The sequence below is a fragment of the Bubalus bubalis genome, chromosome 7 (assembly GCF_019923935.1).
Source record: "Bubalus bubalis isolate 160015118507 breed Murrah chromosome 7, NDDB_SH_1, whole genome shotgun sequence".
Lineage (NCBI taxonomy): Eukaryota > Metazoa > Chordata > Mammalia > Artiodactyla > Bovidae > Bubalus > Bubalus bubalis.
In genome coordinates this window covers 97,642,791-97,786,969 of record NC_059163.1, presented here as the reverse complement: position 1 = coordinate 97,786,969, position 144,179 = coordinate 97,642,791, and the positions used below count along the sequence as shown (strand labels likewise).

The 144,179-nt window shown below is 40.0% G+C and overlaps 1 protein-coding gene and 1 pseudogene across 3 annotated transcripts; both read right to left on the bottom strand.

Moving 5' to 3' along the window:
• Window positions 1–39,873: 39,873 nt before the first annotated feature.
• SLC39A8 (solute carrier family 39 member 8) lies at window positions 39,874–123,395 on the bottom strand. 3 transcript variants are annotated; one of them, XM_025290381.3, is made up of 9 exons: window positions 123,226–123,395; window positions 121,958–122,441; window positions 91,772–91,934; window positions 84,971–85,140; window positions 82,672–82,794; window positions 82,028–82,195; window positions 46,412–46,619; window positions 45,319–45,503; window positions 39,874–41,307 (listed from the first exon to the last, which is right to left on the bottom strand). In XM_025290381.3, the coding sequence occupies exons 2-9, from the start codon at window positions 122,174–122,176 to the stop codon at window positions 41,158–41,160; spliced, it is 1,386 nt and encodes a 461-aa protein (XP_025146166.1). In that variant the 5' UTR covers window positions 122,177–122,441; window positions 123,226–123,395; the 3' UTR covers window positions 39,874–41,157. The 3 variants fall into 3 exon arrangements, with proteins under 3 accessions (XP_025146166.1, XP_006071032.1, XP_025146165.1); XM_006070970.4 differs by lacking the exon at window positions 123,226–123,395 and adding an exon at window positions 122,887–123,043; XM_025290380.3 differs by lacking the exon at window positions 123,226–123,395 and adding an exon at window positions 122,872–123,017.
• A 5,129-nt stretch (window positions 123,396–128,524) lies between these two features.
• LOC102414292 lies at window positions 128,525–128,915 on the bottom strand (annotated as a pseudogene).
• Between the last annotated feature and the right edge of the window lie 15,264 nt (window positions 128,916–144,179).

Genomic DNA, 144,179 nt, shown 5'->3' with positions numbered 1-144,179 from the left:
TTAATTTTGGGGGGCTCCAAAATCACTGCAGAGAGTGATTGCAGCCGTGAAATTAAAAGACGCTTACTCCTTGGAAGGAAAGTTATGACCAACCTAGATAGCATATTCAAAAGCAGAGACATTACTTTGCCAAGAAAGGTCCATCTAGTTGAGGCTATGGTTTTTCCAGTGGTCATGTATGGATGTGAGAGTTGAACTGTGAAGAAAGCCGAGTGCCAAAGAATTGATGCTTTTGAACTGTGGTGTTGGAGAAGACTCTTGAGAGTCCCTTGGACTGCAAGGAGATCCAACCAGTCCATCCTAAAAAAATCAGTTCTGAATATTCATTGGAAGGACTGATGTTGAAGCTGAAACTCCAATACTTTGGCCACCTGATGCGAAGAGCTGACTCTTTTGAAAACACCCTGATCCTGGGAAAGATTGAGGGCAGGAGGAAAAGGGGATGACAGAGGATGAGATGGTTGGATGGCATCACCGACTCAATAGATATGAGTTTGGGTAAACTCTTGGAGTCGGTGATGGACAGGGAGGACTGGCATGCTGCAGTTCATGGGGTTGCAAAGAGTCGGACATGACTGAGCAACTGAACTGAACTGAACTGAACCACCCTTATGGCAGAAAACAAGGAAGAACTAAAGAGCTTATTGATGAAAGTGAAAGAAGAGAGTGAAATGTTGGCTTAAAACTCAACATTCAGAAAACTAAGATCATGACATCTGGTCCCATCATTTCATGGCAAATAGATGGGGCAACAGTGGAAACAATGATAGACTATATTTTGGGGAGCTCCAAAATCACTGCAGATTGTGACTGCAACCATGAAATTAAAAGATGCTTACTCCTTGGAAGAAAAGTTTTGACCAACCTAGACAGCATATTAAAAAGCAGAGACATTACTTTACCAACAAAGATCCATGTCATCAAAGCTATGGTTTTACAACTAGTCACATATGGATGTGAGAGTTGGAGTATAAATAAAGCTGAGTGCCAAAGAATTGATGCTTTTGAACTGTGGTGTTGGAGAAGACTCTTGAGAGTCCCTTGGACTGCAAGGAGATCCAACCAGTCCATCCTAAAGGAAATCAGTCCTGAATATTCATTGGAAGGACTGATGCTAAAATTGAAAGTCCAATACTTTGGCCACCTGATGCTAAGAACCGATTCATTGGAAAAGACACTAATGCTGGGAAAGATTGAAGATGGGAGGAGAAAGTGATGATAGAGGATGAGATGGTTGGATGGCATCACTGATGCGATGGACATAAGTTTGAATAGGCTCCAAGAGCTGGTAACGGACAGAGAAGCCTGGCATGCTGCAGTCCATGGGGTCTCAAATGTCAGACACGATTGAGCAACTAAACTGACTGACTGATCCATACATCCCCTCCCTCTTGAACCTCCCTCCCATCTCCCACCCCTCTATGTTGTCAGACCCCTTGTTTGAGTTCCCTGAGTCACACAGCAAATTCCTATTTTTCCTGATGCCTTTTGAGTAAGATCCTGGACCTCCTCTTCCAGCTCTCTCATTTATTTTCCTTTGTATCCATTTAGCTACTCAATCCTTCTGTTGAATGCTTTATTTAAACTGTCGTACTCGTCATACTAGGTATTTCCAGTTGAATTGTATACATGAATGTTTTCTGCTTCATATGTCCAATTTCCTAGTGAGCTCTTATTTAGTGAAAAATATGGAGAGGCAGTGAAGAGATTTATGCCCCAGGCATAGAATGACAAAAGAACAACAAAAAAAGAATGTGATTTGTATGTAAGGTGATCATGTATCCGGGTTTACTAGGAATGGTTTAAAATTGTAGTCTTGACTTAATCATTAATAGCTCCTCTTATCACTCTCATATATGTCCCAGTTTGGACAATAAATTCTATGGGCCATTTATGCAGTCATTCTGCTTACATGTGACAATTCAAGCTATCACCTAGGAAGGGAGCTTTTTGGCCCTCTGGCTTCTCTCACTGACTCATCAGAATCAGTGTGGCTGATAAGTACATCAGTCCCCATCCTCAACATAACATCGGGTCTAATCCAGTTTCCTTGGAAGGAACTCCAAGATGCTCAGGAAGCCCAGCATCAGACTGAACAGGGAACAATCTCGAAGCTCACTGCTGGACTTGCTCTCTCTTCCCAGCCTTTCCCATCACCCTGAGCAAAGGGAAGGGAAGGGAGGGAAGTGACAGGAAGTCGATCAGTGAATTCTCTACAAATGCAGTTATTCATGTTGTCAAACTTCTAGATGGTAAATGTGGACACATTTTGTTTTAAAAAGAATGCTGTTCTCAGGTTTCAACATTTGCATGGATTAGATGATAATTAACTGATTTCTTCTTTCTATTTAGTGGTCTCAGGAACCCCATAATTTTTTTCTTTCTCCCTTTGATCTACTGTTAGAAACCAGTCTACACATTCTCTCATAAGAACTTAGGTATAGTATTTAATGTTCAATGAACCACTGAAGTCGTGCATACTTACCTACAAATTGTTTTACTCTCTCATCTCCATTGGCCCCGCTAGAGGTTTCTCTCAAATTTACTTAGCTCTACTTTATCTTCCTCCTTCCTTGGAGCTTGCTAGAAAGCACCACACAATGCATGGTTTTTCACAGAGCAGAATGCCTGTGGCTCTACAGCACATCCAGTGATAAGGATCATCAATTGATGGGTCAACAAAATCGAGCCTTGTATTTGAGATGCAAGAAGCACTTGGAGGATTTCCCTGGTGACTCAGTGGTAAAGAGTCTGCCTGCCAATACAGGAGACAGGAGTTGGATCCCTGATTCGGGAAGATCCCACATGCTGTGGAGCAACTAAGCCCCAGCACCACAAGTATTGAGCCTGTGCTCTAGAGCCTATGCTCAGCTTCCGGAGAAGCTGCCACAGTGAGAAGCCTGTGCACTGCAGCTAGAGAGTAGTATTTGCTTGCTGCAACTAGAGAAAAGCCCACACAACAACAAAGACCTAGCACTGCCATAAGTAAATAAATAAAATTAAAAAAAAAAAAAAGGAACACTAAGAGAGGTGGAAACACAGAGGACTCAGGTATCCTATAAGATGTGCACAAGCCTTTAAGAAAACATACCACAATACTATCAATTTTAACTACAAAATAAAACAGTATTATATTATTATAATAATTGTCCAAATTTACAGTCATTCAACTTATGAAATTATTGCAGTTACTCACCAGAGTAACTGCACACCAGTGAGTATTTCTCTGAGCAGAAGGAATGCCATTTTAACTCCCTATTCAAAAGAAAGACTTCAGGGAAATGACCAACCAAAAGATCTGAGGCCAACTGGCTTTTAAAGCATTGAGTTGATTCTAACCAATATGAAAGAGAAGCAACCGAAGAAATTCAAAGCTCCCTTGAAGAGAAAGGGCAGGGAATAAATAAAGAAAAAATTTTAATGAATAAGTAAACAAAGAAATATTCATTCTAATTTTAGTGAAAGGGAAAGAAATGTTTTCTTAATTCTTAGCGCACTAGTATTATGTAAATTGGTAGTTTTGTCATTATTTACAATATGTAAAATCTGTCATTCTCAAGCACTTTGGGTTAGATTATCTTCTCTCCAAAATGGTTTTAAAGATGCAAATAAATGAACCTAGTGAGTGAACACAATCTATTTTGGGAGTGATATTCTATCCATTTTTCATAAAATACAATTCAACTTTCACAAGGTGATAACAAACAGCCCTTAGTAACACTGGATGTGGCGCCGGCCCAGCAGGGTGCTTCTCCTACAGGAGTAAAACCTAAGCATCGGAAGTTAAAACTTTAATAAATATCTGACCCAAATTACTATTAAAGCCAAAAAAAGAGATGATTACACAAACTTTGGAAAAGTCTGGGAGGCTTAAATCATCTAATCAATCTAGGTTTGTTTTTTTTTCCCCTACATCTCTCTTTTAGAGTGTTTCTTTTCTGCAATTCCTTAGAGAAAGGCCAAAGCAAAACTTAAATTCAGAATAGAATTTTCTCCATTTAAGGCAAAGCTAAAAAAGGGTTTTAAACTAAGAGAAAGTATTTGCTCTCATTTCAATAATTGTCTATTGTACACTTCTCATGCCTAAGACTCCAAGCAAGGCATCATAAAGGGTAAAAAATATGACACTGTCTTCTATAAACCCTTGTCTGAGGGGAATAGAGTCATGTATAAAAATTCCACTTCATACATAAAATGTTGACAAAATATTATGAGTATACAAAGGGAGAAATAAAAGTTTCTTAAAAGTGGTACTAGTCAAAGTGAAACTTAAAAGATAAGCCATATTTCATCAACCAAATGTGAACCTGACATTCAATTAAAACACAAATCTGGCACATGTGGGTCACCGAAAATATTAAGATTAGAACATGTTGGTGTTTTCCAGCAGAAGATTCTAGAGGAGGTAATTTTTTCCTAACAGGTAGGCCAATACAATAGACAGATAAGAACTGAAAAAATTACTTAGATAATGATCATTTTGTTCATTTTGAGCAAATAATCCCACTTCATACTTTATACTTTAAAGCAGTAGATAAGAGCAAATGGAAAGTATTTTATATTATAACTCTTAAGGATGAAGTAATTTGGTGCATTGTTTAAGCCAATAGGATTTGGAATTAAAACTGAGTTCAAATCCTTTCTATAACACCAGCTATTTGATTTTGGAAAGATGACTAAAGACATTTTATGTCCCAATTTTCCAGTCTATTAAAAAAAGTAGGATAATATCTGCTTCGTAGTCTTGTTGTAAATATAAAAGCAATAATACATGCAATCTTCTCATCCCTACTTTATAATTAAAATTTGTTCCACTCCCCAAACACATGTTTTATTACAATGTTTACTGAGTTATCTGTTTGTGTTCATATACTGATTGTATCTGCTATTTACTTTCCAGTTTATTGCTTCCTAATGCCATGGCCAAATATATATCATAAATACATGTTGGTCACCTCGATGACCAACTACATTATTTCTTAGAAATCACATCATGGTACCTTATTCATTAACTCTGAGAATCAGTAATGTGGGCATTGAAGAGAGATATATATTAATATGGGCTTCCTAGGTGGAGCTAGTGATAAAGAATCCACCTGCCAATGCAGATTTAAGAGACACAGGTTCAATTGCTGGGTCAGGAAGATCTCCTGGAGGAGAGCACAGCAAACCACTCCAGTATTCTTGCCTGGAGAATCTCATGGAGAGGAGCCTGGCGGGCTACCGTCCAGAGTCACAAAGAGTTGGACATGACTAAAGCGATATAGTACACACACACATATGTTAATATGTGAGTATAAATTAACTTCAGAATGGTTTAATGGAGAAAAATCTGTGCTGCAAAAAAAGAATTTGGTTTTGATAAAGGCATAAATGGAAGTGAGGATGGAGAAGAGTGGGACCCACAAATAGCACTTCAACCTGACCTCCAAAAGGACCAGCAGGACTTCTTCCAAGTTCCAGAGCAACTGACAGTGGGGTCAGTTAGGTCTTTTAACCTCTTCCAGTCTATCTCTGGGCCAGGCCTCAGCAAATAGGAAAAAGTTACACAGAAGACTCACGAATCTAGTTTCATTTTAAGTATTTGTCATTTGTATGACCTTGAACAAATCCTCCTGTGCCTCAGTGTTCTCCTTTGTGATACGGATGTAGTAAAGCCAAGGCTGCCTGTCATACAGGATCAAATGGGTCAGTGGACATAAAACTCCTTAGAAATCTGGGAAACATGTCAGTCATGATTGCCATCCCCACTGTCTCTCTTGCTTTTTGCAAAAGCAGAGGAGGGAGCTGCTTTTGATAGATAATACATACCTGCTACTAGCTTTGAAGCTGTAAAGATCGTGGGTGCAAGACAAGCTTTCTTTGACCAAGGTAGATTTGAGGTTGCATAGTGGACACAGAGCGCCACCTTACCAGCTATGCTTATGCAGTTCACTTATACAGTCCCAGGGACAATCTGAAGACTTCCTGGATGAACACAAATCTCTTCACTGATTGGCTGGACCACCTGTTTCCATGACAACTCTAGAGCCATTCCACACTCATCCACCTCCTGTTCCCATTCACTGTAACATCTCATTAACAGCAAGAGACAGAAAGTTTAATGAAGTAGAAGCATTTTGATTAATGAAGGCATAATTTAAATAGAAGTTTTTGGCTTTTTTGTGTGTGCCTCCAGAGTTTTTATATGTTACAGTAAACTCACAGTTCTTTCCTCTAAAGGTGAATGGAGGAAAGCAGACACTTTTGGTAAAATCCCTTTTAAGAATTCTGAGAAAACATTGCCCCATACATCCTTTGCCATATTTTATGAACAGACATCTCTAGTCAACATTTAGTTCACCTTGTTCTCTCAGAAGAGAAATGGATATTCTAATTCTCATTTGCCACACACGCATCTTCACGACCATGTCACACTCTTCCCTCTACACAATTTAGCATCAACCAACACCTGATCTTGGGGGTTGGGGAACCTAAAGGTGGGGGAAGAATCAGAGCCACACCGAGACTGGTAGGTCGGGGTTCTGGGCAAGCTCACAGCAGTCCTATGAGGTAGTAGCGTTTTTCCCATTTTTCCATTTGACATCATTGAGGCTCAGAATATTCAGTTAACTGACAGTGTTGTAAGGTATGTAAGTGACAGAGCCTGGATCCAAACACACACAAGTGTGTCTTGACCACACAGATTTGATCACATCCTTGGTGGCTGTGCTCTCAGTATTGCATCACCACAATTTTGAAGGCTAATAAACATTTCTTAGTTTGAGTTCCCCCAGAAATCAGAACCTGAAACAAAGACTTGAGAGAAGGTAGTTTATTTAGGAGCTGAGCCCAGGTAACAGGAGCAGAAGTGGAAAGAGTAAGACATGGATTCCTCCAAGAAGGATTCTTGATTCTACCAGGGCCTCTGAGAGGCATACAGAATGCCTTCTAGAATCATCCAACTGACAATGCGAGGCTGGAGCATTTATGTTCTACTCTCCCTCCCCCACTCTCACCGGCTGAGAGTTGCCTCTGGCCATTTAACTCCCCCACGATTTCTGGCTGCTTTTGCACACAAGGTAAGAAGCTCCTAGAGCGTCAGAGAAGACCCTGGTGGTAAACAACAGAAAGATCCAAAACTGGCCTCCAGGTGGAGGTTGGCTGCATTGAGTTGAGACTGAACTTCCAGAGACCTGCCCACCACAGCTGCCGCTGAAATCAGAGCACCTAGAGACGGCGGTGCCGCACCAGAGGTGTCAGCTGCTCCCTTAATCTAGATTTTACAACTTGCTGAAATAACTATTGGGTTAGCCTTGTGACTTACACCCTCACGTCTGACATGAACAGACCTTAATTATAGTTACAGAGCATCACTGTCACAACACACAGTTGATTCAGCAGTAGCTTCTCTGGAGCAGCGATCATGGTCCAAGCACGGGCTCTGTGAGCCAGGATCCACTCCTAGTTTCGTCACTAGAAAGTCTGCATGCATAAGTCACTTAAGCTCAGTGTGCTTCAATTTTCTCACCTGTAAAATGGACATAACAAAATCCATCTCATTGTTTAATATAATGTTACATAAAATAATACACGTAAAGCCCTTGGAAGAGTGCCTGGATAAAGCAGGCACTCAAAAGGGTGGATAGAATTCTATAAACAATTTGCAATTGCCAACATTTCCATCTCCTCTCATAGGAGGAGGTGAGTACATTAAAAGGATTCCATGTCTTCCCATTCATGATTATAATATGCTAACCAAAAGCTCAACACAAAATAACTACAAATCCAAAAACCAAACACCATGGTGAAAGGAATTTTCACCACTCCAAACCCAACGTTTTCTTAGCACTTTGTCTCAAACTAATGAAAACCATTTCGTGGCATTCCTCTCACACACAAACTAGAGCTAAAGGGAAAGATTTCAAAGGTTCATATTTCCACTTGGTAAAAATTCTTTGGTGCAATAACAGCTGGTTAGAGAGGGGGTAAAAGCAGCCTGAACAGGAGCTAAGTAGCTTCTGGTCTCCATGGTAACAGCATTTCGTACTCGGACCCTTGTAATCACCTGATTCCCTTAGGATAAAGAAAAGAGCAAGGAGACAAAAGTGCTAAGACAAAAAAAAAGAAAAAAAAGTCAGCATTTGTGGAGTGGATGATAAGTCAGCAAACATGGCCGGGAAGTGATTCTAACCACCTATAGTTACGTGACATTTCCTTAGAATTATTTTTTTAATGAGGGTGATAGGTTAATATTGATCAAGCACAGGTTAATTTAAATTACTCATTCCTCCACCCAGGACGCCACAGCCCTTATGGCACCCTGGGGTAAGGGACGGTTGACAGACAAGCCAGAGTTCATAGCAGGATAATTAATTGGTCTCCTTACGAGTGAAATTCATGATACTTTTCTTCTTGCCATAAGGCTTTGCTTGATTTCTAGGAAAGATACTGAACATCTTTTGAGTGACCAGAGCAGCATCTCAAAGCCAAGCCCGTGGAACCCTGCCTCGGAATCCCTGGGGGCAATGTCACAGCACAGATTCCCTCTAGCAGAGCCAGACTGGAGTGGAGCCAAGGAAGCTGTGTTGAATGACAGCCTCAGGGCACCCTTCTGCACCCTACACTTGGAAACCACGCCTGCAGATCTTGGGATTTACTAAAAATCTAACGAGCTAACTTTCCTTCACTCTGCTGTTTATGTTGGCATTCAAAAGATCATTTATAAATGTGACAGATTCTACTTTTCTACAGATGACCTACAGAGATAATCCAGTTTTGAAACCAAAAAAAAGAAAAAGAAACATAGGGAATTGAAAGGGAACAATTATCTATTTTGGAAAAAAATGGCTATAAATTCACAAAAAGTGTAACCTTTGGTTTCACTAATTTTATTTCATTCCCTATATCACCTCACCCCTTATAGTAATGCCCATCTAATTAGCATAAAGAATATCATTCACTTTTTATAAGATAGAATTCTTATGTTAAAAGACAGAAACCTAATGCTTTAAATCACTGATTTATTTCAGACTTTCTGAAAAGCTATACAAATTACATTTGGATGTCCATCCAATTGCATCATACATTCAGAAATTCAAATGTTTACCAAGCACCTTTTAAGTACAAGGTGGTGCTCAATATGCTGGAGTCAAGGAAGTCAAAAATCCCTGCCATCGTAGAGTTTACATTCTAGACAGAAAGACAGACAATAAAAGTTAAGTCACATAGCTGCCATGTCAGATAGTGACAAGAGTACTACCAAAAAATATAAAGCCAGGAATATGTGGTTGCAGGTTTTAATAACTGATTTATAAGAAGACCTTTAAAAAGATGTTGACAATTGAGTAAAAATCTGAACACGATGAGGGAGCAAATCTTACACATATTGATGGGAAATAGTCAAGGCAGAAGAAATTTCAAGAGCAAGTGTCCTGAGGCAGAAGCATACTTGACCTGTCAGAAGAATGTCCTCAAGACCCTTGTGTCTGGAAGGGAGTGGAAGATGGAGAGAGTAGCAGAAGATGAGATGAGACATAATCATTCGAGCAGAGGGGGCACATATCATGACCTTTGACTTTTATTCCAAATACGATGGGAAGATCCTACCAGAAGATTTTGCACAGAAAAGTTACATGAGCTGATTTAGATTTAAAAGGATCATCCTAGCATCTGATTGAGAACAGACTGTACAAGAGACAGTCAGAAAAAGAGGAAACCAGGTAGAAGGCATTCCAGTATTTCAGGAGTGAAATGATCCTGAATACGACTGGAATGACAGTTGTGACGGCAAAAGAAAGAGTAAGATTCTGGAAATTTTTTCAAGGCAGAACCAAAAAGATTTGTTGGAAGAATCAGATGTGGACTCAAGAAAGAGAGGAATCATGGTTCTTTATCTGGGAAATTGAAAAGATAGAGCTGCCTCTTACTAGATGTGGAAGACTGAGAGAAGCAGGTGTTGAGACATGGGAATATTAAATCATCTGCTACACATCCAGGTGGCAATGCCAAGTAGACAGTTGTATCAAACAATCTGAAATGCAAAAGAGATACCTGAGCTGGAGGTATAAATGTGTGAATCACCAAGCTAGATGATATTCCCTAAGGAGTGAATGTAAATAGAAAAAGGAAATTCGGTGTCTAAATATGGGTGCGCTTTAACATTTAAAGATCAAAACTGAATGGGAACCATCAAAGGGATTGAGAAGGAGTGACTGATGAGTAGTAGGACTATCCTTGAAGCCAAGTGATGAACACATTTCTAAGAGGTGGGAATAATCAGCAATATCAAATGCTCAGAGATCAGTACCATGAGGATTGGGAGTTGATATGAATGATGATATGCCCTAGAGCAGTTAGATGTACTTGTGATATTAAAGCCCTGATTTTATTGAATTCAGGAGAGAACAGGAAAAGAGGAATTGGAGAGGATCAATATAAAAGATTCAAGTCTTTACCTAATGGAAGATCTTGAAAAGTGACTTTTTCCGACTCATTCTTACTTTCTTTTTTAAAACATGAAACTTTAAAGAAATGTTTGCAGTCTAAGAAAAGATTTGCATAGAAAGGGTCAATTTGATTGCAAAGGACAGGAGGGAAGAGCAGCTGAGCAGTGTCCTTGAATAGAGGACATGGGGTGAGATCTAATAGGAAAGTAATGGAGGTATTAGAAGTTTTTTTTTTGTTTGTTTTTTTTTCAAAAAAAAAAAAGAAGTTTTTTCTTTCGTAGCAAATTATTCATATATAACATTAGGAGAGAAAGCAGATGCATATAGCTGTGTGAAAGTGGTGGTGAGAGCTTATGGAAGTCCTTGCTGCCTGCTTTTTTCCTCAATGAAACAGGAAATAAGCTCTTCTATAAGAAGTGGGGGAGGTGAACAGGTTTGGAAGTTTGAGGAGAAGAAGAATGAGAACTTGCTGAGGTCCTGGAACCTAGAAAGAAATGGACTTGGGAAATATGATGACTGCCAGTGGCATAAGGGTCACCTTGATGAAAGCGGGGGGTGGGGGGTGGGGGCTAGTCAGCCACTGTGGCCTAAATACTGAGAGAAAGTATAAGTTTAAGACTCCAGTAAAAAAAAAAAATCTGAACTAGCCATCATAAAAAGATTTCCAATTCACTTTAGAAATTTCTCTTACAATCTTGACAAAAGTCAGTTTGAGTATTTCTCATTTTTTCTTGGCAATGCTGAGTCATGACTATTACCCCTGCCTGCTAGATGTGAATTTTGAAGGGTTTGTTGCTAAATCTATCGGTCTTTCACTTTATAAGACAGTGAGCTATATTTTTAAAATACCTCACTCATTCCAGCCTCCATACTTTATTCTATGATATAAAAATCTTTATGGTGTGATTTAGGCTAACATCTTGGTGGCTCAGATGGTAAAGCATCTGCCTGCAATGTGGGAGACCCGGATTCGATCGCTGGGTTGGGAAGATCCTTTGGAGAAGGAAATGGCAACCCACTCCAGTACCCTTGCCTGGAAAATCCCATGGACGGAGGAGCCTGGTGTGCTACAGTCCATGAGGTTGCAAAGAGTCGGACACAACTGCGCAACTTCACTTTCCTTTCCTTTCCTTTATTTCTAAGTTTATTCCTACCAAAACTATGCTAAATGTGAATCAAAATAAATCATTCTCTATCTCAAGCTTTTAAAGTCTTTGATATTTATACCAAAGGATGATAACAAAATTTCTCAAAGCTGAATTAATTTTAGTTCAAAACCATATGGCATATTTCATATAATTTACTAATGGCAAAAGAAAGCAAACCCAAATTAACCAAGAAAGAATTTAACAGCTCAAACAGGATATTTTATATGAATCATATAATTATATGAATTATAGGAATGCCTATAGTCAGTCCTGCTTCTTCACAAATCATGCGTTTTCATTCATGGCTTCTGTTAACACTCTGCTTCACATCTTGTTGTATTTCCCTTTCATCCTTTGGTTTCTGGGCAGTGACTCAAGGAAGCTGAGAGAGGTATAGGCTGGCAATTAGGAAAAATCAAGACTCGTAGCCACACTGATTTCATATACACCACCTGCCATCACAGATGCAACCAATTCTTCATCTTATCCATAATGATACATCAGGTATCTCTTACAACTTTTTTGAAATATAAAATTGGTAAGAAAAGTTAATATCAATGCCCATTTTATAAGACTTAAATGTATTGTTTTTACATTTTAAGATATCTTACAAGTTTATATTCAAGTGAATAGGCTTGTTTATGACCTATTTTAGTCACATGTGTAAGTCATTTGATAATAGGTATTTATAGTTCCCCTAATTATAGCATATCCCCATGGAAACACTTTGTCCCTCCATTAATATGATGCCATTTCAGGGACCGCCTGTGTCTCTTTTGTTGATTCTTTGATCAACTGACTAATTGATTAAAAGACTTGGTCTATGAGCTATAATGCTAAGTAAATATTTCCAGCATATACTAGTTTCATAATTAATATTATTCCATATTTGCCTTTTAAAAATCTCTTCAGGATCCATCCACCAATTAACCAAAGAATCAGAATACCATGAAGTGAGAAGAATTTTCAACAGATGTAAGAGGAAAAAAATTTTTTACCAGAATTGATAACTTCAACTTGCCAAAACCAACTTTGGCACATACTATAGCTTGCCTGCTCAACAGTCATTCACTCTCCTCTGCTCCAATAAAAACTAAACTGGGTCCATCCTTCTTCAAGAAACCATGGCCACAGAGGAATCTGAACTCTCCAGACCCAGAATAAGTTCCTTATTTTTTGTCCTCTGAGACTGTGCAAAAAACAAGAGGACAAAGCTTCTGAAATCAGAGGTTAATTGTTCTTCATGCAGAAATTAATTGAATAGAACAATAAAAGACAACCTGGATCACTTTGACACTCAGCTGCAAGAGGGTCAAGATCAAATCACTTGGCAAAATGTTATAATTCCAGGCCAGGATTCTTGACGAATTGATAAAGGAAATGTTCATGTTAGTGAGAAAGGTAAGAAATTTTTCTTCATTCCTTTTAAAAGCATTATCTTTGAAAATTATCCTTCTATTGAATGTTATTTTTATAATAAGATAAACATACTGAACTGAAGAAATTACATGCTTAACTCAAACAATAAGTCACTATGCTGTCTTGCAAAACCAGCAGAGACAGAATGACCTTACTGTTGACAACCGCGCCTTGCCATCATTTTGAGCCATTTCGCTTGAGAATTAGAACTCCAGTTTAAAAATACTGTGAAAATATAGACTAGAAATTCCCCTTTAGTCTTAATCAGTCACATTGGAGTCTTTTTTAAATAGGATAATCTAAATTTTATACAGCTTGAAAAGTCAACTCTTTCTACTGTCCTCTATCTTTTATTTTCAATCTCACCATGATCGTGTCTATGTAAGTGAGGGGTGGGACAGTTATGCATCCTCATGTTGTGTGGAAGATCCCAAGTCACATGCACTATAAGATGCTTGGCATCCATCTGGGAAATCCTAGGCTCCATGGGAATAGGATTGGGCCTGTCCTGCTTAGCTCTGTGTCCTCATTGCCTGGAGTGCTCAATACATATTCTGCTGAATTAATGGATGAATGAATGTGAACTAAAAAGAAATCAGAGCTACCATTAAATATGAGTTCCCTCTATGCCTCACATCATACCCAATTACTATACTTAAGTATTTATTAACATTCACTGTACTTGATTTTTTGCCCACTCCAAAATGATTCTGTCAATAATGACCATTAAATTCTCAATTCAGTACCTAGATTTATAATCACTTTAAATTTACCAGTGTTTCAAGAACTTTCTTGGGTCTCGTGTAACAACTTTATATGACCCTACCTGTCTATATGTGATCTGGCATCATTTCACCATAGGCCATTTTAACTACATTCAATAAATAAAATGATGGTTCTTTACAACTCCTAAGAAAGATGAATTTACTCATCATTCTGTTTTCAAGGAGCTAGGAACAAAAGATGTGACAAAACAGGTCAGAAAAAGAATTGATCATATTGACTGTGCTCTGTAACCCAGTAACAAACTGTGTGAACAAACCAAAGTGGTAAGATGATCACAGACCTTTGGTGACAAGACTGATTATCTTAAAGAGCAATTTAGCGAGAAAGAACAGTTCATCTTGTTCAGTGAATGGAAAATGTCGGAGTTTAATAGCCATCATTTTTATAGCATCTGTAGCCTAGCATACAGAGAAAAAAAAAATATGAAGCTTAAATCCAGGTGATAATTTATTTCTGGTGGACACATTATTAAATAAGCTCTTAATTTCAATTTGAATAAATTAACACTTCCCTCCTGGACCAATACTATACCTGTTCACATTTGAAGGAATGTGATACAGAGTTGGGGCAGGGAATAGTGGGGAAGGGCGGGGGAGGCTCTTGGTCACCAACTGATAACTACTCCCACTTTTTGCACTAATTATAAAAAGGCTTTAGAGCCTGACTGTCTCTTGGAGTAAAGGAATTTACCATTAAAGTATGGAAGATTATTCTTCTTCTTTTCATACTGTTCATGTCTTGTCCAGGAAAGAATACTGGAGTGGGTTGTCATTTCCGCCTCGAGCAAACTCCAGGTGACGGTGGAGGACAGAGGAGTCCTGCGTGCTGCAGTTCATGGAGCTGCAGAGTTGGGCACGACTTAGCAACTGAACAACAACTCTTCATCTCAGGGAGAAACATATATTTCTTGGCTTGGTTATAGACTTAGAGGCAACTGGAATGCCCATTCTTTGCAGTAGTCTAATGACTGCTGCCCTTCTAAATCTTCATGGATATATGTGTAATCTAGAAAATAGTACAGATGAACTTATTTGTAAAGCAGAAAGAGAGACACAGACATAGAGGAAAAAAAACTATAGGCACACTAAGGGTGGAGAGTAAGGGTATGGTAAATTGGGAGATTTGAATTAACATATCTACACTACTAAGTATAAAATAGGTAACTAATGAGAACATACTGTATAGCATGAGGGGGAGGAAGAAGGCACAATCTCTTTGTAGGTCATATATTAACCTTAAAATTACATTCCAATATATAGTAGATGCAGGCAAATACTGTTTGATTCCATTTGTATAAAGTGTCTGCTGCTGCTGCTGCTTAGTCTCGTCAGTCGTGTCCGACTCTGTGTGACCCCATAGACGGCAGCCCTTCAGGCTCCCCTGTCCCTGGGATTCTCCAGGCAAGAACACTGGATGTCTAGAATAGTCAAATTCATAGAATCGGAAAGTACATTGGTAGATGTCAGGGGCTGGGGAGCGGGGGGGTGGGGTGTGGTGAGGGGGAAGAGGAGTTAGTGTTTAATGGGGACGGAGTTTTAGTTTAGGAAGGTGAAAAATTCAGGAGATGGATGATGGTGAGACTTGTACAATGTGAATGTTCTTAGTGCTACTGAACTGTGCAGTTAAATATGATTACAGTAGTATGTTATACATTAAATGACTTTCACTACAATAAAAACACATGTAAAAATAAATAAACAAAATTTTTTTAAATGAAAAATATAAATCTTCCTGGAAGCCCACTGGACCAGAAGAAAAGACAGGCAAAGGGGTGTCCCCAGAATAGCAGTAATGGAACAAGAAATGGTTAAGTCTTCTACATGGCAATTCGGTGTTTTTAATGTAATTATACCTAATAATCTCATCTTCAACTTTCTTAAAGATACCTGCTAATACTTTAGAGCAAGGTTAGCAATATAAATTAGCAGGAAGAAAATAAGAGAACCAGTATGGCAGGTGAGACAGCAGGGCAAATTCAGGAATGAAACGCATCTGAGCATAAAACCCAGGTTCCCCATGTTTGTTGTGTCTACAAGAATCAGTCCTGGCTCTTCTTTGGAAGGACGATGCTAAAGCTGAAACTCCAGGATTTTGGTCACCTCATGCAAAGAGTTGACTCATTGGAAAAGACTCTGATGCTGGGAGGGATTGGGGGCAGGAGAAGAAGGGGACAACAGAGGATGAGATGGTTGGATGGCATCACCGACTCGATGGACGTGAGTTTGAGTGAACTCGGGAGTTGGTGATGGACAGGGAGGCCTGGCGTGCTGCGATTCATGCGGTCGCAAAGAGTCGGACACGACTGAACTGAACAGGGAAGCTACTTAGCTTCTCCAACCCTCAGTGCCTCCTGAGATAAGCATCAGAGGAGATAAGCATTCCCATTTCACAGTATTAATTTAAAGATTACATGAGGTTATATATATTAAACATTCTTAGTGCCCTAAGTTGCTAAGTACTCAAGAATTAGTACTTATTATTAATCTGCTACTAATAATCATCTCTATTCCCATCTCACAAATAAGTACTATCAATGCTTTAGCATGTGATCTTTAGCTTAATTTTCTATGTGTGTACTTCCCATATTTTTATTCAATAATGAGACCATTTTATACATAATGCCTGCAGCTTACTTTCTTTTCGTGTGTGTGTGTGTAATAAAGTTTTATTAAAGTATAAAGGAGATAGAGAAAGCTTCTGACATAGGCATCAGAAGGGGGCAAAAAGAGTACCCACTTGCTAGTGTTAACAACGAAGTTATATAATCCAAAGAATGTCTGGAGGTTGTAAAGACCTCATAAGACCTACTCCCATAATTTACATTTTAAGATAACACTGTCCTCAGGCAAGATATATCCTTGTAAAGACCAGGTCTACTCCCATAATTAACATTTTAAGATAACAAAAGGTTGAATCCAAAGACTGTCCTTAGGCAGGATACATTATTGAAATATAATCCTAAGGAATGTGGAGAAAGAAAAAAAGTTTGTCCTTTCTTCCTCCTTGAGAATTCCAGACCCCTCTCTCCTTGGGGACCCCTAGACTCCCTATCAACCTGCCTAGGAATTGACTCTCTCATTCCCCCCTTTTCTTTTAGGAGAATTTTGTTGCCTAGGGAAAAGGGGTGTCGTTCTCGTTCCATAACTGCTTCCGAGCTGACAAGGGGCGTTGTCCCTAAATTGTGGAATGCAGCATAGGAGTGAGCCCAGAACAGGAAGACATTGTCTTGAGGATCAAACTGCAGACTCAGGATTTTTGGAGCCAGCAGAAGTAAGCTCACATAGATTATCAGGCCCATCCGCTGCCCTTTGCTTAACTCTAGAGCTCGGGTCAGAGCCACAAGCTCCGCTGAGTACTGGTTCCCTGGGGGAGAGATTTTGCTTCCAAAACCTGTTCAGCAGTCACCACGGCGTAACCTGCTTTACTCTTTCCATCCTGAACAAAAGAACTGCCATCTGTAAATATTTCCATGTCAGGATTGTCTAATGAGGTATCCTTTAGATCCTCCCGAGCTGCATAGTTCAAAGTTAGGAATTGAGAACAATCGTGATCAGGTGTTTCATTTTCCTTTTCAGGAAGGAAAGTGGCAGGATTTAAATTTCCACAAACTTTAAACTTAGTTACTGGTCCTTCTAACAACAATGACTGATACTTAAGAAGCCTACTGTCTGTCATCCAAATATTAACCTTAGAATTTAAGATTCCACTCACATCATGAGAAGTCAGTACAGTAAGGTTTTGTCCATTAATTATTTTTAAAGCTTTGGGTGCTAATAAAGCCGCTGCCCCAATTACTCTTAGGCAGTGGGGCCACCCACGTGAAACTACATCTAATTCTCTGCTTAGATAAGCAATAGGTTGCTGGTGAGGCCCTCGGGGTTGTGTCAAAACTCCCAATGCCACACCTTTTCTTTCAGAGACAAATTAAATTCTGACCCTGTGGGCAAGCTCAGAGCTGGAGCTTGCAGGACAGCAGTCTGAAAAACCTTAAAGGCCTTTTGAGTTTCTGGAAACCAAACCAGTTTGTCGGTTTGGGCCTGCTGAGTTTCAGCTCTAAGTTTATATAAAGGCCAGGCAAGTTCCCCGTAACCCGGAATCCAAATGCAACAGTAACCTGTGATTCCCAAAAATCCTCTTCAATTGTCTTAAAGTCATAGGTAAGGGGTGATTTAGTATAGGTTTAATTCTCTCAGGGCCTATGGCCCTAGTCCCTTCTGATATGATTAGGCCCAGATATCTAACCGATTGTTGACAAAGCTGAGCCTTTTCTCTTGATGCCTTGTAACCATAGCCTGCCAGAAAGTTTAAGAAATCTTCTGAGGCTCGTGAACAAGCTTCCTCTGTCTCAGCACAGAGCAAAATATCATCTACATATTGTAACACCACTGCTTCAGAGCTATTAAAATTTTGTAGATCCCGTGACAAACTTTGTCCGAATAAGTGAGGAATGTCATGAAATCCCTGGGGCAAAACTGTCCAGGTTAACTGAGAAGCTGGCTGCGTAGGGTTTTCAAAGGCAAATAGAAATTGACTTTCTTCTGCCAAAGGCACTGAATAGAAGGCATCCTTTAAATCAATTACTGAGAAATATTTGTCCTGTTCAGGAATTTCAGACAATAGAGTATAAGGATTAGGCACTACGGGGTGTAAAGGAACTACAGCCTCATTTATTATTCGTAAATCTTGAACTAGTCTCCATTTACCATTTGATATCTTTATACCCAAAATAGGAGTGTTGCAAGGACTGTTATAGGGAATTAATAGTCCCTGCTCCTTTAAATTTTTGATGATGGGTTTTAACCCTTCCTTAACTTCAGGTTTCAGTGGATACTGCTTCTTATGTGGAAATATGTGTGGGTCTTTGAGCTTAACAACTACAGGAATAGCATTTTGTGCTCCACCCACAGATTTTCCATCAGCCCATACTCTAGGATTTATGTTTTGTTCAACTAAAGGGAGAGAAAGGGAGGGCTCCATAGTCATGAAAACAGAGGCATGGACCTTGCTCAGTATATCCCTTCCCAAAAGGGGTGAGGGAGATTCTGGTACGATCAGAAACTCGTGTGAAAACAGCACAGAATCCCAGTTGCAAGATAAAGAATAACTGAAATAATACCTTTTGGCTCATCCAGACAGTCCCATTATGGAAGCGGATTGGGAAGAAAGTGGGCCAGGGGCTTCAGTGAGCACAGAATAAGTTGTCCCAGTATCTAAAAGGAAATCGATGGATTGGCCCCCCACAATTATTAATACCCGGGGTTCCTCAGGTGTAATTAGGATGGGAGCTTGTGTGGGGACCCCCGGGCACCTTCAGTCCTGATTGTCTTGAGAGTCCGACCCCGGAGACCTACCCCTCTGGGGGCAGTCTCTCTTCCAGTGTGGTCCTTTGCAGACCGGACATGGAGCCGGGGGTGGCTTAGATGCCTGAAGGCAATCCCGCTTGAGGTGCCCCTCCTTTCCACAGTAATAGCAAGCCCATCCCTTTTCACCTGGGCCCCTCTGGGCATTTTTCTCAGGCTGTTTAAGAACATTTTTCATAGCCATGGCGAAGGCTTCCGCCTTTTCCTTTGTCTTTTTTTGCCTTTCTTTCTTTTCCTCATATTCCCTACCATAATAGACTATCTAAGCCAGTTGTAACAGAGTATCTAAAGACTGATTTGGTCCATACCCCCATTTTAATAGCTTACGGCGGATATCTGGAGCCGACTGAGTGAGAAATCTATCCTTTAAGATCACTTTTCCCTCTTCACTTTTGGGATCAATCTCAGTGAATCTGTGAAGGGCTTCTCTCAGTCTATCTAGGAATTTACCAGGAGTTTCTTTCTCCTCCTGTTCTATATCTGCCAATTTGCCATAATTTAAAGGCTTAGAACGCGCCAGCCTAAGTCCTTCAAGAATACATCTAACAAAATGACTCTGATCCCATCTTCCTTTAGCTGTGTTGTAGTCCCAGTCTGGTTCTATAGTTGGGACCGCCTGATTCCCAGTGGGGAGGGCCGCTATTTCGTTCTCCCTCTTCCCTACTGATTCATTACCAAGCCATTCATCTCCATAAGCAACCGCTTTTCTCAAAACTCGAGTCTTTGACTCGGGAGTCAGCATTTGTCCCAAGATATACATCACATCCTTCCAAGTGAGGTCATAAAGCAGAGTAACACCTTTAAAATCTCTAATATATTTTTCTGGGTCCTCTAAATAGTCTCCCAGATCCTCCTTGATTCTTTGTATTTCTTGATAAGAGAAAGGCTTATTAACTCTCACAAACTGATTATTTCTCCCGGTGGGTGTTTCATAAAGAGGCAACAGCTTGTGTGGCTGTTCCTCAGTCTCTCTGGCTGCTCTGCGCATATGATCCCAGGGATAGATTGGAGAAACCTGTTTTTCCTCTTCTCTTTGTCTCCTGTCCTCCATCTCATCTCTTACTTCGATGGTCTGAGTTTCTACTGAAACCAGAGTAGTCTGAGGTCGTACTGAGTCAGGAGTTGTTTGGACCTCCATGTGGGCAGTTTGAATCCCAGTTTGGAGTCCCAGGTATGGGGGCAAAGTAAGAGGACAGGAGGGAGCTGAAGGTTTCACGCCCAAATCTATACCCTTAGGACATAATCTGGCATATTTCGCAGAGAGAAAAAGGGCAACACATATGCTACTTCTACCCATTTCCCTTGTTCCTTACAGAACCAGTCTAATTGTAGAACAGTATTATTATACTTAAGAGACCCTCCAACTGGCCACTGTTCGCCGTCCTCCAATGGATACCGTGGCCATGCAGTATCACATAGGAAGACCAGGTATGTCTTCTTTAAGCCCTGGGGATCAAATCTATCCCAGTTTTTCAGGACACAGTTCAAAGGAGTGAGGCTGGAATTGTTAGCTCCCATCTGTAAGAGAGAAAAAAAAGCGACCAGCGCCATTTTTTCTACCGGAGGCGTCCCTCCCTGCTCTAGATGGGAGTGTAGACAGACGTTACACCAAAAGCTTTTCCTTTCTGGTCGGACTTAGTCTGTCCCTTACCGACGCAGGCGCCGTACTCGTCCCTCCCGGTTCTACCACCGAGATGGGGTGGGGATGTACCAGGGGTAGACTTGATAGCATCCCTATTTGACGTCCAGCTCTTCACCCTTGACCTTGCTTGCCTCTGATGTCACCCGGGGTGAATCAGAGTAACCTTCCGGAATGCCTCCCAGGCTAAGACCGCTGTGGGAAACATTCATCACCTGAGTGCCTGTGCACAACCCTGAGTATTTCTTGACTACAATAAGACTGACGCGAACATAAAACTGAGATGTTCTTTCCAAGCATCACCACACCAGTATAACAGCCTCCTCTGATCCACTAAGAGCGGCCATTACCAAAGGGAAAAAAACCCATCGAAGTCCCAATCTGAGTAACCTTTAACCTCAGAGATGTTCTGGGAGCTAGAGCTCCATCTATCTTCCCAACTTATGATTCCTAGTGAGGCTAGACGCTTTCTTGAATACCAATCCAAGTTTGGGACCTAAGCCACAGTACACAGTAACAGTATAGATCACAAGTCCCTTGAAAGTCTATGATCCAATAGATTAGGTTAGTACTTCTAATTCCCAAGGAGTTATGAAATGGTCAAAGAGACCGAAAAGTTTGACCGAGAAGGGAGAGTTCGGTCCACACGCTTTGCCCATTTCTGGTTGGTTCCCGAAGGAGACATTGGGTGCCTCTTGGCATTGGCAGGTCAGTATAACCCCTGACAGGTTTCTGCCATAAGCCCTATGAGATCACCATGGAACCGCAGAGCAGGGCTCCTTACTTGCTTCACGCAGGGCATGCCATTCATTCACACAAGCACATGGTAGAGTTAGTAAAGCACAGCAGAAAACGTGTTCGCTAAGAGAACAAAGAACTAAAGCTTCAAGCATCCTTACCTTGTCCTGAAGGATCCCGGACGAGCCCCCAAGATGAAAGGTTGTTGTTGAATCACACGAATACACCGGAATTCTTGGCCCCCGGAGGAGAAGAATTCAATCCGGGGCCAGGGACGAGGCTTGATCGCTCAGAGCTTTTGTGTAATAAAGTTCTATTAAAGTATAAAGGAGATAGAGAAAGCTTCTGACATAGGCATCAGAAGGGGGCAAAAAGAGTACCCCTGCAGCTTACTTTCTTAAGACAATCTTTCCACGTCAACAAAGTTTTGCAACACAATTTCCAGTACCTCACAATATTCTCTTCTGTATCTCTACAATCATTTATTTCTCTGATCCCTTTATTGCTAAGCATTTAGGATGGGCACAAATTTTTACCATGATAAACAATGCCGTTATTGTTGCACATAAATACTTCAATATAATCCTCCTTGGGTTAAATTCCTAGAAGCGAAATCACTGGGTGAAAATGTAAATGCCCTTTTTTAGATATTTTGACACATTTTGACAAATTCTCTCCCAGAAAATCCTCTCACCAAGGATACATAAGATTCACTTTTTATGAAACTATCTACAACACTAGATATTGTCATTTTATTTTCAAAGAGAAAAGGCATTGCCAATATGAATGAGAAAGTGGTTCATTGCTGTGATGATAAAATAAAAACACTTTGAAGGTTAATTAAAATCTCTTAATTACTATTTTAATTAAGCTTATTCTAGAGAAGGAATCAACAAATATGACCCACACAATAAATCTAACCCACCATCTATTTCTGTACATCCCACAAGCTATGACTGGTTTTCACAGATGAATATTTGCAATTAATTTGGTGAAAAGAAATGCTACCTTGAACTCCAATTAAGCAAAATGTTATTGAAAAAAATCAATTTTTCTCATTAGCCAACTTGTATTACAATAAGTTATATGTACTCAATAACCTTTAGTATTGTATTTTGAATTTTGTAAAAAAAAAAAATTCTTAAGTATTTGTTTTCTCTCATGTTATCTAAGCATGTAATATTCTCAGTGTTGCACCTTGAGCCACAAAGTGCAAAATACTATCTGGCTGTTTACAAAAAAATTTGTCAACCTCTCATTTGTTCAGGGTCTTCTGAGGTGGCTCAGTGGTAAAGAACCTGCCTGCCAACGCAGTAAATGTGGGTTTGATCCCTGGGTCAGGAAGATTTACTGGAGAAGGAAATGGCAACCCACTCCAGTATTCTTACTTCAGATATCCCAAGAAGAGCCTAGCGGGCTAACAGTTCATGAAGTCACAAAGAGTCAGACGCAACTGACTCTGCACACACACACATCCAAAGCGTTCACTAAAAATACAAGTAAATGCACGCTAAGTCGCAGTGTGTGACCCTATGGACTGTAGCCCGCCAGGCTCCTCTGTCCATGGAATTCTCCAGGCAAGAGTACTGGAGTGGGTTGCCATGCCCTCCTCCAGGGGATCTTCCCGACCCACGGATCAAACTCGCATCTGCAGCCCATGTCTCCTGAGGCTCCTGCATTTCAGGCAGCTTATTAACCACTGAGCCACCGGGAAAGCCCATTTACTCCCTGTCAGTGCTTTGCAAACTTACAGTTCTCAGGTTTCCCAGAGGTGATTTTGGGAGGAAAGGGAAGGCAAGAGAGGCCAAGCCCCCACACTTCAATGATTTCTATTGCCTTTGTTTCCACATCTGGGTCCCAAATAATATTTCAAAAACTAATACAATTATGTAAAGTTTAAAAATAAAATAAAATTAAAAAAAAAATTAACCTTAGTGTTTTACAAAAATGTCTAAAAATTGCTTCTGAGTATGGAGCAGGGCTTCACTTAAGCCACAGACAGCTTCTCCGTACTTTCTTCTGGGGCCCTGTTGACAGGAGACAGTTCCCCATAGGCCCCAGGCCACCTGCTTTCAAATCAAACTGCTCCGTTTTTTAAAAGCTTGTATTTCTGACTGATGAAAATAACTAATGATCAATGCAAATCAATCTAAATTAGTATTGGTAACGATTTCTCCTTTCAGGAGGAAACTAATCTTGAATCGTGGAAACTATTTTGCACTTAAAACTGTTAAGCAACCATGGATTAAGGACCCACATACTGAATTATGAATAGTTCAAGCCTTGCTAAACTTGTAGTGAAATGGGGAAAAAAAAAACACATTAGAAGTGTTCAAGTGGAAATTCCTGCTTGAGATAAGAGTGTTAAGCTGCCACACAGACTTTCCCATTCCAGTATCTAATCAAGTATTCCTTTATGTATTGAAGTGACAGGCAGGCCTTCTCACGTATGAAAGAAGTTATACAATACATCACTGGTATATTGTAATTGTAAACTGTATATTGAAATAGAATTGATAAAATAACAACAAATTATGTACTGCATCCTTGTAGAGAACTTAGGAATGGCAGAAAACTTGATCCAGTAGTGATTAGCAGTGATTCCATTTAAACCTAGAATTTCTAAAAGAAAATGTGTGAAACTAGATGCAGAAGAGATAGAAATATTTATTTTAAGTCTTGTTTACAAAAATATGGAAGTGAGAGCTAGGAGAGCTTCACTTTTTAATCTGTGGATCTGGTAATACCTAAAATTAAAACACATAGTTAAATAATACTAGGGAACAAACTGTTAAGCCACTACTCCCACAGCAAGGGAGGCAAGAAAGAATATACAAGGAGCAAATACACATAGAGCAGAAAGTATAATCCTGACTTTCTTTCCTTTTTCTGAGCCTTTATTGGGTTGCGAGAGTAAGCTTACATTGAAGCTGTTTCTTCTGTCTGTGGCAAAATGTGATGAAATGGTTAAGAGTGAAAAACTAAACACAGGAATAAAAACCGGGTTGTTTTCCCATTAACTGTGACTTTCTTGATGATTGGGCATTTCCAGAAGGTTTAACATAATTGCCTCTTCACCCTTCCTGAAGCTCAGTTAGATACATCCTGACACATTCCCACACGCATAGCTCTTCTACCCTTGGGTTCAGTTTGGCAGAGAAATGCTTTCAAATAAGCAAGAAAGAAAATAGTATGTTCTTTACCAGGTTCATGCTATTGAAAATCAACAACAAAATAATGTTATCAATTCCATAACAGGAACTCTGGCCACTAGAATTTAAAGGTATATAATCAGTTTATATCAAAGTTATCTTCATTCTGGAATCAGGTAAGTCTAGACAATGAGAATATAATCAGTAAAATTACCAAAAGAGTAACCATGATAATGGCAATAATAACTAGTATTTGGTACTTACTGTGTAGCAGGCCATGAACAGGTCACAAGAAACAGATGCCTTGTTGTAACTCCATTGTATTAACTACTTCAAGGTAATGGCACCAATGAGGTAAGGCCATTATTTTCACTATCTTATAGGTGCAGTGTAGCAGATTGACATGCTCTTGGAACTAGTCACAGTAGACCTGGATTTGAGCCTGGGCTTCTTAATCCCAGAGCCATCCATGATGGTGCTCATCCATGACATTCTTCTATCTCCCAAACCTGCCTGATGGTGGAAGGTGAGATTATAGTTAGACAAGCTCTAGTCTTAACTGTCACTGAAATATTGAATGATGTTGTTGTTCAGTCGCTAAGTCATGTCCAACTCTTTGCCACCCCATGGGCTGCAACACACCAGCTTCCTCTGTCCTCCACTATCTCCTGAAGTTTGCTTAAATTCATGTCCATTGAGTCGATTATTCTGTTTAACCATCTTATCCTCTACCACCCCCTTCTCCTCCTGCCTTCAATCTTTCCTAGCATCAGGGTCTTTTCCAATGAATCAGCTTTTCACATTAGGTGGCCAAAGTATTAGAGCTTCAGCATCAGTCCTTCCGATGAATATTCAGAGTTGATTTCCTTTAAGATTGACTGGTTGATCTCCTTGCAGGCCAAGAGACTCTAAAGAGTCTTCTCCAGCACCACAGTTTGAAAGCATTGATTCTTCAGTGCTCAGCCTTCTTTATGGTTCAACTCTCACATCTATACAGAATTACTGGAAAAACCATAGCTTTGACTATATGGACATACTGAACAAAACAGCTTTTAAAAAATAGAAATTGCTGAAAATGGAGGTAACTAACACACACACACACACAAATAGGTGGTTACTACTACAAAGGGTGCATTTGAACTCTGTCTATTACTTTCAAACACCTTTAGAAAAAAAACCAGAAAACTGAGCTCCATATCAATCTCCGGACATTGGACCAGTAGACAAAGAGGGCAGCAATCCTCAGATCTGGCCTAGGTCGAAGTGATGACCCTGAGAAAGGACAACAGAGAGGGACCTAAGAGTTCCTCCCAAATGCTAACACAGCCACAGCATTGTCAGTAGGCACTGGGATAAGGGACGGATGTAAGAATCACAAAAAATGAATGAAAGTAGTCACCATTTCCAAAGGTGTTTCTAAGTGATCCAAATAAGAATTATCAAATACGAAAAAATACTATGTGGTTTGATAATATGAGGAGAAATGGGGGCAAAAAGAGTTACGCTGGCTTCTCTACTGCAGGACTGCTAGAGTCTTTGATATGTGAAACTCCATGGGATGACTACAGTACACAGCATTTCTTAAACCTTTTGAACACAGCATTCTTTCTTCTTAGAAAAAGATGTTAACATTTTGTAGATTACCTTTTTTTCCCCGTAGAACACAGTTTGCATGAATTAATCAGCCTTTATTCTTTCTCTGTGGTGAAATTATCAGAGTGCATTGCTGGGGGGAGGACTTGTGCTTTGTGTCCCAGGTATTCACATCCACACACACTTACACGTAAAACAGTGTTATAAGTCAGCAAAACCAGGCTGCCTTATCAGATGTGCTACAATGTGTTCATACGCAGGACTATTAAAACTGCAGTTTCTTTAACTAGCTGAGGTGGGAAGGGGAGGTTAACTGTAGACAATGTGTGTGTGTTATTTCTGCGATCTATAGAGAGAGGCACCCTCACATTTATCAGAGATTCAAAGAATTCCAGCATCTAAAAACATTTAAGAACCAACTGTATTTTGCACAGTAAGAAGAATCTTTACAAATACAAAGGTGATATCAACACTGAATCCCAGGAGGGTGGAGATCAAGATAGCACAATAGGAAGACACGGGGCTCACCTTCTCTCATGAACACAGGGAAAACTACAATTTGCATATATCACAACTGTCATTAAAAACAACCCGGGGACCAGCAGAATAGCTCTTCTGAAACCGAGTCTGTAAAGAAAGATCCACACGGAGTCTGGTAGGAATGGAGGAGAAGCAATCTGGTCAAGACCCACATTCGACCAAGGAATCCAGGAGAGAAGGGGGAGACCACGGGCTCGGGCACCCTCCCAAAGCAAGGGATTCGAGCCACTTATTAGTCACCCCAGTCCTGGGGTCTGACACTGGGAAGATGAGTCCACTTAGCTGGCTTGAAAGCCAGTGGAGCTCACTGGAGAGTTGTAAGAAATCAAGACTCTGCTCTTGGAGTGTGCACATGCAGACTTGCTTACTCCCAGTCACAACACAGAGGCAGAAGAGTGAGAACTACCTGGAGCTCTGGACAGCTTGCCAGGCCTGCCACAGGGTGCCTCCCCCAGCCCACACAGGACTCCTCCAGCTCCACTGAAGCAGAGACTGCCACTGCCAACGAGACTGCGTGCTTGGAGAGAGCAGAACTAGCCGGGACGCCCAGCTCTGCCTCTGATCACCGAAAAGGAATCCATTGCTGGCGTGCCCCTCCCTGTGCACAGTCGACAGGAGCAAAACAAGCTCCAGGGACGAGATTATCATCGCGAATGAGTGCCTCTCGGCACACATTTGGGAGGGAGTGAAGCCAACCCTCCTGATTCCAACCCAGCCTCTAACTGAGGGGAAAACTGAAATCGGCACAGAAGTGCAGCCCCCAAACCTCAGGCCCTGGGGATGCCCCAAACCAAGACAGAGATTGCCATCACACCCAGGGGAAACCTCACTCCCTTGGAACTCCTGCTTCCCTCCCTGAGGCCCCACTTCCGGCTGTGACAGTCGCTGAGCAGAGGAGAAGCTCTGGCTCACACCTGGCTCTGGCCTCAGCCCCTCCAATTCTAGCCGTGCCTTCCACCAAGGCAGTAGCTACCACACGCCACGGGAAGACACAACCTGTGCTCCCCTCACACCCAGCCCTCCCATCACAGCCACTGGCACACACAGACTGCACAGGGATGTTCCCACACAAGGACACACCTTTAAGACGAGCATAGGTAACTGTTTCACATAATTTCATGGAGACGGCGTAAGTTAAATGAAGTGAGAAGACACTTTGTTTCAAACTTTGATGAGCAAAAGTGCTATATGATTATTATTCTAACATTGAATCATATTTCCTCTATCAGAGACAGTATAGAAAAGGAAACAATCTGTAGCATTTTGAGTAATGCGTGTCTGAAAACCAGCACAAATTACAAAGAAATGGAAAATCATCAAAGAAGAATTAAAATCAAAGCAAAGTTCTCTGTCAGGCAAGGTCAAGATGACAATTAAGTCATTTCACGCATCCATCTGAATCCAAGCAGGAATTCCACTGATCTTACGTACCTGTTACAAAACACCAACATTTTAATTGAAAATATTACTTAGATATTTATCTTCTAAAATAATATTAGTAGTATTCCTGCTCTACACATATATTTTCAAAATAAGCAAATCTAGTGTAATAGAGAAACCTAAGAAATACCCTCAATTAATTTTAAAAAATTTTTGTTTATAATAATTATTATTTATTAATAATAGCTCTATGGTCTTGTTACCATGAAATAGAAACTATTCATTATCCCTAGGAGATATTCAGAGAATGAAAGAGGTAATAAAGGAATACAAGTTGAATGTCTACTATTTACCTGACATATTTCATGCAGGCTACTTTTAACCCTGTGAGCTAGATAATTATTATACCTGTTTTATAGATAAGGAAACTGAGGTTCAGAGAGGTATAACCAAGCTTTCATAGCAAATAGATATTAGAGGTAGGATTAAAAGTCTGGTCTCTCTGATTCCAAAATCCCTTCCCCTTCAACACATCTATTTCTACAATTTAAAAAAACTAAATAAATAAAAATTGATAAACTAAAAAAAAACTATAGAGAAATGTTTTTAGTGATATAAAATCAAATCTAAAAGTTTAAGTAGGAAAGAAGCTTATAGCAATTTTCATCACAAAATATTTCTGTAGTTATCCCAGAATGTTTTTTAATAATTATACCCATACACATAGGAAAATTTCCTTCAAAAGGAAAAATCATTTTAACAGAAGTACCACTTTGTAAGTGGCGGTGTAAGTAAAATAAATAATATAACCTATAATTTAAAATAGCAGAAGCACTTAATGGCTAATATTTATTGATTGATTGACAATGGAACAGCACTGAAAAAATACCTATTATATTTAATAAAATACCCTTTGCTCAACATTACCTATTTTTATACTGATCTTGAAATAGCAATGGCAAGTTCTATATTTTAAAACCAGGTTGAAGAATGATCTAGTTTTTTTTCCCCCTCTGAGTCCTTTTTAAGAAAGTTTTTTACCTTCACTAGTTCTGTGAGGATAACTCACAGATCATTTCAGTTCAATAAATAACCCATTCAAGGAAGACACTTCACATTCTCTATTCATCAGCAGAGAAATACCACCTTCAAAAATACCTTTCCCTGAACATCCACCCACCATCATTTCTTGGATGAATGAGTAAATGAGATTCCATACCAGCACCCTGGAGTAGAAACTCCCAAGTGCTGTCAGGAGCTCATACAAGCCCATGACCCACAGTGAAAATGGAAGCAGTGCAGCCAATTTGGATTTCCACCTGGAAATCAAGGACTGGATAGCTTCTGTGAGTGTAAAGAATTATCCTCCTCCCCCAAGTCCACATCCCATTCCCTAGCAGAGGTGTCAGTTGAGCAGCTTAAAGATACAAGGAAGCCCCATGAAGATGCGGCCAGGGTGGGGATGGGGGTTGCGGAGTTGGAGGGGCGGTTCCAGGAATCTTAACCCAATCAGCAGAAGGCGGGGGGATCCAGTGCCTATGCAGAAACAGCTGGCATGGGAAACAGGGCTAGCTAAGGACAAGCAGTTCCGGAGGGCCAGCTTTCCCACCCACCGCCCACCTCCAAGTCCAGGAAACCACACCCTCTTCCATTTCCAGGCCCACTGGCATTAAGCATCTTCCTTTCCTCTGTTCCTCTTGGAAACTACTCCTGCCTTCTCAACCTCATGGAAGCTTCTCCCCACCAAAGCAGAGGCTGCAAACAGCAACATTTCCTCGGTTTTAGAGATTCCAGTCCCCAAAAGTCAAGTCCAGAGCATCAATCAGAAACACCTTCTTCTCCTTCTGCCCTGCAACAATCAGGCACCCTCTGAAGCACCATACCTCTAAATCGTAAAACAATGAAAAACTAATCAACCGATCTGTATGGCTTTTCTCATAAAATTTAGCTATTTAAATGCCATGACGAGAGTCATGTCTGGGCTGGGCTCTCACTGGTGACAAGAGTTGGATGATGCCCTTCCTTCTGGTTTTCACAGAAGCAGGAAATCTTGGGAGAAAAAAATGATTTAGCCTTCTTTTTTCTCTTGAACCTTTTGTGTGTGTTATGTGTGGTGAGAGCCATGAATATCATGAGCTCCATCCTCTCAACAAACTTTTAAGTGTACAACACAATATTGTTAACAGTAGATACAAAGTTGCATGGCAGATTTCTAAAGCTTATTCCTCTTGCTTAACTGAAACTTTATGCCCTCTGATGAGCTACATATCTTCTCTCCCCCTGGGCCCTGACAACCACCACTCCACTCTGATTCTACAATTTTGACTCTGTTTTACATGCTTCTAGATTAAATGCATGTGTGTGTGTGTGTGTGTGTGCACTCAGTTGCTCAGTCATGTCTGACCCTGCAATACTATGGACTGTAGCTCACCAGGCTCCTCTGTCCATGGGATTTTCCAGGCAGGAATACCGGAGTGTTACCGTTTGCAACATTTCCTTCTCCAGGGGATCTTCCTGACCCAGGGACTGAAACTGCATTTCTTGCATCTCCTGCACTGGCAGGTGGTTTCTTTACCATTGTGCCACCTGGAAAGCTTTTAGATAAATTAAATCATGCAGAAATAGAAAACAGTAAGCACTTGGAGAAATTTGGGCTTTGGTACACTGTTGTTGGGAATGCAATGGTTCAGGTAAGGAAGGAAAGGTAAGGAAAACAATATGAAATTTCTTAAAAAGAATTAAAAATAGAACTACTGTGATCTAGCAATCCCATGTCTAGATATTTATCTAAAAGAACTGAAATCAGGATCTTGTTCATAGTAACATTGTTTATAATAGCCAAGATATGAAAGCAACCTAAATATCCATCAATGAGTGAATGGATAAAGAAAATGCACTGTATTTTTACAATGAAATATTATTCAGCATTAAAAAGTGAAGGAAACTCTGCAATCTATGATAGCTTAGATGAACCTCTGGAGGACACTGCTAAGTGAAATAATCCTGTCAGAGATGACAAATGCTACATGATTTCTCTTGAGTTTAGGCATATAGAGTGACGTCCAGGAGACTGTGAAGGAGGGTGGCCCTCAGGCAGAGTTGGACACTGGTATTTGGATTACAGAAGAGAACACAGGGAGAGTTGGTATCGAAAGCAACTCGAAGAGTTTGCATGACTAGAAAAAGTGATTACTACGCATATCAGGAAGTCCAAGGAACTGGGACTCTAAGGAGGAGGTTTGCTAGTTCAGCTGCTGAGAATGTTATCCTGTATAATGGTTCCACGTTCTACCTTGTATCCTCAACACATCACCTTTGTCTTCATGTTATTTCCTCTCAAGGTAACTGTTTTCACTTGGCTGGGGCTGTCATAACAAAGTACCACCCACTACGGGGCTCAAACAATAAAAATGTGTGGTCTCCCAGTTCTCAAGGCTACAAGTGCAAGATCTAGGTGTGCATAGCATTAGTTCTTTCTAAGGGCTGTGGGGAAAATCTGTTTCATGTCTCTTTCCTAGCTTCTGGTGGTTTGATGACAATCTTTAGCATTTCTTGTCTTGTGGAAACTTCACCACCATCTCTGCATTCATCTTTTTATGGCATTCTTCCTGCGCATACATCTATGCCCATATTCCCCCTTTTCATAAGAATACTACCATACTAAATTAGGAATCCACTCTTCTCCAGTATGACCTCATTTTAACTAATTTCGTTTGCACTGACCCTGTTTTAAAATAAGGTCACATTCTGAGGTACTGGGGATTAGGACTCCAATGTGTCTTTTTTTGCTGGAGGAGAGGGTGGACACAATTTGACTTGTAACTAGCCAAAACGGCTGCTGCAGACATCACATCTACCTGTAATGTCTCAGGGAAGTAAAGGGTATCTCTTCTTTCTATGACTTCCCAGCACATGCTGTCCTAACTCAGGTATCAGAAACTGTGTCATACGCCTGACCAATCACCGGTGAAGGGGGTGGAATTATGGGGGTTTGGATGCAAAATGCTTCAGAGAATACAACCTACTACCTTGACTGATAGACAAGGGAAGAAACATCACAAGATCTCAAGCATCTCAGTTACTATGCTCTCCTAAAATTTTCTGTCCTCTAAATTGCTAGCTCTTCTCCTTTTTTTCTACTCGCATTTATTAGTTTTTTTTTTAAAATAAATATTCACTGAAGAAAACTGAGAAAGTATTAAAAAAATAAGTCTTGAATAATTCATATCCCACCAGCTGAGATTTCTTCCTCTAAAACACTAGTATATATATGCATGTTTATCAAAAAAATTGAGAAAATGTTAATATTTTACCAAGAACCAATTTAAAACAGCTCATAATCCCACAGAGTTACCCGCTACTAATACATTGGAAAATATATTTCCCATCTGTATATACTATGTGTTCAGTCACTCAGTCGTGTCTGACTCTTTGCAGACTGTAGCCCGCCAGGCTCCTCTGTCCATGGAATTTTCCAGGCAAGAATACTGGGGTGGATTGCTTTGTCTCTACTCCAGGGGATCTTCTTTACCCAGGGATCAAAGTTTCATCTCTTGCATCTGCTGCATTGGCAAGCGAGCTCTTTACCACCAGTGCCAGCTGGGAAGCCTGTATATATATACACACAACATGTGTATATATATTATATGTGTGTGTATGCTATACACACATTCATAAAGAAAAATTGGGACTACAGAGGGAATACTGCTGAGTGGCCTGATTTTTTCAGTTAGTAGTAATTTACTTGTTTGCAGGTCTTTCTCTATATTAGTAACTATCGTGTTATTTAAAAACCTTCCACCTCCAATATACTCACACTATACAGGGGTGTTCAGTTCAGTTCAGTCGCTCAGTTGTGTCCGACTCTTTGCAACCCCATGAATTGCAGCACGCCAGGCCTCCCTGTCCATCACTAACTCCCAGAGTTCACTCAGACTCGCGTCCATCGAGTCAGTGATACCATCCAGCCATCTCATCCTCTGTCGTCCCCTTCTCCTCCTGCCCCCAATCCCTCCCAGCATCAGGGTCTTTTCCAATGAGTCAACTCTTTGCATGAGGTGGCCAAAGTACTGGAGTTTCAGCTTTAGCATCATTCCTTCCAAAGAAATCCCAGGGCTGATCTCCTTCAGAATGGACTGGTTGGATCTCCTTGCAGTCCAAGGGACTCTCAAGAGTCTTCTCCAGCACCACAGTTCAAAAGCATCAATTCTTCGGTGCTCAGCCTTCTTCACAGTCCAGCTCTCACATCCATACATGACCACTGGAAGTGTACTGCATGCCTTCTCAGTTGCTAAGTCGTGTCTGACACTTTGCAACCCCGTGGACCCTGCCAGGGTCCCCTCTCCAAGGGTTCCCAGGAAAGAACACTGGAGTGGGTGGCCATTTCCTTTTCCAGGGGATTGTCTGACCCAGGGATCGAACCTGCATCTCCCATGTCTCCTGCATTGACAGATTCTTTACCACTGAGCCACCTGTGAAGCCCACAGTGGTGTAAATGATACCAAAACATATTTACTTGGGTCAAGGGAAATCCATTAACTAGATACAGTGTAAATGATAGCAGTGTATTGATACCAAAAGTATCATCCTGGTGATCTCCAAAGCATCACTTAGTAACATTAATTGCAAAACTGATCCATCTCAAGTCACAGAGGGAAGATTTTGATTCAAGTGATGGGAAGGGAGAAAAGGTTAAGTCAGAAAGGGATTAGACTTATTCACTAAAAGTAGAAAGGAATTAGACTTATTCACTAAAACCAAAGTCAAATAGTCAAACACAATCTCCTCTGTGAAGATTTGTCTGACTGATTCCCACTCCAACCTAAAGAGAATTCTCTCACTTGTGCCCAATTACTATTTGCCTGCATATTTGTCTGTCTGTGTACTCTCCCATCACACCTACAAGTGTGGTATCATTGGTTCTTACATGACTATTCCCTTATGATCCTTCTGAGAGCAGACATGAGTTGATCCATCTTTGTAACTTCTGGGCTTCGCATGTATGTCATACTAAGCAAATAAATGAATTCATTCATTAACAGAAGAACAAGCTCAGAATTTTTCTCATTCACTGCAGGGGTCTGCCTTATTTTTTTAAAGAGTTATAGTTTGAATGCTTAATTTTTAAAGTTTTATTTGGAAAACAAGTGAAATGTAATTATTCCAGCACTAACTGGATATTATGCTCAAGTATTAGCAATGCATGTGCCTAAAAAAGCCAGGTGTCTATAAAAATCAAGTAATAACTTGACAACCAGGTAATGGTTGCTAAGAAACTGTATTGTTCTGTGAACACATGGTGTATGAAGTATGGCCTAGATTCATATCCTACATAAAACATCTTCCTTGGAGTCATCTAAAAAGTCTGATTTTGCATAGCTTGTCAAGGCATATAAGTTACTCTTTCTGCTCTCCTGCTCCTGCTATTAAAAATCATGGTTCTATACATAGAACATTATTTCAGCACCATGATCTGTTCCAGACCCCAGGTTGTTAGGTTACAGACTGAGGCCCTCTTCAGCTCCAAAGCATTTCAGTAGCATCAGATGTGACCCTCAAGTCACCGCTGAGGACCAACCATCGCTTCTGGTGTACTATCAGTGCTAAACACAAAAATTAAATATCTACAATATTTTTGTAATCCAAAGTGAAACAATGAATTGGAGTTTATCTGCAAGTTTTACAGGACTTTGGTTCACTACTAGTAGAACATAGGAAGATTTTGCTATGCTCTACCCCAAATAGGAGGGCTTCCCAGGTGATGCAGTGGAAAAGAATCCACCTGCCAATGCAGGAGATGTAAGAGTCACAGGTTTGACCCGCAATTTACTGACCCCTTACTGGGTCATCCCCTGGAACAGGAAATGACACCCCATTCCATTATTCTTGCCTGGAAAATTCCATAGATAGAAGAGCCTGGTGGGCTACAGTCCATGGGGTCTCAGAGTTGGACACGACTGAGCACATCCCAAATAGGAAGTTGTCTCCAAATCTTGACAAGGGAGGTGGCAGAGGTGGGAGGGCTGTCCAAAAAGTACTTATCAACTATGCTAAATTTAAGAGGTAGAAATCATACTTAAAATAAATATATCAATGTTTAACTGCTGTATTAGAATGTTTGTATAGCACAAGGACCTACATTCAATATCCTATAATACACCATAATGGAAAAGAATATGAAAAAAGAATATATAAGACTGGTCAGGTGGCCTAGTATAATTAAAATGGTTAAGGTGTCAAGGAATTAACCTGAAAGAAGTCATGAGAATTCTTAAAAGAAGCAGTTCCCTGAACTGGCTGTGTCAGACCGTCTTGAGTAAGTTCCCCCAGTGAAGCAGATGCAAGCCTGTCTTTACCTGACACAACCACTGGTCTACCCAATATTCATTCTTTGCTTCTTCTGAGAAACAGAACCCTGTGTTGGTACACCCAGCTAAAAGCACACTTTCCCAGCTGCCCTGGCAAGTTGGCGCAGCCTGCAACTAAATCTGGTACATGAATGTAAGTGGGGATGACTGTATATTACTTCTGAGCAAGCCCCTTTAAGGAAGATAAAGAGCTGGGTGTGAATATTTTGCCTTCTACCCTTCCCTCCTTTCTGCTATGTGGAATTTAGACTTTAAAGTGGGATCTCTCTTGCAAACACTTTAAAACATGAAGTAATCTTAAAGTCAGAAGCCAAAGATTACAAATCGAAGGAGCCCAGGTTCCCAAAGACCATGGACCAGCCATGCCAGCCCTGCACCACTTCTTCCACACTTTTTTTAATATAAAAAAAAAGTGAAGCTAACATGTTAACACACCCATTATTCTACACCATCAAATCTTAAACACAACAGCGGTGGCATTTTCCTGGCCTTACCCCAGAATCCAACTGATGATTTTCCTCTTTTTCCCCTTGTTTTATTAATATTTTTTTAATCTATTGGGGTATAGTTGCTTTACAATGCTGTTAGTCTCTGCTGTACTAGGAAGTGAACCAGCTATATGATACAAATATCCCCTCCCTCTCGGGTCTCCCTCCCCCCAGCCATCCCACCCATCTAGGTCACCACAGGGCACCGAGCTGAGTTCCCAGTGCTATACAGATTCCCATGTTTCCTTTTCACACAACTGTAAGTTCCTCAACAATGCACCTGGTGGCTAGTGATTTCAGCACACCCTTCAGAAGTGTTCAGATGAGGCGGAGGTGGGGGTAGGGGCAGGGGAGTGAGGGGAGGAAGCAATGCCTGTCTTAGAATTAATGAAATAGGTATTAGGAATTTTCAGTTTATCCAACTGCCTTGCATACTTAGTTGCTTCTGTCGTGTCTGACTCTTTGCAACCCCGTAGACCGTAGCCTGCCAGGCTTCTCTGTCCATGGGATTCTCCAGGCAAGAATGCTGAAGTGGGTTACCACTTCCTCCTCCAGGGGATCTTCCCAACCCAGGGATCAAACCCGTGTCTCTTATGTCTCCTGCATTGACAGGCGGGTTCTTCACCTCTAGCACCACCTGGGAAGCCCAGCTGCCTCAGCTTGCCTGAAATTTTACTAGTAAAGATGCTGATTATGAGACACGGAAGTTGGGAGCCTTTGGTACACAGAGTGACCATGAGAGAACGCTTTGTGCACACTCCGCACAGAAAGCAAGCTAAGGGCAATGCAATCTTACATGAGTATGGCAGCCCACAATTGGGGGAAGGCAGAGTGTCAGTGAGAAAGCAGCTGTAGCAACATCAATATTAAGGAATTTATCACAGTTAGAATTTCTTGTACTGTGCATGGTGGTGGTGGTTTAGTTGCTAAGTCATGTCCGACTCTTGTAACCCCATGGACTATGTAGCCCACCAGGCTCCTGTGGGTGATGGACCTTAAATAAATACAAGGGAATCTGGAAGTCACGGTAAAAACCAACCTATTGCTAAAAACCAACATCAGCCCCAAAGGAAGACGATGCCAATCAGAACCTGGAGGACAGATTTGCAATTAACATTCCACTGGCACAGACCATCAACAATTAGTTCTGTTAATACACCTACACTAATTTTCTGGTAAACTCATAGAGCTATTTTGAGTCTTCCCAATTTGTTCATTTTTTAAAACCTTAAGCTCTTAGGTAAAGAAAACCCTTTAGATGTTGGGTTGGTAGGCTGGAAACATTAAGCATCTAGAGGACTTTATGAAATGCTACCTAGAGACTGGGGTCTCCCGTTGGCTCTGCTGAGCAATGCTATAGCTATGAACCTGGCAGGGCTAGGTTCATTTCTACTTTCTATGAGAATGTTATTTTCCTTCCCTTACCAGTGTAAGTAATAGAGGTCTCTTATGGTCTGAATGTTAATGTTCCCCCCAAAACTCATGTTGAAATTCTAATCCCCAGTGATGATGATATGGAAAGTAAGGGTTTGGGAACATACTTAGATCATAAGGTCGGGGGAGCCCTCATGGATGGGAATAGCACACTCATAAAGGAGGCTCCAGAGAGATTCTTTGGCCCATCTGTGGACACAGCAAGCAGGTGCCATCTATAAAGCAGACACCACATGTGCCTGTGCATAGATCATGGACTTCCAGCCTCCAGAACTGTAAGAAATAGATTTTGGTTGTTTATAACCTATTCAGTCTGTGGTATTTGCTATAGCAGTCTAAACAGACTCAGACAGGGGCTGATTCAGGACTCAGAAAATGCCAAATTAGTAATCAATTGTTATAAAGTTCAATAATATAAAAGTATACACCCCCATACAATGGGTTGAAATCACTTTTGGTTTGTCATAGTAGCATCTTTAAAGCCTGAAATTATATTCAATTTGCATAATGAATGTCTCAGTAGAAGGTATGTTGACTGACAGGTTTACATTTTGTTATCTAGGATAATTTAAATTTAATCACGGTTTCCCCTATCCTACCTTCTACCTGGAACCATAGCCTCTAATAAGTAGCAATTTTCTATTTTTGAGGTCGTCATACCCTATCGTCTCTGTTCTAATACTTGAGAAAAATGGCCAAAAGACCAATACATAAAGAGACTAACACAGAGTACCCAGACAGTCCACATACATTTTGATCAACACCAGATGAGTTTGTTAAACTATCTTGTTTTAATATCATGTTGCAGCTTTTTAAAAAATTTTTAAATTGGAGTATAATTGCTTTACAATGTTGTTAGTTTCTGCTCTACAACAACGTGAACCAGCCGTAAGTATACATAAAACCCCTCCTCTAAAACCTCCCTCCCCCCTCACCACCCCACCCCTCTACATTGTCACAGAGCACTGAGGTGAGCTCCCTGTGCTATATATACACAGCGCCTTCCCACTGGCTATCTACTTTGCACATGGTAGTGTATATATGGGCTTCCCAGTTAGTGCTAGTTGTAAAGAACCCACTGTTCTGGCATGACCCAATTCCTGGGTCAGGAAGATCCCCTGGAACAGGATCTGGCAACTCACTCCAGTATTCTTGCCTGGAGAGTCCCATGGACAGAGGAACTTGATGGGCTACAGTCCATGGGGTCACAAAGAGCTGGACACAACTAAAGCAACCGAGTATGCATGCATGCAGTGTATATATACCATTTTGTTATTTGTTGTTTAGTTGCTCAGTTGTGTCCAATTCTTTTTTTTTTTTTAAACTTTACATAACTATATTAGTTTTGCCAAATATCAAAATGAATCCGCCACAGGTATACATGTGTTCCCCATCCTGAACCCTCCTCCCTCCTCCCTCCCCATTCCATCCCTCTGGGTCGTCCCAGTGCACCAGCCCCAAGCATCCAGTATCATGCATCGAACCTGGACTGGCAACTCGTTTCATACATATTTTACATGTTTCAATGCCATTCTCCCAAATCTTTCCACCCTCTCCCTCTCCAACAGAGTTGTGTCCAATTCTTTGTGACCCCATGGACTGTAGCCCACCAGGCTCCTCTGTCCATAGATTTCCAAAGCAAGAATACTGGGGCAGGTTGCCATTCCTTCTCCAAGAGATCTTCCTGACCCATGTCTCCTGCTTGGTAGGTGGATTCTTTACCACAGAGATACCTGGCAAGCCAATGACCCAGCAATCCCACTCATGGGCATACACCCTGAGAAAACCATGCTTCAAAAAGACACATGTACCCCAAGGTTCACTGCAGCACTATTTACAATAGCCAAGACATGGAAGCAACCTAGATGTCCACTGACAGATGAATGGGTAAAGAAGATGTGGTACGTACACACAGTGGAATATTACTCAGCCATAAAAAGGAATGAAATTGGGTCATTTTGGTGATGCAGATGAACTTAGAGTCTGTCATACAGAGTGAAGTAAGTCAGAAAGAGAAAAACAAATATTGCATATTAACACATATATATGGAAATCTAGAAAAATAGTACTGATAAACCTATTTGCAGGGCAGGAATAGAGACAAAGACATAGAGGATACATATATACTACCGTGCTGTAGCTTCTTAAATAGCTTCTCAACCCAGACATATAATCTGTGCTTTGAAAAGGTAAAGATAATTTCCTAAGATTGAATGTAAACAGGTGAAATGATAAAAATAGATTCTATGTATACTGATTTCAATGAACAATGATTAATCTTTATAGTATTTATTTGCTGAATAGCTTTAAAATAAACATACCTATTTCTCTTCCTCGTAATACCAGGTACATGAAAGTCACTCAAAAACTATCCATTGAAATGAATAAGGAATGACACAATACAAGGTTTCAAAGGTGTTTACTATTTGGTCAAACAATATTTTTCAATTGTCAGAGGGAAATGTACATTAACATACATGCTAAACATTCATCACTTCTGCATTATTGCTATGTGACACAATTTTACAGCCTGTGGGACAGTATAATTGCCAAGGTCATTGTGGGCATCTGTCAAATATTTTTCTCAGTTAAATCATCTTCCCTTAAGTGATTTGGGCGTGAGATTGGGGCTAGGATGTTCAATTATAGACCAAATTTCTGTATCTACTAAATGAATAAAGTCTCTATCTTTTATAAAAGGTAGAAAAATAATCATGCTGTGTGGGATTTTTTTTGCAAAATATACCATATAGGAAAAACACAGGCTGAATACAGAAGAAGTATTTTCTGTTTCTTGGACACCCATAAAAAACATATATCTTAGTCTTTGATATACAGCCATTCAGCTGTTATTTTGCATTTACTTAAAACATCCTCTGCTAAATAGTTGTGTTCATCTTTAAAAGTAAATTGCTTAAAATTACATTCAATTTCTTTCTGTAAACCAACATTTCTTCACCTCAACAAAGGAAATACCTTGGATACCACCGATGAGCTGTCATCAGCGTTACATTACACTTAGAGGGGAAAAAAATCTGAGTCTGAAATTAGTAGAGTTAACAAAATTTTACTGATTTCATATTATTTCAAGATGGTTTTCAAAGCCATCCAACAAGTCCCTATCTGTAATATAAAAACAAAACCAAAGCTATGAGCAATCTTTCTCTCCTGGATTCATTAAGGCCTTGGAATCATTTATATCTGTGTTTTGTACATTTTGATTCTCTTCCACATTTTTATGTACTTGCTTGTGAAAGCACTAGAACAAATTAATTGAAAGAAACCACTCTGAAACTACTTGAACATTTGATCCGACCATAGAGATTTAAAGGCTTATACAGCCTAGTTTATATTTTCCTCTGGGTTTTGGTGTCGAAATGATTATAGAATGCATGTTTCTTGCTTTGTGATGGTTTTTTAATATGCGTGAAACATTAAAAAAAAGTCAGCATTTACCAAAGATCTCATGTATCAGGCTTTTCAGACTGGAACCAAAAGCTTTTTAAAGCATTTTTAACAACAAATGATGGTCTGTTTCACAGATCCTGAAACCAATAATCAGTTTTCTTGACATACAGCTAAAAACAAAATTATCTTTTAACTAAATAGGATCAGCTTAAAAATCCCTTTGGAGCTGTTTTTATTTATTAAATGCCTTCATTAACACCACCATCTTTCACTTCTTATTACTCCAATTCAATTTCTCCCGCATACAAAGTGATGAGAAGAATGGCTGTGAATCCAGTTAACATCCCTGCGTTCTGAATCATGAAGAAGGTGAAATCGGTTTTTCTTCCAGTTACCTTTTCTCTCAACATATCGTTCATCTCTGGAAACTAGAGGAAAGATACATTGTTAGATAACTGTTGCCATCTTGTGGTCAAACATAAAAGTTATTACAGATTCCTGTGGGGGTGGGAGGGGGTGAGCGTTTCTCTCCCTGGTTTAAATGTTTTAGTACAGAGAGCATAACAGCAAAAGCCTGTGTAATCAGACATCAACAAGAAGAAGAGTAGGAAGACTGTGCCCCAGGTTAGTCAATCAGTGGCTGGAGATAAATCTCATTTTATGCCTCCTCTCCCTCCCTTCCTTGCTCTCTCTGCTCCATCCACATCATTCGGACCTCAAATGTATCCAGCCTCTTTCCATCCTCAAAATCTTCACGCCCACCAAAACCTCTTTTGCCTCAAGTCTTTCAACGAGCTAAATCTTTGAGGTTTCTGCTTTCTTATTTTCATAGGAAGGCTTCTCCTAGGCCTTCCTAACTTTCGGTTCAGTTCAGTTCAGTCGCTCAGTCGTGTCCGACTCTTTGCGCCCCCATGAATCGCAGCACGCCAAGCCTCCCTGTCCATCACCAACTCCCGGAGTTCACTCAGACTACATCCATCGAGTCAGTGATGCCATCCAGCCATCTCATCCTCTGTCGTCCCCTTCTCCTCCTGCCCCCAATGGCTCCCAGCATCAGAGTCTTTTCCAATGAGTCAACACTTGGCATGAGGTGGCCAAAGTACTGGAGTTTCAGCTTTAGCATCATTCCTTCCAAAGAAATCCCAGGGCTGATCTCCTTCAGAATGGACTGGTTGGATCTCCTTGCAGTCCAAGGGACTCTCAAGAGTCTTCTCCAACACCACAGTTCAAAAGCATCAATTCTTTGGTGCTCAGCCTTCTTCACAGTCCAGCTCTCACATCCATACATGACCACAGGAAAAACCATAGCCTTGACTAGACGGACCTTTGTTGGCAAAGTAATATCTCTGCTTTTGAACATGTTTTCTAGGTTGGTCATAACTTTCCTTCCAAGGAGTAAGCGTCTTTTAATTTCATGGCTGCAGTCACCATCTGCAGTGATTTTGGAGCCCAGAAAAATAAAGTCTGACACTGTTTCCACTGTTTCCCCATCTATTTGCCATGAAGTGATGGGACCAGATGCCATGATCTTCATTTTCTGAATGTTGAGCTTTAAGCCAACTTTTTCACTCTCCACTTTCACTTTCATCAAGAGGCTTTTGAGTTCCTCTTCACTTTCTGCCATAAGGGTGGTGTCATCTGCATATCTGAGGTTGTTGATATTTCTCACGGCAATCTTGATTCCAGCTGTGCTTCTTCCAGTCCAGCGTTTCTCATGATGTACTCTGCATAGAAGTTAAATAAGCAGGGTGACAATATACGGCCTTGATGTACTCCTTTTCCTATTTGGAACCAGTCTGTTGTTCCATGTCCAGTTCTAACTGTTGCTTCCTGACCTGCATACAAATTTCTCAAGAGGCAGATCAGGTGGTCTGGTATTCCCATCTCTTGAAGAATTTTCCAGTTTGTTGTGATCCACACAGTCAAAGGCTTTGGCATAGTCAATAAAGCAGAAATAGATGTTTTTCTGGAACTCTCTTGCTTTTTCCATGATCCAGCGGATGTTGGCAATTTGATCTCTGGTTCCTCTGCCTTTTCTAAAACCAGCTTGAACATCTGGAAGTTCACGGTATTGCTGAAGGCTGGCTTGGAGAATTTTGAGCATTACTTTACTAGCGTGTGAGATGAGTGCAATTGTGCGGTAGTTTGAACATTCTTTGGCATTGCCTTTCTTTGGGAATGGAATGAAAACTGACCTTTTCCAGTCCTGTGGCCACTGCTGAGTTTTCCACATTTGCTGGCATATTGAGTGCAGCACTTTCACAGCATCATCTTTCAGGATTTGAAAGAGCTCAACTGGAATTTCATTACCTCCACTAGCTTTGTTCGTAGTGACGCTTTCTAAGGCCCACTTGACTTCGCATTCCAGGATGTCTGGCTCTAGGTCAGTGATCACACCATTGTGATTATTTGGGTCGTGAAGATCTTTTTTGTACAGTTCTTCTGTGCATTCTTGCCATCTCTTCTTAATATCTTCTGCTTCTGTTAGGTTCATACCATTTCTGTCCTTTATCGAGCCCATCTTTGCATGAAATATTCCCTTGGTATCTCTAATTTTCTTGAAGAGATCTCTTGTCTTTCTCATTCTGTTGTTTTCCTCTATTTCTTTGCATTGATCGCTGAAGAAGGCTTTCTTATCTCTTCTTGCTATTCTTTGGAACTCTGCATTCAGATGCTTATATCTTTCCTTTTCTCCTTTGCTTTTTGCCTCTCTTCTTTTCACAGCTATTTGTAAGGCCTCCCCAGACAACTTAGACACCCCTATTATCATCTTGCATCACATATACTGTTTTTCCATTCATTTCAGTTTTTATTTGTGTTTATGTAAATCATGTGTGTGGTTTTGTTTGTTGAATTACAGGTTCCCCTCTTTGTAGATAAAAAACCGTGCCTTTCTGCACCCTCCATCATCTACAATGCCTTACCAATTTCCAAGCCTGATACAAAAATATCAATTGATAATAGCTTATGAAATATGCTTTCAGAAGTCACTATATAGTTAATTCTTATTCTCTCCAATTTGTTTCCTTTTGCTTGTTCTATCCCTCATAAAATCATAAGGTTTTTTAAAAAAAACGGTGCTGTTTTTGAATTGAAGACTATAACAATCTCATGGCGGTGAAAGCAATTAAAACCCCAAGTTCTGTACTTAAAATCCACTCTTTCTCAGCACAAAACTTCTACTGAAAAGGCTCATGAAGAGATCTGTAAATGTCATCTTTTCAAAATGCATTTCCAAGTGATTTGCTATGTACACAGTGGTGCAACGTGCCAAAGCATTCAGGAGACCTCCAGACTCTGCAGTCACTCCATTTGCCTGATTTGAGAAAACGTAAATTACAAGGATACAATGGATGAAATTTGTGAAGCCATTCTGAAAAAAGCAAAACTGCCGTAAGTATATATAGCATCATTTATTCGTATTATTTCTTTAAACCGAATAACTCTAATAGATTCTGTTCTTATATTTCAAAAGAAAAGAAGTGATGACCTAACATAAATACATTATGAGGCACTAAATTCTGTGAAGAAAGACATAAATGCAGTGATGGTTGTAAGAGATGAAATCCTTGTGCTTATAAGGGTCTGCAGAACAATGAACAGTGTTAAGAATGCAGATGGAGGAAATTAAATTAGTAAATTATACATGTAAAAAGACATTCAGTTCCAAATGCAAAGGAAACATTCCTTGATTTGCATCCATTTAGCACATTTTCATTTTCTAGGAAGCCATCCATGATTTATTTGAAAATGCATGGAACCACTGATACTCTCTCCCTTACACACACACAGACATACACAGAAACAGCATAAACATAAACATAGATATAAATATATACTGACCCAAGTAAATATCGTTCACCTTTAACTTATCAAATTTACTTTAACTCAAAAGGCTCTCACTGTTTAGAACTTTGAAATAACAGAATGCTATTTACTTTATTCAACAAGTCATTTCCTTCCAAATATGACATCTTCTTGAAAAAAGGGTGAAAAGTCCTTCAGAGCCATACCATAGCAGGATACAAGCTTTACCCACAAGGAAAAACATCTGGGAAAATATCTCTACTTCAACAAAAATAAGTCATTTTGTCCTCTAGCAATGAGATCCTACCTAGATCAAAGAATTGATGAGAATCACTGTCAAATCACTATTAGTACAAACCACTCAAAAAGAGTGGACCTGAAATACTTTAAATGACAACAGAAAGGCCATCCACACTGAGAAAAGCAAAAGGTCACCCTTAGAGAAGGAAATGGCAACCCACTCCAGTGTTCTTGCCTGGAGAATCCCAGGGACGGGGGAGCCTGGTGGGCTGCCATCTATGGGGTCGCACAGAGTCGGACACGACTGAAGCAACTTAGCAGCAGCAGCAGTCAATTCATAACCCAGATGTTTATTTCCAAATTTAAAATACAACAAAATCAAAATGTCTTACCATGTCTGCCAGAGAAATATAGAGGAACATGCCTCCAGCAAGGGCAAAGATGATATTTGGAGCAAAATTATTGCCCACCAAGATGCCAAAAGCTAGCCCAACATAGCAGGAACATGCAGAAAGGAAATTGAATAACAAGGCTTGTCGAGTGCTCATTCCTGCATTGAGTAGGATCACAAAGTCCCCTAGAAGAAGAAGAACACATTAAGTCAATGGTTTTTCTTTTTTTTTTTTAATTACTTTTTACTGGAGTATAGTTGCTTTACAATGTTGTGTTAGCTTCTACTGTGCAGCAAACAGGTATTCTCTCTTTTCGATTTCCTTCCCATTTTGGTCACCACAGAGCACCAAGCAGAGTTCCTTGAGCTACACAGCAGGTTCTCACTAGTTATCTATTTTATACACAGTGTCAATAGTGAAAGCAAAAGGTGAAGAGGGTGGCAGAAGATGAGATGGTTGGATGGCATCACCAGAGCTGACTCATTGGAAAATACCCTGATGCTGGGAAAGATTGAAGGTGGGAGGAGAAGGGGACCACAGAGGATGAGATGGGTTAGATGGCATCACCGACTCAATGGACATGAGTTTGAGTGAACTCCGGGAGTTGGTGATGGACAGGGAGGCCTGGCGTGCTGCAGTCCATGGGGTGGCAAAGAGTCGGACATGACTGAGCAACTGAACTGAACTGAACTCAACAGACATGAACTTGGGCAAACTTCGGGAGACAGTTTGACCAAGGGAAGGACAGGGAAGCCTGGCGTGCTGCAGTCCATGGGGTTGCAAAGAGTCAGTCATGACTTAGCTATTGAACAACAACAATCAATCCCAATCTCCCAATTCATTCCACCCCACCTCTTCCCCCGTCACTGGTGTTCATATATTTGTTCTCTACTTAAATAGTTTAGTAGATTTATTCTCTACTTAAATACTTTTTTCTCTTTTTGGATAAAATAAACGATAATAACCAATGTCTAAAAAGGCTCCTTCATTTCGAGACATCAGCAGGAGTTTTAAGAGTGTGTCATCTGAAATGTCTCCCTCCCCTTAAACCAAGAAGTTAACGGACTTGGACGACGTGAGAAGAACTCCTTACCTAACTCATGAGGGAACTCCTCGCATAGGATGGCTATGGAGGTGCTGAGTCCCTGCAGAAGAGACAAGGTGCAGGAGGCCCCGATGGCCAGGCCATCAATGAAATTGTGGAGGGCATCACTGAGCGTTATCATCCAGGCGATCGTCCCTATTTCTGAGAGCTTTGGCCCCTTCAAACAAGTACATGAGCTTGACTCTTTTTTTCCATCCTGTAAAATAACAGAAAATCAATCCACAGGATAACCGACATTTCTTGAAAGTCCAAGCGATACAGAGAAGTAGATGTATTATGTGTTGAGAGAGACAAATGTTTCCAACAGAAAGTCTTTCATAGTGGATAGGAACCACTAATCATAAAAAATGGAGGAAAAAAACTTGGAGAAAGGAAAGGAAGAGACTGACAGGCCTTGAACAAACCACTTAAAAGACATTTTACTCTGGTTTCCCTTCAAACAATCCTTTTGACTTGTATGAACAAATTCTTACTACTCCCTTCCTAAAATGTAATATTAATAGATATTAACCTAAGAATTTGATTTATTCATACACTTTAAAGTAAAAGAAGTTTTTCAAAGACTGAATTTAAATTATTTTCCATGTTATAATTTGAATGTGAAATCCACATTTAAAGCATGATAACATCAAGGAGTATGTATTCTAATCTATCCTGTGCCAACCTTGTAACTGTGAGCAAGTAATCTGAGCTTTAGTGTCTTTGATTATGAAGTGAAGAGAATGCTCTAAATTATTCATTTATTTTTCAATGACTTAGTAAGTTTCCACTGTGTTCCAGGTAGAGTTCTGGGTGTTTAGGATATCCTACAAGCTCTAAATTTCAATGATTCTCTTAACAAATTATATGAAGTATGATTAAAACAGGCTTGCCTTTACACCACACTTCTTTCCACCATGAAACAACAGAAAATCCTACAGCAGAATCTTTGTAAGAATTTTAATTTCCATAAGAAATTTTTTCAAAAAGAATTTAAATTTCCATAAAATTTACAAAGTTGTATAAAATCAAATGACAGATGCCAACTGAAGCATATTCCAGAAACTGTGGGAAAAGATAATAAAATGCAAATTCATTTTTAAGTAGGGAAGCAATTTGCAATTAACTGGAGAACATTTTATTCCTAATTCTCCTCCCCTCAACTCTACCTCAGCAGATAATCAACATATTTATTGAACATCTGCAATCTATACAACAGTCTGTTGAATGCTACAGGAAGTGCACAGAAGTGGGAAACACAGGTTCTATCTCCAAGAAGCCTATTTACCTTGGAGAAACAAGATGTAAAGTATACAACTGACTCTAAAAATTGTGCAACATATATCAGCTGAAAAGGGCTTCCTTCAGAGCGATCATCTGAGAGGTGGTGCTTTTTCTCTGATGTCACTAAACTGCTCAAAACACTTTGGGGACCATTCTTTCTAAGTTGACTTCCAATCTTGCCACACACCTTTTCACTGTTTCATTAGTGGCAAATCTTCACCTTTGAGGGATGTTTTGTTTGTGCATGCATGCACGCTCAGTTGCTTCAGTCATGTTCGACTCTTTGTGACCCTATGGACTGCAGCCCACCAGGCTCCTCTGTCCATGGGATTCTCCAGGAAAGAATACTGGAGTGGGTTGCCATGCCCTCCTCCAGGGGATTTTCCAGGCCCAGGGATCTAACCCATGTCTCCTGTGGCTCCTGCCTTGCAGGTGGATTCTTTACCACTGAGCTACCAGCAATTTGCAAGGGGGAACATCCCCTTCTCTCAAAAACACAGGAAGTGACATTAATCTCCTTTTACTTTAAAAGGCAGTTCTTATCAGCATAAAAAGAATTCCTTCTGGTTTTAAAATGTGGTCTTTTCACTGTACAGTGTTAAAACATAATCTGAGGCAAATTAAATAATTTAAGAGTTTATTCAAGCAAGAATGGATTCCAAGCTGGCAGTGTCAAACCAGGAGTAGTTAGGAGCATTCCAGGGACAGGAAGCCTAGGGAGACTTTTACAGAGAAAAGATGGAAGCAAAGCAAGGAAATTATTGATTGAATACAGCTCAATGTCTACTTGGAAGTTAGGAACTGACTGTCTTTAGGTTTTGATTTTGTAGTCTTGAAGCATTTACAGGCTTAGATTTTGGATTGCTTACATATGACATTTGAGCCACCTCAGCCTCTGTCCTTATTTAATTAATTCAATAGTTGATATATCTTAACTGCCACAATGTAATAAACAACAATGACTTCAGTTCAGTCCAGTCATTCAGTCATGTCTGACTCTTTGCGACCCCATGAACCACAGCACACCAGGCCTCCCTGTCCATCACCAACTCCTGGAGTTCACTCAAACTCATGTCTATTGAGGTGGTGATGCCATCCAACCATCTCATCCTCTGTCGTCCCCTTCTCCTCCTGCCGTCAGTCTTTTCCAGCATCACCTTCTTTTCAATTGAGTCAGTTCTTCACATCAGGTGGCCAAAATACGGAGTTTCAGCTTCAACATCGGTCCTTCCAGTGAATCTTCAGGACTGATTTCCTTTAGGATGGACTGGTTGGGATCTCCTTTCAGTCTGAGGGACTCTCAAGAGTCTTCTCCAACACTACAGTTCAAAAGCATCAATTCTTCTGCACTCAGCTTTCTTTATAGTCCAACTCTCACATCCATACATGACCACTGGAAAAACCATAGACTTGACTAGATGGACCTTTGTTGGCAAAGTAATGTCTCTGCTTTTTAATATTGTGTCTAGGTTGTTCATAACTTTTCTTCCAAGGAGTAAGCGTCTTTTAATTTCATGGCTGCAGTCACCATCCACAGTGATTTTGGAGCCCAAAAAAATAAAGTTTGATCTGTTTCCACTGTTGCCCCATCTATTTGCCATGAAGTGATGGGACCGGATGCCATGATCTTCGTTTTCTGAATGTTGAGCTTTAAGCCAACTTTTTCACTCTCCTCTTTCACTTTCTTCAGAAGGCTCTTTAGTTCTTCTTCACTTTCTGCCATAAGGGTGGTGTCATCTGCATATCTGAGGTTATTGATATTTCTCCCAGCAATCTTGATTCCAGCTATGCTTCATCCAGCCCAGCATTTCTCATGATGTACTCTGCATATAAGTTAAATAAGCAGGGTGACAATATATAGCTTTGACGTACTCCTTTCCCTATTTGGAACCAGTCTGTTGTTCCATGTCCAGTTCTAACTGTTGCTTCCTGACCTGCATACAGATTTCTCAAGAGGCAGGTCAGGTGGTCTGGTATTCCCATCTCTTGAAGAATTTTCCACAGTTTGTTGTGATCCACACAGTAAAAGGCTTTGGCATAGTCAATAAAGCAGAAATAGATGTTTTTCTGGAACTCTCTTGCTTTTTTGATGATCCAGCAGATGTTGGCAATTTGATCTCTGGTTCCTCTGCCTTTTCTAAAACCAGCTTGAACATCTGGAATTTCACGGTTCACGTATTGCTGAAGCCTGGCTTGGAGAAATTTGAGCATTACTTTACCAGCGTGTGCTGCTGCTGCTAAGTTGCTTCAGTTGTGTCTGACTCTGTGCGACCCCATAGACGGCAGCCCACCAGGCTCCCCGGTCCCTGGGATTCTCCAGGCAAGAACACTAGAGTGGGTTGCCATTTCCTTCTCCAATGCAGGAAAAGTGAAAAGTGAAAGTGAAGTCGCTCAGTCGTGTCCGACTCTATGCGACCCCATAGACAGCAGCCTACCAGGCTCCTCCGTCCATGGGATTCTCCAGGCAAGAGTACTGGAGTGGGTTGCCATTGCCTTCTCCATGAGTACAATTGTGTGGTAGTTTGAGCATTCTTTGGCATTGCCTTTCTTTGGGATTGGCAGCTGCACAGCACTGGAGCAGCTGAGGAGATGCCCCACGTCCAAGGGCAAAGGAGAAGCCCCAGCAAGACGGTAGGTGCTGGAGCGGTGGCTACACAGTGCTGGAGTGACTTTGAGGACATACCCAACGTCCAAGGGCAAAGGAGAAGCTCTAGAAGGATGGTTGCTGCTGCTAAGTCGCTTCAGTCATGTCCAACTCTGTGCGACCCCATAGACGGCAGCCCACCAGGCTCCACCATCCCTGGGATTCTCCAGGCAAGAACACTGGAGTGGCTTGCCATTTCCTTCTCCAATGCATGAATGTGAAAAGTGAAAGCTAAGTCACTCAGTCATGTCTGAACCTCAGTGACACCATGGACTGCAGCCTTCCCAGGCTCCTCCATCCATGGGATTTTCCAGGCAAGAGTACTGTAGTGGGGTGCCATTGCCTTCTCCAGAAGGATGGTAGGAGGGGTGAATTCATGTTTAGAATCAAACCCCATTCCCGCCAGAGATACTCAGAGGGCTCAAACAATCTTGTGTGCACCAGGACCCAGGGACCCCACAGAGAGTGAGACAGAACTGTGTTTGAGCATCTCCTGTGGAGGTACGGGTCAGCAGTGGACTGCCACGTGGGCAGGGGCTCTGGGTGCAGCAGACCTGGGTATAGCGTAAGCCCTCTTGGAGGAGGTCGTCATTAACCCCACCACAGAGCTGCCAGAACTTACACAGGACTGGGAAATAAGAGTCTTGGAGGGAACAAACAGGATCTTGTGTGCACTAGCACCCAGGAGAAAGGAGCAGTGACCCCAGAAGAGACTGACCCAGACTTGCCCGGGAGTGTCCAGGAGTCTCCAGTAGAGGCATGGGTCAGTGGTGGCCTGCTGCAAGGTTGGGGGCACTGAGTGTAGCAGTACATGCATGGAATCTTTTGAAGGAGAACTCCATTATCTTCATAACCTTCAACATAGTTTGGCCCCAGGTAAATAGCAGGGAGGGAACACAGCTCCACCCATCAACAGAAAATTGGATTAAAGATTTACTGAGCATGACCCCATTTTATTGTATTACATTGAAAACAATAGAGAAAGGAGTGTGTCAAGGCTGTATATTGTCACCTTGCTTATTTAGCTTATATCATGAGAAATGATGGGCTGGATGAAGCACAAGCTGGAATCAAGATAGCAGGGAGGAACATCAATAACCTCGGAGATGCAGATGACACCACCCTTATGACAGAAAGTGAAGAAGAACTAAAGAGCCTCTTGAAGAAAGTGAAAGAGGAGAGTGAAAAAGTTGGCTTAAAACTCAACATTCAGAAAACGAAGATCATGGCATCTGGTCCCATCACTTCATGGCAAAAAGATGGGGCAACAGTGGAAACAGGTCAAACTTTATTTTTGGGGGCTCCAAAATCACTGCAGATGGTGACTGCAGCCATGAAATTAAAAGACGCTTACTCCTGGGAAGAAAAGTTATGACCAACCTAGACACAATATTCAAAAGCAGAGACATTACTTTGCCAACAAAGGTTCATCTAGTCAAGGCTATGGTTTTTCTAGTAGTCATGTACGGATGTGAGAGTTGGACTATAAAGAAAGCTGATTGCAGAAGAATTGATGCTTTTGAACTGTGGTGTTGGAAAAGACTCTTGAGAGTCCCTCAGACTGCAAGGAGATCCAACCCAGTCCATCCTACAGGAAATTAGTCCTGAAGATTTACTGGAAGGACTGATGTTGAAGCTGAAACTCCAGGACTTTGGCCACCTGATGTGAAGAACTGACTCATTTGAAAAGACCCTGATGAAGGCAGGAGAAGGGGACGACAGAGGATGAGATGATTGGATGGCATCACTGCCTCGATGGACATGAGTTTGAGTGAACTCCGGGAGTTCGTGATGGACAGAGAGGCCTGGTGTGCTGCCAGACACAACTGAGCAACTGAACTGAACTAAACTGAACTGAACTAAGGATAGCCCTGCCCATCAGCACAAGACCCAGTTTCCCCCTCAGTCGGTCTCTCCCATCAGGAAGCTTCCATAGCCTCTTATCCTTCTCCATCAGAGGGCAGACAGAATGAAAACCACAATCACAGAAAACTAACCAATCTGATCACATGGACCACACCCTTGTCTAACTCAATGAAGCTATGAGCCATGCCAGGTAAGGCCACCCAAGACCGACAGGTCATGGTGGAGAATTCTGACAATGACTTAGTACATGTCAAATGAGTGGCTTGGGTGAAAAGTCCCAGATTAGGAAACAATTACTGTCAAAGAGAAACAAAGGCAGTCATGAGAAACACCATAGAGAAAGTGACCTTGGCTTTGCAAAAACTTACTGCCAAGATACACTTCAAAAGACCAGTTGTTTTCCTTTACCAACTTGATTTGCCTAATCACTTATTTATAATTTCCTTATTTACTTGTGATGACTTAGGGAAAAGATTGCTAGACCAAGTCTTAACTACCTGAAATTTTGGACAGAGCCTGTATACAAATTCCTTTAATTCTGAAAAACAAATTAATGTATCAGGCAGGGTTCTTTTACCTCTGAGTACAGATATTACTATGTTTATTATACTTCCTTTAATCTTATAATCTTAGGACTGAAATAACACTGTTGGCTAGATTAACTGTTATACATTTTTAAAAGTCTTAGAAGGAATGAAAGCAGGCAAACATTCATAACAGTTCTTTTTTAATTCACCTGGAACAAAGTCATTGAGCAGAGAGAACACTAGAGTCAAGTCTTTGTTAAATTAAGACTACTCTCTTTCCCATTATTTTTTTTATCTTTCTTTGGTCTTGTTGCTTGTTTGCTTTCTTCCTTGTTTGACTTCTACACTAAATATGAGGCTATTTCTAACCTCAGCCATGATAAGGCAATGCAATCTAGTGAAAAGACCACTGGTCTGAAATCCAGGCCAACCAAGGTCTTGCTTGGCTCTGACAAGAATTACAGTGTAATCATCAGCAAGATGAATAAGATTGCTCACTTAAATTATTAATGAAAATGAAGTCAAAGCAAAGCACAGACTAATCAGAAGCGGGGGAGAAATAATAGCATAAACAAAGTTATGAGAGCAGAAGGGAGACTGAATAGAATCCCAACTTAAGTATGGAGGGGAAGAAGAAAAAGTAAAACAAAAAAGCACTAAGAAATCATAATGAAGAAAGCAAATGGGCTTATTGCAGAACAGTTTAAAGTTAAATAAGGCAGTTAAAGAAAGTTAAAGAAGACCAAAAAAAGAGACAAAGAAGCAGATGTGAGAGGAGGAGGAAGAGGAAGACAGGAAGAAGGAAGAGTGGCATGTGTTGGGAGGAGCAGGAAGAGCTATCAAAAGAGGAAGATAAGTAGGATGAGGAAAAGGAAAAGAAAAAGGAGAGGGTGGAGGAGAAGAACAAGAAGGAGGGCAAAGACGAGGGGGAAGATTAGGAAAAAAAAGAAAGAACTTGGCTATCCTGCATAGGACATGGATCATATAAACACGGCTTACACCTGCAGTGAAATACTATGCAGAGTAGCAGAGATGATGAATATCTGTATTTTTCCAAAACATAGCATTGAGGTAAAATATATTTATATTTATACTTAACAACATGCCTACTGGGCACCTTTTGTAAAAATTAATATTATAATCCTCTGATGGTCTGAGTGCAACTTGAAAAGATACATATACAAATGCTAATCATGGTTCTCCCTTGGGGACAGTACTATGGGTAATCCTCGGGTTTCTTCTTTTATCTTTTATGGGTGTTCTGGATTTTTTGCATTATGTTATTACAATACTCAGAAAACAAAACATTAAAGCCATGGGATGAGAACCAGCAAGAGGCAAAAGTGAAGCTGTAATGACTCAGGAGTTATCACCAGCAAACAAGGTGGGGAAGCTGGAGAAGCAGGCTACCTGCCAGGTTTAATCTGCATTTAAGAGGGCGTATGGTCCCACTAAGTGAAATACTTTTTTGTTCAATTAATGGCTGCAAAAATCAGCATGAACACTATCAGAATTCACTCTGTATCGGGGGAGGCAATGTGAGCCATGATGAATAAAAATGTTTTTTATGGTTTGTTATCTTCTATTTTACTGATAAGAAGGTAAAAGCAGGCAACCACTGCAGTTAAAGCTAAATTTCAAATTCCATATACCATGCTCAAAGAATTTTACAGAGCAAGAATTCTGGTTACTAAAAAAAAAGAAGCACCAAGTCAAAAAGGAAAGTAGAAACCCTCCAAAAAACATAATTAAGATGGCAAAAGGAAGTATAAATAAACAAAAGCTGAAAATTATATGCAAAGCTAAACATAAAATCTATGCCCATAAAAGAGAAACTCATGTAACATAAAAACTATAAAATATTATTTTAAGATGTCACAAATAAAAAGATGAGAGTTAAAGAAAGAGGCATTGAATGCAAGCTAGCTTAATGATTCAAGGATATGGGCTTTGGCACCAAATGGGTATGAGTTTAAGTAATGGCTCTGCTACTTAATATTAATAGCTCCATGTCCTTTGGAAAGTTACTTGGATCTTAGCTAATGCAGTAAGACAAGAAAAGGAAATAAAAGGTATATACATATTGGGAAGAAATAAATAAAACTGTCTTTGTTGGCAAACGGACATGACCGTCTATGTAGAAAATGCTAAAGGATCAACAAAAAAGCTCCTAAAACATAATAAGCAAGTCTGGCAAGGTTTCAGGATGCAGATTAACATATAAAAATCAGTTGCTTTCCAATATGCCAGCAATGAACAAGTAGAATTTGAAATTAAAATCATAATAGCATGTATATTAGTACCTCCTAAAATTAACTACTCAGGTATAAATCTAACAAAATATGTGGAGGACCTATATGAGGAAAGGCACAAAACTATGATGAAAGAAATCAAAGAAGAACTATTCCATTCATGCATTAGAAGACAATGAATAATTGTCAAATGTTAGTCCTTCCCAAGTTGATCAACAGACTCAGTGCAATCCCAATCAAAATCTCAGAATGTTATTTTGTCGATTTTTTTTATTCTAAATCTATATGAAAACGAAAAATTCTTAGAATAGCTAACACAACATTGAAGGAAAGAAAGAAGTTGGATAACTGACACTATCTGACTGCAAGACTTACTATGAAGCTACAGTAATCAAGATGGTGCATTATGATGAAATAATAGACAAATAGATCAGTGGAACAAATAGAGAGCCTAAAAATAGACACATATAAACATGGTCTACTTATCTTGGACCAAGAAGCAAAAGCAATACAATGGAGAAAGTCTTTTCTCCCATTCTGTGGCTTGTCTTATTCTGTTGGCATTGTCTTTTGCAAGAAGGTTTAAATGGTGCTGAAATAAGTGGACATCCATATTTAAAAAAAAAAAACACCGAGTGTAGACACAAACTTGACACTCTTCACAAAAAAAAAAAAAAAAAAGAACTCAAAATGGATCATAGACCTAACTATAAATGCCACACTCTAAAACTCCTAGACGATAAGATAGGAGAAAACCTAGATGACCCTGAGTACAGCCATGGATTTCTAGATACAACACCAAAAGCATAATCCATGAAAGAAATAATTGATAGCCTGGACTTTATTAAAATTTAAACCTTCTCTTTGCAAAAGACAATGCCAACAGAATGAAAAGACAAACCACAGAATGTGAGAAAATATTTGCAAAAGACAAATATCTGATATCTGATAAAGACTTAAGCAAAATATACAATAAGAAAACAATCAATTAAAAAACAAGCCAAAGACCTTAACAGACACTTCATTAAAGAAGACTTACAGATGTCAAATAAGGATAGGAAAAGCTCCATATCATATGTCATCAGGGAACAGCAAATTGAAACAAGATAACACTACACACCTATTAGAATGGCCAAACTCAGTAACACTGACACCACCAAACACAGGCAAGGATTTGGAGCAGCGGGAACACTCATTCATTGCCGGTGGGAATGTAAAATGGTACGGACACTTTGGAAGATAGTTTGGCAATTTCTTACAAAACTAAATATATTCTTCCCATACAATTCAGCAATGATGCTCCTTGATATTTACCCAAAGAAGTTGGAAATTTATGTCCACATAAAGACCTGGACACAGATGTTTACAGTATTTTTTTCCTAACGGCCAAAACTTGGAAGCAACTAAGATATCCTTAATTAGGTGAATGGATAAATGAACTATGAGACATCCAGACAACAGAATCATATTAAAGTCCCCCAGCCCCCAAATGAGCTATCAAGCCATGAAAAGACATGGATGACACTTAAATGCACATTACTAAATACAAGAAGCCAAATTTGAAAAGGCTACATAGTGTATGATTGTAACTATATGACATTCTGAAAAAGGCAAAACTATATATGGAGACAATAAAAAGATTAGTGGTTGCCAGTTGGGGGAAAAGAGAGATGGATATGTGAAGCAAGGAGAATTTCAGGGCAGTGAACATACTCTATATGACACTACAATGATGGATACGTTACAGATTTGTTCAAACCCATGGAATGTAGAATACCAAGAGTGAAATGGAAACGATCGACTTTTGGTGATTATGATGTGTCGATGGATGTTCACCAGTTGTAACAAATGTACTGATCTGGTGGGGGATATTGATAATGGGGGAGGATACACAAGTGTGGAGACAGGGAATATATGGGAAATCTCTGCACTTTCCTCTCAATTTTGCTATGAACCTACAACTGCTCTTTAAAAAAAAATTACTTGGAATCTGATTTTAGATTCCTTATCTGTAGAATAGAGAAAATAATACTACCCACTCCATAGGATTATTGTGATGATTAAATGACATGTCTGTAAACTATGCCACAAATGGTTATTATTGTCACATAGATCATTTTATCTAACAAAGTACAGAGGAATAAAACATTACTAAAAGGAAGAAAAACAAAAACTGCCTAAGAGAAAAGTGTGCATGACAAAAAAATGCTCGTATATGATCCTTAAATAAATTCTCCTGCATACTGATCAAGATGACTGGAGAAAATGGGAGGAAAAGTAAATCTATGCAAAAAAGGAGCTTTGGAAAAGTGAGAGGGTACAGTGACATATTAAAAAGAAACAAAGAGCAACTCCCCTAGGGCTCCAGTGGTTGAGTCTGCCTTGCAATTCAGGGGACTCAGGTTCAATCTCTGGTCAGGGAACTAAGATCTCACACGCCTCGGAGCTACTGAGCCTGGGCACAAAAGATCCCGCTTATGGCAACTAAGACCCAACACAGACAAGCAAATAAATACTTAAAAAAAAAAAAAAAAGGAAAGGAAAAAAGAAAAATTGTTAACAAGGGAGCGTGAGCTTGGACATAAATATACTCTACTGAATTTTCAACTACTAGAGTTCAAGGTGTACTAAGGAGTCAGGAGGTTAATTAGCCAGAAGGTAAAATCCACTGTAAAAAGTATCCAGTCTGAGTTAATAAGTTTATCTGAATCAGATAACTGACTGCCAATAGGAAGAAAGGAATCTCTAAGATGTAAAGTAGTATCTTGCATAGTTAGCGTTTCAGTTTACAAAGTACTTTCATATATTAGTGTCTTTGATTTCTTTTGACCTTTACAACATCCTCATGAGTAAAACAGAACAAATATAGTATCCTAATTTTAGAGACAAGGAGAATGACAATCCAAGAATATAAATTACTTGCTCAACATCACACAGAAGGCGTTGGGATTAAGCTCCTTAATTATTTACCAAACACCTATTTTACAGCAGGCAGGAACTCTGCAAAGAACTGAGGACTGAAGCATAAAAAGAATCTGCATGTTGTTGGAATTCATAGTCCCCAAAGGAACATCCAAGATTCAAACTTCAGGGCCGAGATGATTAATTCCCATTAGCCCTTTGAGAATGACTTCCCACCCTCTCACCCTGCTCTCTGTCCTGAAGCTGTTTTTCCTGAATGGGCCATTGCTACAGGCTTCCTGTCCTCTGGTTTCCATTTAAGATGGACAACTAGGAAGCCTTAGAGGGAATTCAGGGGGAGAAAGAAAGGAGAAATCAAGATCTTTATTCCTCTGATACCCCCTTGTGCGGTCGACTCAAGCCATCCATGACCCTCAAATGGAGAACACAGCTCTTCTCAAGACAACTCTATTCCCAGAAGTTCCTTCCTCTCCATCCTTTGGGTCCAGGGGTGGTAATAATTCTGCCATTACTGGTCCCTGGTTCAGGCACTACTCTTCTACCCATCTCTCACCTTATAAATCAGTCTTCCTGAAATTATTCTACTTTGAGTGGTCTGTTTCCTATTGGATCCTGAAAGAATCACTGGTGCTGGAAATGGCCATAAAAAACAGACCTCAAAATGGAATATAATTGGGTTTTTCCTATATTCAAAGTATGGGGAAATGGAACAGTGGTTACCCACAGGTAGGCTGCATTTTTCAGTGAAACCCAGGACATGAAAGGGCTCTGCAACATCTAGGCTGTGCTGTAAGTTTTTCTGCCATTTGGTTCTTACAACCCAGCAGACTGTTATTAGAAAAGTCTGTGGCAGATAGAGATGCTGAAAGGAGCCTTCTGGCAAGCCCTGGTCAGAGAATTCACTGAACAGATCCCTAAGATGTTAGGGTAAAGCCACGCCCTCTTTTGCCATTAACTATTCTTTATCTTTCCCTGGTGGTTCGATGGTAAAGCGTCTGCCTACAATGCGAGACCTGGGTTCGATCCCTGGGTTGGGAAGATCCCCTGGAGAAGGAAATGGCAAACCACTCCAGTACCCTTGCCTGGAAAATCCCATGGACGGAGAAGCCTGGTAGGCTACAGTCCACGGGGTCGCAAAGAGCCGGACACAACTGAGCGACTTCACTTTCACTTTCTTTTCATTCTTTATCTCAGGGCTTCCCAGGTGGCACTAGTGGTAAAGAAACCACCTGTCAATGCAGGAGACATAAGAGATGCAGGTTCTATCCTTGGGTTGGGAAGATCCCCTGGAGGAGCGCATGGCAACCCATTTCAGTATTCTTGTCTATAGAATCCTCATGGACAAGGGAGCCTGGTGGGCTACAGTTCACAGAGTCACAAAGAGTCGGACACAGCTGAAGCAACTGAGCATGTACACACACAATTTTTATCTCAAAAGCTGTGACTTGCTTGCTCCTACGTCCTTGGAGAGACTTACCTTGTGCCCATGGGACATCAAGTGGGTGAGGGATCATGCCCAACATGAACTGGAAGTTATCTGATCCAACAAGCCATAAATTCAGTTGCCCACACCAGCATTCCACTATCAAATTTATAGACAAAAGCAAGCCCATACCAGCCTTGAAGATACAAGCAAATTACAATGGCAGTTAATTCAGACCCTCATAACCTAAGTCTAATATTGCATCTATTTTTCCTCAACAACAGTAAGGCTACATGGGGTGTTTCCTATGGCCAGTTAACTGTGAATAGTGTTCCAGCACCAACCAGCTATACAATCTTACTCACTGCTGCTGCTGCTGCTGCTAAGTCGCTTCAGTTGTGTCCGACTCTGTGCGACCCCAGAGACGGTAGCCCACCAGGCTCCCCTGTCCCTGGGATTCTCCAGGCAAGAACACTGGAGTGGGTTGCCATTTCCTTCTCCAGTGCATGAAAGTGAAAAGTGAAAGTGAAGTCACTCAGTCGTGTCCGACTTGTAGCGACCCCATGGACTGCAGCCTACCAGGCTCCTCCGTCCATGGGATTTTCCAGGCAAGAGTACTGGAGTGGGGTGCCATTGCCTTCTCCAATCTTACTCACAATGAACTTAAAATATAGTAATAAAGATAAATCCTCCAAGTAGGCAGAACTTTTATGTGTGATGTTGACCTACATGTAGAAGTAATGGCCTGAGATATAGGTCTACACTAACTCATGAGGGAGAGCTCAAAGAACGGGCCAGGTGAACAGAGACTTTCAAAATACAAAATTGGACACTGGTGGCAGAGATCTGGGGAAAAAAAAAAAAAAATATATATATATATATATATATATAGACGGACCACTTGTAAAAGGCGCAGAATGTGAAGACCATTCTATTCTGTTGAATCTCATAAGAGGCTACCACCAAGGATGGTCTCAATAATAAGTGCACAAGAAGACTGTAAATATCATTTGGCATCTTTCATCAGCCATCCCAGTGTCTGCTTAATGGCCCGTAGACAAAGAAGTCAGATTAGTGGGGATGGAGACTATTCATGGGGGATTCCAAAGTGCTCTAACACAAACTTGGAGAGAAAGAGGAGAGGGGGACCAGGGTGTTTATTCCCTGGGCTCCCTCCTTGCGGGGGTAACTTAGGCTGGCTATGACCCTAATGAAAGATCACTGCTCCATTGAACAGCGGCTTTCTGTACAAAACTAGTTCCCTCCAAGTTCTAGTAAACTTCTTTCTCCCCCTTCCCTTTGGACATAAGATTGCTAACGGTTCCACCATTTTAAGTTCCAGGTTTACTGCACTTTCCCCTGTGGTTAACCCACACCTTGCCCCAAGTTTTGTAAATTGCCCACTTTCTATTTTGTATCTTTCCTTGAAAATGCCATCATCTCTTCTGGAAAGGATGATCAATTCAAACTCATCTGTTCATTCCCCATACAGCAATCCCTGACTCTGTATATACTATTAAGTATATTTCAACAGAAAAACTTGCAAAAACAATTAAATGGACACAAAGATATAAAGAGTTAAAGGCACTATTCTGCTGCGGCTGCTTAGTCATTTCATGTGACCCTATGGACTGTAGCCCACCAGGCTCCTCTGTTCATGGAATTCTCCAGGCAAGAATACTGGAGAGGGTTACCATGCCTTCCTCCAGGGGATCTTCCCAGCCCAGGGATCGAACCTGGGTCCCCTGCATTGCAGGCAGATTCTTTACCACTGAGCCACCAATGAAGCCCTAAAAGCAATATACAATATAAAATTTCAATAGATTTTGTTTTTATAACTATATTTTCAAGTGATTTCAATGGACTTTATAGCTGATGGTTCCTTTATCCTTCCTCTAGCCCTAAAAAGTCAGTCTCAGCTCACTAAAACCAAAATCAAACTTCACATGAGAAAGGAGAAATTATTTTTATTCTTTAATGCCTATAACCAAATACAATTCAAATGTACTTAGTCTCTAGTCATTTGGCTTCAGGAAAAAACTTCATAACCATTTTCAAAACTCTCCTTGCAATGAAAATAACCATTAACAAGAAAATAACAATTTCCAGAAACCTTGAAAATGGTTTCCTTTCCCTCTGCCTCTTCTGTGAAATGAGACCAAAGTTGTTTAGCTCCTTAGGAGTTGAAATAATAGTCTCTCATTTTCAGCTGGGGACCATATCACTTTACTATCCCCAAAAAATAATTTAAGAGAAATCTGAGGGGTTTTCAAGAAATTATGCTCCTAATTTGCCAATGAAACTCAAAGTATCTAGTAATTAAGTATTTACAGTTGTCCTAATGGACCACTTATGCCACTCTGAAAGGAAGCCTACTGTTTCTACAGACCAGGAGGGCATTAATGCTCTGATACATTCGGGAAGCAGAACACCATTTCTTATAAAAAGCCTGCATAATGTACTCCCCATCCCACACAACCCTCATTATTACTGAGAAGTCTTAAAGGGACTCAGAAGGCACTAGGAAATTGGTTAAGTTTTCATGTAAGTTGGAGAAATTTGTTGCTGCGCTCTTGAAAAATGAGGTTCCCCAAAGGCAGGGATACCTACGTTGCTCAGTATTAAGTCCTATAGAATAGTTCAGATGAGGAGACATGGGGAGGGTGGGATGTGGTAGGGGAACCGCCCCCATGCAGCAGCTGCCTGTGGTGTAATTACCATCTGACATGAATTATGTGAAATGAACTGAAATACAGAAGATCCCACCCCGTGCACTACGATTGACTACCCAGGCCTGCAAAAGATGCGGGTGGGCTGTCTGATTTGCAGAGAACAAGAAGCACAGGTTTCTTAGGGCAAGAAGCTCAGCAAAGTGATAAGAGACCAGGGATGACAGATGACAAGAAGGACAAGAGCAAGTGCCAGCCATAGTCACTGCAACAGAAGAAGCGGTGATGAGCACAGTGGAGGTGTTAAGAAGCAGGCAGTCTGCCAGCAGTGAAGAAAGTGAGCGACGAAGGGTTAACCCTGTTCTCTGAGATGGCAGCCAGTCCCTGGTCTCTATATATCTCAATAATTTAGTAAAACGGAGCATCTTCACTTAGTACGTGGAGAGTGAGGGGTGAGGATTACACAGTACCCAGGGGATAGGGTACCAGGACCTCCTTTCCTCTTAAAGATATAAATATGATTCTCTGAGGATTCGCTCACCAGTTAAAGAAAAGAAGAATTTTACTGACGTACAGTTGATTTACAATATTGCGTTAATTTCCGCTATATGGGAAAGTGACTCTGTCATACATACATATATATTCTTTTTTTAAAACAAAGATATAATTTTATTGGCTTTGTTTCCACTTTTTGTTTGTTTCTTTTTTGTGGTTGGGTTTCGTTGTTTTTATTTTTTATTTTCTGGCTGTGCCACTTGGCATGTGGGATCAAACCCACACCCACTCCATTAAAAGCTCAGAATCTTAACCACTGGACCACTAGGGAAGTCCCATACACAATATTCCTTTATATTCAGGAAAAGAAATTTCCTACTGAGGAATTGAGCATGAAAGACATAGGGTATACTCAGGGAGCACAGAAGAGTAATAATGATAATATTAGTAGTGAAAGTCACTCAGTCATGTGCAAGTCTTTGTGACCCCATTGACTATACAGTCCATGGGATTCTCCAGGTCAGAATACTGGAGTGGGTAGCCTTTTCCTTCTCCAGGGGATCTTCCCAACCCAGGGATCAAACCCAGGCCTCCTACACTGTAGGTGGATTCTTTACCAGATGAGCCAACAGGGAAGCCCAAGAACACTGGAGTGGGTAGCCTATCTCTTCTCCAGCAGATCTTCCTGACCTGGGTATCAAACTGGGGTCTCCTGCATTGCAGGCGGATTCTTTACCAACTGAACTATCAGAGAAGCCCAATAGTCGTAGTACAAGTCATTTAATCATCACAATAACCTTAAGAGGTTATTGGTCCCATTTTATAGATGACAAAAGTGAAGTATAAAGAGATTAAGTAATGCTCAGAGTCATACCTCTAGAAAAGAGTAGAGAGAGTATTTAAACTTCTAAGCCAAACAAGCTATGCCTATGATCTCCAGGAAAGGTGGGGTTTTATTTCCTCTTATTCGGTCCTGTTCATCCAGTATGTAGCACTACAAGCATTCTGAACACTTGGTGTCTGACTAGACGAAGGAGATAATAGTAAAAGTACATTTTTTCTCATGACAAATTCACAAACCATTGTCACATGCAGCATCTATTCCAATCTCTCCAAAGAGCAAACATAATGGGCATTGATACAATGTGGGAAGGGTTGCATAGAAAAATGTCCCTTAATCAATTCTGAACTGATTCATCTACATTTAAAAAAAAAAAAACTCAGAAAGTGCAGAAGTGTTTTTGTTGTTCTTTGTTTTCTTACCAATTCTTTAACGTCGTGGAGCCAGATCAAAAGCTCCTGGCAGACAAAGATTTTGTCTTCATTTCAGCCCCAAATTTAACACAGCTGAGAATTTCCTGGTGATCCAATGGTTAGGACTCTGCACTTCCACTGTAAGGGGCCTGGATTCGATCCCTGGTCAAGGAACTAAGATAAAATCCCACATGCCTGTTGCACTGTGCATCCCAAAATTAATTCAATATATATATGGAGGTGTTCAATAAATTTTAAAAAATAAATCAGGGGGAGAGGGACTTGTTTTGCTCAACTGAATGGACTGACAGAATGCCAAAATCGCACTTTAGTCCGCAGATGTCAGCACCTCTATAGCCATCCCAGTGACCACCAAGGACTGAAGGCTTTAATCGGCAGCTATTTTGCATCTAATTCAAGGATAGCTACACGGTTTTAAGAAGATTGTTGGAGGAAAGGAGCCTGAAAATCATAGTAGCAACAAAAGCAACTAACACCACTGAGTGCTTACCATCTGAAAGGTACTCTTCTAAATGCCTTGAGCTGAGTCCCTCTAACATCCAATCACAGATGAAGTAATGTGGGTGGTAGAGGCAAGGCCAGGACCAAAATCCACCTCACTGGAGATGGAAAAGCCACTGAACCAAGATGATTTGACTCTTAAGCCCATGCAATAGACGGCAGAAAAGGCTGCTCAGAAGGACTGAGTTTTTCCAGATAAGAAATTTTGAGTTCAGTAATTTATTGCTATAATAATGGGTTATTTTATTGCTATTGCCAGTTTCCATCCTGAAAGGTACCAGATTCAAGTACCTCTGGGTCTGAGTAGAATACACTAAGCTGATGTGCTGAGGTTTGCTAACACTTCAGACACACTTAAAATAATACCTCCAATCATTGAGGGGATAAAACACCATCCTCCAGCTTTCAAATCTACTCCATATAATCTGTTGTTTACAGACTGAAGTACAGAAGGGGAGAAAGATACAGTTTTCTGACTGTCCCTTCCTGAATTTGTTACATTTAGTAAAAAGTAATTTTAGATCTAGGTGCTTATTTGAGATGATCAATACTTATTTAAATAGAACACAGTAACACTTACTTCGAAGAAAAAGTTCGATCTAAAATTTTCTTCAATGTCATGTCATACCAGCATCTATTGTGCCTTAGCTACTGTGACCTTCTTTCAATTCCTAAAACCAACCAAACTCTTTCCCACCCTGGAGATTTTGCACTTTCTGTTCCCACAGCCCTGACCTTCTTCTCCCTGATCTTTGCATGCATAGCTGCTTCCTATAGTCTGTATTTTAGCTTAAATATGTCCCTGACCACCCAAACTGGATATGCAGACATCATCACATTACCGCATTTCAATTCCCTGCACAGCATCTGTAATCCTATAATGTTAGGCTGTGTGCCCAGAGTGCCAGAGATCAGAAACATTTTCTAATTTGCCACAATATCTCCAGGGTATGGAACAAAGATTGGCACTGGGCATGTGATCACAGGATACATGAGTGAATGACAGAATTAGAAACTGAATACCATCCTCCTGCCCATTAACACAGCCTCACTGATTTGGCCTATAGACCAGGATATCATTCAGAACATGAAACATTACCCCCAAAGAGGCTCATTTTAAGACTGCCTTTATTATTTTAAGATATAAGTTAACTGACTGAAATTTTGGTCAAAGTCACAAAAACTACAAAGAATCCAGAGAAATTTTCTGCAAAAATAACACCTTCCCAGTAAAGAATTTTTGCAATTTTACTTTCCAAATGTAAAACAATCTCTAGATTTGCTTGTTTTACAACCTAGAAAACTACTGATGATGCCTCACTTCAGTTTTTCTGATATGTATTTTATAATATAATAATAAAAGTAGATGAACTAGAAAGCATCAAGCCAGATGCATGGTTTACTAACACTTCAAAAGTAATCTTTATTGGTGCCTTCTGAGCTATTGAATTTTTTTTTCTTTAATCTGCCTTCACTGAGTTGCTGTAAAGGTTTAATAAAGTCATGCTCATTAAGCAATTTGATAATCTTAAGTAGAAGAAGTTTCAATAAAGTTTGTTCTTTTTTTCTTTTTTTTTACTTTTAATGCTCTGATACTTGATGTCAGAAATAAAAACAGAATAATTTTAAAAAGAAATGGGGTCATGTACACTCTGCTATATTAAAATGGAGAAGCAACAAGGACCTAGAGTACAGCACATGAAACTCTACTCAGCATTGTGTGGCAGTCTGGATGGGAGTGAGGTTTGGGGGAGAATGGATGCATGTATATGTATGGCTGAGTCTCTTCACTTTTCACCCGACCACAATATTGTTAATCAGCAATACCCCAATACAAAATAAAAAGTTTAAGGTTTGAAAAAAAATACCAACTGAATAATCAAGTTTTAATATTAAAAAAAGAAAGAAATGGAGGCTTACACATTAAGGTCTCTCCTTTTGATTAATAAAAACTCAAACTTATAACAGATCTAGATATATTGGGCCACTGATCAATATAGCAAGCAAAGTTAGATAGGAGAAAGTCACAACTTAACTAACAGAAATGAGTTATTAACCTAATTGCACTGAAATCCTCAAAAAGGGACTAAAATCCTCTATCTAAGAAGCAAGTACACAGCAAAATCAAATTTCACCTCCCATTAATGATCTGACAGTAACCTGATGGTACATTTATTAACAGCAAATACTTAATTTGGACTTAAACACCTTTAATTATTTTTATTCACTAAGATAATCAGTGAAGTATTGATAGTTATAAAAGTGCTATGTGTGCTCAGGACATTTGCCTCAGACATAAAACTGGATAGGAAAAGATAAGCAGATAAATACCTAAAGGGATGTGTGTGTGTGTGTGCATGTTTGCACACATGTGTAACAATCTGCTGATGTTCTGTTACGGACTGTAGCAGTATCAAACTCAAAAAACATCTTGGCAAGACCACAGTTCATTTGCAAGATACTTCAGCCTTGTGATCTTTTTAATTTAGGATTCTTGTTTTTGAAATATACAGAATAAATATAATACGGAATAATAGAATATAGAATAAATTTTACCTCCCCAAGACCTTCTACTCAGGACATGACTTTTATTGTCACGCTAAAACATCTCATGCTTTGGCAAATTTTCCATCATGCAATCCACTGAGTAAAATTTACTCACCAGGTCTTGATCCAGTATTCCCAAACTGCAAGATGTAGCATGTAAAGAACATAGCACCACATAAATATTTTTAAATGAGCAAACAGAAGATATAAAGAGGCCTATTTTGGCAGGTTCAGTGTTTATGATATGGACATCTTTTATAACTCAACCTTAAAAAATTTTGAAAAAGCTGATATTAAAGACACACCGGCAATAGAATATATATTTACATTTTCTCCATTGCTTATGCTGCCATGCATAATAAAATTAAGCAAGGACACAATAAAACTAAGCAACTCTTTCTGATGCCCAGAATAATTTACTTGAACCTGTTATTTTTTTCTCATTTTTCAAAAGAAAAATGTATTGGCATTCATTCTCAATTTTTTTAATCAATCAGCGTGCACGACAAAGCAACACAGCAATTCTTCATTATCCTAATGGGGGAAAAATTAACTTGACATCAAGCGTAATTGAGTAAAACCTCACTAATTCTTCTAAATAAGGATAAGTCCTGCTTGATTAGTGAAAGCAATTTAGTATAGAACATGTTTAGATAAGTACACTTCTATCGCTTCCAATAATTCACACTAACAAACAAAATCCACAGCCAGCATGAGGTGTGGCAGAAGGCCTTCAGAAAACACACCATGTTGTTGGGTAAGATTAATGTGGCATCTCAATTCCATAATAACAACTTGGTGTTTCTTTAGAGAACTTGAAAACTTTAGGTGCATCTTCCTAACAAATTATTTCAAAAGCTATTTTGATAGAGGATACCCAAAGTACTCTGTGGAGAAGGGAATGACTACCCACTCCAGTATTCTGGCCTGGAGAATTCCATGGATTGTATAGTCAGTCCATGGGGTCGCAAAGAGTCGGACACAACTGAGCGACTTTCACTTTCACCTTCAAGTACTCTACAACCCAGTCTAAAAGGAAAATACAACAGATCATAAGTTATTAGTTATGATATATAAGTAAAATCGAAATTAATGAGGTTTTACTCTGCCGGCAATCCTCAAGTTGTACTGCAGAAGTTCACTTGTAACTTCATTGTTAGAAATCAGGACTAGAGCAATGTTCCCATTAGGAAGGTCATGTCACGTATGTATACAGAAGGAACAGGAGGTTACAAATCAAGACCCCAGGAGGGGATCTCATCATAACTTTGCCATTTATTCTCTGTGTGAGTTATTTAACTGAGTCTTAATTAGATCTGTAAACAGACTTAACACCTATTTCACAGGACTATTGTAGGGATTTCTTTCACTTTCACTTTTCATTGTAGGGATTAAACACAGCACTCTCTACTTTCACCCCTGGGCATTTATTTTCTTTATCAAGTATTCTCAATCATTACTCTGTGCTAGGGCAATGCAAACAAAGACATTATCAAGGAGAGTACGATACCCTGAAGGCCTATGAGATGTTTTCTATTTACACCTGGAAACCTGGCACCGCTCCATGTCACCCCAGCCCCTGGCTGTTTCCTTCTATATTCCTCTCCAGTCTCGCTGAGGACAGAAGTGCCTACTAAGTGGGACTTTGTGCACCAAAGTCTCTTCTAATGTACCTGGACACCGAGAAGTTTGGTCTAAAGGGGAAACAAATAACCTCTGAGTCCAACTGCCTTCATATCCTTTATTCAAAGTTGATATTTGGTTTTGTTTTCTGCAAACATCCATGAAAACCTTGCTCTCAACTATTCTGGATAACTTCATAAACATACTTTGGCTATAAATTGTTCCTATACTTAAGCAATCCATCAATTCTGAACCTTCAAAATGTACCCCACCATAACTTCACAGAAAACCCACGGCATAAAATGCTTTCCTCCTTTAAGTTGATTTGTGCTTATAAACCCGACGAGAGCCCACAACGTTATATCAACTCTCCTACTCGAAATCACAAGTTACCCAATTATTCTGTCATTGAAATAGAGAACTTTGTGGCTCTGAGGCCACACACAAAGTTGGCTGCTGTTGCTCTCACTTCATCCCCACACCTTCTCAGCAAGATGGTGATGTTTGGTAGTATGGTAGCGGTAGTAATAAAATGTTACTTCACAGCTACGCTTATTCATTATGTTTTAAATATTTAATTCTCATAATAATCCTTATTGGGAGAGACGTTGGCCAGTTTAAAGATGAAAAGAAAATCAGTTTTAGGAAAGTACAGTAACCTGACTAGTTGTGAGTCAAAATTTCAACTCAGATCTATCTGGCTCAAGTTCCTTTTTAAAAAAAGTTTTTATGGAAATATAGTTGATTTACAGTGATGTGTTCATTTTAGGTATATAGCAAAGTAATTCAGCTATATATTATATAGAGAGAGATAGATATAGATATTCTTTTTCAGAATCTTTTCCACTATAGGTTATTATAAGATATTGAATATGGTCCTCCATGCTATACAGTAGGTCCTTGCTGTTTACCTATTTTATATATAGTAGTGTATACCTGTCAACCCCAAATTCCCAATTTATCCCTCTCCTTTGGCAACCATAAATTTGTTTTCTATGTCTCTGAGTCTATTTCTGTTTTGTAAATAAGTTCATTTACATCATTTTTTTAGATTTCACATATAAGTGATATTGAACGCTATTTGTCTTTCTCTCTCTGACTTACTTCACTTAGTATGATAATCTCTAGGTTCATCCATGCTGCTGCACATGGCATTATTTTGACTCAAGTTCTTTTGACAAAGCAAAGTTGCTCTAATTTTCATGTTAGTACTAATCAGTGATACCTAGTGAATAATACTCTAGAGTTGATAAATGACAAAATTTTTGCCAGAAAATTTTATCTATTCATTTAGTCTTCCACTCCACTTTAAGACTCCTCAATTTTAGAAGAAAAAAAAATTAACTAAGTATAGATTATCCATACTTGTTTATAGTACAGAAAAAGAAAAAAATCCCAATAAAATCCAACATTGAGAAAAATACTTAGTAAATTCTGAATATGAGAGAACTTTCTTGATCTAATTAATGGTATCTATTAAAAGAAAAAAACCAGAGCCAACCACCTTCCAAACTTAAAAATGTGCCCATTAGAGTCAGAAACAAGACAAAACACCAGCTATCACTACTTCTACTCTGTGAATCCTTGCCAATGTAACAAGAAAAAGGGTTGTAACAATTATAAAGAAAAAAACTTGCAAATTTACTCACTGACATCTACATAGGAAATCCAAAAGAGCAAACAAATAAAACACAAAGAATTATAGAAGTCTTCAGCAATACTGCAGGATTAAAATCAATATACTGAATTCAATTTACTTCTACATAATAATTAGAAAACAGAGTAGGAAACGATACCATTTATAATGCTTACAGAGCTACAAAGTAATTAGGAATAAATCTAACAGAACACTTTAAAGACATTTCTACAGAAAATTACAAAGAAAATCTGAAATCTCACAAAAATGTTAGCTGTCCCTCAACTGATCTCTAAGTCCAATGCAATGTCAATAAAAACCCCCAAAATGATATTGACATGAAAGAACAAAAATAATTTTCACTGAAAACAACAAGGTAAAGAGCCTTGTCTTAGGACATTCAATGTTCACTAAAATTATAATAATTAATGCATTGAGATAATAAGGTTGAAATTTGTTAATAGACAAATGAAAGAAAATTTGAAGTCTAGAATATAAGCACATTGATATATATAGAAACTTGACATATGGCAGCAATAAGATGCGTTATTCAATAACAGAAGCAAGATTAACTGCTTATCTATACAGAAAGAAAAAAACTGGGTCCTTATACATAGAAATAAATTCCACATGAATATTAAACTTTAAACTTTTTGGAAAAAAAATACAGAAGAATATCTTCTTTACTTTGGCAAAGGGAACCTATTTTAAACAAAATACATAAAGTAAAAATCTTGAATGAAAGTATTGATATATTTTACTACATTAAAGTTGAAACTTGAAAAAATTCAATTTAAATGACATGAAAAGAGAAGTCACAGACTTTGAGAATATATTTGTAATTCATTTAATCAATGAAGATTAGCATCCAGAATATATACAAAACTCCTCCAAATGACAAAGACTATCCTTGAGTAAACTTTAGCCAGGATCCTCTGAGCCCAGTTCTCAACTAGACGTCACTCTCGGGCTTCTTTGCCCCTGTGTACAGAGTCCAGTTGTAGCAGGGATCGTACCAAGTCAGTTTAGTAAGAATCCCTGTATTCTTGATACCTGATCATCTTGGTCTGCCTTTAGCAAGATTCTGTCAAATTGGTTTAACAAGGATCCTTCCTGGAACTCTCCAGTGGTCCAATGGTTAAAACTCTGTGCTTCTACTATAGGGCACATGGGTTCCATCCCTGGTCAGGGAAGTTCTTCCTGCAGCTCAGTGCAGCTAAAAAAAAGAAAAAAGGATCCCTCCTACTCTTAATGTCTTCACTTAGTAATTCTCTATACACTGACTGCCTCACTCTGCTTGTTAGACATAAATCCTCAGCTGTCTCTGTTATATTCCAAGTTGAGCCCCACCTCTCTACTCTATAGCAATAGCGTTGACCCCTACTTCTATAATCTTAAATAAAGCATTCCTTGCCATTTTTACAAGTCTAAGAATAATCTTTCTGCAATACAAATCAATAAGAAAAGATGCTAAGCAACTCAACTAAAAATGTGTGAGACAGATGAACAAGAAACACAAAAGGAAACTTATGCCCAATAAACATATAAAGAGACGCTCAACTTCGCTAGTAATCAGAAATAAACAAAGGCTAAACACAGAAAGACACTGTTACAAAGTCATTAAATAAGCAATAGGTATTTTTTTTAAGTCTGAAATGTCCAACAATCACTAAAGAAAGCAATTCTCCAATTGTGGAGAAAATGTGAATTCTCCTCTGCTGCTGATGAGAGTGTAAATAAGTATAACAGTTTGGAGAGTGATCTGTTGTTATTCAGTAAAATCACATATGGACATACCCGATGACCCATTTCTTACAAGTCCAGCTATGTACCCCAACCTTTCTCACAGAAGTTCTATGAGACAAGCCCTAGTACCTTAAGGCATCCATAGTATATAGTAAATTATTTTGTTTGCTGTACACTTTTCCATATATATATATATATATATATATATAATGTTTTGCCTCAATAAAAATGTTTTCATTTAGAGAAAATTGAATCATCTTTCCTCCTCCCCTCCTTCCTCCAACATTCTTTCTGACTGTTTCATTTCTGTTAATCACACTATAATTTTTTCCTGAAGCACAGGCTTATGCACTCACTTTTGATCTTTCAACCCCAGGGGACCAACTCTTGCGAAGACAGACCAACACTAACCAGAACTCTTATCAAACGTCTTTCCTTCTTTCCCACCAACATCAAACAGGTCTTCTGTTTTCCCTTTTGCTTTGCACTTTATAAATCGAACTGGAAACCAAGCAATTTTTGGCATCTTATCCTGATAACTCACAAAAGATTTCTGTCCACTATGAGGAGTACTCACTCATTTCAGTGAATTTTTAAAGATTCTTTGGCAGAAAGTATATGGGATAGAAATTAGTCAGGATTTCTCTGGCAATTTCTAGGGCAGTTGAGAAGTCTTCTCTGGGAATGTCTTATTTTTTAATGTCTTTTCTTTCTTTTCTTTTTTTAGATTAAAAAAATTTTATTATTTTATAATATGAATTATTCAACAGAAATTAAACTGTGTGTGTCTATTTACAGAGGCAAAAGAAAGCCTAAAAGTCTGTAAGTTATACCCAGAAATCAAAACATTTTAATTATGTCTGCATAGACCTGAAAGGATATACAAATGGATTAAAATTAAAAACTCTACAAAAATATTAACCATTAATATATAAATGTTTATCAGATGATTAACTAAAACATTCCCTTTTCATTTGACTATAATAGCAGTCCCTGACTGAGACCCTTAAGCAACTGCTTGTCCTTCAAACAGATTACACAGTGTGGATTTGGGTACATTGGGGCTTCCCTGGTGGCTCAGATAGTAAAGAATGTGCCTGCAATGTAGGAGATCCAGGTTCTATCCCTGGGTCAGGAAGATTCCATGGAGAAGGGAATAGCACCCACTCCAGTATTCCTGCCTGGAGAACCCCAGGGACAGAGGAGCCAGGCAGGCTATAGTTCATGGGATCGCAAAGAGTCAGATACAACTGAGCGACTAATACTTTCACTCTGGGTACATTTCAAGACACTTTCATATACATTATTATTTGATTTTCCCAGCTGGCCTCAGAGTCGGTAGTACCAACTCTTTCTTTATGAATTTTCTGTGTCAATGGTGATGCCATCTCTCCCTGTGTAAAAACAGGGATGTCTTAGCTGGCCAAATGACTGGCTAATTTAAGGAACAACAGATAACCCTAAGACCCTTCCCACACTGGATATCTACTAAAATGCTTCTGCCAAATTTATGCATCTGAGACACTGTTTTATCTGAAGAGCAAGAATGGTCCTTCATGGATAGTTTGCCTTTCTGGAAAGTCGCTTCAGTTGACATTTCAAACCTCTCCGTTTTAGTTCTGATTTAGCTTAGATTCTATGTGCTAAGTCACTTCAGTCGTGTCCTACTCTGCGACCCCATAGACGGCCGCCCACCAGGCTCCCCCGTCCCTGGGATTCTCCAGGCAAGAACACTGGAGTGGGTTGCCATTTCCTTCTCCAATGCATGAAAGTGAAAAGTGAAAGTGAAGTCGCTCAGTTGCGTCCAACCCTCAGCAACCCCATGGACTGCAGCCTACCAAGCTCCTCCGTCCATGGGATTTTCCAGGCAAGAGTACTGGAGTGGGGTGCCACTGCCTTCCCCAGATTCTATGTACTACCTCTAGTCTTGTGACTTTATTCACTGGCATTCTATCTCATCTTTTGAATGACTATCTTTACATTTTATATCACTAAATTTTTCATCTTTAGAATTTTTCTGTATAAAATGTCTGTATCAGATTTAAAAAGTTAACAGCACTTAGCTTCAACTCAATTCAATCTTTAAAGATTTTATGCACCCCAACTATTTCAATAACATGACAACCAAGTGTCTTCCCTATATAATTAAGGTGTCATTTTAATGTCCTTTCAAATGAACTGAGTGTGTCAGAGTATGACAGATACAACTGGACAAATGAGTGTGTAGCTGAACAACTCTGAAAGAATATACAGTGCAAAAACTGATAATATGATTCAAGTGGCATGTTATGTTGGACTTTAAGGTTTTATTCCAGTGAATGAATAAATAAACTGGAATGTTTCAAGTTCTCTTAGTCTATCAGACAGAAGTCAACAGCATATATTCAGAAAGCTGTCATTCTTACCAAAAAGCCTTCAAGTTTTAAAAGTCAAACTTTAATTTCCAGGAAAGTCACTCAGATTTTTTAAACAGTAAATAATCAAGATGACAAAGCATGGAGTTTTATGTTTTTATCTTCTCTACCCCACTAAAAAAACTACAGACAGATTCAAAAGCCTTCATAGCTTAGTATAAGAAGCCCTCTTCTAAACAATGATCTGTAAATATTAATAATTATGCACATAGATTCAAAAGTTAATCCCAGAGAAATGTAAATTGAAGTGAAAAGATTTAATAAGATCATTATGATTAAAAAGTAAGGAAAGAAAAGAAAAAAAACTTGGTGAATGAAAGAGAGGGAAATATATACTGATTGTGTGTGTAACATCAGACACATTGTTACATAGTTGGCCCATAATAAATAATTTTCACAAAAACATATGAAGAATTTTGCTCCTCATTTTACAGATGAGTTGACTCAGAGATATTAACTAACTTTCCCCAAATCACACAAGACTGGCCTCGTGCAACTACAAAGCCCTTGCTTCCTGCCCTAAGTTGTCCTGCAGAGAAAAGGAGATTCTGAGAAAACATCAAGAAAGTAGTAGCTATGGGACAAGGAGAAAAGTATCATGTCACAGAAACCATTTAATGAGTAATTCCAAGAGGAAGGAAATATTAATAAGTTCCTGTGAAAAATCTGCCTTTATATTCCTAACATTTGGCCAATAAAGGGTACTCAAATGCATGCTGAACTACAGGAATGCTTCAGAAAGGATATGAATGAATGTGAAGAATATAGTCTGCTGCCTAGAAAAATCACTTGTATCATTCCAGAGAGAAATTTCAGAGATTATGGAGTAAATTTTTAAATTGTACACAAATACTTGAGGGGGGCTTCCCAGGTAGCTCAGCAGTAAAGAATCCACCTGCCAAGCAGGAGATGCGGGTTCAATCCCTGGGTTGGGAAGATCCCTTGGAGAAGGGAATGGCAACTCACTGCAGTATTCTTGCCTGGAGAATTCCATGGACAAAGGAGCCTGGCGGGCTACAGTCCATGGAATTGCAAAGAGTCAGACATGACTGAGCAACTTAGTATGCACACAGCCTTAAAAAAGAGAAAGGACACAAGTTCTGACACAAAAAGGAAGGTGGAGAGCATGAGGATATATGAGGACACAGAGCTGGGAAGTAACAGATGAAGTAAGACAGCGAAGTTCACAGAGTTCCCAAATAATCTTCACAGTCTGATCATTAAAGGAAGAAAAGGTTGGGTTGAGAATTCTGTGAAATAATGAAAACTTTTTGCAACAGTTATTCCTGAAAATGTGAGAAAGCATTCCCTAAAGATGAACGAAAGCAAGTTAGTATTAGTCAAGCATGGGCTACATTCAGAGTGGATTCAGGTACAAATTTTCATGACTTTGCAAAGACACCGTCTAGCGCCTGATAAAAGTCTGTAAGGAGCAAAGAAGCATGGAGATGGATCCAGTGAGGAAACTAAAGCCACGAACAACCAACATGCGCTCAGAATTCCTCCTCACGGTGGTGTAAGGACATCGTTTGCCTCTAATTCAACCAACTCGTTTATAAGAATCTGTCAATCAAGACCAACAAGAACCACTTCTTACATAATTTATGTATCATTTTCAATTTTAACTAACTGCTAGTATAACCCCATAAAAGAAAATAACTGATTTCTGTTTTTAAATCTTATTATGCTCAAAAATATATAATATAATAAACAGGTCTTTGGTGCAGTATGGCAGACTAGACACACATATTTTTCTCTAGTCCCTCTTAAAACTTCCAAAAATTAAAGACTAAAAAAGACATAAAGTCACAAGCGATGAAAGAATGGAAGATGAGAGCACAGAGATATTTATTTTGGAGGATGAAAAGAAGAGGACAAGTTCTGACTCTACAGAGGAAAAAAGTCGAAAGAAATAAAGTGAGACAGGGCCCCAAACCTCAGAAGCATGGAGGAACAGAGGCACCAAGCAAGCACCTCTGAAGGCGGCAGAGGAAGAATGGAACTGAAAACCAGGGGGAAAGATGGGGTGCATTGGGAGACTGGGATTGACACATATACACCATTGCTGCTATGCATAAAATAGATAATAAGAACTGACTTTATAGCACAAGGAACTCTACTCAAAGCTCTGTAGTGACCTAAACGGGAAGGAAATCCATAAAAAAAGAGGGTATATAAGTAAACGTATAGATTCACTTTGCTGCACAGCACAAATACAACATTGTAAAGCAACTATACTCCAATAAAAATTAATTTTAAAAAAAGGAATTCGTTGTTAGTTTATTTAGGGAGCAATTAAAACATCAGATGATTTCTTCCAAGTCAATTCAGCAAGGAAACCACTTCAAATAAAGACTAGAGATTTACCCTCTGGGAAAACTGAACCAGAAAAGCCCTCAATTCTAGGACACAGAGCAAACTGAAGGCTGGAGTGAAGTATGGGACTGAATCAAGGGTATCAGGTCAGATACTCACAGTGTCCCAGCCCCCTTTCGTCACCCACCCTCCTTCCCAATATTCCTGGTCAGCCAGGAATGGACACCATCCTTCCACCTCCAGGTAAGAACAGAGAAACACCCCCCACACTCGAGGAAAAAGAGCAGTAAGCAAGCCCCACACATACATACAGAGCTTCTGATTTTTGTACTTAAAAAAGGATGCTTTCCACTTCCGTGTAAAATATTTCTGTATACTACAGAATATTTCAGTTATGTTATGGAAGGGCAGAAAGTTTGTCTGTTCTGTCCCATTGATGTATCTCGGTACTCAGAATAAGGCCAAGTATATAATAATAAACACTTGAATGAATGAACTATATTTAAAATCTGTTGGATTTTCATGGAGACCCAAGCACCTCAAAAATGTTGTTATTTGTAGAGTATCATGTCCTATCCATCACTGACAAAGTCCCTAACATCACCACGCTTTGCAGCTAAAGTCTACTTCATTGCACTTCAATTTTCAACATAAAATTCACAATAGTCAACTTTTTTAAATGGCTGATATTAATTTTTCTTCTGTGGGAAGAATAAATGGCTTCTAGCATTTATATTTAATAGCATCTCCTATTTAATAGCGTCTCTTCTTAAATGAAAGCACAGGAGGTTTCACTTAGAAGAGATTACAGACCACTGTAGGAATGAACTAGGTGCGCCCCCTAGTGGCTGGAAGAGCTAACACTCCCCAAAGTACCTGACATGCTTGAGGAATCTGGTAAACACAGTCCTTCCAAAGCTGTAGATTTAGGAGGAAAAGACCCACCTGGCTGCAAAGATACAGCAGTGACTTCTCCCCACGTTTGTGCAGTAGTCAGAGAGAGGAACAGAGCAAGTGTCAGAGAGTGAGATGGGAACCGGTACATAGGGACAGTAACTGAACAACGAGAAATGGCATCCTGTGCTCCTCTTCTTCCCTCATAACTGCCTCCTTATTATGTCTCTATAATTCCCCCAGAACACAAATGCTCCTACACACCCACAGCAGCGCACACACACCCCACACATGCTGCAGTGCTAACATTTACTGAGACTGAAGCAAGGGTACCAAGGAAGTTTCACACTATTTGTCTAAATATTTAAAAGTTATTATCAAGCTAACAAACTGTTAAATATCTTCTATACTCCAACTGTGATAAATAGTCTCCATGGCAACAAAATTTTTAAAAATACATGTAAAGCTATAGTTTTCATGAGTGAAGATAGAAAAAGTACCAAAGGCAACCAAACTTAAACATCATAGTATTTCTGAGTATTCTGTGATGAATCAAAATTGTCCAGATGAGTATTGATAAAGATATCCCTAAGTCATGCATTTTAATTATTCTATAACATTTCATTTGCTCTTCCTATATTCCATAAAAAACATGAATCATGTCGTTATAATCGATTGTTACATAATTTGTGTTCTTTGGATAATAATGTCAAATTAAACTACTTTTCTTAACTCGTGCTTATTATCTTCAATTTGGAAAAACTTCACTCCATCAAAATAGTAAAAACAGGAATCATCAACAAAATTCTTGAGACAATACTTGGACATCGAAATGAACGATGAATTTTACACACCATGTTCAATCACTGAGGTGGGGTCACCTATGTTAAATATATTCTTATCATATAAAAGATTAGAAAATAGCCTAATTTGATTATCAAAATAAGTATGACTCATATATCTTTATCTATTGTCTCTTAAAGCAATATCTGGACCCTGATAGTATTTTTAAATTTCGCTCCTTTCCATTTTCTTAATGCAATGTGAAGAGAAAACTGAAAATAACAGTATGCAGCTCAATTTGTTTGCATCTCTCTTCACTAGAGTTTATACCTACAACCAAAACGGCCAGAAGATAGTCCCCAGGGGAAATGAGCATCAGGACTTTTTATGTGGTTCACATCAAGGCCTGGTTCATGGCAGTCATCCTGGCATGTACCTTCTCTGCTTGACGTGCACTTTTCATTTCTAGAAGTAGATTTCCAGACACCCAAATTTATTCTGCTCTCTCACGAAACTGGTAGCTTACCCAGGTTGACAAGTCCACAGTTGTTTCTGTTCAGAATATTAAAAGAACTGTGCCACCAGTCTCCAGAATTGATGTTGGGAAATGGCGCCATTCAGCTTCCAGCTCCCTTGTATGGGACCAATTTGGTTCTTATCAAAGCTTTTGGAACATTCTTTCCCCAGATATTTGTGTGGCTGTTTCTTCTTTCTCATTATCCAATTCTCTGCTGACCTCTTAAGGGACTGTTCATGATCAAAGAAGCCTCCACATGTCACCCACACATCACCCACGATTTTCATCAAATCTATGAAAATTTGATGAAAACTATTTTATTTTTATCAAAATAGTTAATGCTTCCTGATATTTTCTTTTGTTTATTTACGGCAGTGCTGGATTTTTGTTCCTGTGCGTGGGCTTTCTCTAGTTGCAGCAAGCAGCGGCTACTCTCAGTTGCTGTGCTCGGGCTTTTCACTGAGGTGGCGTCTCCTGTTGCAGAGCATTGTCTCTCGAGTGTGTGAGCTTCAGTAGTTGAGGCTCATGAGCTTTTACAGCATGGGCTGGGTAGTTGTGGCTCAGGGGCTCAGCTGCTCCCCAGCATGTGGGATCTTCTCTACCAGGGATCAAACGCATGTCTCCTGCACTGGCAGGCGGATTCTTAACCATTGCACCACCAGAGAAGTCCTCCTGATATTTTCTTGTGTATTCTTTTCTATATTGTCTATTTCTGCTGAATATAAGTTTCACAAGAATTTGTGTGCTTCTAAATCCCCAGTGCCTAGGATAGTGAGCAGGTACTCAATCAGTATTTATTAGATAAGTGAATGAAAGCCTATATATTAGCACTAGCACGAGAAGTAGAGATGTATGGACTTTTGATTGGTATTTCTAAGTTATGTAAAACAGGATCATGTCTAGGACCACATCTGTCAAAACGCTTGTACTGACCGCAAACGTGTCTTCTGACTATTATGAATTATAAATTAGGAGCCCTGGGACTTTAAAACTAAAGTAAAACTTTTGAACAGTTCAATGTTATTTGCCCTCAGAAAGCAGTGACCTTGGGCCAAATTACCTTCTTCCCCCTACAAAAATTAATATTTATTAAGAGTTAATGTTACTATCTTGATTCTAGTAGAGCAGTGACAAGATGAAGGTAATCCAGCAAGGCATATAGGAGTGCAAGCTCCAGCATCAGGTGGCCTCAGTTCTGATAGAAGCTTCATCATTAGGAGCTTTGTGTCCTTGGGCTTATTTAACCTCTCTAAGCCACAGTCTCCTAATTATAAGAGTGCTTGTCTCCTGGGCTGTTATGAGGATCAAATAAGATCATTTATCTAATGTTCTAGGTGTAGTCCTTGAACATTTAATAAATGTTAGCTTAAATTATTATAAGAAATTATCTATTTGAACATTTATATATTCTTTGCAAAGTCTTGCCTGAAAGCATCATTCATTAAGTTGCATGAAATAATTTCCTCTCTTAGCTTAGTGTTCACACAAAACTGCCTCTTGAAATACACTTGAGATTTTCCTTAATCAGGTGGGAAGAAGTATAAGACCAATCATGCTCTCTTTCCAGAAGGAAATTCAGGTCATCTGCACTAATAAAACCTCTTCCAAATATCTTTTTTCCTGCTTATTTTTCTCAGCTGACTTCCTTTTGATTTTATTTTTAATTGTCTTTTTTAATATCGTGTTTAATTTTGTAGCTTGTGGATCTGCCATTTATGAACTGAGAGACCCTAGAGAGGTTATTTAGCATCTAATGCTCTACTTTCTTAATTTGTCAAATGACATGGACACCGATGACAATAGCATCCCAGTCTCCTTTTATAATAACCTCTCATTTGCTGCATCCATACTCCCTTGGAGTCATACAAAGGGCCCAATCCACTAAGCACTGAGATGAGTCTAAAAGTGAACATTAATTCAAGATGCACCAAGGAGACACCTGCCAGAAATTGCGTATTTAGGACTGAAAGAGGCAGGTCAATTCCATCTAGTAGCTGAAATTATAAAACATAAATCTCGGGAGTTGCTAGTGGCTATGTTTCCAATTTATGAAGGAGCCGGTTCACCATGAAAGAGAAGAATGACTCTAAAGAGAGAGGAGAAGGAGGGAGTCCTAATGATTCTAATGGTTCCGGAGCTGTAGCTTGGCTGTCCCTTTAGACAGCCTACTATCTTCCCAATAAATTCTCCTTTTTGCACATACCATTTGGGTATGAGGTCCAAATAGTTCTAACACAGAGAAAATAAACTCTCCTTTTAGTTCTAATAGTTATAACATGCAGTCCTAATACATAGAAAAGAATTCTACTTTTAATAGTTATTAAGGAAAATGAATGAGATAAAGTAAGTGCCTGGTGTATTGTGTATGTGTGTGTCCTCAATAAAGCATGACTCTTTGAGACCCTATGGACCGTAGCCTACCAAGATCCCATCCATGCGATTTTCCAGCCAAGAATACTGGAAAGGTCTACCATTTCCTACTCCAGGGGATCTTCCCAACCCAGGGATCGAACCTACATCTCTTGTGTCTCCTGCATTGGCAGAAGAAATCTTTACTACTAGCTCCACCGGGCCTATTACCCGGCATATAATTCTTACTCAAGAAATGAAACTTATTAATATTATTTAGAAAATTGAAATACAAGTAATTAATAAACACAATTAAAAATTTTTTTTTAATTTTATGGCCACACCGTGTGGCATGTGAGACCTAAGATCTCTGACCAGGGATTGAACCCGTGTCCCCTGCATTGGAAGGGCAGAGTCTTAACCACTGGACCACAAAGGAAGTCCCTAAATGCAATTTTCTTAGTTTACAAGTCTTTCAATTTCAAAATCACTCAAAAGGATTCTTTGGTTTGGGATCTTGAAAGAATTGCAAAATAAGAGAAATGCTCTGAATTAATTTTGCTACACATTATTGTGTAAATCTAAGTAGTTCTTACATAGTTAAACAGTCTTCAGTTCAGTTCAGTTCAGTCGCTCAGTCGTGTCCGACTCTTTGCGACCCCATGAATCACAGCACACCAGGCCTCCCTGTCCATCACCAACTCCCGGAGTTCACAGAGAATAGTAAAGCCTCTGACCCAGAAACTCACAATTTCATGCTTAATTCATGTGTTTGTAGTAAATACATGGAGGGAAAGTGGGAAAAGTAACAGACTTGGATTCTACTTTTCCCACACATACAGGAAAAAGCCTGACACATTTAAATGGGCAAAATACTAATGTAGCTGCATGCACAGCAGACTTCACAGAGGGTAAGCGATGCGGTAGAGAGAATGACAATACCTGGAGAGATACCACACTGACATTATCGAAAGGGATGTGTCCATTAGGCTCTGTGACAGCTGGATTTGCATAACATGTCACACCATTGATGGCAGGTAATGCTTTAGGTTGATGAGTTTTTTCTTGAGGAGGGCCAAAGTCATTATTTCCAAAGTGGGTGTGATCATTCTACAGGGAAAAACAAGAGAGGAAAATGTTATAAGAAGAAACAAAGATTGCTCATGCAGGCAAGAAAATTTAATGGTTTTTATCTATAAGAGAAAAATGTAGTATAATCTTTTTAGATTAAAAATTTTTTTCTCCCTTTAAATGTATCCTCATTTATTAGATTCTGTTGTGGGTTGTTTTTTTTCATGTTTTAGAGTACATATACCTTCTGATGTTAATGAATATGAGAGGAAACAAATTATGTGCATCTGTTATTGGACATTAAATTGTTAGTATTTACTCCAAATTCTACAATAAGAATCAACTGTTTCTCTTATACTTATCAATATATTGATTCTTTTCTTTCTGCTCATATTCAGAAGTCTAATAACTGAACTGTTCACATAATTGTAAGAATAAAATTCCTGCCTTTACATGCCTATATAAAGTAACTTTAGAGGGTAAAACATCAAACATTTAAAATAAAGTCCATTTACCTGACCATACGTCTTCAATAACATCTTTAGTGTTCTTTCAAAAAAGAAAAGGATGTAAAATCCGCCAAACACAGCAACTGCCTTCTCAACATAGTTGTTAACTTTAGGATTGAATCCAAATGCCTAAGGCAGAAAAAAAGGCTATGGTTAAGATCAAATAATTTAATTTAATTCAGTATATAATTTTCACCACAGTTCTAAGTCCATCCTTCACATCCAAAATTTACCTGCCAAAAATCTGAAATTTGAATAATCAAACTATAAGAGATGGCATCAAAGTCTTATAACCAGAGGAAGCTCTATTAAATAAAGCCCCCAGAGTAACTTATAGTTTCCTAGCTATAAAATCTTCAGCAATATTGGCCTAAAAAAGTAAACTTTTCATAGTAAAAAAGCAGTACTGATTCCTCTATTTATAAGATAACATTAGATATAGGTCATAAAGACAAATGACATATTGATTACCCACTTTTCCTAAAAGTAATATATTTTCCCCTCAGATCCAGAGTCAAATTTTTAAAGCAAATATGGCAGCTCACTTGGATTACTATTTTCACAAGAGATCTTCTTGAATGTAGAGGATCCTAGTAAGTCCTACAGAGATAAATTAAGAACTGAGCTGCAGAATAAAGAAGAAAAAATTTAAGATACCAGGCACACATACACACACACACACAGACATACATACACACATACAATGATAATGAAATAATGCATCATTTAAAGAACATAGGGCAAAAGCAAGAGTTTGAAATTATAGAGCCAAGAAGTTCTAAGCAGACAAGAATTACAAACTTAGAAGACACCTGGTTTCTTATTCTACATTTGTCCCTGCGGGAGAGACCTCATGTCACATCTTCATTTCAGTAGCTTCTCTGGACCTATTTATACAGTGCAAAAAATGACATAAAATACCTGCTCCATATACCTAACACAGAGGGTATGAAACTAAAATAACAAAGGGAAAGTAATTTTGCCACAAAAGGAATAATTATGTAAATTGGGGTTATTATTAAACAATAGATTCTTTAGTGTTTACATAATTCTCTGAGCACATCCATCCATAATTCCCTAATTACCACAGAAAGGCAAAAAAAATATCTTTAAGTGCTACTGAAGAAGTGTCTTATTTTCCTAGTAGACATTTTTATGTATTATTACATTTTCAATAAAAGAGAAAACTTCAAAATCATAAAGGTACAATCCTCAGTTCACATACAATATCAGTTTAATTTAATTTGACCCACAAATCAGATGAGTTAATATATATGTTATATTAAATATGGTCCATGTATAATATTACATGTAATGTTTTTATTCAGAAAGTCTGAACTATAATCCTGGCTTTGTTACTGATTATAAGTGATTTAATCTCCTTGGATTTTAATTTTTGCAATTGAGGGTTTGAAGTACATGTTCTCCTAGGTCCCTTCTAGATATAATAGTAATACTATGACTTTAAGAAGTTACATCCCCACTTTCATATAGTTATAATTTTCTAAAACTTATGAGCTGAAGGTGGTAGTATTTTCTCTCTGTTTGGAGCTCCACCTTTGTATGTACACGGGCTGGAGTAATATCATCTATGTGTGTATGGATTTCTCTAGTTCTCCTTTGTGGCTCCTTCCTATTAATGTCTTTCTTTCCTTCCCATCTCTTTTCCTCTAGTCATTCTCCTCCCTCTGCCTCTCTTCCCTATATGACCACATTATAGATTTGAAGTAAAACGTATATATCATGTGCTGATCAACTCTGGGCAATGGCATTGGTAACACATTTCATTAAAGGAAAAAGTAAGCTGCTATTTATTTATCGGCCCTCAATTGATTTTTTTTCCACAGTCAAAAAAAAAAAGAAATGAAAAGGTTTGTCAACCTTTTTCTAATATGTCCTCTGATCTTCCACAGCAGTTGTAAATATATGAAGGAATTTTGTTGTATATGTTTAGTAAATTAGATACTGTGTGCTCTCCATAAATAAATAAATAACAAGTACAGAAAATCAAATTTGCTGAATGTGCGACAGAATGGAGTTGTTAAGGCCCTCCAAGGTGTCCCGGGGCTGTCTGAGCACGTCCTGGTGGCTAGCCACCCAGAAGATGAATTTTCTCCCTGACACTGACTTCCCCAGAGTTTGGGACAAGCTTTTCCATTTGCTGTGATTCAGCTTTTTATTATCCAAAACACTATAAACCAGACCATAAACTGCTGCAAGAATTATGGAGGTTTAAAATGTACAAAGTGGTGAAACATTTAAAAGCAACAATTATTCACAGAAATAAACAGCCCAACCTCCTTACCTCTGGTATAAGTTGGAAAATTGCATTTGAAAATAAAGTCCCGATGGCCAGCCCCACAAAATAGGTCAGAATCTTAGGGAAATAAGATTTCTTTATCAATGGAGTCAAAACCAATCCGAGGAGAGATGCCAGATTAATAACTGTCACTGACAGGAATCCATATCCCCAAACTGTGGGTGAGAGGGAAGGAGTGGAAATTAATTAGCACAAAGGAGCAAACGACATCTTACTGTACATTAAGCCTGAAATGTGTTTCTTCTTTAAAGGCTTTTCAAGAAGATATGGGGGGGTGAGTGCAAGATAGGGGTGGAGATGGGTGGGAGTGGTTAGCTTCAAGATGACCAAAGTTGCTGACACTGAGCTGGTCATAATCACTCGTCTGCAGGCTCCTGTGGACAGCCCCTCCTCGGGAGAGGTAGCAGCTCAGCCCCCCGCCCTGGCCTCCAGGGAGCCCCAGTGTACTGAGCACTCAGGAAGGGAGCATACGGCAGCGGGGGAGGGTGCATACCTTGCACAACTCACCCTACCGGGCTCAAAGGTGAAAATATGCTACACACATAGATGGGGGTGCATTCTTCATATCTCCATCCCCAGAGCAAGGCACCCTAGTGATGCTTAATAAGTATTACTTAGAATGAAATGATTGGATGGCATCCCAAGGTCTTTAGCCAATGGTATGCATGACCTTTGGGCCTCAATATCTCCTCGGTTATCCTAGAGGAGATGGAAGACAAAATGGGAATGTGAGGAACAGCCTGTGTGAACTGTGCAGGTGCCAGGGTAGGACAAGCTGAGACACAAGTTAGCCCCTGGAACTGTCTGACACTGGCTTTGCCCATGGCCTCACTCACGGCATGCAAAGGACAGTGTGAAAGATTAGAAAGCTGCCTCTGAATTGTCACTTCTTTAAAATGTCCAGAAAGTATTTTTAAATGTTGGGGTGTTTTTTTTTTGTTGACACTATCATTGGGGTACATGTTGGCGAGTGCTTGTCATGTGCCATGTACCATGCTAACTGACTGCTGCTAAGTCACTTCAGTCGTGTCCAACTCTGTGCGACCCCATAGACGGCAGCCCACCGGGCTCCCCCATCCCTGGGATTCTCCAGGCAAGAACACTGGAGTGGGTTGCCATTCTCCAATGCATGAAAGTGAAAAGTGAAAGGGAAGTTGCTCAGTCGTGTCCGACTCCTAGCGACCCCATGGATTGCAGCCTAACAGGCTCCTCCGTCAATGGGATTCTCCAAGCAAGAGTACTGGAGTGGGGTGCCATTGCCTTCTCCGATTACCTCCTTAATGCAGTTGAAAAAACCAAGGCACGTGGAGTTCATTTGAATTTATTTAAGTTGCCCGAGTCATGTGAATAGAATAAGAGATTTCAAACCCAGTCCAGTCCCAGGACCCACATTGCTTAGCAATATGCTTTATTACTCCTTAGAGGTGATCTGATTTTTAAAAAGCCCGAGACTCAACAAAACAGTGAACATTTTATATTGTGCTTCCTGCATACAGGATTGCTCACCATTACTCTAATGACTCTAACTACAAATAAATAGTCCTAGCAAACGGAGCCTAGAATGTAGATCAAAACGGTGGTTTCTGCCAACAAGGGGTTTGGACCATTGGCTTGGGGAGGCTAGCAAGAACACATATACACAAAGAAAAACAAGGTAGCTTGGGCTGAGCACCATATGAAGAGGGCAGATAATAAATGTTACAATGTTACCACAAAGATCATCACAGCACCCACCATGCCTTTATCTTCCACAGATACTTTCCTATCAGTCCCAGACTCCTGACCATCCCTAGAGTTATCTCACCAGACTCCGAAGATCCACCTTGTTCCCATTTGTTACCTTATCGCCTTATGCAATACTACCCACGCCCCTCAGCACTTCCACTTAGAGACAGTTTTCAACCCCACCTCTTCCTCCAGAGTATAATCTGTGTGTGTAGCCCTTAGCACAAACATCCTTCTATCCCATCACTCGCCTACATGTGTTCATTCTTTCAATAAATATTTATAATCTAATCAGGTAGACAAGATATATACACATTGAAACTAAAATCAAAAAATAAAAATGCAAAGAATTTTTTGAGTATCAAACAGAGGCAAAGCCACTATGCGTATTAAACTCATCAGCTTCCCCCTGAGATATCCTATTCCACTACCCTTGTCCACTGTTTCTATAAACAGCAGAAGCATCAGGATCAATTTCAATTTCTCACTCCCCACAGTCAATTCCAAACACAATTAGCAACCAAACTCAATCAGTTCTGCTTGAGATATTTCACTCATTTCTCCATCCCATCGCCTGTGCCTGGAGTTCAGGCTCCCGTCATCTCCCAGTCTTCATCGGCTGCCTTATAACAGCCTTCCTCTGGTCTTCCTCTCCCTACTTGACACAGCCACCAAACTCATTATCTGAAAACACGATTCTGATCACCTTGTGTTCCTATTTGCAACTGCCCTTCATATAAACTGCCACACAACCTCGACAGTATTGTTTATTTACCCCCTTATCAACACGGCTTTCATGGAGACACAATGTTTTCCATATACAGAATATCTTTGCACTGTGGTTCTTTGCCTAGAAACACCTTTCTGTCCTCATTGCCTGACAAACTCACACACGGCTCTCCACACCAATGATAAGACCTCCTCTCCTCCATGAAGCCTTTCTGGCTCCTCTGGGCAGCAATCTCTTCCTCATCAAGTTCCCACAGCTCTTTGAAGATATCTGGGGCATTTGCCATTTCTTGCATGCCACTATCATTTTATCATTTATATATTTGTCTGCTTCCCAGGTGGCACTAGTGGTAAAGAACCCACCTGCCAATGCAGGAGACCTAAGAGACACAGGATCAATCCCTGGGTCAGGAAGATCCCCTGGAGGAGGGCATGGCAACCCATTCCAGTATCCTTGCCTGGAGAATCCCATGGACAGAGGAGCGTGGAGGGCTACAGCCCATGGGGTCACAACGAGTCGGACATGACTGAAGCGACTTAGCACACATGTATGCATATTTGTCTACCAATTATAAGATTTTCAAGGACAGGGGCTATGTTTTATTCATCCTCAGAGCCCAGAATGTTGCCCAGCAAATAGCACACATACCTTGATGAATTAATGAATGCCATATTTTCAAGGCACAGCCTAGAACCCTGTCAAAAAAATACCAGTTCATTTGCTGGTCCAATGTTTCTAACCTTCCTTACTCTCACTGTGCACATTTATTGGAACCACCTGGGGAACGGTGGGAGTGTGTACCATTACACTCCAGGCTCACAGCATAGCTTTCCCTTCATGTTGTTAGGGCATTACTCAAGGGGAAAAAAGATCCATTCATCCACTCAACTTGAGCACCAAAGAACGAATTAATATCAAAATATTCCTTGAACCTTTCCATCTACACATGGGACTCCCTTTAATGATCTGTTTCAGAGAAAATCCTTTCTCTCTGCTTCTCAGTGAGCTCTGAAGGATTATTAACACATTTTCAAGGAATATTAGTAACAACAGCTAACATTTACTGAATGCCCATGATGTGATAAGACTATTCTAAGAATATCATCTTTTCAAACTCATTTAGTTCTTTTATTTCATAGAGTTTTTAAAAGGATAAATTAAACCATTTAACCCATTCCCTAATGTCTTAAATAAATGTAGTTGTTGTTTTTTTTAATTTAATAAGTAGACATGATATAAATTTTAGTCCATCTGGCTCACTGTTACACATCAAAACAGGAGTCAGGAGCCCGGGGCTCTCACCCCACCTTAGCTATTGTACCTGAAGGAAGCCATTTAACCCCACTGGAGCACAGACTTATGTCATCAGCTGTATTACAGAGTTGGACAATGTGATTTTCAGGGATACTATTAAGGGTAAGATACTATTATTCTTATCTGTTATTTGAATTGAAAGGCATTCTGTAACTAAAAAAAAAAAAAAATGAGGCAACTTTAGACCATTAACTTACTGCTAAAATATAATTAATCTCCTAGAGAATTTGATTTACCATCAGTTTATTGCACTCATCAATATGAGTTTGTAAAGCACATGAAAGGCAATTGCAAAATTACAAAAAAAAATAAATGAGGTCTCAGATTATGTGAAACTCTTTTATCAGCTCACTGAAATATCAAGGTAAATGTACTCATAAAATCCTGGTATCATGACTCTCAGTTCAGTTCAGTTGCTCAGTCGTGTCCAACTCTCTGAGAACCCATGGACTGCAGCACATCAGGCCTCCCCGTCCATCACCAACTCCTGGAGTTCACTCAAACTCATGTCCATAGAGTCAGTGATGCCATCCAACCATCTCACCCTCTGCCGTCCCCTTTTCCTCCCACCTTCAATCTTTCCCAGCTTCAGGGTCTTTACAAATGAGTCATGACTCTTTGGCTTGCTTTTATTTTGGTTTTTCATTCCCTTGAATGAGCTCAAAATTGTCTCTGTATTAAGTAAACTGTTATATCAAGAATCCAGGGCATTTCATTATTTAAAAAATCATTTCTTTGTTAGAAAAGAATAGTCTTACATGGGGGCCAAGGAATGGAGTCAACCTCTGAGCACGTGTGTAAGAAGAGCGAAGGCACATTCTTCCTATTTTCTGCCAGGCACTGTTCTAGGTACTTGCATATGTTAACTCATTTACTATTTCCAACAATTCTATAAGGAAAGTACTATTACTATCTCCATTTTACAGATGAAGCACAGAGACAGGCTGTGTAATCTTGAGCAAATGATTTTGAACTGTGTCTCAGTTTCCTAGGCTGTAGAATGGGAATAGCTGTTCCTTCATCATTTACTTGTCCAAAGATGAATTAACATATAAAAGAATTTGGAAAAGTGGCTGTTACAGTAAGCACTACATAAAAGTTGGCTATGATCATTATTTTTGCCTTCATTGTTATCCCTGTTACTCATATATATACAAAGGAATCCAAAAGTTGGTAAAAATAGGCACTTGCTTTGTTGAGGCTTCCCTTTTCTTCTCCATTTTTACTCTATGCGCTCTATCTCTATGTTCTCTATCTATATCCGCATTAGATGTGCTCACTCAGACCAGTGGCTCCAAGGACCACTAGGATGACAAATCTCCAGCCTCAGCCTGGTCTCTGGATGTGCGTATCCACTGTCTACTGGACATCGCCCCTTGTGGGTCTACATCAACGGCTCACACCAGTCACATCAAAAATACACTCACCCCTCGCTTCCTCCACAACAAAGTGCTCCTCCCCAGTCTTGTCCACCCCAGGATACAGGTGCAACCATTTATACAGTTTCTCTGGCTCAAATTTCATTCATCTTTCCCTCTCACACATCCAGTGCAGAGGGCAAACCACATTAGCACCATCTCCAAAGTCCACCCTGAGTGCCCACATGCTTTGCCGATCAGTCATCCGACTCTGTGACCTCATGGACTGGGATGTTTTCCTGGTGAGAATACTGGAGTGGGCTGACACTTCCTCCTCCAGGGGAGCTTGACGACCTAGGGATCGAACCCATGTCTCCTGGGTCCCTGCGTTGCAGGCCAATTCTTTACTGCCGAGCCATCGAGTCATTGGGGAAGCCTCACGGAAATCCATCCTGAATCTGACCGTATCTCCTCACTTCTCCTCTCCCACCTTAGATCAAGCCCTCATCAGGCTAAGCCCCCTACCCCTGATCCATTTCCTTGCTTCTACTCTTGCCCCATAACAACTTATTCTTCAAAGTGCAAGTAGAATAATCTTTTACAAATCCAAATAAAATCATATCACCCTCTTGTTTAGAACCCTACAGTGTCTTCATACCACATTCAGAACTAAATTCAGTTTACCACACCCTACAGGCCCTCCCTATCTGGCCCCTGGCTACCATCTCTTTCTACTCTGCTTCCTGCTCACTGTGCCCAGACATGCATGCTTTCTCACTGATGTATAAGCACATGCCAAGATCATCCCCAAGCTTATGCTGGTGTTCCCTGGACCAAGAATTCTGTCCCCTAGAGAAGATCTAGCCATGGCCCTCTCCCTCCCCTCAGTAATCCTTAATAAACAGAAAATAAAGGAACAAAACAAAAGAGAATTAAAATACTCACGTGGGGCAGGTAACAATCGGAGAATACCATGAAACTATAGACTTAACAAACAGCCCCTCAACAGTTGGTTTATCTCACTCATGAAAGAATTCCTCCACACATTTAATTAAGTATATGAACTATATAGTACGAATACACTTGCTTATATTTTAAATGTTCTTTATAATTGTTTTTTAATGCAATAATCTATGGCAACACTACTATAGGCACTTAAAATAGTCAGTGGCATTTTCTTTCATTTTTGAAAATCAAAGCAGTAATAACTCAGTATCTTAAGATTTAATTTAGAATCATACTAGCCCCCTTTTCCCTTTACTGACAGTGACAGATAAATTGACAGGTTTTAAAATAATATGATAAGCACAAGGTAACGGAAAAGGATCAGTTATGACCCAAATAGTGAATGCAAATGGTGTAATGTGCCATCCAATGTACACGGCATAAAACATATATTGTTTAAAACTAGACCAAAATTTATAAAATTTTCAATTGGTACCAAGTAAAACTTTGACTCCATAAATAGAAGAGCATAACTTTTGAGGCATAAATAAGTTCTAGTCATGCTTACTCTGAAAGATTTCCAGAATATAAGTTGGTTTTTGTTTTGTTTAAAAAAGGGATTCTGTGTAGATTGATTCAGAGCAAGTATCTTGATTTCATTTCAGACTAGCCCCCAGATTTTTCCAACAAATGAGAAAAAAACTTCCAACATACCCTCTGAAAGACTGGGTTTTGTTTTGTGTTTGAGCCTTTCCTTGCAAGGGTGAAAGTTCAGTTGCTGTAAGACTGCTGGACAGATGACAGAGAAGTTTGAGCTGGTGATCTGTGTAACATTTGAAAAGCCATGAAGGGAAAAGATCTCTTCAGCTGATAAACACTGAAACAGAAGAAACAAAGTAAACATATATGTGTCAGCACAGCGAAAGTCCGCAGCAAAGATATCATAAAGAGATACAAAGTATTTTCTCTAGACACTCAACATTATTGTTTATACACAGTTCAGTTCAGTTGCTCAGTCGCCTCGGACTCTTTGCGACCCCATGAATCGCAGCACACCAGGCCTCCCTGTCCATCACCAACTCCCGGAGTTCACTCAGAGTCACGTCCATTGAGTCAGTGATGCCATCCAGCCATCTCATCCTCTGTCGTCCCCTTCTCCTCCTGCCCCCAATCCCTCCCAGCATCAGAGTCTTTTCCAATGAGTCAACTCTTCACATGACGTGGCCAAAGTACTGGAGCTTCAGCTTTAGCATCATTCCTTCCAAAGAAATCCCAGGGCTGATCTCCTTCAGAATGGACTGGTTGGATCTCCTTGCAGTCCAAGGGACTCTCAAGAGTCTTCTCCAGCACCACAGTTCAAAACAAGCCTACTATAAAAATGTATAGACCTCTATAATTGTGAAGCAAATCATACCTCTTTAATGCTAGAAACTAGAAAAATGGCCAAAAAATTTTTTCTTGATCAACAGCCTATCTATAGCAGCCAAAATATAAGTTTGGAGATTTCCAGGATTCTAAAAATATTAACAGTGAACCAATTCACACAAAGAGGTCTAAAACAACTTTATATCCTCAGTCTTCCATCTCTGTTTTATTTTGGTTCAAATAGGTATTTCATGGAGGCTACTGAAGTGGCTCAGAATAGCATTTCTTATAGACAAACACACCTGGTTCCCTTATAATTTCATGATTAAGAAATTCATCCATCCTAGACTAAAATAATAAGAATCTTAATATGTAAAAGTTGTTTGAAAACAGATCTTTAGAACAAATCATTGTTTGCTAAAATATCTATTATTCTCAGTGATGGTGGGTAGCTTTTCTGTATCATAGAAAGTTTTGAAAATGGCGCAAGGCTGTTTAGAAATTCATTTAACTATTAATAAGGAATAGAGCCTGCATTAGAAAAAAATTCTCTTCAGAAATAACTTTTTTAAAGTGTCAGTTTACTCAGGTATATTTTAACTGTAAACTTTCTTCTATATACTTGGATTATTAAGATGAATATAAAAGAAATTAAATGTGTTACTACTGCTAATAAATGTTGTAAGAATTACAGAGCATTAAAAATACCCATTCACTCAAATAAAAAAATTATATCTCTAATAAGTGCAAAGAACATTTCTTCACATACTTCAGCCAATATTTAAGCCCCACTAAGACTTTAGCTTTGCTCTCTGGACTGGATTGTGTCCTCCCCAAATATATATGTGGAAGCCCTTTGTTGTTGTTGTTTAGTCCCTCAGTCATGTCCAACTCTTTGCAACCCTATGGACTGCAACCCACCAGGCTCCTCTGTCCATGGGATTTTCCAGGCAAGCGTACTGGAGTGGGTTGCCATTTCCTACTCCAGAGGATCTTCCCAACCCAAGGATTGAACCAGTCTCTCAGGGTCTCCTGCACTGCAGGTGAATTCATTACCACTGAGCCACTGGGGAAGCCCTACTGAAGTCCTAACCCTCTACAAAATGTACGAAGTTGCCAAAGGCTAAGACTTCAATTGCCTTAAAGAAAATGCACATTCAGACAACTGTTAATGTTGAAAAATGTACCTAAAGTTATTCTTTATTCAAGCCAAACTCTCCTTTGGGTTTATGACAGTGAGAACTGTGTGCCATCCCTAGAAGAGGTGACAATACACTCGATGCTCTGTTAACAGTCTTTCCTAAGGTCAAGAATAGGGGATAATGAACTAATGGAGGGAAAAAATAGCTTGATGGCCAACTGGGGGAGAGAAAGTGGGTATAGTTTACTCATTACCATGAAGACACCTAGCAGTATAATTGCAAGGCTCAAACATTACAGAGTCCAGGGAACTCCCTGGCAGTCCTGTGGTTAGGATTCCACACTTTCAATTGCCTAGGGCCTGGTTTCAATCCCTCTTTAGGGAACTAAGATTTGGCAAGCTACAAGGCCCGGCCAAAAGCAAAAAAAAATACAGAGTCCATGTGGCTCAATTGCCTCATTGCATGATTCCAGAAATAAACAGGTCTAGAAGTAGAAACACAAAGCTGCACTGTTTCCCTGCAAGGAAATGCCTCCAAAATAGGAGGAAAAGGGGAAGCTGTGCATAGATAATGTGCAAAGTCTTCTCAGAATTCACAATCTAAGACTTCCTAAAACTTGATGACTGCTAAACAGTTCCTTTTAGACTCTAATGTGACGCATTCATGGGTCAGGAAATCCACTTAACAACATCAGAGTCAGCATTTTGTAAGCAAGTAAAAAACAATATCATAGAAACTGTAGATCATATCACATAAAACAAGAATAAGTATTGCTTAGTCAAACTTTTGCTTCAGTTACACTTTATACATACCAGACACATGGATACTGATCTGCAATATAAAGTTCATTTATTACTATAAATGGCAGTCAAGAGTTTTAAAGTCACTATCCTTATGGATGCCAGACTGTCCATTATAAATCATTAAAGACACTAAAAAAATGCAGTCAAGAATATAAATCAATATTGTATGATAGCTGAAAGTCTTGATGATCTGTGCTAAAAGAACAAAAAGGTAGTGAAACAACAAAACTCAAGCTTTGCTTTATGATTTTAGAATGAGGATTACTAACAGTGTGACAAAACTGAATTAATGGCAGGCCTGCTTCATTTAAAGTGGCTATCTATTTCAGAAAACAAACAGTGACTGCCAGAAAAGGGGATAAAGTAGGTGTAGGGGATTAAGAGATACAAACCTCCAGTTATAAAATAAATAAGCCATAGGGTTGTAATATACAGCATAAGGAACACGGTCAATAATATTGTCATAATTTTATGTGGGGATAGATGGTTACTACTTATCACTTCATAATGCCTGCAAATTTCTAATCACCAAAACTAACATAATTACATGAACATAATCTAATATAATCTAACATAATCTAACTACCTAAAACTAGCATAATATTGTATGTCAACTATATTTTCATTTTAAAAAATAAAAACAAAGGAGTTATGAGTGAAAATTAATTGATTTAGTTTAATTAAATATTAGGTTGGTGCAAAAAGTAATTGCAGTTTTTGCACTGTTGAAATTTGACATTTGATACTGGATACATTCTTAAATAAATGTGGTTATGTTATATAACATTTTAATGCACATTTCTCAGTTTATGTTTTTTTTGCCAATGACTTATGGCCTGCTGTTTATTTTGTATTTATTTTAGACTATGGAAATAATGTTAGACAAAAAACAAATTCAAGTCATTTTCTTCTTCGAGTTCAAAAATGAGTGATAAAGCAGCAGAGACAACTCGCAACATTACCAAGGCATTTGGCCCAGGAACTGCTAATGAACACACAGTGCAGTGGTGGTTCAAGAAGTTTTGCAAACGAGATGAAAGCCTGGGAGATGAGGAGCACAGCAGCCGGCCATCAGAAGCTGACGACCACCAACTGAAAGCAATCATCAAAGCTGATCCTCTTACAACTATACAAGAAGCTGCCAAAAAACTCAATGTTGACCATTCTATAGTCATTTGACATTTGACGCTAACTGGAAAGGTGAAAAAGCTCGATAAGTGGATGCCTCACGAGCTGTCTGAAAATCAAAAAAATCATCATTTTGAAGTGTCATCTTCTCATATTCTATGCAACAACAGCAAACCATTTCTCGATCAGACTCTGACATGCAATGAAAAGTGGATTGTGTGTGATAATCAGTGACAACCAGCTTATGGTTGGATGAAGAAGAAGCTCCAAAGCACTTCCCAAAGCCAAACTTGCACCAAAAGAAGGTCATGGTCACTGGTGGTCTGCTACTCATCTGACCCACTACAGCTTTCTGAATCCTGGTGAAACCATTACATCCGAGAAGTATGCTCAGCAAATAAATGAGACGCACCAAAAACTGTAACGCATGCAGCCAACATTGATCAACAGAAAGGGCCCGATTCTTCTCTATGACAACATCTGACCGTACATTGTACAACCAACGCTTCAAAAGTTGAACGAATTGGGCTACGAAGTTTTGCCTCATCTGCCATATTCACCTGACCTCTGGCCAACCGACTACCACTTCTTCCAGCATCTCTACAACTTTTTGCAGAGAAGACGCTTCCACAAACAGCAGGAGGCAGAATATGTTTTCCAAGAGTTGGTCAAATCCCAGAGCATGGATTTTTATGCTATAGGAATAAACAAACTTATTTCTCATTGGCAAAAATGTGTTGGTTGAATGATTCTTGATTAATAAAGATGTATTTGAGCCTAGTTATAGTGATTTAAAATTCACAGTCCAAAACTGCAATTACGTTTGCACCAACCTAATAGCTACCAGCAAGTGGAATGCAAACAGCTGTATACTGCACCTTATTTGGTTTTAAACAACACTGATTTTTATTGTGCTTTGAAATAACAAAGTTGAACCTGACACAAAGAAAGCAGTAGTCTAAGAAAGGGCAGTGCTTTCCAGAGCAGAGATAAACAGGATGAGCGCCCAGGGCCTGGACAGAACAGAGTGACAACAGAACCGGCAGAACCATTAAGGAAGTTCAAACGTCCTCTCAAACACACCCCTTCTCCTCCAAAATAAACAATGAATGAACTATAAAACTGGTGTGACCAACAGGCGCTCCTCAGAAAACAGCTCAGGGTGATTAACCTGAAGAGTATCTGCTTCCGTGTGCTTTCACGGGCTCCTTCACATTTCCGTACTGGCTGTTCTTTCCACCTATTTGCTCTTACAACACTGCTCTTCTCAAGACTGCCACTCTGAGGTCTGCTGTGGCCTTTTGAGCTTTGTGCAAAAAAAGCTGCAGACTGCAACCAGCAGCCGTGCTAAGGTACAGTGGGCTGGGGACTTTTTCCTAAAGGTGTCTTCTACATGTTGAGTTAAATTCCTACCTGCATTAAGATGATCTCAAAGGGGTCTTATACACACAAAGTACCAAATAAGTGGTAGAGGTCAGGGGATTTAGATTCATCTCCTTAATGAGACCCCAAATTACATTCAAAATCATTTTAGCAGATAGTCCCATACATTTCTTCTTCTGCTTCCTCCTCTCCACCTTCCACCAGTGAACTGAATAGTAAGAAGTTTTGTTTCTCTTCCAGACATATCTTTGTAGGGATTCTGGGGACCGGTCCAAAGAGAGGACAAGGGAAGGTTGAATGATTAGGGCAAGTTCCTCCCTCAACATTTCATACAGTGGAAATCTGCTTATACTAAGTGCCAAGGAATTAGGCAAGACTTAAGATTACACAGCTCAGATAAATAAACAGACTCCTTGACTAAACTTCAGTCAGGTTCTTCTAAGTCCTCTGGACTTCCCTGTAGCTCAAACGGTAAAGAATCTGCCTGAGAGGCAGGAGACCATCGTTGGGGTTCTTCTGGAGAAGGGAATGGCAATCTACTCCAGTATTCTTGCCTAGAGAATTCCATGGACAGAGAAGCCTGGCGGGCTACAGTCCGTGGGGTGGCAAAGAGTTGGACATGACTAAGTGACTCACACGATCCACCCAGTCTAAGTCCTCTAGGCTGCAGCTTTGCATCCATCCTTGTATGGCTGGCGCTGCCCAGTTTTAGCAAGAATGCTGCTAAATATGTTTACAGAGAATCCCCTGTCCTTACCATGCGACATTATCCGAATATCCTCAATATCTGGTGAAATTCCTCCTTCCTCACCCTGATATCTGATTAACCTGGCTTCAGCAGAAATCCTGTTGGGTCTGTTTGGTCAAAATCCCTCTCTGCCTCTGATGTCTCCTCTGTAGTTTCCCATCCACTGATCCCCATGCTGCTCCTTGGCTATAAATCCCCACTTGTCTATGATGTATTCAGAACTGAGAAGAATACTGTTCTATACTGAGGTACTTTTTCCCTATTCCAATAGTTCTTGAATAAAATCTGTTTTTATTACCTTACTATCAGACTTTTTTTTTAACAATACCAAACTATGTATAATAACTGTACTACACATCACAGAAATTCTTTCCTTTACTCAACAAGCATTTATTGCTTCATAAAATCTGGGTATTACAGTGATGGGAGAAGCTGAAGGTGGAGGGACGCTGGAGGGTGACAAAAAAAAATGGCACAAAGAAAAATAAGTCATCATACTTCCCATCAGGAAACTTAAATAATCTCAGCAGCAATAAATCAGATACACCAGTATCTCTAAAACCAGAGAGAAAATGATTAATGATAAAGAACTATGAGAGTTCATACAAAGCAGAAATAATATAGTCAAAAATAGAGGAAATAGTCAAAAACAACTCTGAGGTCAGAACTCCAGGAAAGTAGAAATAGAATGTTGTTACTTGTGGGATTAAAGAACCTAGGAAAAGAAAAGAATCAGAAGGGTGGTGCCAAGTTTCATTTTAGACATTTAAAGTTGCAATGCCTATTTGTGGGACACCAAATGGAAACGATGAATGAGTTTTCTCTGGGAAATTTAGAGGCCAGAGATCAAGATGTGACTGTCTTCTGTAGAGAGGTAACAGCTAAGTGGGACTAGAGGAGATCATCACAGAGAGAGTACAGAAAGGAGAGAAAAGCTTTGAGAATATATATATGATTTGTGCAAAAGCAGGAAAGGAAGTCTGTGAATAAGATAGAGCAGTTCAGTTCAGTTCAGTCACTCAGTCGTGTCCAACTCTTTACAAGCCCATGGACTGCAGCACACCAGGCCTCCCTGTCCATCCCGGAGTTTACTCAAACTCATGTCCACTGAGTTGGTGATGCCATCCAACCATCTCATCCTCTTTAGTCCCCTGAGTCTCCTCCTGCCTTCAATCTTTCCCAGCATCAGGGTCTTTTCAAATGAGTCAGTTCTTCACATCAGGTGGCCAAAGTATTGGAGTTTCAGCTTCAGCATCAGTCCTTCTAATGATTATTCAGGACTGATTTCTTTACAATGGACTGGTTGGATCTCCTTGCAGTCCAAGGGACTCTCAAGAGTCTTCTCCAACACCACAGTTCAAAAGCATCACTTCTTCAGTGCTCAGCCTTCTTTATAGTCCAATTCTCACATCCATACATGACTACTGGAAAAACCATAGCTTTGACTAGCTGGACCTTTGTTGGCAAAGTACTGTCTCTGCTTTTTAATATGCTGTCTAGGTTGGTCATAACTTTTCTTCCAAGGAGCAAGCATCTTTTAATTTCATGGCTGCAGTCACCATCTACAGTGATTCTGGAGCCCAAAAAAGTAAAGCCTGTCACTGTTTTTCCACTGTTCCTACAGTGGAAACAGTGCAAGTGGAAGACAGAGCAAGATAAGCCCAAAACACAAGAAATAATTAAGGCCAGTGAATTGCTGTTGCCTGTCTGAGATCCCTTCTCCATTATCCAGGAACAGCTCACCTGCCTGGGATGAGAGCCTCCCTCCACATGATGTAGCTGTGACTGACCAGGGAACATAGGACCCAGACTTGTCCACTCTCTGGTGGAGCCACTGCAGAAATTTTCTTCCACTAGGATTGCTATGGTGGCAAAGTGGCCAAAGGGACCCTCAGACTGCCTATGGGTCCCTTTGGCCACTTTCCCATTACATGAATGAAGGTGAACTAATAAGCAGAGAAAGGCAGGTATCCAATACGAGCACTAGTCTCCTGGATACATCTGCGCCTAAAGCTGGTTCTGCCCCCCTTGACTTTTTGGTTACCTAAGTCAATGAATTTCTTTTTTGACTTAAGCTAATTTCACTTAAGTTTCTTTTACTTACAAATGAAAGACTCCTAATTGATACTCAAAGTAATTATTTAAAAGACACTTTGGGGACTTCCCTGGCGATCCAGCTGTTAAGACTCTGAACTTCCACTGCAGGGGGCACGGGTTTGATCCCTGGTTGGGGAACTACGATCCCATGTACTTTAGAATGTGGCCAAAAAAAGAGATAAAAATCAATGCAAAAAAAAATCCATGATGAACAAAAAAAGTCAAAAACAAAAGATACTTTTAAAGCTAGCAAAGGAAAGCTCCTGGTACATCAGAACCTGACTGAAAGCGCAAAAAAAAAAAAAAAGCTTCTCCATCCTTCTTCCTTTTCCCAACACATGGGTTCTCCTCTCTACTTGGCTGTTTAGTCAAACGGCATCCACTAAATAATACAAAGCAATAGGACTATCTGATCCTGCACACATTAAGCCTAGGCTTTCACACTACACCAAAAATGAAACATCATCCCATTCAGGAGTCACCCCAGAGGTGGTTTCAGATTCTGTTTTGCACAGACTGTGATTCTGTGGAAGCTGAGCAGCTCACATTCTGAACAAGGACCCTGCTATAGGAGCAGCTAAGCTCTCAAATCAAGGAGAGTAAGGGCCTCCTAACACATTTAGACTCAGTGATCATCAAAACTAGAATGCAACATCAAGTTTAGTCAGTTTTTCCAGGCTGTCAAGTAACTGAGCCACACAAACTTTAAATTTCATTACAAAGTCCCAAAGGGAGCCAGAGGTAGAACTGGAGTTAGAATTCAAGTCTGAAAGAGCCCTATCCACCTTCTTTTCTCTTAGCATCCTGCCCTGTTCTGTGACAGCTGTTGTTTTTCGTAAGAACTACAGCTAGTCTTCCGGAATTTGCCATATATACAGCTGAGAGGAAAGTCGTGTAATCTATCTCCCTGTTCCCCAGATGAATGACAGGTCTCTTGTTCTCTGAAGAGATGCCACAGGTAAGAGGCTGAATAAGAAAAAAAAAAAAAAGAGGCTGAATAAGAATCCATGCAAACTCTGAATCTATTCTGCTCTCATAAAAGCCATTTCCACTTCTCCCTCACTTTCATTTATTCATTCATCAGTCACAGGTTGATCAAACTCCTCTGGGCCAAGCATTCTGGTAGGTGCTGAGAATAAGACATGGTTCCATCTTCAATAAGCTCACCATTCAGTAAACAAAACATAGATATGGATAACAATGGGCTTCCCTGGTGGCTCAGACAGTAAAGAATATGCCTGCAGTGTAGGAGAGCTGTGTTCGATCCCTAGGTTGGGAAGATGCCCTGGAGAAGGGAATGGCAACCCACTCCAGTATTCTTGCCTGGAGAATTCCATGGACAGATGAGCCTGACAGGGTACAGTCCATGGGATCGCAGAGTCGGAGACGACTGTGTGACTAACACTTTCACTTTCACAGATAACTATAACAAGTAATTGCTCTAAATTGATATAATAATAAAGACACATGCAAAGTTTCGTGAGGGAAGAGGTCAGGGAAGGCTTCTTGGAGGAGGAGATATATGTGCTGTATCTGAAATGTCAGTTCAATGCTTCTGATGGCTGGAAGATAAGACTGGGTCAAAAAAACTCACCTAAAGCAGAACTCAGTAATGTAAATAACTATGTGATTACTTGACAAATGAATTTTATAAAGAATAGTTATTATAGGAATTCTGGCCAGTACATAAAAACTATATGGGAGACTAAAAAACTATCCCAGGAGACTAGTGCTCATATATGCTTAAGATAAATGTATAATCTATTTTAATCCCCACATCAACTATCATACTAAAGTAGATTTTAAGAGAAATCTGGGATACAGAAATCATGTCTTAGAAAGGTAAATTGTCCAATATTAAACAACTTAAAATTCAAACCAATACTTTCCTGTGTCTCCTATGTTTAGGTGGGCTGAACACTGAGAAGAACACAATGAAAGAAAGAACTATTTAGACCCATCAAGGAATGTATTTATACACTTATAAATAGTGTATAAATGTGACTTATAGTGACTTGAATCATCAAGCTATATTACTCTTAGACCATATTTAGCATCCTATCCAAAGAGAGACCTCAAAAATAAACATCAGCCAAATTCAAACATCAGTCAAGTTTTCTTACCATGATGAGAATTAAGAGGGAAATGGGAGCGGGTCATGACTTTTGCCCTTCCAATAAGCCTTCCTTATTGTCCATCAGCCTCCAAGAGGCTCATCACCCCAAACACCCAGTGTGGCTGGGCAGGTGCAACAGCCACAATGAAGAGGCAGACAGCCCTGACCGGGCACAACACCCTCCACCACATGCCCACGGATGCTGATGCGGCCCTGACACACCCCTGCAACACAATCACCAAACCTAGAATATCCAGAAGTGGATGTTCTTTGCTTTGCTTCCCTATCACTGCTTTAAACCCAGTATTCTTACAGTTCAAGCAGAGAAGTCAGCTTTTCGATTCACCCACCTAAGCTACCATCGTATGAACATAAGACGGCCAGACCAGGAACACTGGTCTCAGATTGTTAGGAATGTATCAGGAGGAAGAAAAGATGAAGATCTAAAATAAATATTTAATGGGAAAGAAACCTCTGGAATCCTTGAGCACATATCTTAGTATTATATTAACTATTGCTATTACTAACAATATTAATACCGTGTGACTGACACACAGCTGCTGCTGCTGCTAAGTCGCTTCAGTCATGTCCGACTCTGTGCGACCCCATAGATGGCAGTCCACCAGGCTCCGCCATCCCTGGGATTCTCCAGGCAAGAACACCGGAGTGGGTTGCCATTGCCTTCTCCAATGCATGAAAGTGAAAGGTGAAAGTGAAGTCGCTCAGTCATGTCCGACTCTTAGCAACCCCATGGACTGCAGCCTACCAGTCCATAGGATTTTCCAAGCAAGAGTACTGGAGTGGGGTGCCATTGCCTTCTCCACACAGCAAGGATCAGCAAATACTTGTTGAATAAATGTAGTCAATGAATGAATTAACCCCTCAACTGTCTTCACAGAAGTTTTTAAAACCAATTGCCAAACTGGTTTTTCATAGTAGTTACTTACACAAAATTATTAAAAAAAGGAAAAGAAGTATAGAAGATGAAGTACACACAAGAATGTTTTGAATATTATGGCAACGGGCCAAAGATCCCAAGAGGACAATTTAAATATTTAAAGTTTAAAAAGGTGATTTGAGTTTAACAATTGGAAGGCCATTTCTGACCTTGAAAACAGTGAACTGTTCAATTAACTTTCCACTTCAAGGGTGACCGCACAAGAGCCGGGAACTGGTGATTCAAATGCTCCATGCTGGTAGTGGAAGCCTTAAAGTGGAGCAACTGCAGGCGTCACTTCCAGGTTTGTTTATGATGCAACAATGGATCTGCCCAACCGCAGTTACAAGGAACTCCATACCACTTCCAAGATGCCTTGATATTGCACAACGTGTGTATGTGCTCAGTCACCCTCTACTAATCTTCTCTTGAACTTTTCCCCCTCTTAATTTCCTCTTTAGAGTTGAGTCATGAGTTGTCTAAAGTTTGAGAACATTCTTGAAGGATGATCTTCTAAGGTGTAAGAAGTGGCTAATCAAGTGATCCCAACTCTGTTTCCCCAAGATTTGTTCTTCTATTTTCCCTGTAGGTTTTCTTACTGAAGGCTTGATGGTACTGGAGCACTCCCCTCACATGATGTACACACATGTACATACACACACACTTGTGTGCATGCTCAGCAGCACTCTCAAAAGTCTTCCTTAAGACAAAAAGACCCTTTCCTGGATATATTATTTAAAGGAGAAAGAGACAGTAAAGAATCTGCCTTCAATGCAGGATACCCTGGGGAAGGTTCAATGCAGGTTCAATCCCTGGGGAAGATCCCTTGGAGAAGGAAATGGCAATCCATTCCAGTACTCTTGCCTGGAGAACCCCATGTACAGAGCAGCCTGGTGGGCTACAGTCCATGGGGTAGCAAAGAGTCGGACATGATTGAGTGACTAACGCTTTCACTTGAAGGGGAAAAAACAGATTACTACAAAACAATGTGTGTAAAATGATACCACTGCAAAAAAATAATAATAGTAGTAGTACCACTGCTATAAAACCAAGTTAAATAAAATCCAGAGATACATGCCTCAAAATGTTAACATTTTTTATCTCTGGGTGCTGAAATTATGGACGATTTTTTTTGTTTTTTCCTTTCTGCTTCTCTATGTTTGCCAATATTTTAAACATGCACGTATTCCAGTTTCAATGAGGAAAATAAAGTCAAATCATTGGGGTTTTTTAATCTTTTTCCAGGTTCCTCCAAATACAGTTAAGACATGTTGATTTTTTTTTCTTTTAATTTTTACTAAATAAAAAGAAATTTTACAAGCTTTGATACACTCTTTAAAACAGGTTTACAAAATTTTGACTTGACCACGGCTACCGACAAGTTTCTCAGCCATGCCCCACTCTCCATGCAGTTTCTCAAGTTTCTCTCACCTAAAAGCCCAGTGTGGTGTCAGAGCACAAACAACCTGGATTCTTGACTTCCTGATCCTGACCTGCCTCCTGGGGTAAGGAGGTAGTTCCCTAGGCCTCCTCCTGTTTGTTGTTAGGAACAAAAGGTCTTTTCAGTTCAGTTCAGTTCAGTCACTCAGTCGTGTCCAACTCTTTGAGACCCCATGGACTACCGCATGCCAGGCCTCCCTGTCCATCACCAACTCCTGGAGTTTACTCAAACTCATGTCCACTGAGTCAGTGATGCCATCCAACCATCTCATCCTCTGTCGTCCCCTTCTCCTCCCGCCTTCAATCTTTCCCTGCATCAGGGTCTTTTCCAGTGAGTCAGTTCTTTGCATGAGGTGGCCAAAGTATTGGAGTTTCAGCTTCACCATCAGTCCCTCCAATGAATATTCAGGACTGATTTCCTTTAGGACGGACTGGTTTGATCTTCTTGTAGCCCAAGGGACTCTCAAAAGTCTTTTCCAACACCACTGTTCAAAAGCATCAATTCTTCTGCACTCAACTCTCACATCCATACATGACTACTGGAAATACCATAGCTTTGACTAGATGGAGCTTTGTTGGCAAAGTAATGTCTCTGCTTTTTAATATGCTATCTAGGTTGGTCATAACTTTTCTTCCAAAGAGCAAGCGTCTTTTAATTTCATGGCTGCAGTCACCATCTCCAGTGATTTTGGAGCCCCCAAAAATAAAGTCTGCCACTGTTTCCACTGTTTCCCCATCTATTTGCCATGAAGTGATGGGACCAGATGCCATGATCTTAGTTTTCTGAATGTTGAGCTTTAAGCCAACATTTTCACTCTCTTTGACTTTCATCAAGAGGCTCTTTAGTTCTCCTTCACTTTCTGCCATAAGGGTGGTATCATCTGCATATATGAGATTATTGATATTTCTCCCATCAATCTTGATATATTAAATAAATATTTAATTTTTCTTAACATTAATTTCTATGATGGCAAATATCAATAGCTATAAACCACGCATACTTTAGTATATTGGTGTCTTCATGAATTTTTAAGATCATAAAAGATCCTGAGACCAAACGTTTTGGTCTTGGGCATAAGAACAACAGACAGGCCTTGACATGCCACTTAACTGACAAGTTGGGAATTTCTAACCAATCTTATTCCATCAATCTCTTATCCTGTTTATCTTTACCCCTCTCCCACACACAAGACTATCTCTACTGAAATGTTGGCATCATCACTCTTCTGCTCAAACTAAGCCCCTTCATACACACCAAAACCAAACACACACTTTTCCTTTTGCCAAGAGTCTAAAGACCTAAGACTGAAGACTTATCTGTCTCCAACCTTCCTTCCTCCCTTTGCCCTCCTCCAAAAGCAGACTTAAACTCTCTGTTTTAACCAAGCAGTTCTAATGTCACATGTTTTACTTTCACTGTGACTTTGCCTGCCCTAAGATCCCTACTTAGAATTATGAGATACTCCTCTCAAAGTATCCAGCTTCTATCTGTCCTACATTCGGCCCCCACTGCCTCTGCTTAATATTTCTATGCTCTCCAGACTCCCCCACTCATCGAATTTACACGTTCAGTACTTATTGTGTGCTTCCTTGTATTACCATCTGTTCATGAAAATGAGTATCTCTTTAATAAGATCATGAACATCTGGAGAGGAAGGCTGTCTTATTTCTTATCTGCCTCAACTTCCAGCAAAGCTTCAGACACAGAAGACACTCAACTTGTAACAATCACTGGCATGATAGATTAAGGAAAGGGAAGTGAATGAAGGATCAGAGACTAATACATAGTGTCTGAATATTAATTCTGAGAAATACAAAGTGATAACCTGAGCCATTTACCAGGAATTCTGAAGACTCAGATTTTTCTAGACATAAGTTGCTTTGCTCATTCTTTGAAACTTTCCCAGCATCATCTCAGTAGGGACTTGATAACCACAAATAAACTAATATTGACACCAGTGTTTACAAGTTGTCCTAAAAATTACAGCTGATCTGATGGGCTATGGAGAAAATCTGAGTCTAAATTTTGACCAAAAAACTCTAGAAATTTCAAAAATTGGAAGGAATAAAGACTTTATTATTTCCTTCTATTGATATGACATGTGGGTGAATCTTAACATAGTTTCTTTTCTACTATTTTTTATTAATATGTCTGCATCAAATAAATGGATTGCTGGTTTATGTTTAACTAAATGAGACATCTACGTTGACTGAAATAATTTTAAAAACTATATTGGAAGAAGATTTATTGTAAAAAGCTGAAGTTATTCATTCATTTAATAAATGAATGGTATTACCTGAATACCAACTATATGCTAGACACTATGCTAGTTACTAGGTTATGCTAGTAACTAGGTTAGATATCAATAACCTCATATACGCAGATGACACTACCCATATGGCAGAAAGTGAAGAACTGAAGAGCCTCTTGATGAAAGTGAAAGACAGTGAAAAAGCTAGCTTAAAACTCAACCTTCAAAAACTAAAATCATGGCATTTGGTCCCATCACTTCTTGGCAAATAGATGGGGAAACAATGGAAACAGTGATAGACTATATTTTCTTGGGCTCCAAAATCACTGCAGATGGTGACTGCAGCCATGAAATTAAAAGACGCGTGCTCCTTGGAAGAAAAGTTATGACCAACCTAGACAGCATATTAAAAAGCAGAGACATTACTTGCCAACAAAGGTCTGTCTAGTCAAGGCTATGGTTTTTCCAGTAGTCATGTATGGATGTGAGAGTTGGACTATCAAGAAAGCTGAGTGCTGAAGAACTGATGCTTTTGAACGCTGGTATTGGAGAAGACTCTTGAGAGTCCCTTGCAAGAATATCAAACCAGTCCATCCTAACGGAAATCAGTCCTGAATATTCATTGGAAGGACTGATGCTGAAGCTGAAGCTCCAATGCTTTGGCCACCTGATGCAAAGAACTGACTCACTGGAAAAGACCCCGATGCTGGGAAAGATTGAAGGGTCCCAGGAGAAGGGGACAACAGAGGATGAGATGGTTGGATGGCATTACCAACTCAATGGATGTGAGTTTGAGCAGGCTCTGGGAGTTGGTGATGGACAGGGAACCCTGGCGTCTTACAGTCCAGGGGGTCGCAAAGAGTTGGTCATGACTGAGTGATGGAACTGAACTGAACTGATGCTAATTACAGGAATACAGAAAGTGACTGAAGGACTTCCCTGGCAGTCAAATGGTTAAGACTTCACCTTCCAATGCAGGGGGTACAGGGTCAGTCAATGGGAGGAGCTAAGACCCCAAATGCCTTGCAGCCAAAAAAAAAAAAATCACATAAAAAAGAAGCAGCGTTGCAATGAATTCAATAAAGACTTTAAAATTGGTCCACATCAAAACAAAAAAATCTTTAAAAAAAAGAAAGTGACTGAGATAAACCCAGTCCCCAGCCTCACGATAGATCTCAGAGACTAGTACAGGTTCAGATTTTAAAAAATAATAATAAGTTATTACAGTATGGCCTGATAAGTGTTAGGGTAGATCCATTTATGAGAAGGAGACAGAATAACTAACCTCCCCTAAAGTAACAGGACTGTCCAAGTCTTCCTGGAGAAAACAACATCTAAGATGAGATGTGAAGAAAAAAGAAGAAATAAGGTTGGAGACATACAAGAGATAAGTGTAGGTACTAGAGGGCCTTAAATATCAGGCAAGGAGTTTAGATTTATTCTTACAGTAATTATAAGCCATCTGAGGATGGTGAAATGATCCGATTTGCATACTGGAGATATAAATCTGGCAGCAATGTGAAAGATAGGACAAGGGGCAGCGCGGAATGCAGTGAGTAGCAGCCTGCCGGGCACAAACACAATTCAAGATACAGTATCTAATTTAATCTCACAACAATCCCATAAAGCAGGCAAAACTCTTCTCCTTACACAAAAGAGAACACTCGAATTTAGAGATATTAAATAAGCAATGTTTAAGTTACTGTGACAGGACTTATGTGCATTTGACATGGAAAGTAGGGAGAGAGAGGCACCAAGAATAACATCCAGTTTTTCATCTTAGTCAATGGAGTGGACGGTGATGCTGATCACTGAGACTGATTACCAGAAGGTGTGGGTGGAGAAAGGATGGAGTTGATGAGTTCCATTTGGGACAGGTTTAGACCTGCTGAGTTGGGGAGGGGAGAGAGTTAGACGTCAATTGGCAACAGGATGTGCAAGCTGAACATCAAGAGAGAAATGTGGACCAAGCCAACCTATGCAAAAAGCATCCACAGAGAGGAGATAACTGCAGCCAGAGGAGTGACTGAGGTTGCCCAGAGAGTGTGCAAAACCAAAAGGAAGAGGGCTTGAGACAGAGCCCTGAGGAACATCAAGATTTAAAGGATGAGCAAACGACATAAATTGAAAAGAAACAGCCAAAGAGGTAAAAAATTCAAACCAAGGAAAGCACAGCTGCGGGCAAGGAGAGTGTGAGTTTCAAGGAGGAAGTGTTCAACATCATCAAAATTAATGGAGGTAAAGCCTGAGACTCTCCCATTGTATTTAGCAGTAAGACATTCTGGGTGACATCCTTTAGAGCAATTTAGAGCATCCTTTAGAGTGTTGGGGAAACAGCCAGACTACAATGCGCTGAGGTGTGTCTGGAAGGTAAGAAAATGGAATAGGCTTCATCTATTACTACTGCCCAAGTTATATATAGAAACTAAGGCACGAGGACCATGGGATATTCAGGGGATTTATAGCACAAGAGCCACACTAAAGCAACACCTGCTTAAAACCAGAACAATGGAGAAGAACTGAGGATTCAAAATTGGTACCTCTGTTCTCCCAGACAAATCTGGGCACGTGGTGATTTCTGCCAGAATACTTATTTGTGCCTCAGTTTCTGGGGAAACTGCTATGTTCTGATTCTCTGACAATACTGCTTGGAATATCAAATGTCAATGATCACGAAATAATATTGTCAGGTTGAAAAATAGCTTGTGAAGGAATTAACAATCATATTTTAGCACTAGACCTGACTACTGCAAGCAGTTCAGCAGGTGAAAACAATAATAATAATTTTTTTCTTGCTTTACTGGAAAAAAAAAAAATTGCACTGTTTCCAGGGGCTTCAAGAAACCAGCATCAGTTCTACCTTGACATCTAGGCACTTGGATAATATATGAGGCACCAAGAGTTTTGGAAAACAAACCAGGATTATATTCTTCCGTATGAGAAGCAACAGTGGAGAGAGCAAGGGTTTTGAAGTCGAGTCATTCTGGAGTGAAAGCCTCACTCTGCCATGTCTGAGCTATGAGGCTGAGGGAGGTCTCAGGGAGACTGGGTTTCTTTATGGAATAGCTAGAGTACTTACCCGGTGAGATGAAGAGGCTTATTGGGACAGTACATAAGAAGGTATCATGCCTGTAAGTGTTAACTACCACTACTACCAGCACTTGCTTCCTCTGCTAGAGTGAAGGTCCTAACTGAACATTTACTTAAATGGCAATCATTCCAAGATTAGAGACTTATTAATCCAGTGTCTAGACTTCCTCATTAATATGTGTAAGAAAAGTAACCAAAGGATATACCTGAATTCTGAGATCCCTGTTCCTAAAGAAAACTGCAGAGCATCATGATTTGCTACTCAAATTCAAGTACCTGATATCATCAATAGGATGCCTCCTTTAAGAGAAGGGTCCATGTGGCTTCTAACATATATGTTCAATAGTCATTTACAGCAGGGTGTGTGACCCAAATCAGAATCGAACTCCTAATTTTACCTCTCCTTTGAAGTTTGGCCTAACTTCTCTTTCCCTATCCCTGAAGAGAAATGTCCCTCACTTATCACTGTGAGACCACAGTGGCTCCTGTTCTCTTACCTACTTTCCAACTGAAAAGGTCAACTGAATCTGGAGAACCTTGGATTCTTCTGGCTTGCAAAACCCATATGGCGGTCTTGAACTTAAAACCACAATTACATCCTTTTCTACAAGTATAATGTGGACTTCCAATCATTCACATTTCAGTACTGATGTAAACTTTGGACAAGAATTATAAAACAAAAATTACAAACATAAAAAAATTATAAAACCCCTAAATAAAGCCTCTGAAGCCCTCTGGAAAAGAGGGAATGTTTACAATTTCAATGTCTATGGAAATACTCAAATTATTTCATTAGTCTCTAATGTTAACATTTGCAGGAGTTTAATACTACTGTTTGATGAAAAGGAAGAAGAGGCAAATAGTAAAGTCTTTCTCAAGAGGAGAATCACCATGGAAACTAACACCAAATTCACTGGACTGATGTAGTTCTCACTGAACTTTTTATTTCATTAATCCCTGCCCTCTTTTTATAGCAGTGCTTTCTTCAAAGTTGACTGATCCTAAGGTGCCCTGGCCTCCAGTGAAAGACAATTTTCTTGAAGATAGTTCAGTACAGTTCAGTTCAGTTGTTCAGTCATGTCCGACTCTTTGCAACCCCATGAACTGCAACACGCCAGGCCTCCCTGTCCATCACCAACTCCCGGAGTTCACTCAAACTCACGTCCATCGAGTCGGTGATGCCATCCAGCCATCTCATCCTCTGTCGTCCCCTTCTCGTTCTGCCCCCAATTCCTCCCAGCATCATGGTCTTTTCCAATGAGTAAACTCTTCACATGAGGTGGCCAAAGTACTGGAGTTTCAGCTTTAGCATCATTCCTTCCAAAGAACACCCAGGACCGATCTCCTTTAGAATGGACTGGTTGGATCTCCTTGCAGTTCAAGGGACTCTCAAGAGTCTTCTCCAACACCACAATTCAAAAGCATCAATTCTTTGGCGCTCAGCTTTCTTCACAGTCCAACTCTCACATCCATACATGACCACTGGAAAAACCATAGCCTTGACTAGACAGACCTTTGTTGGCAAAGTAATGTCTCTGCTTTTAAATACACTATCTAGGTTGGTCATAACTTTCTTCCAAGGAGTAAGCGTCTTTTAATTTCATGGCTGCAGTCACCATCTGCAGTGATTTTGGAGCCCCCAAAAATAAAGCCTGACACTGTTTCCATTGTTTCCCCATCTATCTGCCAAAAAGTGATGGGACCAGATGCCATGATCTTCATTTTCTGAATGTTGAGCTTTAAGCCAACTTTTTCACTCTCCTCTTTCACTTTCATCAAGAGGCTCTTTAGTTCCTCTTCACTTTCTGCCATAAGGGTGGTGTCATCTGCATATCTGAGGTTATTGATATTTCTCCTGGCAATCTTGATTCCAGCTTGTGCTTCTTCCAGCCCAGCGTTTCTCATGATGTACTCTGCATAGAAGTTAAATAAGCAGGGTGACAATATACAGCCTTGACGTACTCCTTTTCCTATTTGGAACCAGTCTATTGTTCCATGTCCAGTTCTAACTGTTGCTTCCTGACCTGCATATAGGTTTCTCAAGAGGCAGGTCAGGTGGTCTGGTATTCCCATCTCTTGAAGAATTTTCCACAGTTTATTGTGATCGACACAGTCAAAGGCTTTGGCATAGTTAATAAAGCAGAAATAGATGTTTTTCTGGAACTCTCTTGCTTTTTCCATGACCCAGCAGATGTTGGCAATTTGATCTCTGGTTCCTCTGCCTTTTCTAAAACCAGCTTGAACATTTGAAAGTTCACGGTTTATGTATTGCTGAAGCCTGGCTTGGAGAATTTTGAGCATTACTTTACTAGTGTGTGAGATGAGTGCAATTGTGTGGTAGTTTGAGCATTCTTTGGCATTGCCTTTCTTTGGGATTGGAATGAAAACTGACCTTTTCCAGTCCTGTGGCCACTGCTGAGTTTTCCAAATTTGCTGGCATATTGAGTGCAGCACTTTCACAGCATCATCATTAAGATATTGTAAAGCCATATCAACTAACATAGTATTATAATGAAAATAACTATACATTGAGTACATAATTTGAGCCAGGCTAAGTATTTTACATGCACTGTCTTTTTACTTGCTATTTGAAGTAATACAGGAAAAATACAGCTTCTTTGTTTGACTTACTACACATAATACACTAAATATAGAAGTGTCTAAAATATAATGAATGCTCAGTAATTATTATTATTGTTCATATATCTTAGTTCACAACTACCCTATAAGTTTCATTCTTTCAGTACACAGATGTGAAAACTGAGGATTAAGGAGGTTAAGTCACTTGGCTGTGATTCCCCAGCTAATAAGTGACAGAATTAGAATTTCAGCCCAGGCCTGGTCTAACTATCAAGACTAAATTGTTAACCATTTTGTTGTACTCTCTTCTATAGTTAGAGACCTAAGAAACCCACTGAATGTATCGATGACAAGTGTATTATTTTTGAACTAGGTTCACAGAAATAAAGCCTTAGAGGCCTTATCAAGGCTTGCCTGAGTTTTTTACTCTATTCAGTTAAGTATAAATAAAGTAAGGTACTAAATATTTGGACTTGGAAGGCATAATACTACTTTTCAGGTTAACACCTTTGATCTAGAATTCACAGATTTTTGTTTTTGTTCTCCTTAAACTTCAGGCCAAGAAAAACAACAGAGGATCTTTGGAAGGATATGGAAACCAAATTAAACAAGGCTCCATTCTGAAGATTTTCTATGCTCCGAAATTCCATCATCACAAAGGTAATTCAGTGATAGTTTCATTTCTTTATAAAATAAATCTCAAGACTCAGCAAACCCATTTGGCTCCTGAGACAGACACTGGGAACAATTGGAGAATAAATTAGTTTCAATATTCAATTACGAACAAGAATCTACCATCACCTGGAACTGGAAATGGGAACACTCTCTGAAACCTACAAGTTTCTCAGGTTTTATAGAGTTTTTTAACAATCTTTTTTTTTAACAAATTGCATTGTAAATGATCCTAATATAAACTGTGTGCACTTAGTAATATGGACAGTCCCTTGAGGAAATGCCACTCTGAATCTAAGTAACTGGCAAACTCTTATTACCAACCACATTAGACTAACCCTCACTGCAGGTTGCTTTGCTTTTCCCTGAGAAATGTCAATCCTTCACAACTTCAGGCCTATTTCCCATGCTTATTTATATTCCTATTTTCTCCCCCAACCTCGTTGGTTGTTGTCATTCAGTTGCTTACTCATGTCTGACTCTTTGTGACCCCATGGATTGCAGCATGCCAGCCTTTTCTGTTCTTCACAATCTCCTGGAGTTTGCTCAAATTCATATCCATTGAGTCAGTGATGCCATCCAATCATCTCATCCTTTGTCTCCCCTTCTCCTACCCTCAATCTTTTCTGGCGGCAGGGTCTTTTCCAGTCAGTCAGTTCTTCACATCCGGTGGCCAAAGTATTGGAGTTTCAGCTTCAGCAACAGTCCTTCCAATGAATATTCAGGGTTGATTTCCTTAGTATTGATTGGTTTGATCTCCTTGCTGTCCAAGGGACTCTTTCAAGAGTCTTCTTCCCCAAGCCTCTACTATCAGCAAAAGAAATAGAACCTCGAGGATTCAAATGTATATTGAATGTAAAGAAAAAATTCTTAAGCTGCAGTCATAGTTGAAAAGCAATGGGTTTTTATGATGGGAAAATGAAGACTTTGCCCCTCAACATCTCCCATGGTGGGCATCCTTAAGAAACAGAAACATGGTGTGAGCCATGAAAAGCACAAAAACCCCAAATCTCCCACCCAGCTACTCCACTTTGAACATCTCTAAAGAGAAATGAAGATCTACCTCAATTAAGGGGGAAAGTTTATTACGCCCTCTCTTCATAACTGTGTTAGAGTTCAAACTCTCACCTTAGTGGCAACGAGAGTCCAAGAGTTAGGAATTCTGTTAAAATACTCTGCTCTTTCCCTCATTGCTTTAACTCATTCCAAAGCACCAAAGCACAATCCTCTTTCTCCAGTATCATGCAGTCAGCAATGCAGCTGCTTCACAGGCATGAAAAAGGAGGACTTGCAGGATTAAGAGGAGAAAACTACAGTGTATAATATAAGTTATAAGGGTATACTGTGCAGTGTACAGAACATAACCAGTATTTTATAATTATAAATGAAGTATAATTTTTAAAAGCTGTGAATCACTATATTGTACACCAGTAACATATAGTATTGTACATCAATAAAAAAAGAAAAAAGATGATTAATTAATACATATAAAAAAGAACTATCTGCCAGAGAGAATATGGCACAATTTTTTTAAAAAAAGAAGGATGTATACTCTAAACTGCCAGAAGAGAGAGTAAATTCACTGGTAGAATTCTTCTGGAGTAAAAGTGAGAACAAGACTGAAAAATTTAACACTAGACATGCGTATTTCTCCCATTCCCACAATCTATCCACAGAAGAAAGAAGTTGATTAATATGCCATTCTCCAGGAAAACTTTGCAACTCAGAATTAGAACTATTGTTGCCAAAATATTTTCTCCAAGAAAAATTCAACATATAAGAAAGAAATAAAATAAATTTTCCTTCTATTAGAGAATTCATGGAACCCACTGGAAAATCCATCTTGTGATTAATAGCACAGACATTTGGTACTAGCAGATGTTCATCAAGTAAGTATTTTAAAAGCCAAACCAAACAAGGAAAATTCTCCAAAAAAAAAAAAAAAAAAGAGAACTGACTGACTAGTAACTCCTTCTGAGGTGTTTCCCAAAAGGCTCCCTCACTCTTTCAACAATTAGAGCATGCTACCAAAAGTGTTCATTTGGCAATTAATCACACACAGTCTTGTAATATGTCTGGTAATATTTCTTTCAGTGATTATTTAACTATTGCAGTTTTGCCTTATATATTTCCCACAAGTTCCCACCTATTTCTTAGATTAAAAGCTCTCTGAGGACAAGGACCCATCATCATCATTATAATTTTTTTGCCCTTAAAGTGATCAAGCAATGTAGCTAGATAAGTAATTGAAAGTGAAAGTGAAGTTGCACAGTCATGTAGGACTCTTTATGACCCCATGGACTGTAGCCTATCAGGCTCCTCCGTCCATGGGATTTTCCAGGCAAGAGTGCTGGAGTGGATTGCCATTTCTTCTCCAGGGGATCTTCCTGACCCAGGAATCGAACCAGGTCTCCCGCATTGCAGGCAGACGCTTTACCGTCTGAGCCACCAGGGAAGCCCAAGTAGTTGATGGTTAGCCCAAAATCTGAGGTAATAGTTGCGCTGGCTAGAGACAGTATGATTTTCTAAAGTAAAATTCAAAAAATCCACTATTAGTATCGTCAACTACAAACTGGCACTTGCCAAGAGCATTGCCAGCGGCTCAACATCAAGGACATTTGCCACCTGCATCTGCAGAGATTGAACCCTGCGCTGCTCTAGCTGCTGACCTTCAACACCCCCTGAGGAAGCTCAGGGTGGAGTGAGGCACTCTGTGCTCCAGGCACTCTGATGGAACAGGTCTTTGGATAGTCAGATATTTTCAGGAACTGATTTCATAAGCCAATCTTTGCATCTCCTCATATCTAGAAAAGTACTAAATCCCTTCATGATGACATCAGCTCCTAATAACTAGCAGAAAACCTTTTGTAAAATGAGTGCTTAATTGCATTGAACTCCCCCTTCACCAAAATATTATCTATTGACCTTCCCACACTGCCTCTTTGGAGCAGTCTCCCAGAACTAACTGAGGTGCTATCTCCTCGTTTGCAGTCCTCATTTTGCCCCAAATAAAACTTAACTTGCAGCTCTCAAGTTGTGCATCTTTTTTAGCCGACAGGATTTAGGATCGTCTGAGGTTCTACCACTTACTGTTTGATTTTTGTTGAGTTACATAATCTCTCAGAATCACAAATTTCTCCTGTGTAAAGTTAATAATGGTATCCTTATCATAGGATTGTTGTGATTTTGAAATGTGTTAATACAAATAAATTGGTTAAGAGTATGTCATACAGAAAAAAAAAAACAATAAATCCTTAGCTATAATTATTTATTTTATGTACACAAGGGCCTATGTGACTCCTAGGGTAGTGGGTGAAGATGCAAATTTGGGAGTTAGTTATGGAAAGAATGAAGGGTATTTCCTCATATAGATTACCATCATCCTTGGCAAGGGAGCAAACTAAGCTCTTGACATCATGGTCAAGTGAGCTATGAGTGTCTCTCATTTTTTCAAAACCTTTTAGAAACAATGATCACACTGTACACAGTCAAGTTAAATAGAATGATATAATAAGTCAGTGTAAGTCCATTGTCTCGTAAATACAACCACGCCCTTCCATCCTGCCATTCCAGACAGTTTTTCACCTGAAAGGCATTCCTAGGACATTGATCCCATCATTTTTCAGAACATAAAAGAAAGAAAGAAAAAAAAAAAGAGGGCAACAACAGATGCTTTCTCTCATCCATCTACAATCTGTGCTTCCCAGCATGTCCTTCATCTAATGCACTGTTACCCGCTTGCATGCCAGGAAAAAGTACAATAAACAAGCTATGCATACAACATGCATGTAATAACCACACACACATGCTCCTGTGTTTGCTACAGACCACCAGCCTGACCCCACTGAAGTAAGCCAAGTTATCTCCCTGCCTCTTCCTCTGGCATCCTCGGGCCATAAATTAATGAAAGGAAAGGTCTAATAATAGTTACATGACCACTACAGACAAAAGGCTGCAGTAGAAAATACCTGTCTTTGGGACTTTTTTCCTACTCCTCAGTCATGGCTGCTCTCCCAGGAGAAAGCAGAGCCTTTATGCTACCTCCTGATGGCCTCTCCAGGTTCAAGCGATCATTACAGCTCCTGCAAACCACTGCAATTTCCTCAGCTCCTGTCTCGACCCACTCTGACACATTCCACACTTTCATGCAGAAGAATTTTCTAAGAACACAAGTCCGATCTCATTCCACTTTTGTTTAAAATTCTTTAATCAAAAATCTCATTCTATTATACATTGTAGTCATACGTGCATTATGTCATACATCTACCTAGAAACTAAAGTCATGTGAGGGCTCAAACTGCCTTACTCATATTAAGCAATCTTCACTCATTCATTCAAAAATATATATAATGGGAAATTCCATGGCGTTCCAGTGTTTAGGACATGGAGCTTTCACTGCTGAGGGCCCAGGTTCAATCCCCGGTCAGAGAACTAAGACCCCACCTGGCTTGGCTAAAAAAAAAGTGTATATATATAATATACGTATATATATTATATATATACACATATAATGAATATATGTTGTGTACCAGGCATTACACTAGCCCTTAAAAAGATGAGTCAGATCATTCCCTTCAATTTATTCAAAATCATATCAGAGGAGGAGAGGACATTCAACCATGTGAACAGAAAATTAAAATATATATAAATTATTTACATATTATACTACAATTTCAATATATGTTATGATTGCAGAGGCACCAATTAATATAGGGGCTTCTACTAAACCCCTGAACAGGCTAAGAAAGGCTTCTTGGAAGAAGTACTGTCTAAACTGATACCTAAAGCATAAGCAGATGTGTATGCAGAACCAGGAACTACCAGCAGTCTATGAAGACTGGAGCAGTAGCAAAGGATAAGACTTGGGAAATATACAGGAACCAGATCGTAAAAAGACTTAAGCCACTTTTAAGTGTTCAAAGTTTGTCTTAAAGGTATTTAACTGTTCTTAAAAAATGAGCAGTATGGTTAGGTTTGTACTTTTAAAAGACCACTCTAATTAGAGTACAGTAGTTATTCAAAATATTTCTAGAACACATGAATAGCTAAGTCTCATCAGCATAATGAAAAAAATTCAAGAATTCAAAAAAAGAGAAATTGGCAAATCAGCGGTGGCTGTGAAGTCCTAGAAATATTTTATGGAAAAAGTGTATCCGGGTTTTTAAAAGTGTAAGATTTTGAGAGGGTAATTCAAGGAAATGAAGGATAACCCAGCTGGGAACAGGAAACGGTGCAAGGAAAAAAATGAGGTAAAAAGTGCTTGAATAAAAATATACGGTGAAGTCATAGAAGAGTAACTAGTTTAATGTAGTGAGTGCTAGATCTGGGCAGGTTAGGTTGATATCTCAGGGTTAACCTTGCTTGCAAAGCCTCAAATGCCAGACTCCAGATTTAGACTTCACCAGCCAAGAGAATTCATGGAGGAGAACTGAAAGGAGAGAGGCATACTCCAAGTAGTGCTTTATGAAGATTGACTATGAATTAAAAGATGTTTTAAAACAACCTATGAATGAAAAAAAAAAGATGCAGGAGCTATGCTGGAAGATTTGTATCAAATGAAAAAATGCAGTTTGGAGAGAGAAGCAAAAGTCAAAGGCTGAGTGAAGGCGGGAAACAAAGGTTGCCTCACACGCCAACCTGCCACACCCACACCCCCATCACCCCCACTAACCCTCCCCAGGAGACTGATTTAAATAGAAACATTTCCTGCAGCTGAGTGTGATAATTTAGAAATTAGGGGTTTTGAAGGAGAAATGAAGAGAAAAGACCACTTGGAGAATGAGATAGGACTATCAGAACAAACAAAAGGTGGCGCTGAGCCCATTCTTAAATCCCCTCAATTAATCACCCAGGGTGTTCACTCAGTTGGGGCTTCCCTTTGTATTCTACACTTGATCTTAGCCAAAAGGCCAAGAAGCGATCCCTTTGTATTCTAGAAACTCCCTCAGATAGAGCAGACCTACACTTTGTCTTAGGCCCCAGAGACCCATTTAGATAAAAGAGCTCCTTCCTCTCACTTGTTTGGCCTACTTCTTCTACCTGCTCTTTGTACCCTCAGAAACCATAAGAAGCAAAACAGTAAACTCAATCATTCTATTGTCTCCAGTTTGAACTCAGGTCACTTTGATCTCCCAAAGCAACAAGCTAATTTAATAGTACTTGCTGAAGGCAATGGCACCCTACTCCAGTACTCTTGCCTGGAAAATCCCATGGATGGAGGAGCCTGGTAGGCTCCAGTCCATGGGGTCGCTAAGAGTCGGGCAAGACTGAGCGACTTCATTTTCACTTTTCAGTTTCATGCATTGGAGAAGGAAATCGCAACCCACTCCAGTATTCTTGCCTGGAGAATCCCAGGGACAGAGGAACCTGGTGGGCTGCCGTCTATGGGGTCACACAGAGTCGGACATGACTGAAGCGACTTAGCAGCAGCAGCAGCAGCAGCACATGCTAGCAAGGTAATGCTCAAAATCCTTCAAGATAGGCTTCAGCAGTATATAAACCGAGAACTCCCAGATATGCTGCTGCTAAGTCGCTGCTAAGAAACAACGTCATTTGTAAATAGATCTCATATAAGATTCAATAAATCCCTGGCCCAAAGAAATAAATTCTATCTTTTCAACTGTCCTCAAAGTCAGAAAATCATGTTTTTCACATATATTATTATTCTACTTTGTTGCAGGTGAGGAAAATGAAGTTACCTTCTTTAAGGTATGGAGATATTAACAGCCCTAAATTTTGCTCAAAACTGGATAGTCTCCTGCTGGAGCAGATGTAAATGCCAGCAAATTAACAGATTCTTCTGGAATGGCATTTCACTGGACATGATTTAACTGATGATGGTTGTTATCAGTAGAACTTTTTAGAACATCAAACAGATGTTTGCTAGGTCTGATCAAGTGATAAATTTTCCTTGGCTTCCCTTTGTTTCCAAAGTAATTAGGGGCTTTTCCCCATCTCTTTTTGATGTCCACAGAGGCCATAATGAGGGTAGTTAAATACGCAAACAGAAGAATGAAAAACAAGGTGTCAACATACATATAATTTACCTATTGAGGTACCTACCTACTTATAAGCTGGGAATCATACTGCTAACAAACTTAAGCAACTTTCCTAAATTATTTAGGTATATTTTCCACTGTCTTTGTCAAGGTGTGGCTCAGGGGTCTTTTGTCCCTTTATAGTTCATCAGCATCTTCAAACATTGCAAGATAAGGAGATAATTTAAGTCAAAACAATGTGTAGGCTACAGATATGCAGCTGCAAGTCAAGTCCCCAGGCATCTTTCCAAGCATATGACTGACCACTCCTGCTCTTATCTAGAAATGCTTTAGTCAGCTCAGCTGTTCCCTTGATTGAAGAGTCTGCAACTAGATGGAAAATACTTACCAAGTTAGTTGTTTGCCTTATTTTCTAAAACATCAATATAATATGAAGTCATTTCAGCTTTTCCAATGTATTATTTCTTAGCCATTACATTCTGGTATGTAATGCCATGCAAGAATCAGATAGACAGTTTACTAAAGAACTTGCATAAGAAGACCATAAAACCCTTCTAGATCAAAGGACACGCACTCTGATACCTCATGGCATCAGAATCTTATACTTCTTATGTACTGCATGTTTCAATTGAGGTAAAATATTTCTAACAAAATGAATGCCAAACTATAAGGTTATCAACAAAGAATTTATCTGATTAAAGGGGCCTCCCTGGTGGCTCAGCTGGTAAAGAATCTGCCTGCAATGTGGGAGACCTGGGTTCAATCCCTGGGTTGTGAAGATGCCCTGGAGAAGGGAAGGGCTACCCACTCCAGTATTTATTCTTGCCTGGAGAATCCCATGGACAGAGAAGCCTGGCGGGCTACAGTCCATAGGGTCACAAGAGTCTGACACGACTTAGCAACTAAACCACCACCACCACCCACTCCAGTATTCCGGCCTGGAGAATTCCATGAACTGTATAGTCCATGGGGTCACAAAGACACGACTGAGCGACCTTCACTTCACTATCTGATTAAAATTTCCCTAATTGTAATCGAAGGCCAGATACGTTGGGAAACTCTAGATTTCCAGGAGTAGAGTAACAGTATAACATTCCCAAACATTTTTTGACGTTCCCAAACATTCTGGACCACAAAACTTTTTGTAACACAAACTAACATCACCCAGAAGTGACAAACAATATGGAAAGTACTGAATACTGCCATTCATCATCAGTTATCACTGGAACCACAGCAGAAGGGGGGGAAAAAAACAATCAAAGCACTGAGTTAACAGAGTTTTAAAAAGGAGAGGGGATTTTGGAGGAGGATGCTAAAAGCACACTTTGCTTATTTCACAACTTAGAGAAATAATCATAGGCTATTTATTATGGAAATAATGAAGAATCTCTAATACCCTTTTTGAAGTTTACTGACAGGTATGGTCTTAACTGCGCCTAGGTAACTTAGGGTGATCCTTAAATCTTAGGAATTACCAAACGCCTAAATAATGCTGTGTATCTGTACTAAGATAGGTTTTTTTCTTTTTGTTTGAATGAATGAATATTAGAACCAAACTTTTGACCTGATAGATGAATAAAAACTGGCTCTAAACCCAGTTCCATCACCAGCTGACGTGTGATCTTGGTCTCGGGGCCCCCTCGGCCTCCTGGTCTCTATACAATAAGCCCTTCAGCCCTAAGTGCCTCCTGTAACTTACAGGGGAAAGACAGAACTACATTATACCTTGCTAACAGCTGTTACCCACCAAGCAGCTGTTAACGGGGGTGCCTGTGAGCCACTGTCTCTGCCAGGAAGACTTCAGTACGCCATTCGTATCTCAAACGCATCTCTCAAGGTGCTTCCCGCACTCAACTACTTCATAAACTTTTGCATAAAATCTTATAACCACAAGCGTCCGACGGCTCAATTCATCGGGCATAAAACTGCAGTTTCTGGTTCCCTCGTCACCGCCAGCCCTTTAACCTCGGCTAGAAGGTCAGATCCAGTTAAAAAAACAAAACAAAACAAAAAACAGGACCCGCCTCACACTTGAGAGACAAAACCAAGTTCTTTCTCCTGCGCTGTCCCCTTTAATCAACGTTCAAGTACAAACGGACGTCTCCGGACACCCCGGCGTTTGGGGAAGGGCGGCCCGGCCCGGCCCTACCTGGTTGAAGTGCAGGTGTCCGGGCTCGGGGGCGCCCTCCACGGGGGCGGCTCCCAGACGCTCCAACAGGCGCCCGAGCTGCGCCGCCGACAGGCTCCGGTTGGCGCCGAACACGCTCAGCACATCCTCGCTGAAGGCGAGCCAGGGCACCTCCGCCTCCCCTCCGAGGCCAGCGGCCGCCAACAGCAGGAGCCCAGCCACCGCTCGACCCGGAGCCATCGTGGCCGCGGTTGCGCCTCACGGGCCCAAAACGGACTAGAGCGCACAGGGACTGGACGGGCGCAGCCTCGTCGGTGCCCAAGGGCTCCCGTCAGGCGTCGGCGCCGGTCCGGGTCAGCGGTGGCGCGGGGCGCACCTGGTCCTCCGGCGCCTTCGAAATAGCAGCAGCCCGCGACCTGCCGGGCATTGAAGTGGCGGTGCAGCCGGGCGGGGAGGGCGAGGTGGGAGCGATAGACAGAGCGGGCCCCCGGGCCTCCTGGAGAGCCTGAGATAAAAAGGACAAAGGGGGACAGAGATAAAGGTCACCCGGCTACCCGCCGGTCGGCCTCGGGAGCATTGCGAGACCGGACCCCTCGGACGCCCCGCCGGGCTTGGGGCCAACTGCCCCGGAGCGGAGTTTGCAGACATTCCAGGATTAGCTTGCAGTGTGAAGACACATGCTCCTTCCGGATCTAAAGCCCCAAATCACGTCACTTTTTAGGAAGAAAACTACACTGGCTACAGAACCCCACCTCCCCTTCCTTTCTTTCTGATTAGTTCCATCTGCAAACTTAGAAGGGGTGAGGCGTGCAGTCCCCAGCCAGCTGCAGGAAATGGCCCCTTCGGAGTTCTGGGGTTTGACCTTCTAAACGGGACCCTCCCTCTCCCAGATCTCCCAGATCTTCCTTGGCAAGCAGAGAAGTAGGTGAGCTGACCTGCTAACCTCTCACCTCGCCTGTGTATTTCTGCGTCTGCTTTTGTCCACGTAAATCAGTCCCTCTCTCTCTCCTTCTTTCTTCCCTCCACTCCCTCCCTCCCCCTCTCTCAACACTATCCCCGGCGAGTCCGCGGTAAAAACGCTGAGCTCCGGCCCCGCGCTCTTTACAAATAACCAGAGGAGGAGGGCCCTATCCCCGCCTCCCCGCAGCACGTGGTGACACGCTCGCCGGCCTGGACTCCCGCGCGCGTCCATGCCGGGGCGCACAGCCGCTGTCGTCCGCTCTTGGCGGGCGGGGCGCACTCCTACCCCCAGCGGCGCCGGCTCCCCACCCTCACCCTCGGGGAGTTACCTGAATGCCACCTCCCGGTCGATCTCCCTCGCCTCCTTTCTGACCTTGGTGGTCTCTTTGTTACCTTGTTGAAACCAGCTTCCTGAAATGGAGCCTGGAACCCTCAGCATTGTCTAAGAGATTAGCCGGAATTGCTTTTTTGTCTTACTTCTTAAAGTCAAGAGAAAAAGGAAACCCAATCTGCAGCGGCGGTGGCGAGCTCAGAGCCGGCACTGCTCTACCCGGCCCTTCCTGACGCCGCACGGGATATCCGCAGATCAGAGTGAATTGTTTGTTTGTTCAGATGAGAGTTCAAGAAAAGCCGACTTAGGTGTAAGGTCAACAAGTTTGTGTAAAGTGTACGCGGTGTTTGAGGGCAAAGGTTGTGTCTGGTAGCTACCACTGTCCAGAAATAAACTGAAACCACGATTCACTGTGACAGAAAGACGGTAAGAGGAATTCAGAGCGCTGTTCTTGTACTTCACGGGGGAGAGTGCACGGCTTCCTAAAACTGCACGTTTTAAAAGAGGCATTTAGATCCAGACAAGGGGCAGGCAATCTCATTTTCCACGAGGAACTTAGATGACGGAAGAAAGAGACACGGAGAGAAAATTCCAGAAGGATGATCTAGGGGGACATATCTGCAGGACTGTCCCTATGGAGAAAATTTTGTTGTTGTTTAGTCACTAAAGTTGTGTCCAACTCTTTTGTGACCCCATGAACTGTAGCCCACCAGGCTCCTCTATCCCTGGGCTTCCCAGGCAAGAGTACTGGAATAGGTTGCCATTGCCTGTTCCAGGGGATCTTCCCCAGGGATCAGAACTGCATCTCCTGCTTTGCAAGCATGCTTTACCACTGAGCCACCAGGGAAGCCCACGAAGAAGGTTTGCCTGTGTTCTAACCAGAGAGCTTGGAAGGCAGCAATAAGAGGAAAAAGTTACCGAGAGGAAGATTTCTGCAGAAAATAAGGCACAACTGCTTTGGGAGGTAGTGATTTCCCCATGATTGAAAGTGATTCAAACTCATGGGTATGTAGTAGGATTCCTGCCTTGGAGGAGTATCAACAAAATGATCTTTAAGGTGTGTCCCTTCCAATTATGAAATCTGTGTGTTTGTTGTTACTAATTTACAGAATTACATTGGCGCCAAAGGGCAAGTATTTCACCAAGGGCCTGAAATACGTTCATATCACACTTACGTTCTTAAATTACACAACTGATGGGGGACACTTCAAGATTTTTCTTGGATCCTTACATATAGCTTGTTGCCCATTTTTCCTTTTGACCCCAATAACTCAAGGTGATTCTTGGAAATCAATGAATGTTCTAAATGATTCACCTAAACCCAGCAAGTTGTTCATTCCTACTGGAACTGCAACATGGATAAGATGTTGAACTTTCCACAAATGTGAATGGGTTTCAAGTAATACAAATTTTATATTGTGGATTTTTAAAATAAAATTTTATTCATCAGCTATTTGGCTCTCTCTCTCACATTTTGCTTGGATGGGCTGGATGAAGCACAAACTAGAATCAAGATTGCTAGGAGAAATATCAATAACCTCAGATATGCAGATGACACCACCCTTATGGCAGAAAGCAAAGAAGAACTAAAGAGCTTCTTGATGGAAGTGAAAGAGAAGAGTGAAAAATTTGGCTTAAAGCTCAACATTCAGAAAACGAAGATCATGGAATCCAGTCCCATCATTTCATGGCAAATAGATGGGGAAACAATGGAAACAGTGGCAGACTTTATCTTGGGGGGCTCCAAAATCACTGCAGATGGTGACTGCAGCCATGAAATTAAAAGATGCTTGCTCCTTGGAAGAAAAGTTATGACCAACCTAGACAGCATATGCAAAAGCAGAGATACATTACTTTGCCAACAAAGGTCTGTCTAGTCAAGGCTATGGTTTTTCCAGTGGTCATGTATGGATGTGAGAGTTGGACTATAAAGAAAGCTGAGCACCAAAGAATTGATGCTTTCGAACTGTGGTGTTGGAGAAGACTCTTGAGAGTCCCTTGAACTGCAAGGAGATCCAACCACTCCATCCTAAAAGAAATCAGTCCTGAAGATACATTGGAAGAACTGACGTTGAAGCTGAAACTCCAATACTCTGGCCACCTGATGCAAAGAACTGACTCATGGAAAAGACTCTGATGCTGGGAAAAATTGAAGGTGGAAGGAGAAGGGACAACAGAGGATGAGATGGTTGGATGGCATCACCAACTCAATGGACATGAGTTTGATTAAACTCCGGGAGTTAGTGATGGACAGGGAGGTCTGGCATGCTGTTGTCCATGGGGTCGCAAAGAGTCAGACACGACTGAGCGACTAAACTGAACTGAACTGATATACATTTTGCCAAACCATCAATCTTACATGATGATAAATAGAATGAATAATCAACCTGCTCGGCATCTTTATCAAAAACAGTTAATGTAAGCATGCTATAAAAGACAGTATTCAAAAAATGTTACTAACAACCAAATTGGTGAGGCTAATTTCTAGATCTAATGAAATACAGTCACCAAAATACTACTTACTTAATGTTTTAGGGCCTAAAATATAGCATTATATCAACAATTTCATTATTGAAGAAAAGAACTTCCAATTTAAAATATAAGGTATAATGTAAAAACTAATTTATCTCAGAAATGTGCTGTAAAGGTCCAATAATTTTAAATGATAATAATGAAGAGAAGAGTGCCAAGAACACTGGCCACGATGTAGAAAATTGTTCTTTCTCTTTCTGTGTCACCTGGGAAACCTGGGAGAGTCATTTGACGCTCCTCTGTCCATGGAATTCTCCAGGCAAGAATACAGGAGTTGGTTGCCATTTCCTACTCCAGAGAATCTTCCTGACCCAGGGATCAAACCCAAGTCTCTGGCATTGTAGGCAGATTCTTTACCATCTGAGCCACCAGGGAAGCCCCATTTGACCTCACCAGGTCTAAGTTCCCTCATCTATGAAACAATAAAATTGGGCTAGAAGCACAAATATTCACTCCAGCTTTTTCATTTCTAAATGTCTAATTTAGAAGTCATCTATCGGGGCGGGTGGGTGGGGCATGAAACATCTAGAAGAGAAATAAAAGTTCAATTCTCCAATGAAAAGGGTATTTAACTTCAAATCTTATTAAATTTTCTTAGTCCAAATCTTTTGTTACTATTGCAGATGAAGCACATTGACCACTTTTAAACTTTTCCATGCATTCATTTCCCTCTAGAAGGACTAATGAGCAAACCTGGGAAATGGTATGTCCTTTTCCTTTTTTCCCCTCCTTTCTCTTCTTCTGGAGAAGGAAATGGCAACCCACTCAAGTACTTTTGCCTGGGAAATCCCATGGACGGAGGGGCATGGTAGGCTACAGTCCACGGGGTCGCAAAGAGTTGGACACGACTGAGTGACTTCACTTTCACTTTCTCTTCTTCTCTCTTCCAATCCTAAAGAAGTCATCCTCAGGAGCATAGCATAATAAATAATATCTGTATGGAGGGCAGTCACAGTGGCCCAAAGAAGAGTGTTGGAACTCAAACAAGGGAAGAAGGGTACCCAAGTGGGAGGGAAATTCAGCGTGTGCAGTTAGAGCCCAAGCAGGGTGACAAGGTGTCAAGATTGGGGAGGAAACTAGAAATCAGAGGATGCCTTCCTAAGGTGGTAAGAGCGTCTTCAAGTACCTCCACACACTATGTCAGCACCCAAGTATGATGAGTGAAGCATCCTTTCCAGTATGATTCATCAGAGCCCAGGCTGGAAAGGAGGGCTTCAACAAAAAGCAGTGACATGGTGTAAGGTATCAAGATCAGAGCAAGGGTTATACAGCACCCTTGGTCAGAGTCTGAGAGAAAAAGAAGCTGTCGAGTGTCGAGTCAGAGGCTGGGTGGGTGAGGAGGGCATTCCTGCACAGAATGTCTGAGGTGGACAAGGGTGAGGAGGGAGACCCTGCCAAGCAGCCACACCAGGGTACCAGGGTCTGTGCAGTGAAGACGGCAGTCTGACATGGGAGATGTGATAGTGTGATTTATAATCAGTTCGGTCACTCAGTCATGTGCGACTCTTTAAGACACCATGGACTGCAGCACACCAGGCTTCCCTGTCCATCACCAACTCCCGGAGCTTGCCCAAACTCGTCCATCGAGTTGGTGATGCCATCCAACCATCTTATCCTCTGTTGTCCCCTTCTCCTCCTGCCTTCTATCTTTCCTCATTGGTCTTTTCCAATGAGTCAGTTCTTCACATCAGGTGGCCAAAGTGTTGGAGCTTCAGCTTCAGCATTGGACCTTCCACTGAATACTCAGGACTGATTTCCTTTACAATTGACTGGTTTGATCTCCTTGCAGTCCAAGGGACTCACAAGAGTCTTCTCCAGCACCACAGTTCAAAAGCATAAATTCTTTGGCACTCAACTTTCTTTATGGTCCAACTCTCACATCAATACATGACTACTGGAAGAGCCATAGCTTTGACTAGACAGACTTTTGTTAGTAAAGTAATGTCTATGCTGTCTGGGTTGGTTATAGCTTTTCTTTCAAGGAGCAAGCGTCTTTTAATTTCATGGCTGCAGTCAACATCTGCAGTGATTTTGGAGCCCAAGAAAAGAAAGTCTATCACTGTTTCCATTGTTTTCCCATCTATTTGCCATGAAGTGATGGGACTGGATGCCATGACCTTAGATTTTTGAATGTTGAGTTTTAAGCCAGCTTTTTCACTCTCCTCTTTCACTTTCATTAAGAGGCTCTTTAGTTCCTCTTTGCTTTCTGCCATAAGGGTGGTGTCATCTGCATATCTATCTGAGGTTATTGATATTTCTCCCTGCAATCTAGATTCCAGCTTGTGCTTCTTCCAGCCTGGCATTTCGCATGATGTACTCTGCATATAAGTAGATAAACAGGGTGACAATATACAGCCTTGACATGATGTATAATAAGAAAAACATATTTGTCTTCATTTCTGTTTCTGGCACCAAGCTCCTAAAAGCCTTGGAATTTCCTAGGTGATGCAAGTGTTAAAAAGGTGACTTTTGGACCCCACCTAAGGATGAGGAAAACCAGCCATGTGATGAGAGGGTTTGAACTTTCAATTTGACCCACTGAACTTCTTGGGAGAGGAGAGCAACTGGAAGTTGACTCATTCACTAATAGTAAGTGGTTAAATCAATCATGCCTATGTAATGAAAGTGAAAGTGAAGTCGCTCAATCATGTCCGACTCTTAGTGACCCCATGGACTACAGCCCACCAGGCCCTCTGTCCATGGGATTTTCCAGGCAAGAGTACTGGAGTGGGGTGCCATTGCCTTCTCCATTAACAGCAGCTAGGCATATTATATTTACTTGGAACTGGTATACTTGGTGACAGCCTTAGTGCCCTCGGACATGGCGTGCTTGGCCAGCTCCCCAGGCAGCAGCAAGCACACGGCAATCTGGATCTCCCTGGATGTGATAGTTGAGCGCTTGTTGTAATGCACCAGGCGCGATGCCTCGCCAGCGATGCGCTCGAAAATGTCTTTGACGAAGGAGTTCATGATTCCCATGGCCTTGGACGAGATGCCAGTGTCCGGGTGGACTTACTTCAGCACCTTGTACATGTAGACGGAGTAGCTCTCCTTGCGGCTGCGCTTGCGCTTCTTGCCGTCCTTCTCCTGGGCCTTGGTCACAGCTTTTTTAGAGCCCTTTTTAGGGGCAGGAGCAGACTTAGCCAGTTCAGTCATGCCTATAATGACAACACCCAACAACACAGAATGAAGCCTTTGTAAAAATCCAAAGGATTGGATTGGGAGAGACTGCAGGTTGTTAAACACAAGGAGATTCACCTAGAGTGGTGCATTCAGAGAGGGAAGAAGTTCCACCCACTTTCCACAGACCTTATCCCACGCACCTCTTCCATCAGGCTGTTCCTGAGTTACTTTTTGTAATAAATGAGGGATGTGTTAAGTGTCAGTTGTTGGGCAACCTTTTGCAACCCCATGGACTGTAGCCTGCCAGCCTCCTCTGTCCATGGAATTTTCCAGGCAAGAATACTGGAGTGGGTTACCATTTCCTTCTCCAGAAACTGGGGATAGAGTAGGCAAAATGTTCTCTTGAGTTCTGTGAATCATTGGAACCTCTGATCTATAACCAGTTGATCAGAAGTACAGGTGGCAACCTGAACTTTGTGACTGACATGGGTGGGGTGACTGTCTTGTAAGACTGAGCCTTAAACTGTGGGTTCTGACACTCTCTCTAGGTAGATAGTGTTAGCATGGAGTTGAATTGGGGGACACAGTGGTGTCAGGAATGAACTGGGTACATGTGGAAACCCACCTCCCATTTTGAAATTTGGAATTTCAGAATTGTGGAAGGAGAATCCAAGAAGGAGGGAATCAGGGGGGGAAAGAGATGGCATCAGAAATAGATTAGTTATGTATAAAGAAATCCATTAAATAAATATATTAAAGATAATAGCAATCAGTTTTCTCACTATCAGAGAAGGAACTTGCAAACATCAAGATGGAGAAAGCTAGGATGAGCCCATGATGAGGTGTTGGAGATGTCAGCGTTACTTTGTGGTTTTCAGTATATAAACAAATCAAAACAGATATTGTTGTAAATAATCCCTAGCTCTGTCCATCAGGAGGGGCTGGAAATGGTGATGCCGTAATAACAATAAGCAGACCCAAGGCCCTGAGCTTGGCTTCTAAACACTATGCCCACCAGTAGGAATCAGAGCTCCCTAGGAAAATAAGTTGGTTCCAGGACTGAGCAGGCCAAGACCAAGATAAACCTAGAATCTTTTGCTATGCCTGAAAACAAGAAAATGATCCAAAAATGTAGGAAATGCATGAGAAGTATTCCAAAAGAATGGAACATGGGAGCAGCACACACACTCAGATGGATGGGTGGAGGAGAGGAATCTCTGTACTGCTCTTGCAACTTTTCTTTAAGCTTGTAATTGTATCAAATTGTTAAAAATAATAATAATAAAATAGTAAGTATGAATAAGGAAAGGAGAACATTCCTGCAACAAGTTACACAGAAATTAATAGTAAAATTTGATAAAATCCCAACTTGGTAATACCCCATAAAATTAACAAATTCACTCAATGCATATTTTTAGTCTCTGCATCGCAGTCCCTAATATCCGGGAAAAGAAAAGTGAAAATATGCATTTTGTTTTACCTTTAAGAAGCCTGAGGCTTCCCTGGTGGCTCAGTCGTTAAAGCGTCTGTCTGCAATGCAGGAGACCCAGGTTTGATCCCTGGGTTGGGAAAATCCCCTGGAGAAGGAAATGGCAGCCCATTCCAGTACTCTTGCCTGGAAAAGTCCATGGACAGAGTCTGGTAGGCTGTAGTCCATGGGCTTGCAAAGACTCTGACATAATGAAGCGACTTCACTTTCACTTTTCTGTGTTATGCTGTGCTCAAAAAAAAAAAAAAGAAGAAGAAGAAGAAGCCTGTAGTTAAGGTTAGACAGCAGGGAGATGGTTAGTGTTATGGAGATGTTAAAGTTGCAGAGGAGAGAGATTGGAGGACGGATACTGAGCAAATAATTCACAGAGCAGGGAACACTTGAGCTTGAAACATCAGTAGAGGTTTGACAGACAGGGAGTGGAAGCACATTCCAGGACGAAGAAATGCAAAGTAAAAAGCTCCAAGAAACCTGAAGAGCAAGGAGAACTGAAAGAGAGCCTTTGGACCTGAAGAGTCTAGAGTAGGAACTCAAAGTTCCAGGGGGTCAAAGACCTCTTTAGTGATGCTCCAAAAGATTCCTTATGGTCATCTGTGGTAAGAGTTCTCCTCAGTGAATTTAAACCTTCTATTTCCTGTATTATGAGTATCAAATATTATTCCTTCCTTATTATTACAAACATGCCACACATAAAATTCTCAAATGGGACTAAGATAATGATAAAATATTAAATCTGGATAAAATCTGTCCAGATTGTACGTGACCATTCAACCATCAATGCCACAGGAAATGTAGGTAAGTAGTCCGATTTCTGCAAGTTTTCTCTGAACTTAACTCTTAGTCTATAAAATGGGAATTAATATCTGCTCAATCTATGTCACTGAATGTGAAAATCAGATATGATAAGGTGTGTGAAAACCCTTTATACTTAAAACAGAATTTGGTATTATTATAAGCTTTTTCAAATGGTAAGGTAATCTGACCTGTGTAACCAGCCTAGTGAACTGCTTTTGGGAAATGGACAAAAACAACTGTGAGCCTTGAAACAAAGACTACATTATACCTAACTAAATTCTTAAGGTTTTTTTTTTCCCCCAAGGAAAGTAAGTGCTAATCAGAAATGGAACGAATCATAGGTATCGTTGACTCTAATCTAGTCATTTTCGAGTGGAGAAAGAAAACCTCAGGAGAGGTGAGGGACATAGCTAAGTATTATAACAATCAGCCTAAGCCTGTCTCTTTTCATTTTACCACCAAAAGCAAACACCAGGCAATGTTTGGAGAGTGTTACCCTTGTGACTTTAATTTGAATAAGCAAATGAAACTGGAAATTATATCAGCCTATGTTCTTCCTAGCTCTGCTTCCTTCTAATGGACCAATATCCCTGGGCCTTTTGCTCCCATTCAGCTTGGTGTATTTACCATGAGCTCGCCATGGTTTGTGTGCTTTATAATTAATTCCATACAATTTTTTGAAGATATTCCTAGACTTTTTGGAAAATGTATATGCACACTCATAGAAAGATGCTGAGTAAATTAATGAAAAAAGTAAAGAGCAGAATGCGCTGTAAAACAATATGAACAACAGCGTGTGTGTTTATGTGTGCAGGTGTCTGTGTTGCACTTCCAACATCAAACATCTGCAGGTTTATGCACCAAGCTGTTTACAACGTCTTCCTCTTCAAGAGTAGGTTTGAGAAGCAGGTGATTCTGAAGGAAGAATAATGCCTTTCTCTGGAGGGAAGAATGAGAGAAATGTCTGTTTTTTTCTTTTCTTTTTTGCAGTATTATTGGGTTTGCTTTAGTTTTTATTTCTTTTTTATTGAATTAAAATTGCCTTACAGCGTTGTGTTGGTTTCTGCTGTACAACAAAATGAATCTGCTCCATGTATACATATATACCTTCCTTTTGGGACCTCCCTCCCCCTTATCCCCCACCCCCCGCCCATTCAGGTCACCGCAGAGCACCAAGCTGAGTTCCCTGCACTATACATCAGCTTCCTACTAGCTATCTGTTTTACACATGCCAGTGTACATATGTCAGTCCCAGTCTCCCAGTTCATTCCTTCCCCTGCCCCTGCCCATGTCCACCCATCCATTTTTCTATGTCTGCGTCTCTATTCTTGCCCTGTAGATAGATTCATCTGTACCATTTTTCTAGATTCCATGTGCACGTGTTAATATACAGTGTTTATCGTTTTCTCTGTACACTTCTATAGAGTTTGACTTTTTCAACAGTTGTGCTTCACTCTTATAATTAAAAGAATAAAAATTGTCAATATGTAGATGGTGGTAGAACTTTAGGCAGCCTTTAATGTAGGGACTCTGGGAGTTAGAACCAATATGCCTCTGTGAGCCCGGGGAGGAGAGTCCTGAGTGGCAGATGTGCAGATGCCCTGCTGTGGGGTTGGCATGCTTCATCATCTCAGAAAGCTAACAAAAATAGCATGGGTTTATAACAATAGCCCTGAAAGGCATCCATCTGGGTCTTTGATGGGTAATGGAGTCAGCTGAACATCAGGCACGAATAATTCTCCTTGGAACCAGGGCTTCCCATACCTCAATTCTCCCAACACTTGAGGGTCAGGGGCCCAATGCTGGAGTGAACTGGAGCTTTAGGAAGTAGGATCATGTGAAAACAGTTATGAATTTTGTTTTCAAGATAAGATCTTAGTACAAAGTCTAGCCTCAGGCAAATTTTTGGAATGAAACTTTGAAAAGGAATTCTTTTCTCCTCTGAGTTCCCAATCTCTTAATAACTGGACTCCCATCCTCTTCCCTTGCCCTCCCTTCCTTCTTTCTGTTTTCCACTCACATTAAATATCTCTGTTCAAATTAAAATATCAAAGATTAAGATTTAAAAAGTGATAGCTGACCCAGGCATTATTTGCAAAATTTTGTATGCCAATGGTATCACTGGCTTACTTGGTTCACAAAGCATTTTTAACTTAAGAAGAGTTCCGATGAAACGATTGGAAATGAAAAAGGAAACAGAACAAGTGTTCTCTCTTCAGTGCATGTGGGCACTGTGCTAAGCCGCTTCAATCATGTCCAACTCTTTGCAATCCTATGGACTGTAGCCCGCCAGGCTCGTCTGTCCATGGGATTCTCCAGGAAAGAATACTGGAGTGGGTTGCCATTCCCTTCTTCAGAGGACCTTTCCGACCCAGGGATTGAACCATGTCTTTTTGTCTCCTACAGTGGCAGGCAGGTTCTTTCCCACTAGCACCACCTGGAAGCCCAATGTGTACATTAGGAGGAGCTTAAATCTACCTAAGAATCCTGTTGACCAGTTTCACTTCTAGCCTTTTCCCCAAGGCTTATTCAGACCACATTCTTGCTGCAGAAATACTCTCACTATAGGAAGCATTCATCTACGAGGAGCCCACCAGGCTCCTCTGTCCATGGAGATTCTCCAGGCAAGAATACTGGAGTGGTTTGCCAATAATCAAAGGAAAAGTGGGAAGGGGGAGAAGACCTTCTTTGTCTTTCTTGAGTGGATATCATGTCTCCATTATCAGTTCCTCCTGCAAGTTGAGAAGAGGGGTGTTCTTGTCCTTATAAGGTCAAGCTAGATCTACAAATCATTGGTTTTTGTTTTTTATGTGTGCAGAAGCATGTCTGGGATCATTAACTTACTGAGCTCACTGGGCAGTATGTGGGTCTCATGCCACCATTGTTCTATGGTTTAGGGGCATGTCTCATGCTTCTGTCGCAAGTTTTTGTAGCTAAGCAACCTGCTTGGTTTTGTGGTTAAACAAACCTGTTCTCTTAAGTAATCATTAACTTACAGGGGTCTCCCATTTGTTCCCTACTTACAATCCCCTAGTTGGTATGCTAAGTCGATTCAGTTGTATCTGACTATTTGAGACCCTATGAACCATAGCCCACCAGGCTCCTCCGTCCATGGGATTTTCCAGGCAAGAATACTGAAATGGGGTGCCATGCCCTCCTCCAGGGGATCTTCCTGACTCAGGGATCAAAACTGCCTCTCTTACACCTCCTGCATCGGCAGACAGATTCTTCACCACTACTGCCCCCTGGGAAGCCCCCCTCCCCCACCAGTGGAATTAACTGTTTAGTCACCTACTTTGTCTCTTTACTCTGTCCCTATCAGAGTTGTATGGTCTCTTAGGGGTGCACCATAAGCTAACTCACCCAATGTCTCTTGGCAGCTCAAGGTCTCTTGGCAGCTCAGTCCTGAGGGATGAACAATGAAATAAGAATCCGAAAACTTGAGTTCTCATTTTAATTGAAACCATGCGAACAACATTGTCATCTGGGTAGCTGAAGTCCCTTAGTTCTTCTGGGACTTCACTGGGGTATTTTGATAGTTCACTGAGATAAACATTAAAGCACTTTATAATCAACAAAGCCAAGGAAAACTAAAATTTCAAACCAGCCAGATCAGACTGAAACGTCATTTTGAGCACAGTTGATAGCAATGTGACAACCACTCGTTTATCTGACACGTAACAGTATCAGACAGGCCAGGTAGCTCATCTTCTATAGACCGGAAAATTACTTGTCTGTAGGACATGGTCCAGAGAGCCCATTTTCAAAAACACTTTTTTTTTTTTTAACTTGGATGGAATTTGTCATTTAATCATTGAAACTTAAATTTTTTCAGTTTGATTTCTTATTCAGATGCCTTTTTTGGTATATTTCAGAAGGAGGAAAATTACTCTTGGCACTCAATGAAAAATCAAGCTTTGGTATCTGTGGCTTTATACTTAATATGATCCATTCTTATGGGAAAGTCTTAAAGTACATAAAAGTACTTGGAATAAAAATGTACACAAATATAAAGTAAAAGCAGGATAGATGTTACAAGTAAAGATACTGATTTGAAAACAACATATTCTAATACCTTGGGAATTGTAGAGAACTGTTCAACTTGAATTGGGTTGGCCAAAATGTTCAAGTTTTTCTGTAACATCTGCCATAACATCAATATTTGTGAAAGAAGAAATATTCCTCAGACATGAAGTCTGATGCCACTGAGAAAATGATGGATTTACTAATGCCATGTTTTTTTATGTTCCATGCACAAGCTCTAGAAATGCCTCGTCTGGTACCCGTGTATTTCTTAAAGTCTATGGACAACTAATAGACCTTGGGTGTCTTCTAGGAACCAAGCCTAGTTCTTAATCCAAGTTACCAAAAACATGTTGGTACTTTCTTACAAATGAAAAGTGTACTTTCTACTACAGTTTGGGAACTAAATTAGATATGAAAAAAATTCACATTAAAAGAAGCTTAAATATTTACCCAGGCAAAAACACTATGAGTATTTCTACAGTTGATACAAGCAGAAATAAGTAGGTGCTTTATTTCAAAGTCCCAGGATGATTGCCTAGGTTTCTCTCATCTAAAAAAAAAAGAAAAAGAATTGCTATAATGGAGTTAATTCCAGGAAAATACAGCATTCAGATGAATTTTCTTTAATTTTTTTTTTTTATTATCTGTCATTTCCGAACTTGAGGGAAGTAAAAAGAAAGAAGAAGGATAGAAGGAAATGCTGTATAATGGTATGAATTTGATGTGTCACATACTGAATTAGGCTTCCTAGTGGCTCAGCGTTCGGAGAAGGCAATGGCACCCCACTCCAGTACTCTTGCCTGGAGGGTCCCATGGATGGAGGAGCCTGGTGGGCTGCAGTCCATGGGGTTGCTACAAGTCGGACACGACTGAGCGACTTCACTTTCACTTTTCACTTGCACGCATTGGAGAAGGAAATGGGAACCCACTCCAGTGTTCTTGCCTGGAGAATCCCAGAGACGGGGAAGTCTGGTGGGCTGCCCTCTATGGGGTCGCACAGAGTCGGACACGACTGAAGCGACTTAGCAGCAGCAGTGGCTCAGTGATAAAGAATCTGCCCTCAAGGCAGGAGACACAGGTTCAATCCCTGGGTCAGGAAGATCCCCTGGAGGAGGACATGGCAACCCACTCCAGGATTCTGGCCTGGAAAATTCCATAGACACAGGAGTTGGCAAGGCTATGGGGTCACAAAGAGTCAGACTTGACTGAGCAACAGCAAGATACTGGATTAAGTTCATATTTTCTTTGACATTTCCCATTAGTTTTATTTTTAAAAATGAAATTGTAACTCCAAACTGTAATTTCCAAACTAACTTGAGGGTTTATTATATATCTGAGCTCTCATCCTCTTACTGTAGTTGTCTTTTAAATAACAGTTTTCATTGTTTTAAATGTCATGAAAAAAATGTTGCTAATAAAGTCATAATTTTTTAAAATGAAGTTAAATTCATTTTTGTAAGAAACTAAATAATAATAATAATGCATAAAGAAAAGAGTGAGTGCACAAAGTCAACTTGATCATCTCTGGATGATTGAAATGTGAAATTTTTATAATGTTTTATATTTTCTAAATCTTCTGAAAAATGATTTCACAATCAAGTTTTTACTATTAATTTTAAAACAACAATGACAACAAATTAAGTTAGAATGCTAAGTAGAATGAGGATACAAACAGCTTTTCATTGAAAACCAATGGTAAAGTGTGGTGAGACTTTCTTGCTCCCAATTTCATGCTTGTGGGATTTCCTTTCATTTGAGGACAGAACCTTGCTTTTTCCTAGTCTCTATGGTTAATTACAGACTCACAGTAAGAACAAGAATTAAGTCAGCAAACTTAATATCTAGTAGGGTAAAAAAAGTCCCCCAAGGCCAGAATTTTTATGCTCCATGAAACTTTCCAAGTGCAATTATACCCTCCTACATAAAAGGCAGCTTAAAACCTTAAAAATGATTAAAATACAGTAAATAGTGTAATACATGCTGGGTAGCTACCACCTTGCAAGTTTTTATCTAAAACATTGCATAGGACTAATAATTATTTTAGAAGATTTTAATCTAAAATATTAGATATGCCAGCAAATTTGGAAAACTCAGCAGTGGCCACAGAACTGGAAAAGGTCAGTTTTCATTCCAATCCCAAAGAAAGGCAATGCCAAAGAATGCTCAAACTACCACACACTTGCACTCATCTCACATGCTAGTAAAGTAATGCTCAAAATTCTCCAAGCCAGGCTTCAGCAATTTGTGAACCGTGAACTTCCACATGTTCAAGCTGGTTTTATAAAAGGTAGAGGAACCAGAGATCAAATTGCCAACATCTGCTGGATCATGGAAAAAACAAGAGAGTTCCAGAAAAACATCTATTTCTGCTTTATTGACTATGCCAAAGCCTTTGACTGTGTGGATCACAATAAACTGTGGAAGATTCTGAAAGAGATAGGAATTCCAGACGACCTGACCTGCCTCTTGAGAAACCTGTATGCAGGTCAGGAAGCAACTGTTAGAACTGGACATGGAACAACAGACTGGTTCCAAATAGGAAAAGGAGTACGTCAAGGCTGTATATTGTCACCCTGCTTATTTAACTTCTATGCAGAGTACATCATGAGAAACGCTGGGCTGGAAGAAGCACAAGCTGGAATCAAGATTGCCAGGAGAAATATCAATCACCTCAGATATGCAGATGACACCACCCTTATGGCAGAAAGTGAAGAGGAACTAAAGAGCCTCTTGATGAAAGTGAAAGAGGAGAGTGAAAAAGTTGGCTTAAAGCTCAACATTCAGAAAATGAAGATCATGGCATCTGGGCCCATCACTGCATGGCAAATAGAAGGGGAAACAATGGAAACAGTGGCAGACTTTATTTTTCTAGGCTCCAAAATCACTGCAGATGGTGATTGCAGCCATGAAATTAAAAGACACTTGCTCCTTGGAGGAAAGTTATGACCAACTTAGATAGCATATTAAAAAGTAGACACATTACCTTGCCAACAAAGGTCCGTCTAGTCAAGGCTATGGTTTTTCCAGTGGTCATGTATGGATGTGAGAGTTGGACTGTGAAGAAAGTTGAGTACAGAAGAATTGATGCTTTTGAACTGTGGTGTTGGAGAAGACTCTTGAGAGTCCCTTGGACTGCAAGGAGATCCAACCAGTCCATTCTAAAGGAGATCAGTCCTGGGTGTTCATTGGAAGGTGCTGAAGGTGCTGATGCTGAAGTTGAAACTCCAATACTTTGGCCACCTCATGAGAAGAGTTGACTCATTGGAAAAGACCCTGATGCTGGGAGGGATTGGGGGCAGGAGGAGAAGGGGATGACAGAGGATGAGATGGCTGGATGGTATCACCAACTCAATGGACATGAGTTTGGGTGAACTCCGGGAGTTGGTGATGGACAGGGAGGCCTGGCATGCTGCAATTCATGGGGTCACAAAGAGTCGGACACAACTGAGCAACTGAACTGAACTGAACTAAATCTAAAATATTACTAAATAAATACTAAAACACCTAAATAAAACTAAAAATTTAAGCTAAAAGAAAATTATCTAAGATACCCAAAATAGGAACAAGTAACTTCTCTCAGTTGTTTCTCCCTAGTTAATCCATTGAAAGTTAATACAACGCAAATTTTGGTCAATATTATGTGTAAGTTTTCAATCTTTCAATTCAGAATTATTTCTATTAGGTTCCTGCCTATTTTATTCATCAACATTTTTTGATTCTGCTTTAAATGAATTTTTAAAGAAGGCTTGGAAAACTCTTAGGACAAACTTGGAGCCAAGATAAATTTATCACCCAGAGAATTCAGACAGAAAGTTGTAACTCATAAAAACTCTAGTGTCCTTTCTACTCCTTTATCTTGAGAGAGGTTCTTAATGCTCTGTACTGGCCAACACTGGAGAGCAGGATTAGCAAAATGACTGAGATTAGAAAAGAAGATGTTTGTGTGGCATTACCATCTTCATGTCCTGCACCTGGCTGTGCCATAGATTTAAGAATTAAAGAATGGGGTAGGGGGTCATCAAAGATCAGATCAAATCAAAACTGCTTCTAGAGTAGGTTCCAAGATGCCTGGCTTTCAAGATTATTCAGTTCAGTTCAGTTCAGTCACTCAGTCGTGTCCGACTCTTTGCGACCCCATGAACTGCAGCACACCAGGCCTCCCTGTCCATCACCGACTCCTGGAGTCCACCCAAACCCATGTCCATTGTGTCCGTGATGCCATCCAACCATCTCATCCTCTGTCTTCCCCTTCTCCTCCTGCCCTCAATCTTTCCCAGCATCAGGGTCTTTTCAAATGAGTCAGCTCTCTGCATCAGGTGGCCAAAGTATTGGAGTTTCAGCTTCAACATCAGTCCCTCCAATGAACACCCAGGACTGATCTCCTTTAGGATGGACTGGTTGGATCTCCTTGCAGTCCAAGGGACTCTCAAGAGTCTTCTCCAACACCATAGTTCAAAAGCATCAATTCTGCTCTGCTCAGCTTTCTTTATAGCCCAACTTCCACATCTATACATGACTACTGGAAAAACCATAGCCTTGACTAGATGGACCTTTGTTAGCAAAGTAATGTCTTTGCTTTTTAATATGATGTCTAGGTTGGTCATAACTTTCCTCCAAGGAGCAAGTGTCTTTTAATTTCATGGCTGCAATCACCATCTGCAGTGATTTTGGAGCCCAGAAAAATAAAGTCAGCCACTGTTTCCACTGTTTCCCCATCTATTTGCCAAGAAGTGATGGGACTGGATGCCATGATCTTAGTTTTTTGAATGTTGAGCTTTTAGCCAAATTTTTCACTCTTCTTTCACTTTCACCAAGAGGCTCTTTATTTCCTCTTCACTTTCTGCCATAAGGGTGGTGTCATCTGCATTTCTGAGGTTATTGATATTTCTCCTGGCAATCTTGATTCCAGCTTGTGCTTCTTCCAGCCCAGCGTTTCTCATGATGTACTCTTCATATAAGTTAAATTAGAGAACATTTATATTACTGTCATTTTTTTTAATCTAACACTCTGCTGACACTATAGGATTCAATATTTATAACTGAAGGTCCAGTGCCATCAACAAAAATAATATCTGCAATTATTCTCTCTATTCCACACTGACTATAAAAACATAATCTCTCTGGGGACAATTTGGTTTATGGGGTAGGTCTGGGGAAAGCCTACAACAAAGATAACAGCATTCTTGCTTTATCATCTAGATTAATATATAGTTATCTAAATGCCATCATTTTCTTACAGATATTATTTTCTTCATATAACCTTTACTATCTGACATTTTAATTCTAGCCGGTGAACATTTGGAACATTAACTTATTGCCTTAATCAGACAAGAACGTTTTACATACAGTTTATATTCTTAAATATTATAGAAGTGAAGATAAATCAAAGGTAGGTTAAATACAGAAAAGTAAACCAGTTTTTAAAATATTGACTCATTTGTAGCAAAAGTAACATTAAAATAAAAAATATTATACATTTTAAATTTGTAATCTTCTTTTGATATAAATATTTATAAGGATGGTAAAGACTATACCTACTAACAAATTGATTTATATTTGAGAAACTAAAACATAAAGACAATGCCTTCTGGACTGGGCTTCTGGTCAAGAAGCTGCAGTGTTTGATCAGCACATAAAGTCAGTTATGAGGAACCCAAGAATGCTTGTTCACAGCGCATTTCTACTTACAACTCTTAGAGCTGTTAACATGGGTTTGATGTATTTGTTTTATTTGTTACCTATTTGGGAGGGTTGGCATTCCTTTTATCATCCTAGATTCTTCTTAATAGCTAATTATTATTAAATATATATATATGACAAAGAAGCAGTATGGAGTGCCCTAAAAGTTTTAAATGACAATAAAGAGATTTGGTTTGGTTTGGTCTTAGGTCTCTTTGTCCTGTTATTGCTAACACAAAACTGATTTTGATAAACAGTGGTATTAATTAAATCACTTAGTTTAGGTAAATATTCACTAATTGATCTTTAATCTATACTCCATATTTTAATCTATTCAAAAATCTATATTTTAATCTATTAAAATTTTTTAAACTATTCTTCTCAGCTTTGTACTGATCGCATTGCAGCATTCAAAGGACCTATTGACAATGTACTATTAGCTAACCTCTAGACTACTATGGCTGCCGTCCATGGGGTCGCACAGAGTTGGACACGACTGAAGCGACTTAGCAGCAGCAGACTACTATGAGAGGATATTTAACACTTTAAACCTTTATGGTATGTAGAAAGAGAAATTCTTTTGCCAGAAAATTTCTTTGTCAAATGTTATGAGGATTAGAGTAAATGATACATGTAAAGCACCTAGCATAAAGACATAGGAATATGTGTGGGTGCATGTGTGTGTTTCAAGCACCACACTTCTTTCACATGGATTGCTGCTGCTAAGTCGCTTCAGTCGTGTCCGACTCTGTGCCACCCCATAGACGGCAGCCCAACAGGCTCCCCCGTCCCTGGAATTCTCCAGGCAAGAACACTGGAGTGGGTTGCCATTTCCTTCTCCAATGCATGAAAGTGAAAGTGAAGTCTCTCAGTCGTGTCCGACTCCTAGAGACCCCATGTACTGCAGCCTACCAGGCTCCTCCGTCCATGGGATTTTCCAGGCAAGAGTACAGAGTGGGTTGCCATTGCCTTCTCACATGGACCACAATTCCCTAAAACAACACTAATTGTGATTTTTATATTGATTCAAAGTTCAAGTCAGAAACATTTGTTTCTTTTTCACTGAGAAAATACAAATACTCAAAAGAAATTTCTTTTCCTGCCATCAAATCTGTAGTCCAGCCTTACCTGAATTCCTAAACTCTTCTCTCCTGTTACAGCAAATGAAATTTTCATCCTTTTTTTCCAAGACTAGCCTCCACTGTACAATGGTTCCCATCCTCTCTTGCTTTCTCAAGGTCTTTGTTCCCACAGTTATACCTTCTCTCTCCTACAATGCCATCAATTTTTCTCTCTGTGCTACAGCATTCCCAAGGACAGGAAACATTATTTCTAGTGTCTGAAAAGATCCTTTCCTACTATATATTTCTCAGGAAATCAGTATATTTTGTATAGGTTGTATCATGTTCCTCAGAAAAAGGTATGTTGAAGTCCTCCTAATTCTCAGTAACTCAGAATGTGACCTTGTTTGAAACTAAGGTCATTGCAGATGTAATTAGCTGGGGATGGGTGCGTCTCAATCTGATATGATTGGCATCCTTCCTTGAAGTTGGACATGTGAAGACACAGGGAAGAACATCATGGGACAATGAAGGCTGATGGTGGAGATACGCAGCAGCAAGCCGAGGAATGTCAAAGCTTATCAGCAAACCACCAGAAGCTGGGAAGATGAAAGGACAGTTCCCCCTGAAGGTTTCAGAGGGAGTGTAGCCCCACCAACAACTTGTTTTCAGACTTCTAGCTTCCAGAACTGCATGTGGGACAATAAACATCTGTTGTTCTCAGCCACCCAATTTGTGGTCCTTCATTACGGCAGCCCTAGAAACTAATACATCATTTCCACATTGCACTAAGTTATTCCTAATGAGCAGAAAATATTATCTCTTATCACTTAACAATTCCCTTGACCCTAAAGCTAGCACTCTATTCCTTTGCTTCCTTTTTATAGCAAATATCTTTTAAGAGTTACTTCTAATTGTTGTCATCACTTACCCCGCCCCTCCTTTCTCTAATGGTCCTATTCTGGTCAGGACCCTCACCCCTTCCACCAGTCCCCAAAACCACTTTTGTCAAAGTAACTTATTGTACCTTATTTTTCTTCTAAACAAATAATGTTTATTTCTCAATTTAGCTACTGTCCGTCTTCCTCACTGAAATCTAAGTTCCAAAAAGACAAGGAATTGATGTATTTTTTCACTAAAGTGCTTTTTCTCTAGTGTATTTTTCACTACAGTGCAGGTCCTGGCACTTGGAAGGTTCTTAATGAAATTCTGTGGAACCATGCAATTCACTTGCTTTTAGATTATTAATTACATGTGACACATTAAATTTCCATTTGGATATAAGCACTCTATTTATGGATGCTATAAATTTTACAAGTATTTTGTTATAACTTTTCAAGTATTTAAAGGTTACCAATAAAAAAAGTTTTTATGTTTTGAAAGCATACAAAACATAATTTTTAATGTTTTATCCTAATATTTATCCCAAGGTAAACTGTTATGTCTTGATTTTATTTTATACTTTCCAAAGCTATCAGTAGATATTAATCTTCATATTCAGCCTGTGTGTTAAGAAAAGGGTTTTTTTTTTTAACTTTTATCATGTACATTTAGAAACTAAATGACTTGAAAACCAGAAGTCCTTCCTGCAATATCTAAGTGGGTAAATATAAAATGCAAACTTTGTTAAAAGCTTTTCACTATCACATATGTTTAATTCTCCTATCACCAACTCTATCTTATAATTTTATTGACATTTAAGATTATTATCTTAATATATTAAATGAAAAAATAACTTCCTGCTGGATATAAAGGCAATTTACAGATGAGGAATATTAAATCAGAGGTATTATGCAAATAATACAATGAATGAAGATTCCTTGCTTAGTTCAAGGCTCTGAGGAGCAGCAGAAGTTTTACACAATGAATTAGGCAGCACTATTAAATGTGCTTATAGAATGCATTATCTAAACGTGAACAAGACTATGATCACATTGGTCCATGATGTGACAGTACACAGTAATAAACCATCTATAGCCACATAAACTTGTCTTTCCATTTTTCCATTGCTCTCCTTATCAGTAGTAAGCAGTAGCTCAACAGCCAGATAAGGCAACATATTAAACACATTGAAACTTTGCTAACTGCTGATATTGGGGCTACGTTGCTTCACTTCTTGTCAAGTCCTCCATAGAAGAGCACTATGTATTTTATTCAAGCTATTTTTAGGAATAGAGTAACATAACAATATCATTTAATCATCCATGTATAGACACAATAACAAATATTGTATGAAAACTGTGTTTC

Coding starts and splice junctions, on each gene's coding strand:
- SLC39A8 (XM_025290381.3), bottom strand. CDS start 122,176: ATGGCTCCGGGTCGAGCGGTGGCTGGGCTCCTGCTGTTGGCGGCCGCT. Junction 91,935..121,957: donor GACACCTGCACTTCAACCAG/GTAGGGCCGGGC, acceptor CTTCTGTTTCAG/TGTTTATCAGCTGAAGAGAT. Junction 46,620..82,027: donor TCAGTGTGGTATCTCTCCAG/GTATTGTCATTC, acceptor GTTATTTTACAG/GATGGAAAAAAAGAGTCAAG.